The 131,104-nt window shown below is 36.5% G+C and overlaps 13 protein-coding genes and 3 pseudogenes across 16 annotated transcripts; 7 read left to right on the top strand and 9 right to left on the bottom strand.

Annotated features, from left to right (window-relative positions):
* The first annotated feature begins 18,196 nt into the window (after positions 1–18,196).
* LOC137715678 (phenylalanine N-monooxygenase CYP79D16 pseudogene) lies at positions 18,197–21,442 on the top strand (annotated as a pseudogene).
* A 3,974-nt stretch (positions 21,443–25,416) lies between these two features.
* LOC137716055 (U2 small nuclear ribonucleoprotein B'') lies at positions 25,417–28,601 on the top strand. The gene is made up of 5 exons (XM_068455448.2): positions 25,417–25,791; positions 26,595–26,767; positions 27,183–27,276; positions 27,910–27,989; positions 28,126–28,601. Exons 1-5 carry the CDS (start codon positions 25,719–25,721, stop codon positions 28,402–28,404), a joined length of 699 nt encoding a protein of 232 aa, XP_068311549.1. The 5' UTR covers positions 25,417–25,718; the 3' UTR covers positions 28,405–28,601.
* A 3,536-nt stretch (positions 28,602–32,137) lies between these two features.
* On the bottom strand, positions 32,138–32,851 carry LOC137715681 (senescence associated gene 20 pseudogene; annotated as a pseudogene).
* A 6,203-nt stretch (positions 32,852–39,054) lies between these two features.
* On the top strand, positions 39,055–42,554 carry LOC137714909 (uncharacterized). The gene is made up of 7 exons (XM_068454070.2): positions 39,055–39,462; positions 39,560–39,726; positions 40,391–40,602; positions 40,787–41,044; positions 41,148–41,234; positions 41,513–41,685; positions 42,074–42,554. The coding sequence occupies exons 1-7, from the start codon at positions 39,122–39,124 to the stop codon at positions 42,192–42,194; spliced, it is 1,359 nt and encodes a 452-aa protein (XP_068310171.2). The 5' UTR covers positions 39,055–39,121; the 3' UTR covers positions 42,195–42,554.
* Positions 42,555–42,832: 278 nt separating this feature from the next.
* On the bottom strand, positions 42,833–53,686 carry LOC137714908 (HEAT/U-box domain-containing protein). Its single transcript, XM_068454069.2, has 16 exons — positions 53,430–53,686; positions 53,206–53,320; positions 52,821–52,883; positions 52,646–52,723; positions 52,432–52,523; positions 51,213–51,315; positions 50,371–50,523; positions 49,585–50,243; positions 48,959–49,448; positions 47,929–48,437; positions 46,925–47,672; positions 46,109–46,802; positions 44,817–45,850; positions 44,229–44,687; positions 43,737–43,967; positions 42,833–43,420 (listed from the first exon to the last, which is right to left on the bottom strand). The coding sequence occupies exons 1-16, from the start codon at positions 53,483–53,485 to the stop codon at positions 43,193–43,195; spliced, it is 5,712 nt and encodes a 1,903-aa protein (XP_068310170.2). The 5' UTR covers positions 53,486–53,686; the 3' UTR covers positions 42,833–43,192.
* Positions 53,687–54,752: 1,066 nt separating this feature from the next.
* On the bottom strand, positions 54,753–57,022 carry LOC137716321 (protein LURP-one-related 7). 2 transcript variants are annotated; one of them, XM_068455759.2, is made up of 3 exons: positions 56,618–57,022; positions 56,290–56,502; positions 54,753–55,353 (listed from the first exon to the last, which is right to left on the bottom strand). In XM_068455759.2, the coding sequence occupies exons 1-3, from the start codon at positions 56,849–56,851 to the stop codon at positions 55,231–55,233; spliced, it is 570 nt and encodes a 189-aa protein (XP_068311860.1). In that variant the 5' UTR covers positions 56,852–57,022; the 3' UTR covers positions 54,753–55,230. The 2 variants fall into 2 exon arrangements, with proteins under 2 accessions (XP_068311860.1, XP_088547652.1); XM_088691526.1 differs by having other exon boundaries at positions 56,302–56,502; positions 56,618–56,998.
* Positions 57,023–57,457: 435 nt separating this feature from the next.
* Positions 57,458–59,329, bottom strand: LOC148698242 (uncharacterized). 2 transcript variants are annotated; one of them, XM_088690274.1, is made up of 6 exons: positions 59,228–59,329; positions 59,006–59,126; positions 58,672–58,911; positions 58,249–58,552; positions 58,048–58,148; positions 57,458–57,680 (listed from the first exon to the last, which is right to left on the bottom strand). In XM_088690274.1, the coding sequence occupies exons 2-6, from the start codon at positions 59,107–59,109 to the stop codon at positions 57,650–57,652; spliced, it is 780 nt and encodes a 259-aa protein (XP_088546400.1). In that variant the 5' UTR covers positions 59,110–59,126; positions 59,228–59,329; the 3' UTR covers positions 57,458–57,649. The 2 variants fall into 2 exon arrangements, with proteins under 2 accessions (XP_088546400.1, XP_088546399.1); XM_088690273.1 differs by lacking the exon at positions 59,228–59,329 and having other exon boundaries at positions 59,006–59,212.
* A 693-nt stretch (positions 59,330–60,022) lies between these two features.
* LOC137716122 (RNA-directed DNA methylation 4) lies at positions 60,023–63,702 on the bottom strand. Its single transcript, XM_068455520.2, is given in 11 exon segments — positions 60,023–60,126; positions 60,128–60,366; positions 60,449–60,519; positions 60,598–60,685; positions 60,930–61,048; positions 61,142–61,278; positions 62,181–62,225; positions 62,337–62,411; positions 62,695–62,786; positions 63,224–63,337; positions 63,492–63,702. Coding segments are annotated over 11 exon segments (1,107 nt in total). The 5' UTR covers positions 63,604–63,702; the 3' UTR covers positions 60,023–60,111.
* A 2,315-nt stretch (positions 63,703–66,017) lies between these two features.
* Positions 66,018–66,494, bottom strand: LOC137715682 (uncharacterized). The gene has a single exon (XM_068455015.2). The coding sequence runs from the start codon at positions 66,492–66,494 to the stop codon at positions 66,018–66,020; it is 477 nt and encodes a 158-aa protein (XP_068311116.2).
* Positions 66,495–75,483: 8,989 nt separating this feature from the next.
* On the top strand, positions 75,484–78,425 carry LOC137716439 (protein NUCLEAR FUSION DEFECTIVE 4-like). The gene is made up of 2 exons (XM_068455898.2): positions 75,484–77,535; positions 77,787–78,425. Exons 1-2 carry the CDS (start codon positions 76,358–76,360, stop codon positions 78,211–78,213), a joined length of 1,605 nt encoding a protein of 534 aa, XP_068311999.2. The 5' UTR covers positions 75,484–76,357; the 3' UTR covers positions 78,214–78,425.
* Positions 78,426–88,457: 10,032 nt separating this feature from the next.
* Positions 88,458–90,129, top strand: LOC137714857 (uncharacterized). 2 transcript variants are annotated; one of them, XM_068454011.2, is made up of 4 exons: positions 88,458–88,885; positions 89,170–89,298; positions 89,408–89,584; positions 89,836–90,129. In XM_068454011.2, exons 1-4 carry the CDS (start codon positions 88,805–88,807, stop codon positions 89,932–89,934), a joined length of 486 nt encoding a protein of 161 aa, XP_068310112.2. In that variant the 5' UTR covers positions 88,458–88,804; the 3' UTR covers positions 89,935–90,129. The 2 variants fall into 2 exon arrangements, with proteins under 2 accessions (XP_068310112.2, XP_088547650.1); XM_088691524.1 differs by having other exon boundaries at positions 88,782–88,885; positions 89,175–89,298.
* A 6,765-nt stretch (positions 90,130–96,894) lies between these two features.
* Positions 96,895–98,456, bottom strand: LOC137715684 (putative tRNA pseudouridine synthase; annotated as a pseudogene).
* Positions 98,457–103,200: 4,744 nt separating this feature from the next.
* Positions 103,201–108,877, top strand: LOC137715554 (protein TIC110, chloroplastic). The gene is made up of 14 exons (XM_068454900.2): positions 103,201–103,898; positions 103,990–104,173; positions 104,265–104,330; positions 104,428–104,526; positions 104,724–104,790; positions 105,195–105,259; positions 105,344–105,438; positions 105,693–105,820; positions 105,909–106,009; positions 106,127–106,343; positions 106,562–106,716; positions 106,972–107,097; positions 107,199–108,170; positions 108,307–108,877. Exons 1-14 carry the CDS (start codon positions 103,402–103,404, stop codon positions 108,547–108,549), a joined length of 3,015 nt encoding a protein of 1,004 aa, XP_068311001.2. The 5' UTR covers positions 103,201–103,401; the 3' UTR covers positions 108,550–108,877.
* A 4,277-nt stretch (positions 108,878–113,154) lies between these two features.
* On the top strand, positions 113,155–114,725 carry LOC137715555 (cationic peroxidase 1-like). Its single transcript, XM_068454902.2, has 4 exons — positions 113,155–113,394; positions 113,581–113,772; positions 113,846–114,011; positions 114,157–114,725. The coding sequence occupies exons 1-4, from the start codon at positions 113,182–113,184 to the stop codon at positions 114,543–114,545; spliced, it is 960 nt and encodes a 319-aa protein (XP_068311003.2). The 5' UTR covers positions 113,155–113,181; the 3' UTR covers positions 114,546–114,725.
* A 1,275-nt stretch (positions 114,726–116,000) lies between these two features.
* On the bottom strand, positions 116,001–117,765 carry LOC137716516 (peroxidase RIP1-like). The gene is made up of 3 exons (XM_088691523.1): positions 117,498–117,765; positions 117,141–117,335; positions 116,001–116,903 (listed from the first exon to the last, which is right to left on the bottom strand). The coding sequence occupies exons 1-3, from the start codon at positions 117,732–117,734 to the stop codon at positions 116,343–116,345; spliced, it is 993 nt and encodes a 330-aa protein (XP_088547649.1). The 5' UTR covers positions 117,735–117,765; the 3' UTR covers positions 116,001–116,342.
* A 6,304-nt stretch (positions 117,766–124,069) lies between these two features.
* On the bottom strand, positions 124,070–124,908 carry LOC137714128 (biogenesis of lysosome-related organelles complex 1 subunit 1). The gene is made up of 3 exons (XM_068453412.2): positions 124,708–124,908; positions 124,373–124,578; positions 124,070–124,234 (listed from the first exon to the last, which is right to left on the bottom strand). The coding sequence occupies exons 1-3, from the start codon at positions 124,865–124,867 to the stop codon at positions 124,145–124,147; spliced, it is 456 nt and encodes a 151-aa protein (XP_068309513.2). The 5' UTR covers positions 124,868–124,908; the 3' UTR covers positions 124,070–124,144.
* Positions 124,909–131,104: the final 6,196 nt, after the last annotated feature.

Below are 131,104 nucleotides of genomic sequence, written 5' to 3'. Positions count from 1 at the left end.
TTTTTTTTTTTAAACTTTTTATAACAAACGATAAACTTTGTAGTAGTTTTTAGTACAATTTTTTTTTTTATGTTTATATTATAAAGAAATTATTAGGAGCCAATCTATGATAGGTTGTTTTGACTCCCTAAAGATTTATGAAAGAAAATTGAGGTTTCATTCTTAAACGAACTATAGTAATATAAAGAGTGATCCAACTCTCTATAAGCCTTTAATAAAAAATAAAAAAAAATAAAAAACTCTATAAGTCTATGAGATTATCTAATTTCTAACGTGAGATTCATACTTTCAATAAGATTCATCCACCCGCGCTTGAGTTGGTATCTACCATACCAAACCTTGAGTAATGAAGACATAATCATGTTTAGTCTAGTGATTTTTCGATTCAAACCATCACGTGAAACATTAAAAATATACTTTTGGGTGCCTTTCTTGCTTCCTTTTAGTTTCTTCTTAATTATAGTCTTCGAATTTATCTAAAAGCATGTATTCTCCAATTACTTTTACCCTTTTCATAGCATTTTTTCTTTACATTTTCTTCTTCATGTAATATTGAACTATGTGTTCAAAAAGAACTCTTCTTAATCTCCAGGCCATGATTGCTTTTGGACGTTTACGAAAAATCAAAGATGTTAAGAGAAGAGTTAGATAAGCTACATTAAGCTAATGCTAAAATAATATTTGAAATCCATTAATTTGAAACTTGTATGATACTCTAAAAGGAAATGAGGGGATTTCAGTTAGAACTTGAAAGTAACATGACCGTTGGATATTAAAATTCAGGAAAAACCAATGTGATTTGTGGATTAGCACAACCAATTAGCTAAGATGGTGCTTTTTGGTTATTAGATGCACCTAATATGAACTGTTTAATTCCAAATTGAAAAGGCTAAAATGGACTATTAACTATTAACAAACATGTGTGATTATCATAAGGTTGACTACATTTCACATCCTTTCAGTTTTGGATGATTTTTAAGATACATCACGAAGTTTCAATTTTCTCATATCAAACCTTGAGATATTGAAATGATAACTCATTAAAATTGATGATGTGATGATTTTGAGACCCTTATGTAAGCTAATGTGTAAGCCAAAATTAAATTTTAGCTGTAAATTGAGCTAGTTCGTGGTGCCTCACTCGAGCTGTATCTTTCAAGCTGGCAAGTGGCAAGGATCCTACGTGAGATATTTCCAGAAGTCGTGCAATCTAGAAGATGCATGACATATATATCTCCTACCGTGTCAAAAGGGGCATTATCCACTGGCCATGCAATCTAGAAGTAAAGCATCTCAAATCTCTGTGAAAAAAGAAAAAGCTAGGATAGAACTTATAACGACACCACCTAGTTTATTCTCCTTTTACGAATGAAAATTATTATTGGTAATTCAAAAATTTTATTTTACACTCTAAATTTTCTATATTTAGAAAGAAAAATATACTTATAAAAAATGTAGAACGAGATTTTTGAAATGTTAATAACAATTTCTTTAAGAAAAATCTTTAGTAATTACGTATAATTGCATTCTACAAAAATCAAACAGTCTGTATTGATGAATGTTGAATCTAACGGTTGACAAAAATTCTGAAGTTGCAAGGGCCACTTGGTTTAACTCATCAATAAAAAAAGATTAGTTAGCCCACCAACTTTCATTATTCTCCTCAGTCCTCTCTCTCTCTCTCTCTCTCTCTCTCTCTTTACTTTCTCTTTGCTTCTCTGAATCCCTCTTTAAAGACGAGTCACAAACCACCACCATCAGCCCTGCTCCGACATTGTTTTCATGTCGCAAACCACCACCGCCGCCTCAAACCCAGACCAATAGCATAGTTTAACACCACCACGACCCAATGAAGCATATTCGATGCCACCTCACCACCACAGGCACCCATATCAAATGGAACCCCCATCACCACCCAAGCGAATTACTAATTTCTCCGTCTAAAGCAACCACTTGGGAATATTTTTTGGAGTATTCTAAACTCAAATATTTTTAATATTCATTAGATTTTTGATTAAAAAATTAATGATCGAAATATTACATTTGAAAACTTAAAAGCATAAAATATTCCGGAGGACCATAAAATTTTCATCTTCCAGAAAGCGTCATATATGCTTTGATCACATAAAGGCTTCTTTGTTGGTTTGGCCTTTTTATTAGTAAGATACATCATATGATTCTACTAAGTGGGTACACTAAAATTTTTAAGTCATTTTTTGCAAAGACAAAAACAAGAGAGTACTTTCAAATACAGTAATCCACCTCGTGGGTTTTCATATGCAAGGTTTTTTAGGATTACTTTTCTTATTTACACAATTCTACCTTCTTCATCTTTGACCCTCTATTCCTCTTCAAACCATATGAAAATGTGAAGTATTGAGTTCAACCGAATCAGATGAAGTCTTCAGTCTTGTATCTCATGATTATTGATTCCTTCGATAGTGTTTTTTTGGTTAATTATTCGTTTGATACAGTACAATCTCTTTAAAGTAATATTTTATAATTAGAATAATTTCCTTAAAATTATAAAAAAAATATATCTCAACTTGAGACCAGTTACTTATAAAAATAAAATCCCCATGTAATAATTGTATTTTTTTTTTCCAACACATGTAACAATTGTTAATGAGTACAAAATATGCAATGTCACATACAAAAGTTTGTGAATTAAAATATTTCTTTGAAGTTGTTTAGGACAATGCATTAATTTTTAAAGTTGATGTCAAGTCATTGAACTTGGGTTACATAATGCTTCGTAATATGAACACCTTCTTCTTAAAGCCAAAATATTTATAACTTCTCAAGTATAGTTATAGCTTCTTGGCATAAAACTTTTGGTATTCCTATATGACATCCCCATGAATTCTACTTAATAAGTCAATAAATAACACCTTTTTATCTACACTTTTATAAAGTAATAATCACTTTAAAATTATAAAATTGATTTGGTCTCAACTTTATAACGTTATAAAAGTTTTAATATTATACTTTTTGACAAAACAAAACAAATCAAATCAAAAAGATGAAAAAATAAAAACAAATAAAATTATATATAGTCAAAGCATAATTTTTGCATGGACGGATTGTCCATCACTAATTTAGAGTTTTCTCTGACATTTTGTGGGCCCTGTACGAATTTTAAAAAAATGCCCTCCTTATTTAAAAACATAATAATGTTGTTGGACAATTTATTCTTAGAAATTTCAATAATCAATATTCTAACTTAATGAAATCAGCATCTCACTTTTACGAATTGAGTAATGTCCAATTGCCATCGATCATGATTTAAGGTTCATTCATGAATAATGTCCAAAATGTATGGAAGAAGATGGCTGTAAACAATGTGAGGTGACGACTATCGCCATACCAGCAGTGGTTCAGGCGCGGCGGGAGCAACTTGCACATGAAACCTGTGTGGATTGTGAGTCCTTTTTAGATTTCTCATGCGTTTTGCTCCACTCGTATAGGTTTTTGGTAAGTTGTTGCATTCTCCTTCTTTTGCAAATCATGAAGTTTTACCGCAGTTGTGAAAAATGATAATGCATATACATCCTGATGCTGGTTTATCTTCACCAACTCTCCTTTTGCAAATCATGACATTTTACCGCAGAGACATCTCATTCTCTAACATAAGTCAATTAAATAGTTCTCTTTTTCAATAACTTAGGTCAAAAATAATTTTTCTCAACAATTCCTCAAAAATAAAAAATTTCCTCGCCAACTTAAGGTTAACCTTCTTCATCAATCTATCCTAAAAAGCACAAAATGTTGATTGACAAAATTCTAATAGTAATAAACATTTTATGAGTCCACATTGATGAGAGGAGGGACCTTACATGAGCTTATAAGAGGTTGAGCGACCTCCCATATTGCCAATTGGTTTTATGGTGGAACCTCAACTTTCTTCATGGTATCAGGGCAGATTGTCTCACGTGTGAAGCCAAACGGCCACATGTGCTCCAAGTCACCCCGTTGTGTTGCCCACGTGTTAGGCTCGAAAATTCGCCACACGTGAGGGGGTGTTAACAATAAGTCCTAGATTGATGGGAGGAGGGATCTTGCATGGGCTTATAAGAGGTTAAGCTACTCTTCATATTGTCAATTGATTTTATAGTGAAACCTCAACTTTCTTTACTAGGTTGCATGGATACTCCATAACACTCCAACAAGGTACTTTTCTCTTTGTTTGTGAGAGCCTCTCTCCCCGTCTGTGAGAGTCATTCTCACCTTTGTGTGAGTGCAACCAGTCTTTGAAGATTCACGTCGCCGCCATCTCTAGCTGTGGCTAGGGTCGATGGCAGTCCCATGACTCTCCTTTGTTTCTTTCTTTTCCTTTTCTTCCTGTTGTTTGCTTGCTTATCTTCCATGTTTCCATCCAGTTCTTTTCCTCCTGCCATCATCACTATGTTGCCCTATTTTCCTTTTGATCCTACCATCTTTAACCCCATTTCCACATAACCCGTTTCCTCCACATCCCTTTCCATCATTTTCATTAATGGGTTCCATCATCTTTCCAACCATCTACAATTTCGATCCACTGCCGTCTATTTTCTTCACGATTTGTCGCGAAATCTTGGGAGGGTGTGTAGAGCTTAAGCTCTGGTGTTTGCACCACCACCTTGGGTGACCCTTGTTGGTCGTTCCACCTGTTCGCCCTCGTTGGCAATGTTGGCTGTGAGATTTGTCTTTCTGCGGTCTTCCTTTAGCTACAAAGACTGTAGCTTCTTTAATATGTGGTGGCGATTGTTGTTGGGGTGGTCTCGGAAGGATGATGCAACCTTTCTCTTAATCGGATTTAGGGTTTGTGTTGGTGTGATTGTAGGCAATTGAAGGGGGCAACTAATCGGCTTGCTCATGGCATGGAGCGAGAAGTATACAGCAGCAGCAATGGCTACAAGGACTGTAGCTCTATTAGGGTTTTTCTGTTTGCATTTTTCTGTATTTTTCTGTTTTATGGTCCATCTTCTTTCTATACTTATTTTCTATTTGGACCTTTTGTTTGTAATTATTGTTGTTGGCAATAAATTTATCCTTTTTCAAAAAAAAAACAAAAAAAAAAAAAAAAACACTCCAACAAGCCAACACACCTCGGACACAGGTTGGACATAAATTTATCCTTTGTCAAAAAAAAAAAAAAAAAAAAACACTCCAACAAGCCAACACACCTCGGACACAGGTTGGACTTGGGCACGGTCAAGATACAACTTGGGCACGGTTAAGACATGGGTTGGACATAGTCAAGACACGACATGGGCCATTTTGTAATTTAAAAAAAAACATTTTAGGACATTTTTGGAAATATCGAAACTAAAACCTAAAAGAGCCACATATCTCAACCTAACTTCAGTCCTCTCTCTCTAATCTGTGCCTCCCTTTTCAGTTCCTTAACTACTTGGTTCCACATTCTATGTGCATCATTATCTAGCGACTAGTTGATTGGGCATTGCAATAGAGCAGGACATGACTCCTCATGGACTCCAAAATTTAGAGATAATAGATGTTGATTAATTTGATTGGGTGTGCATAATTTGAATTTGTTGCTTAATTTTGTTTAGGAAAAATAAGTAGTACTTTGTTATATTATGAATTCGAAGCTTTGTTTTTAATATATGTAATATTTTTATATTTTAATCCCAATGTCCTAGCCATGTCACATTTCTTTGTTTTTAATTTGAGATTTGTTGTGTCGCCATATTCGTGTCTGTGTTTATGCAACATAAGCTATATGAGATAACTGCACCCAGGTTATTTTTTAGGCTTATACTTTGAGAGGATTCGGGGCCACCTTAGCCACACCCCGTATTTGTAATGATGCGTTGGGTTATCTATTTGGGAAAAATAGAGGGCACAAAAGCTAAAATAAGATGAGTGGAGGAGGTGATTGAAATAGGAGGCTAGATTTACTCAAAAAAAAGAACGAAGAGAAAATTGAAGATGGATGGGAAAAGAACCACCACATAGGGTGGAAAATCCATCACTACTACGGATGGAAGAGCCGTAAAAAACGATGGAACAAAGAAGAAATAATAGGCAGCGCCCTACGGGGAGAAAAAGAAGGAGGCAGATTCTCTGCCCTTCCACTTTCCGTGCCCTCCTGTTTGTGTAGTCACGTTTAAGCCACATCAACATTTTATATTACTATTCTTTTTTGTCTTATTATCTCTATAAAAAAAACATATAAAATGTTGATGTGGCTTAACCGTGATCACACAAAACAGGAAGACATGGGAGCACACGGGAAGTGGGAGGATAGAGAATCTACCTCCGAAAAAGAAACCAGAGTAAGTTTTAGCGCTTTTTGAAAGGAGAGCTTTTTCATTTAGCATTTTAGCCTATGGCATGAGGAGCCAAAACTCTTACCATTGCCCACCTTCCATGTATGCAAAATTAGACTAATGGATTATGAGGATCTGCAAACTTCAACATTTGAGCCCTTCACAAGCCCAAAAAGGCAATAGCCAATTAAAAAAAACAAGAGGATATTTAACAAGCTCCACTTCCTATTGGACTAACTCAGTTAGAAAGCCCAATAGAAGGCAAACCAATATTTAACAATTTCTAAAATAATAAGAAAATTATAGACTTGGGTGTACTCAAGTTGATTAGAGCAACACGCTTTAGTGTTTGCATCCAGGTTTGAACCTTCCTCTACGTAGTTTTGATTAATATAGTGTAATTATTCTATCATTTTAAAAAATACAAAAATTATAATAAATCATCTGAAACATTTCTAAATTCTTAAAAGAGAACAATTCAAACCAAGCCAAACCTGTGCAAAATGTGAACCACAAGAAGGAATGCTTAAACTTAGCACCAACAATCGTGGTCAACAAACTTATTAATGGGGCTGTTCTCAGATACCAGTTTTTGAACAAGAAAAATATTATGGAGACCAGTTTTTGAAGAAGAAAAATATTATGGAGACCATCTTTTTAGATCACATTTTATAAACTACATGATGTGACAACAAAGTAAGATTTCATGATTTAAAATAAAAAATAAAAATAAAAATAATAAAAAAAAATGACAACAATCATATCCTGTGACTTAAAAAGGCAGTCTCTCGAGCATTACCCTTTAAAGAATGATCTCTACGTTAGCTACAATATCTATCATGATGAACCTCCAAGATACTAGCAATTTGGCTATCATAATTAATGAACCTCCTGTTGGTTTACATCAACCCCAAAATAACTTATATGTTCATCTATCTATAATAAACACATTATATGTAGTAGACTTCCTTTTATCTAAATTATCTAGCTAATAATTCTAAGATATTTATACAGTAGAAAACAAACAAAGGTTTAGAACTTTCAACTCGAGTTTGAACTTTCACGGATTCACTCATTGAGGGCAGCAACTCTGCTTTGGTATATTGTTTCACCCGGAGTCCAAAATTAAGTACATTGTCACCTCTTGTATTACCACTGCATGGGAAGAGAGATTAGTCCACCCAATGGGTTGTAGAATACCTCCTAATTTAAAAAAAAAAAAAAAAAAACGGATATAACCAAAATCGACATAGACATTTCAATGTCAAAATTAATACTCCAAAACAAACATCTCTACAATGAAGATACCTCAATATTTGCCCATGTTATTTACCAGAATTATGCATATAACGACTCACTAAACCAACATCATCATGAGAAATATATGGTCTAGAGCATAGTATTGCATACATTAAACACCACCCAAATTAGCACATGACATATTTTCCATATGCGGCCCCTCTTCGCTAGTTTTAGGATATAATAAAGAACTAAATTTAAAATGATGACCTAAAGAGGTACTTACCAGTTTGGTTGAATCATTAACTCTTAATTTCAACAGAAATTTTACAGGTATTGCTTATGATGAGTCAAGGACACCATACCCTTTCCTCTCCCTCAATTGATCTCCATGCCAAGGATCTTCTTTGCTTCACCAAGATCTTTCATCTCACACTCATTCTTCATTTTGACATTTCATAAAGTCATCCAATCTCAAATACAATTGTCTTGGAGATAATTTAAGCCATAAGGATATTTCTTCAAATTGCATACCAAATTCTCTCTCCACTTCACCTTATATCCATCTGGTTGAGACATGTATATCTCTTCATCTAAATCACTATGTAGAAAAGACGTCTTAACATCATGTTGGAGAAGCTCAAGTTCAAACTGTCACAAAAGTTAACATAACACAAACTGATGAGTACTAGAAGTGAAAAATATTTAATGCCCTCTTGTCGTGCATACCCTTTAGCAACTAATCTTACTTTAAATCATACATTATTTTTCCCATCAACATTTTCCTTCTTGGTATATATCCTAGTTGCAACCAATAGCTCTCTTACGTACCCTTGTGCAATTGAGCTAACTCCCCACTTCTCCTTTTATTCACTCTCCATGGCTTCCTAGAATTTAGATGAAATTTGAACGGTGATCATAGAAATAGAAAAGGCGATATAGTCACTGCACCTAGTTGGCTTGAATATATTCCTCATAAATCTGTTCTTTCAAATAGATTCTTTGAGACAAAGCTTGTTCTTCATCTTCTAGAGAATTCTCAAGTTCAACTTCGTCATCATCTTTTGCTTCTTCTTCACTTATAACGAGGAAAGTCGGAGTTTGATATGAGGGTTAGTGGAACAATTTCTGGAATCATGACTGGTGTTATTTTGGCTTCCATTGTTCTTATGTACTTAAAGGAAAGAAAAAGGACATGGTGGGGGGAATATAAATGAGGGCAGTCGATGAAATTTATGGACCTCATATATAATTACTGAAGTATTATAGCTTAACAGGATTGAGCTACAATATTAGAGCAGAAATAATTAAAATACCTGGAATGCTTTGTCCCTCCAGTGAAACACACTATCACGGGCTTCCATGCACTCAACAATATATTTCGGAAGTAATGGTTTCAAGAATGTGTGAAGCTTGACTTTGTCACCCCTTCACATGCCAATAAGGCAGCAGCACAAGGCCATTTCGTTAAGTACTGGCAAGAGATAGCTTATCTGTAACTGAACAATAGCAACAACAAGAACCGAAACCCTGGTATTTACGGCCTCAAATACTGACGTCTTTCATTAAAGGAAACTTTTTGGATGTAGTGAGTAATAGCTCTCGTCGTTCATTATTCAAGAATTCTTGTATTTTAGGTATTTCATACCATTCATTCATAATGTTTTGATATAAGATTTCAATTCTTCCATGTAGTGGTGGCACTGATTTTGATACGGAGCAGGACAAATGTGCTGACTATGAAATGCCGGAAATAGTCCCATTTTTATCACCCTTCATTTTTATAAGCAAATGCAACGTCTCTCTTCGCATAATATGGATTCCAAAAGTAGCCCAGAACTTCTAGTTGCCGACATGCCCTAGCCACTAATGGCTGAAAAACACCAATGTTGAGACACAAGGCATCCTCGAATTTCAAGTATCGTTACCTAACACTGAAAATGATATGAATACAGAATTTGATGATGGTGGTGGAAAAAAGTAAAGTCTTCACCTTCAGAAGCAGCCCCTCTTTCCCGGTTGTTTCACAACCTCTTACATCTGCAAACTTCGATTTGAAATCCCGGATAACAAGCACTTCCGCAAGCAATTTTTTTCAATGCAGGCATCTGATATTCCTAAGGATCTAATTAAGGGAAGAAAATAGGAGAAGAAAGGACCCCGATAAGATTACTGTCAGAAGAAAAATTTATGACAGTTGCATAAAATTTGACGTAGCAATATTGTTGTACAGCGACTGAGTTCATCTGCAAACAAAATATCCTTTCCTGCTTTAGCTTCAGAAAGTCACAAATAAACTTTTTTGTTTAATATCTGTTTCTATATGAAACCATTTGATTACTACTAACACATTTCTGCACAATAGTAGATCATCGACTCCGTATCAATCATGATATTTCTGAACATCATATATGCATGGATTTGCATGTATCTCATGAAATGACTCAGATATGGAAAACGCTAAGAGAATGATATAAATATATATAGTACGTGATCATAGACCGAGCTATTGGACTAGAAAAAACATAGAGAAGTGAAGAGTGTATAATTCTCCTGCATTTGCTAAATTGTGAGAGAGGAGATACAACCCTACCCTATATATCATCACACACACACACACACACTAAGATTAACTATATATATAAAAATTATCAACCCAGCTAATGACTTTACTGCATGCCAGCAGCAAATTGCGGTGAGCGCTACATTGATTGTGTAGAGACAGAGAGGTTTGAAGAGCCGCACCACATGTAATGTTGACCTATATTGCCTTACAAAATATGAAATGCCATGTCATCAAAAAGGTTGTTAGAATCTGTTAAATAGTTAGGATCTGTTGGGATAAGGTTAGTCCAGTCAACTAAGATTGTAGGAGTGGGGTTACTCTTGTATAAAAGAAGAGAATGTGAGAATATGAGCAGTTAGTTAAGCAATAAAAAGAATATTCAGATTTTCCTTAAGACTTTATTGTATCTTCGTTCTTCTTCTTCCTTTCTTTCGTCTCTGTATTTTCTTGGTGGTTGTGATACAACCAATACTGTTAATATGGTATCATCGCCGAGCGTCGATTCTTGGTGATTCTGTCCGCTGTGCTAATCTTGGTTCGCTGCTCGTTTGTGTTACGTTGCTGATTTGACGTTGGGGTCTTGCAAATTGTCAGGTTGGCTCTTTTATTTGTCTTCGTTTGTATGCATATATGGTGTTTGTGGAAATGTCCCTGAAGGAAACGGGTGAAATTTTATACATGATCGATAGTGAAGGCTATTACTAAGGGTTGAAGTTTGATGAAATATATTGTTTTCTTGAGCTGTTGCTGAGGTATTGTGATAATTGAGTGTAAAAAGGCTGATGCTATTGTTGATGATCTGTGAGTTAAAGTTGTGAGTTGTGTTGTTTTTTGGAAAAGTTCTTGAAATTTGGGGTTATCTGTTTGATTGAAGAAATTGATTCAGTTGAGGATTGTTAAAGTTGAAGTTTAGAATCTTAATCAAGAATGTTGGATAAGGCTGTGAGAATTGAAAGTTTGCTTGGGATGTTGACTGTAAAACTCCAAGATGATAATTTTGTGAAATGGTGTTACCAATTTCAATCTGTGTTACGAGGGTACGATTTCTTTGATTTCTTTACTGGAGAGTCTCAATGTCCACCTAAGTTTGTGATTGATCCTGAAGTGGGTGTTACTAAAGAAGTTACCGAGGCTTATAAATCATGGGTTAAACAAGATATGGCACTTTGAGTTTGTTGATTGCCACTTTATCTGATGATGCCATGGAGTATGTCATTGGGTGTAAAACTTCTTGTGAAGCTTGGAATTGTTTACAAGAGAGGTATGCGTCTCTGTCAATGGCCAGAGTTAATCAACTTAAGACTGAATTTCATACACTTCAGAAGGGGGGTGATTCTATAGACAAGTATCTGTTGCGATTGAAGGCAATTAGAGATCAGTTAATGTCTACTGGAGAAAGGGTTACAGATAATGATGTAGTTATTGCAACTCTATCTGGTTTGCCTCCTGAGTTTGAAGTGGTCAAGACTGTCATTTTGGGCAGGGATACACCCATTAATTTGAAGGATTTTCGAGCACAGTTGCTTAGTGCTGAAGCTACTGTTAAGTCCAGAATTACATCTTTGACTGCAGGTATGGTTGCAATGTATGTTCAAAGGGAACACTCTGAGAATTCAGGTGGAAGACATAAGGGGAGATATCAAGGTGATAATTACTCACAAGGAGACAGTTCTAACAGTAGTCAGAGAAGTGGAGGTCCTCAAGGGTATCGAGGTAGTTCTAGTTATGGAGGAAATGGGAACAGGTTTCAAAACAGGAACTTTGGGAATTCTTCAAATTTCTATCATTCGAACAGAAATGGGAATGGCTTCTGGAACAATTCTCGGCCTTACTACAATAACAGACAGAGAGGGGGGCCTTTCTTTGGACACTCTTACTCAAATACTGGTTCTCGAAATGGTTGGAATGGCAATACAAATGTTAGTGCTCCGGTAGTAATTGAGTGTCAGATTTGTTCCAAGAGGGGGCATACTGCTCCAAACTGTTTGAGCAGAGGTGATTATGGCTCATCGTCGCAGACTTATCAGATTCTTATGTGTCAAATTTGTGGCAAGAAAGGTTATAGTGCACTAGAATGCAGGCACAGGACCAATTTTTCTTATCAAGGACCACCACCACCTTCTTCCCTTACAGCTTTTACTGCACAGAATCAGTCAGCAACTGAATTTGGCCAGAATGTACAAGGGGTTTCTGCAGCTGATACTTGGGTTCTAGACACAGGAGCTTCACATCATATGACATCAAATCTGGAGAATTTGAATCAGCCTGCTCCATATAATGGTGATCATAAAATTACCATTGGCAATGGTGAAGGTTTGGCGGTTAAACATATTGGTTCATCTATCATTTCTACTTCTAATCATTCATTACTTCTAAAGAATATATTACATGTTCCCACCATTACAGTCAATCTTCTGTCTGTTAAACAGTTATTTAAGGACAATGGTTGCTGGTTTACATGTGATGATCGTGTGTTTTTCATACAGGACAAGGCAACAGGGGTGATGTTGTACCACGGCATGAGTAGATGAGAGTTATATGAGATTCCTGTGAGTGTGTTTTCCAGAAGATTTGCTGCTCGGTCATGTAAAGGTGCTGCTTTTCTTGGCAAAGCTGTTCGAATTTCAACTTGACATAAGAGACTTGGCCACCCATCAGAGGAAGTTTTGTCTCTAATGCTCAAAGGGTTCAATGAGTCTGTTAGTATTGATTCTAGTCCTTCTGTGTGTACTTCCTGTTTGTCTAGAAAAATGTGTAGACAACCATTTGTAGTAAGAGATACTCGAGCTAGTTTCATGTTTGAAAAAGTCCATTCGGATGTATGGGGTCCATCTCCTATTAAGTCATTGGAAGGATATAGATATTATGTAAGTTTCATAGATGAGTATTCAAGATTTCTCTGGTTATTCCCTGTTATGAATAAATCAGATGTTTTCCAAGTGTTCATCAAGTTCCATTCCTTTATTGCAACTCAATTTAATTGTGCTATTAAATGTCTGCAAACTGATGGTGGGGGTGAGTACATGAGTCACATATTCACCAAGTTTTTGGACACTAAAGGGATTATTCATTCTATCTCCTGTCCATATACCCCTCAGCAGAATGGTATTGCAGAGAGGAAACACAGACATTTAATAGAGACAGCTATTTCCTTATTGACAGAAGCTCATGTTCCATTGCTGTTTTGGAATTATGCATGTTTACATGCTGCCTTTCTCATTAACAGAATGCCTTGTAAGACTTTAGACATGAAATCACCCTATCAAGTTCTGTTTGCTCAAGAACCAACACTTCATAATCTGAAGATCTTTGGTACTGCTGTTTATCCATTCTTGAGAGTTGAGACCATATAACCAGCATAAATTACAATCCAGGACTAAACAGTGTGTTTTTCTGGGGTTTGCTTCTGGATACAAGGGAGTAGTATGTTATGATTTGTCAACAAGAAAGCTAGTGTTGTCAAGGCATGTGCTTCATAATGAGACGGTTTTTCCATTTATGTTGCCCTCATTATCTCAAGCTGGGAATGTGAATGGTCCTTCAAAATCGAAAGTCTCTCCAGTGGTTATTCAAGTGCATGATTATAGAAGTCAAGCTCATCACACTTCTCAGGTCCCTGCTACAGTTCCATCTGGAAATCCACAGGTTGTTGAAGACAGTACTGAGCATAGTTCCCAGCATCTGCGAATGCCAAGTAACACTGCACATGATCTCATTACTACTCATACAGGTTTTGTCTCCTCTACTCCAACAATGTCTCAACATACAATGTCATTGTTGCCTGTCCATAGTCCATCACAGTTAGAGGTACATCTTCCTATCTCTACTTCAATATCTGATACCGTGCCTCCTGAACCATCTGGCCATCCAATGGTTACACGATTGAAGTCTGGTACTATAACTCAAAAATCCTATGCTGCATTTATTGCTTCATGTCCTGAGCTTCACTCTTTAATGCTGGATGCTAATCACACATTTAGTGGAGGTTTTTCTTTTGTTGCTTTTATTACTGATTCAACTGAGCCATCTAGTTTTCGAAAAGCATCTGATATACCTCAATGGCAATTTGCAATGCAAGAAGAGTATAATGCTCTTAAATCTCAAGGAACTTGGCGATTAGTACCTCCTCCTCATGACAGATCGATCATTGGCAGTAAATGGGTCTATAAACTCAAGAAAAATCATGATGGCAGCGTGTCTCGGTACAAAGCTCGCCTTGTAGCTCAAGGGTTTTCTCAAGAACAAGGTATCGACTACTCAGAAACCTTCAGTCCAGTGGTGCGACACACAACTGTGAGGCTCATTTTGTCCTTGGCAGCAGTTCACAAATAGGAATTAAGGCAGTTAGACATCAAAAATGCTTTTTTACATGGGGAGTTGCAAGATGAGGTTTATATGAAACAACCTCAGGGCTTTGTTGATCCATCTCATCCGAATTATGTTTGTCAATTAATCAAGTCCCTGTATGGTCTCAAACAAGCACCAAGGGCCTGGAACTCCAAGTTTACTAGTTATCTGCCAACGTTGGGATTCAGTGCATCTTCTTCTGACGCTAGTTTATTTGTGAAACTTGATGAGACTGATGTACTTGTTTTGCTATTATATGTGGATGATATCATCCTTACTGGATCCAATGGTACCAAACTCAATGCTGTGATTCAAGATTTGGCAGGAGTGTTTGATTTAAAGGACATGGGCAGACTTACATATTTTCTGGGCTTACAGATTCATTACAAAGCTAATGGTGACATATTTGTTAATCAATCCAAGTATGTCAAGGATCTCATTCATAAAGCTGGTATGAAGTCTTGTAAACTTGCCACTACACCATGTAAACCTCACTGTCAGATGTTACTCATTGAGGGTACACTGTTGAAAGATGCTACATTGTATAGGAGCTTGGTTGGATCATTAGAATACTTAACATTTACTCGACCAGATATAGCATTTGCTGTCAACTCTATGTGTCAATTCATGACAGCACCAACAGATGTTCATTTCAATTCTGTTAAGAGGATTTTGAGGTATCTTCAAGGAACTTCAGAGTGTGGCATTACATATACATCTGATACTGCTATTAAGTTGACTGCATACTCAGACTCGGATTGGGCTGCTGATTTGAATACCAGAAGGTCAGTGACTGGATATGTTGTCTATCTTGGTAATAACCCTATATCCTGGCAGTCCAAGAAACAAACCTTAGTATCTTGGAGTTCCACAGAAGCTGAGTACAAAGCACTGGCACATACGGCTGCTGATGTGGCCTGGATCAGGTTGTTATTTAAAGATATCGGGATTGAGTTATTTGAGCCACCAACCATTTACTGTGATAACATGTCCGCTATTACTTTAAGTGCCAATCCGGTGTTTCATTCTCGCATTAAGCATCTAGATACGGATTATCACTTCATTCGGGAAAGAGTTCACAAGGGAGACTTGTTAGTTCAGTATTTGTCCACTGATGACCAAACTGCTGATGTGTTAACCAAAGGCCTTCACAGTTCTTCCTTTACTCGGCATTGCTTCAATCTCAAGCTAGGTTACTCTAGTTGAGATTGAGGGGGGATGTTGACCTATATTGCCTTACAAAATATGAAATGCCATGTCATCAAAAAGGTTGTTAGAATCTGTTAAATAGTTAGGATATGTTGGGATAAGGTTAGTCCAGTCTGCTAAGATTGTAGGAGTGGGGTTACTCTTGTATAAAAGAAGAGAATGTGAGAATATGAGCAGTTAGTTAAGCAATAAAAAGAATATTCAGATTTTCCTTAAGACTTTACTGTATCTTCGTTCTTCTTCTTCCTTTCTTTCGTCTCTGTATTTTCTTGGTGGTTGTGATACAACCAATACTGTTAATAAGCTAGTGATGTGAAACGATCGATGATTGTTATTAGCTTTAACAAAGTGAATGCTTGGAAATGTGAGATCAATAATATGTATTTTGAAATCCGATCTGAAGTATCCCTGTTCTTAAGTAGAGAAAGATATCACGAGTCACATACGGACACATTTTATCAGATGTCATTTAGTCGTGTTAGTAATTTCCATTATATAGTGTTTTCAAAGTTCAATGAAAATAGTTATTTAGTACTACGGTCTAATGTTATTTCTCTTCACTTTTAAGTGAGAGGTCTTAGGTTCGATTTTTGCCAAAGACGATTTCGAACCATATTATTACTAGCTCATTGTGAGGCTTAACCCACTCCCCACCTCTCTTGGTATAAATAATATCATTTGTTCAAAAAAAAAATGCAATGAAAATAAGTTAAAAGACTGCTGGAAATTATGCAGTGGGAATTTTACAAGCCCATGGATATACTGTCCTCGAATTTGTCTTTGTCCATGTTTTCCTTTAATAATTTGATACCGAAAGGACCCTATAAAAATATTACCCTAAAGCAAGTGACCTATTACCAAAGTGGTGGAAAGGTGTTGAGTCATTGCATGACTACGTGGGTTCGAACCTCATTCATGACTAATCTAACAAAATCTATCATTTGACCAAAAAAAAAAAACTATCCTAAAATGTCAAGAGACCGGAACCAAAAGTACCCCAAAAAAAATGTGTATCAATTGGCTGATGTAGGGTAATTTATTGTTTTAAAACCGTCGTTGCCCCTTAGTACAGTAGGGTGACGATTTCTAGTCTCTATAATTTGACAACTTACTCTTAGAAAAGAAAAGAAAAGAAAAGAAAAAAAAAACTCTCAATATTTAGTTGAGTCAAACTTGTTAAAATAAATATCACATTAATAGGGAGATAGACTTTATATGGACTTATAAGTAAGTTCGGTTATTTTCTATATTGCCAATTGGTTTTATAGTAGAACCTCAACTTATTCATAGTATTAAAACAAATTGTCCCATGTGTGAAGTCAAACGGCTACATGGGCTCTACGTCACCCCGTTATGTTGTTTCACGTGTTATACTTAAAATTCGACACATGTGAGGGGCATGTTAAGAATGAATCTCACATTAATAGGATGAGGGACCTTGTATGGGCTTATAAATAAGTTGGACTATTTGTTATATTGCCAATTGATTTTATGCTGTAACCTTATCTTTTTCAAAACTTTACTACGCACAAATAAGTATGTGGACGATTAAGAGAAAGATAAATAATATAAAAGAACCATTTTCAACTTGTATACGAACATGCATATAGCAGTAGAATTTGAGCGTTGCATGACTTTCATATGGGCCATTATAGTGTCACGGGTACGCTGTGATTATTGGTCTCATGTGTCTCGGGCTGCATTATATATGATTCTTCGCTACTTGAATCTGGGAAAATTTAAAGATATATAGTAAGGAAAAAAAAAGGAGGGAATATCAGTGGAGTTATTGCTATCATAAATTTTGTAAACCGTCTGTGGTACTAACCATTCTAATCAGATTATTAGTTGAAGTTTCTAAACCAGTCAGTAAAATTAACATATTCCCTTCTACTACTGTCAGTAAATTTGGTCAGTTTTGACACATTGTGGGTGTATCTGTGAAGCTTTAATTAATACTTGAGCTAGACAATGTGTGCTGTTGAAGTGAATCCAAGCGGTTAGATTGTTTGGCAACATTGGTCTAGTGGGGTTTGGTTACATTAATAGGACGACTACCTATATATGTGAATCTTGATTTAATTATTGCATGAGTTGTGTGGACAATCTGTATGAAATGCATTGGCCTTCTTCTCTGGTTTACACTGACTTAGGAGTTGCTTGAGGGCGCGGAGTAGAATATAATAAGTTATACTTGATTCAAAAACAGTTATATTAAATTTGATGAATGGTGAGTCAATGAACCTAATATATATTTAGTTCATCATTTCATTCTGCCATATGTTTCACGAGCCACAATAATGTGAATGAGTGGATTTGTTATCATGATTTTGAAGAAAATGATTATCGTTTTTCTCTTTTCGGTTCGCCATAAATTAAATCAGCTCTCCCAGATAATTGTTTCTTAGGGCACGATGAATGTACTTACCAGTTTAATTCCACACCACATAAAGGAAAGAAACATATGGGAGCTGCATGTATATTTTTAGTTATATCCAAGAAATGTGCAGTTCCTGCTCATTTTCGTAGCAGTGAACAATATTTAATCACATCCGTGCCCATGAAACATATGGGAACCGACCGAAAAGCAAAGCAAACATATGGGGAGCAGAAGAGGGAAAATGTGAAACATATGGGAAGCATATTTTTGCAGCACGTAGTTGTATGCATAACATGTATAAAAGCATGCTGGCGATGCATGAACAACACGTTGCAGCAGTTTCTGAACATGAAAAATCAATTTTGTTCAATTTCTGAAATATGGCAAGGTAGTTGGATAGTATTTTACAAGGCAGGAAGTGCAGCCGGGCACTTGGCATATCCATCTGCATCTAGGAGACGGAGGAGAACGAAGAAGATGGGACAGAAAGTGCAACAAATTATCATACCAATCATACCCTTTTTATATTGTATTAAAAACGAAAAATATTCAAGGTATATAATTGATTTTTTCTCGTAAAATATATAAAGAGTCTTAGTATAATACAATAATATACCAGAAGAGTCTATAAAACCTATTTAAACATGTGTTACTGGAAATCATTGCCGTGTTAATTACAAGTTACGAACAAAATAGCAATAGGATTAGTCAGAAAAAAAAAAATAGCAATAGGTTAGGATCAAGATAAAAGGTTGTGTGAAAGAAAGTGTCCACCGAAAGTTAAAAAAAAAAAAAAAAAAAAAAAACACAAAAAAGCTCAATTATGTTAACTTTTTTTAATTCTTAACTTTAAACTTTTAAACTTTTAAACTTTTATTATATTTAGTTATTTTATAAGATGTAGATGATTGGCATCCCACATATATAACTTTTTTTATTTAAGAAACCAATACAAAAGTGTATCTTATGCTGACAAAGCGGCTCTCCTTAAAATATGTCTTACTAGTGTTTTCTTTTTAATAGTTTATTTAAATTTTATAGCTCAATTGGTTTATAGTGTTGTCTGAAATCTTAAATTCAAATCTCCTAATGTATCAAAAGGAAAAATTGCAAATATTCAGTTCAATATAAATATTTGGGTCAGATGATTTAAGTGAATGCACGCGAAATCTTAAACAATCAAGATACAATCTTCACGTCGCGTCCAGTTAGCATTTCCACTTTTCGTATCACCAAGGGGTACAAAACTGCGGTTATGGTGCCCTTTGGAGAACAATGGAGGAAAATGAGGAAGGTGATCACAAGTGAATTGCTTTCTCCAATGAGGCACAAGTAGGGTTGAAGAGGCCGATCAAATCGTCAAGTATGTGTACAACCAGTGCAACAACAATGAAGGTGGTGGCATTGTAAATTTGAGACTTGCCACTCAACATTATTGTGCAAATGTGATTAAGAAAATGGTTCTCAACAAGAGGTACTTTGGGGAGGAAATGGAGGATGGTGGGCCTGGTTTGGAGGAACAAAAGTATTTAGAAAAATGTATTTACAATGCTTAACTACATCTATTCATTTTCTCCATCCGATTACATCCCATGCTTGAGAGGGCTTGATTTGGATGGCCATGAGAAGATTATCAAGGATGCCATAAAAAATACAAGGAAACACCAAGACCCATTAATTGAAGAGAGGTTTCGTCAATATCAGAAACTTGGCGGTAACAAGGAATCACAAGACCTGCTTGACATTCTTATTTCTCTGAAAGACAAGAATGGTGAACCCTTGCTTTCATTAGAAGAAATCAAAGCTCAAGTAAATGTAAGTCTCTCTCTGTGTTTTTACATGTGATTTAGGTATATATATCATGCACAAATGCAAAAGTAAGGTGTTATTGAGACAAACAAAATTACTACATTTTCAGTAAAGTAAAATTCACATATTATTAATAGCAGGATCATCATAATTAATAATGTATTAACAAGTGTTTTATTTTTGCGTGTTCAAATAATTTTATTGGTTTACATATATATTAAGAGTTGATGCGAAGGAATCTCGATACTATTGACAACTGTAAGAAGAGCAAAAAAATTAGGGTTTTGAGCAATTTTATTTGGACATGCAAATCATTCTTCCCGTTCTTCAAAAATTTATTTATGAATAAACCGAGTCACGTGACATTTTGGGCAATTTCGTACCAATATTTTAGAGCTAGTACCAATAAGTCGCATCAGTAGTTTGTACAATTTCCTTTTTCAAAGATATCCAAATATTCTAAGGATCCCGGTTATACAACAAGATCATCGGAAAAGTATGATTCATTTTGTGGAGATCTTAAGGATTTTCATATCTTAATCGTTTATCGGACATTGTGCGATTAATTTTCATCAGGTAATATTTGTGTTTAATTTTAAATAGAAAAAAAATCAAATGATTTATAACCGCACAATGTATGATAAATGACTAAGATGTGAAGATCCCAAAGATTCCAACAATTTAAATCCGGGATCCAAATCAGAAATCATCTCCTCATATTGTCATACATTTTGATCGTGCTAGTGACTGAAAGCAACTGCATTATCTACTAATTGATCAAGAAATTAACGTGTATATTTGTTGTGTGGATATAGGAACTAATAATGGCAGCAGTGGATAATCCCTCAAATGCTGCTGAATGGGCAATTGCAGAGATGATAAATCAACCCGAACTCTTTGAGAAAGCAACTCAAGAACTTGATGCTGTGGTCGGAAGGAACAGACAAGTTCAAGAGTCGGATTTGTCGCAACTCAACTTCGTAAAGGCCTGCGCCAGAGAAGCCTTCCGCCTCCACCCAGTGGCACCGTTCAATGTTCCCCACGTATCCATGGCCGACACCACCGTCGGAGACTACTTCATCCCCAGGGGTAGCCACGTGATTCACAGCCGAGTCGGACTTGGCTGTAACCCTACAGTTTGAGACGAGCCCTTCCAGTTCAAGCCCGAGCGGCACCTCAAGGACGACGGGTCCGGGGTGGTGCTCACCGAATCGGAGCTGCGGTTCATTTCGTTCAGCACGGGGATGCGAGGCTGCTTAGCGAGTACACTCGGCACTGCCATGACCGTCATGCTGTTTGCTAGGCTTCTGCATGGGTTTACATGGCACGTGCCGCCCACTGAGTCGAGGATCGAACTCACCGAGTCAAATAACGATCTCTTACTCGCGAAGCCACTGCTTGCATACGCAAAGCCACGTTTGCCTGCTCATGTTTACCAAACAAAATGAGTTGAATCGGGTCAGGAGAATCTGTCTTCTTCGGCTGCAAGATTTTTTTTTTCCCTAAATTCGGCATGCATGATTTGATTAGGCTTAAATAAGTGGAAGAAATCTTATAACATCTTGTATTAAACTAAACAATGTTCAGTATATATGTAATGAGGGAGTTTGCACAATTACCCACCAAAGTACTTATAGGGGTGTGCAAATTTACCGCTCAGTTTTTCTTTTTCAAATGTGTCACATAGACTATTCTCCATGTAGTAATGTGGCATATTCCTCTTTGTGTTAAAATTAGTCACGTGTGCATTTTTTTTAAAGGATATTATGTTCCTTCTATCGTTGCCATAAAAAAGGATATTATATATGCTCCTTTCAACCTATCTTTCTCCCATAAAGTGTTCAAGAAAATCACCGAAATGTTCCAAATTGTAAGTTACCATTTCATAAATGTGGAGACGAGTTTAAGAATTTGAAAGGCCTGCTGCCGTTTAGAGACTTCGATTAAGTTTGCTCGTCTCAACATATATAGCTGAGGCCATGTTAAAGTCCAGCTTTTTTGAGTTCATACATGTTGAATTGATGCAACAGAGAGATGCATGGCTCCCAAAGAAAAAGTGAGAAACAGAGAAAGTGAGAGATAGAGAGAAGTGAGAGGAGAGGTAATGCATATATGTTCAACTGACACTTTATTTATAGATAAGCAAATTCTACCACTACCTCCGCAACAGATATCAAGACTCATATATCTATATTACCTGTGTATGTATTTTAGTAGTATTTCTCTTCATTTGTAAGTGATCGATTTTTGTCAAAGATGATTTCGGACCACATTATTATGGTTAGTTCATTGTGAGATTTAGTCCACTCTCTTACCCCTTAGTATAGATAATATCCTTTGTTTAACAATAAAATCTTAAAAAAATAAAAATCAATTTGTTCTACATAAATAACATTAATTAAAATAGGCATGTAAAACAAAATGACAAATGAGAACCATAGCTATTAATTATCCTCATCAGCTGACTATGGTAAGTTTTTAACATATAAAGATGGTAAAAATTTGAATGCCTTTGCCTACAAGGATAATATTTGTGCTAGCTCCTCTGATGAGGGAATGAACATATCCCACTCCTTCGAATAACATATTTTCATCGTATAAACTTCATAATTCGAATCGTTCATATTTTTAATCTTCATTTGAAAATTATCTAAAAAAATTATTCTAATTGGAGATTATTTAGTCATCCAAATGTATCAAATAAACGGATAATTCATCATGAATATATTACTTGGTACTTACAATGTTGGTTTGTTCTATACATTTGAATGACTAAACAATCTATGATTTAAATGATTTTTTTGTAAGGATGATCTTCAAATGAACATTAAGAAATTGAGTGGTTCCGATTAAAGATTAAGAAATGCGCATTCCTGATATATTCTTCCTAAGATATTCTCATGCTATTTTATTTTTTTGTCAAATGATAGATTTGTTAGATTAAATGTTAGATTAGAGAGCTAACAGAGTTCGAATCCACGCCATGGTGTAAGGGCAACACTCCTCTCCACCATTATGGTAGAGAGTCACTTGCATTCTCATGCTATCGGGTTGATATAAACCTTTTTATATATTTTTCTCCCACTACTCTAGAATTCAAATAAAGAAAGTCGAAGACGGGGGCAAAACCGGTGATGGATAGGTTGAAAACTACTAATTAAGGTTCCCTAGCCACCTGCATTCCTAGCCATGAAGACGTATATAATTGTTGTGTGGATGCAGGAACTAATAATGCTAGCAGTGGACAATCCCTCAAATGCTGCTGAATGGGCAATTGCAGAGATGATAAATCAACCCTAACTCTTTGAGAAAGCAACACAAGAACTTGATGCTGTGGTCGGAAGGAACAGACAAGTTCAAGAGTCGGATTTGTCGCAGCTCAACTTCGTAAAGGCCTGCGCCAGAGAAGCCTTCCGCCTCCACCCGGTGGCACCGTTCAATGTGCCCCACGTGTCCATGGCCGACACCACCGTCGGAGATTACTTCATCCCCAAGGTTAGCCACGTGATTCTCAGCCGAGTTGGGCTTGAGCGTAACCGTAAAGTTTGGAACGAGCCTCTCAAGTTCAAGCCGGAGCGGCACCTCAAGGACGACGGGTCCGGGGTGGTGCTCACCGAGTCGGAGTTGTGATTCATTTCGTTCAGCACGGGAATGCGGGGCTGCGTTGCGAGTAGACTCGGCACTGCCATGACCGTCATGTTGTTTGCTCGGCTTCTTCATGGGTTCAGTTGGCACGTGCCGCCTACTGAGTCGATCATTGAACGCACCGAGTCACAAAACGACCTCTTACTCGCTAAGCCACTTCTTGCGTATGCGAAGCCGCGTTTGGCAGCTCACGTATACAATACGGGAAACTGAATAAATTTGGCCACAGATTGTATTTTGGTTCATTTGGCATTCGAGATTTGATTGGATCGATAAAAATAAGTGGAACACATTCATACCCCATTTTGTATTGAATTAAATTATGCAATCCATTTTTTCAAGATATAAATTACTCTCTCTCTCTCTCTCTCTCTCTCTCTCTCTCTCTCTCTCTCTCTCTCTCTCTCTCTCTAGTCTCTACCATGCTAAGCTTGTACATTATTTATGGTTTATATAAAAACCTCGCCTTTTAGCCCCAAGTTAACTTCATATCAGCATAAAGAAGCTGAATATTTTTTTAGTACAACGATATATTTTTACATTAAAGGGAGGAGGGAGTTCAGTTAAGCTACACACTACGAGATTCAAACCTAAAGCCTCTACCTTATAAGTGAAGAAAAATATCATCAGACCGTAGTACTGAGTGACATAGAAGGCTGATATTAAACCATGGTGGCCTTAAAAATGGATGCAATAATGCAGGGCAAGTGAAAAGTTTTTAACAAAAAAATTTTCACTAAAAGATAAATAACAATATTTACCGGTAGAGTAATGCTAGATAGATCGAATTTGCAAACTATGTGATGTATCACTAATAGAGATAAACGCGTTAATCAATTTTTAAGTAATAATCCAACCATTAACAATCACGTCATATAATCTACAAAATTTAGTTTAAATAGTTGGTCTCTTCCTTACTAGTATTAGTTACAGAGAAGCATTTGTAGGCATATCCACAGAATATTTCATTCAGTGCAACTCATGTTCTGATGACCGCTGTCAAGTTTTATTTTGGAAGAATGCATATTACAATGATCAATATGCAGAGACAAATGAAGTCTTATATATAAAACTATAGGGATATTAGATTGAATATGATTCAGTCCAAAGTTGAGATTGAACAATCCATTGATTATTAGGCCTAGTTTGGCGTGTAGGAATCGATAAATGATTAGCTCACTAAATATTGACATTTTTCTTCTATACGTAGAGTCTAAAAAAATTAATGGTTTGGGTCTTGCATATAGGAAATAATAGATTTTGTAACGGTAAAACTTTACTAACATTGTAGCCGGACCCAAAATTATGATTTAGAAAGTGATGTAGGGTGCAGCGAACAAAATCGAAATAAAATGAAATAGAATGATAGATAGGTGTAAAAGGAAACTATAGACAAGGTCCACTCCAAGTGCAAGGAGAGACTTGAAAACCCTATAAAATGAAATGGAATCATATCTTTATCATAAAGTATTTGGACATTGTCTCGGATAGAAGCTTGGTGAAATAGACATGTCCGTGAAGATGTGAACTACATGCACTTGGACATAAAAGACCTCATCAAGCTTTATTGTTCCCTGGGGTTGGCTTTGGGCCTTTCCTATGCAACTACGTGGAAGGCGAAGAAGGCCCCCTTCCCAACTACCCCCGGGGGGGGGGGGGGGGTGCCATCAATGAGATATCATTTTGAAAGAGCTAGCATTCTAATCTTGTATATGGACCTACATGAACTAGTTGAAATATCATTTTGAAAGAGCTAGCATTCTAATCTTGTATATGGACCTACATGAACTAGTTGAAGTACGAATCCTCCCAGTATATTTCAATTGAGATAATGACAAATCATTTCACCTTTTTAGTTTAACTTTAAGGGGTTCTCAAAAAAAATAATGAAAAATATTATTCCTAGAGTTGAAGACTAGAAGAATGTAAAAACCAATGCTTCCATTGAAACATTGTTTTCGAGTGCATTTGTATGTGGGATAGGAAGACGGTTTGTACAAAAAGGTAAGGAACCGGCTTATTAGGAGCAAGGCCCAATATTTGACCCAAAAAAAGAGCAAGGCCCCCAATAACCTCAAATGCGTAAAGAAATCTTATGGCCCAATGGTAGCCATGAACATCTTCTAGGGCTCAGATCCGATTCGTCACTGAGTCTCTCGCTTCTCTTTCATCTCCCTCCCACACAAATCAAAGCTCTGCGCTCTCTCTCTGTCTCTCTGTCTCTCTCTCTCTGTCTCTCTGCGCGACCATGCTTTCAGGGGACATTCCGCCTAACCAAACTATATACATCAAGAACCTCAACGAGAAAATCAAAAAAGAAGGTAACTCAATCTTCGCCCTATCCCTTCTTCCATTTGTTTGGTTGCCGAGAAAATCACAAAAGAAAGAAACTACAGGAAAACAAAATGTTGGGTCTTTAATTCGTACTAATAATCTCACCATAGTAATTTCTAGTACGCAAAATTTAAGCTTTTTTTATTTTTTTATTTTATATATAATATTTGAATTTTAAGTTCTCTTAGCACAAGTTGGCGTTTAGGGTTTAGTTTAAATTGGTGAGTGGAAGCTCAGAAGCTAGGGCATTGTGAATTTAGTGCAAACTGGGAATAGTTGGTGATTGAGAAATTGGTTGCAGATTGAATTGCATGCTTAAATTTACTCGGGTTGAATTTGATTGATGAGTGTAAAAGGAGGGGTTTAGATTTTACCATTTGAATTACATGGTATATTTAATTCTTAAGGGATTTGAAGATTTTCAATTTCATTTCATCAAGTTTATTACTTGTAGAGTCTCATTAGATAGTTTATATGAAGAATTAATTCACAATTTCATCTTCTGAATCCGCCAAACCAAGATGCAGCATCAGACAATTTTGTGTTTGTAAAATGATTCTGGTTCACTGGGGGGCTTTTATGGATCATAAATTGAGAAAGCGACGTTATGTAGGCAAGAGAGTAATCACAATTTTGTTATCTATATTGGTCTCACATCTTGCTTTGGTGTTTTGCATCCGAATTTTGAAATGTCTAGCATGAAAAGATGTTTTTTTTTACTACTTTTGGGGATAAGCTTTCGTATATTTTATTTTTGTCAGTTAATAGTGGCATTCTTTTTACTTTGCAGAATTGAAGAGGTCCCTCTATTGCTTATTCTCTCAATATGGCAGGATTTTGGATGTTGTTGCCTTGAAGACACCCAGGCTTAGGGGGCAAGCATGGGTTGCATTTCTAGAAGTAGCTTCTGCTAGTAATGCTGTGCGGCAGATGCAAAACTTTCCGTTTTATGATAAACCCATGGTGAGTGAGTCTAAAATTGAATAAGCCCAGTTGGTAGCGTATTGCATATATGTTGGACATGCTTGTTACTTATCCAAATTCTGTAACCATGTTAAGCTTTCCTGCCTATACTATGTTCTTCCTTATTTTCTCAAAATTTAGCTCTAAATGTATGCGTGTTCATCGTTGAGGATGATTTTGCTTTAAGCTTGTGGATGAAGACCGTATAAAGATGAAGTTATTGGTACCTGAAAGTTTATTTTGAAAGTAAATAACCTATGTACGGAACAACAGTGTGTTCACTTTAAATGTTACATGCACTCTGTTCCTTTGTTTTTTCTCAAATGAAGGTGTTTGATTACACTATTGTGATATTCACATCCACTAACTTTTCTTAGTTTAAAATGTTAATATGAGCACAATTTATTTGGTGCAGCGGATTCAATACGCCAAAACAAAGTCAGATTGCATTGCTGAAGCAGAAGGAACCTTAGCTCCAAAAGAAAAGAAAAGGAAGCAGGAAGACAAAGGTGACTGAAACTTTCTTTGCAGTTATGAATAACCTTGAAGTTTGTATAAAATATTTCATAACTTTTGTTAAAACTAGTAATGATATGCATTAACCATCGCTATAGCATATGAATGTAAGGATCACAATGAATCAAATAACTGGCCTTATATGTTCCTGAGGATCTTCAGAACACTATGTTTCCAATTGAACCATTAGGGCATATGACATTGCTTCCACTTGAACCGCTAGAACCTACTGGGTATGTGCGTACTAATAGTAAGAAAAAGTAGTATTGTTGTGATAGTTTGAGATTCATTCTGGGTATTAAAGTACTGCCTTACTTTGTTTGGCCGCATGTCTAGAAAATTTTGATAGAATGCATTTGACTCATTTGGGTTTCTCTGGCCTCTAGGTGCAGGAACATCACTGCATTATTCAAAGCATTCATTTTTCCCTGGACTTGGGGAAATTAAGATAACATTTGATTTACCCCTTTTTCTTAAGTATATAGTAAGGTCTATTTAGGTTGCTATAATTACAAGGTGGCTCATACAGAAAATCAACTTTCGGTTTATTTAGAAAAAAATGCTTGCTCAAATTAGATTGTTTAATACCATGTGTTTTATGTTTTGAAATGAATCTGTTGATTCAGCTGAAAGAAAGCGGCGAGGTGATGAAGGGCAACAATATGCAACCGAAAATGGTGCAGCTGCTGAAAACGGAGGCAGGACGGTAAGTGTTTCCGATATGAACACAGTTGTGCGATGCTATTTGATGCACTTCTTGTGCAATGCAGTTTGATCCACTTCTTTGTCAACTACCACACTGAATGGTGGATTTATTTTAATTCTCTGCATATCGTCAACAGGCCCCGTCCCGCCATGGTAACTCGAATGCACAGGAAGCTGCAGCTCCAAACAATATCCTGTTCATTGAGAATTTGCCTCACGAAACTACCAGTGATATGCTGGAATTGCTCTTCAAACAGTTTGCAGGGTTTAGGGAAGTCAGGATGATTGATGCGAAGCCAGGCATTGCCTTTGTAGAGTATGAAGATGACATTCAGTCATCGGTCGCCATGCAGGCCCTTCAAGGCTTCAAGGTCACCCCTCAAAACGCCATCGCTATCACTTTTGCCAAGAAGTAACTGAAAATTACGGATCCTCTTCTCTGTAGTCGAATGTTGTTTCGTTGCAGATATGTAATAGTTGAATAGTTGTTAATCTTACTGTACTCGTGCTGATCCCCAAGAAACTGAATGCAGAGGCAATTTATCCCATGTTTGGATTCATATGTAATTGGAGTATTGAACCTAAATACGAGAGAACTGGGTTTTGTTGAGAAGCACACATCTTAATAGCTGAGATATTCCACCACTTCAACCACCAAGAACCATCTGATTGTGCTTAAATCGGTTGGTTATGCATGTGCCAGTGGTTCCCGACTTAAGTGACCCACGGCATGTTCGTGTATGCACGGGCGGTTTCTGACCATTGATCGAGTGTGTTGTGCAGATCAATGGTCAGAAATCGTCATGCCACTGAACAGAGCTTGGCTTGAGGAGAGATTTTTCATTGTGACCGTCACACGAGGTGGTACATCATGTGTTTTCATATAAATGGTGGGTTATATGTGTTAAAAGGTTAATAACTTAAAAATTAAAATTTTTCACCATTTACATAAAAACACGTGGTGTACCATCCGTGTTCCCATCACAACTAAAAATTTCTCTGGCTTGAGAACCAACGGGTTCCACTTTCATGCGTTTTTTTTGTTTTTTTGGATCGTTGGTTGCATGTCACTCATAGGGTCATAAATTGTGTCTGGTATTATGTAGAAACTTGTTTTCTGGTTTTGAAACATTTTGCCATCTGGATAGGAATGGATGATTGGTAGTCACAAAGATGTTTTATGGTAGCAAAGGGGAACAAATCAAACGCCCAAAAAGACTAGATAAATTCAAGAAGTAGGATTTTCTTCTCTTATAATCTCTCTTCCCTTTCATCTTCTTCTATTTAATTGGTTGCGATTACATTACGTCTACATCTTATTTTGAAATTTTTTATATAGAGAATATGTGACATCCCACATCGCCCAGGGGAGTGATCCTTATATGTATATTCCCATCCTTACCTAGCACGAGGCCTTTTGGGAGCTCACTGGTTTCGGGTTCCGTAGGAACTCCGAAGTTAAGCGAGAAGGGGGCTAGAGCAATCCCACGATGGGTGACCCACTGGGAAGTTGCTCGTGAGTTCCCAAAAACAAAACCGTGAGGGAATGGTAAGCCCAAAGCGGACAATATCGTGCTACGGTGGTGGAGTCGGGCCCGGGAAGTGATCCGCCCCGGGTCGGGATGTGACAAATTGGTATCAGAGCCTAACCCTGGTCGCGTGTGTGCCGACGAGGACGTCGGGCCCCTAAGGGGGGTGGATTGTGACATCCCACATCGCCCAGGGGAGTGATCCTTATATGTATTTCCCCTCTCTACCTAGCACGAGGTCTTTTCGGAGCTCACTGGCTTCAGGTTCCGTAGGAACTCCGAAGTTAAGTGAGAAGGGGGCTAGAGCAATCCCACGATGGGTGACCCACTGGGAAGTTGCTCGTGAGTTCCCAAAAACAAAACCGTGAGGGAATGGTAAGCCCAAAGCGGACAATATCGTGCTATGGTGGTGGAGTCGGGCCCGGGAAGTGATCCGCCCCGGGTCGGGATGTGACAGAATAAGACAAAAAATAAAGTGTGAGAGGAGGAGATAATAATAGAAAGGGAAAGAATTCTACTTCTAAATTGAAACCCTAATCTTAGAACACAAAACCCACCATTAGAGACGGAAACACATACTGATTAGTATCGGAAATAATGTGGGGCCACTAGCAGCTACTTGGCAACTAATGACCCCAATAGGTTTTAAAATCCCCCTTTGAAATTTAGGAAAACTAATAAAAATGGTTTGAAAACTTTGAGTTTTAACGATAAGGACAAAATAAAGGGTAAAGTGAATAGTACCAAGTTTGACTTTTTAGTGTAAAAATGTAGTTTTTTGTTAAAGTAAACAGTATCGTAGACTTTTCCTTAAAACTCTCTTTAAATTTTATTTGATCCTAACCAAGGCAAATGAAAAAGGATACCTTTAAGTAATATTTTTTTAATTGGCACAAGCCAAAACCCCTTACATTATGTTTGGAAGAGGAAAATAAACTTGGAATTTAGATTAAAGTCAGAATTTATAAATTGACATACATAAATTCTCTTATTTGGATTCATAAGCATAGAAATTTAGAATTTCCACGTGGAAAAAACTTGGAATTGGGACCTCTAATTCCCAAGTTTAAATTCCATGTAAATGAGTGTCATTTTCCAATTTTTATGATTGAGAGTTTAAAAATAAAAAATTTCATATTCAATTCCATTGTTTTTAAGGTTAACCAAACAGGAAAATTCACAAATTCTAGAAAATAAAATCTTGTCATTTTAATTTCCATCATTTTAAAATTTCTTAGTAATTTTAAATTTTTTCATCCAAACATAGTGTTAGTGTATTTTCAAGTCAAATTCTTATTAATTTTACTTGTTTCAACTGCTTCCGTTGAAAGAGCTTGGTGATGAATATTGTGAATAAATCACATCGTAATATGATGAGAGATTAATAGTTGAATGATAACTTTATTGTATACATTGAGAAAGATGTTTTGATTCTATTGATAATGATGTTGTGATACGACATTTTTATAATATGAGAACACACCCTGCAAATTATATATGAAAGCATACTCGAATTTTGGAAGTTTCTCTTCCATGACCCTTTCGTTGAAAAATGAAATCGTAATAGGGCTAATGATCGAATTTCCAAGATGCATGATGAGAAAATTTGCAAGTGTCCTCCATTAGTTCGACAATGCCCCCAACTAGTTTGCCAATACCCTCGACTTTGAACCCCAACCCAGAATATGAAGGGGTGTAACTGTACTCAGGATATTTTGGTTTATTCAAGTGTGATTTTGGTATATTTAAAATATTTATAAAAAAGTTACTCAGTACTACAGTTTAGTAATATTCATTTTCGCTTAGAAGTGAAAGGTCTCAGGTTCAAATCTCGTGAATGGTGAATTCGATACCAAGTTAGGTTGCCCATTGTGTGGCTTAGCCAAACTCCCCCTCCCTTTTAGTGTAAAAATATCGACATACTAATATATATATATATATATTAATTATAAGAAAAAATAACATTTTCTAAATTAAGGGTGAAATTTTGGCTGAAAACGATAAAAATTCCTATTTTTTGCGTTATGTGACTTTTGTCTAGCATCTCGTACTAAAACTAAAAGACTTAATTTTTGGTAAATAAAAATTAAGAAAATACCAAGAGACATTATCATGATGAAGAGTTTGTTTGGAAGTACTTTTAAATGACTGAAAAAATGTTTTTAGAAAGAAAGTTTTTGAGTTTCAAAGTGCTTCTTCAATAAAACATTTAAGTGCATTTTCAGAATTCACTTGTGTGTTTACTAAAAGTTGATTTAAAAAATATTTTCACCAAAAATGCTTTCATCAATTATTTTAAAAGTACTTCTAAATTAGTCCTTATTTGTTGTCGTCCCGATGCATTTTTCCCCCTTCATATCGGTCTTCTTCCATTCCATTATTTCGTTTGGGTTTCGGAAGGACAACGGCATAACTACAAGTTGAGATATACAAGAGGACCACAACGTATTATACAAAAATAAACAAACATTCCACACAACAAAATACACAAAATATAAACCCGACAGCCAAACCACATAATACTTATTACCAGATAGAGGGTAATGTTACACCTACTATATTTTTGTTATCACATCCGTCACACCTCTCTAGTTGAGGTATAGTCCACTAATACATGTGCGTCTCATCTCTATTAGAAAGAAATTAAGTATAAATGTATAGTATGAAAAATATGGTAAAAATAACTTTTTTGCCCAATAAATAGTACAACGCTGCATGTTAAGTATTTCGTGGGCTTAAACCCCTTTCAAACTAATATTAATTTGTAACAGTTCAAACGATAATTAACGCAGCACAACTTATAGCGCCAAAACGAGGCCAGGCAGAGACTTGTCATCCGAGAGCTTACTCTGCCATACACACTGGCAATTCCCCGGTTGTGATCTGATATGCGGCGAGGATAACCGGGTGACCGTGACGGACGTGTTGTTGTATTCCCTGACCTGGGTAATAATCCCATCAGTGAAGGTCCACGCATGCACCCACGAAACGGAACGAGCCACGTCGTATCCTTCAGCCAGCACCATTGATCCAAATGCAATGATCGAGAGAGGGACGAATTTGAACGATGAGTCATACGGTGGTGCACCGGTGAGTAGGCGGTTCAGATGCTGGTGAGTTGGGGGGCCATGGAACCACCACTCGAGGTAGGGCGCGAGGAGAAGGTGGACGACATCAACGTCCTTGGAGGTTAAGGCTTGGTATAAAGCCGTCACTGTCGTTTTGTTTTTGGCTTCTTCGGAATCTTCTCCCTCCATCGGACATAGTTGAGAGTTTGCCAGGTCTGGAGCTCAAAGCAATATATCTCTGTGTGAGGGACTTGGTGAGTTGGGAATGTTTGTGTTTGAACCGTTAGTGTTATGGCATTGGTGTTTATATAGGAGGAGAACATGGTTTGTGGTAGTTTGGACGGTTGCATGTGAGTATGATCGTATAAGACAAGAAATTTTCAGTGAGGTACTGCTAGGTATATTAAAATTTTAAATTAAATTTTGTAAATTAAATAATGTGATTGTTGATGATTGGATTATCACTAAAATGTTGATTAACGTACTTATTTTTTATTGATGACACATTATTGGGTTTACAAATTTGGATCAAAAAATTTGGTCTTCTTAGCATTACCCTTCAAAATTTAGTCTATCTAGCCTTAGCCTTTCAATGTACCGAAAACATGGCTCGGTACATCAATTGTCGTAATACAAATGGTTGAAAATTTTTTTTTTCAAGTACCAACCACTTATATTATAACACTTTGTGTACTAAACCATATTTCTGACACACTAAAACAAAGTAATCATTGATCATAAATGTATTTCTTTTATGAATTCACCAAAAATACTAATTAATAGACCCAAGAGCTAATTCGTAAATATATATATATATATAGAGAGAGAGAGAGAGAGAGAGAGAGAGAGAGAGAGAGAGAGAGAAATAAGCAAATGATTGAAAGTTGGATGTTCACATAAGTATATTTCCGTTGGCTTCTCATTTAGTAATATGGAAGATTACGTACAAGAGAGAGAGAGAGAGAGAGAGGATATGGTACATTATTAGTGGCCCTTGTTACAAATTTTGTTAGAGATTTCAACTCGGTCGAAGAAGAAAATATACTCCACACTAAATTACCAAGTATGACTACTATTCAGAAGGAGATCCACAATCATGTCTAGAGGTTTCTCAAACTAACTACATTTGTGGAGGCTACTTCTATAGTAATAATCGTTTAGAACTTAAGAAATTTAATAGAGATTAAACTACAAAGTTAATTTTTAGTCTTTTTAGTCAAAATTTGACTTAGAAATAAAGAGTATCATTTGAGAAGTGATAAACTTAAGATGATTATAGCAACTAAGTCATAATATTTAGAAGAAAAATGATAAACACACACTCTTTTAGCATGTCATATATTCTTGTTTAATTTTGCTTGTTTATTTTGTTTGGCTTGTTCACCATTTGGCTAGCTAGAAATAAAGAGGTGGATTTGAGAAATTAAAAATGATGGGTGTGAATCATCTCCTCATTTTAAAATATAACTGAATTAATCATACCAAAATTTGATTAATCTTGTATTTATTTTACCTCAAAAGTTCTTATTATTTGAATTAATTCTTTAATAAGAATAATTAACTTCTTTATGGTCTCAAGGAACAGGTTGAAGTACCAATTATCACTAATATTATTGTTCTCAGTTTTTTTTTTTTTTAATTTTTTCTTTTTGTGGTCAGAAATTGGAAAATTTGACTTAGATTTAATAAGAATCAATTGATGAATTACTTTAGTGGTTAAAATATATCTTTTTAGGATCAAGTTCCTAAAATCTTCCAAATATTTTATGTCATTCTAAATTGATCTCAATATTTTTAAATATTCTAAATAAGTATCTAATCTATTGAAAATGTCACATCCGTAGAGCCTTAGTTAAGTTTTCAAACATAGATTATATTCAAACCCTCCAACTGGATATATCATGGTCAACATTAAATTAGTTGCCTCAAAATCTAAATTTTAAATATGGTATATATAATATGGAACTTAATAATCAAACGGGTATTGAATTGAATCGAAAGGGAACCCAAATTGGAATTACATCATGAAAGCAATCTCCGAAGAGGGTTAAGAAGTCAAATGGGGTTTAAAGGAACTTATTTCTATTCATGTGATTTCCTCATTCGCGAATTCTCGGCTCGTTCTTCTTTGCGGGCGATGAAGATGGTGGTGGCCACATTATGGCAGTCCATACCATTTCAGCAACTTTCATGACCTTCACCTCAATGTTGGCAACTTGAGTTGTAGGGTGGAGTTGGTGGTTTTGTGTGGGTTTGGAAGTGATGGGTTGATGGGGGTGGTGATGACTGTTAGTTGGTGGAAGTTATGCTTTCATGACTTCCTATTGATTTTGGAGACAAAGTGTTAATTTAACAGATTTTTAACTGGGGTTTAATAGATGTGACATTTTTAATAAGTTGAGTACTTGTTTGAAATATTTAAATAAGTTGAAACTATTTTATACTAGCACTAAAAGATTGGAGGATTTGAGGTACTTAATCATTCTTTTATTGTCTTCAACTCATTGAATCTTGGATTCAAACTCTTATCTTCCCTTAATGTAGTATAAATAGTAATGGCTTCAATAGTAATATCCAAAAAAAACTTGTAAGTACTCAATATCCTTAACAGAAGATTCTCACACTAGTTAAATGATTTGAGATAACACAAGATTCTCACACTACTATATATGGACCAACAATTTTCATTGTCTTCCGAACCATATATAGTCTCTTTAATTCTCAGAGTTGACTCAAATCATAGGCAGTTTCTTATCGAATCCAGCTTTAATTCCCAACATAGTATATAATCTATTTATTAGTAACACAAAATATAGAGCCCTAGCCTCTTGCATCACAGTCCATGACTCCGTGGAGATGCATGTTTCTAATTAAATAATAAAAATTTGATTAGTGGATTTACCTGAGCCTATCGGTCACTAGTGGGGTTTTTGGGTGGTTAAATTAATATTACCCCATCGCATGCAAACCGAATACCTAATTGAATCTTTGTCAATTTGTGCAACACCAAAACGCCAAACCAATAGCAAATTCAGCTCTATATATGTCATTTTCGTCTGCTTGAATCTTAGTGGAGGTAGATTCAAAACTGGTCATCAATGTTGTTTAAGGTATGAGTGGAGTTTCCTAAATATTAAATCAATCATTGAAGATATTCAGTGGTTGATTTCTTCGTTTGAGGCTATCAAATAATTTCATATTTTTTTAGAAGTAAATTTTGTAGTTGATGTCTTAACTAGTTATGGTCTCTATTTGCAAAATGTACATATTTGGAAGTACAAATGGCCGGCTCATTTAATTATTCATGAATCTACAATATTGAGAAACCCAGGTACGTGTGAGTGTGTGTGTATTTTTTTTCTTCTAAACAAATGATACTATTTATACTAAGAGGTAGCGAAGTGGGTTAAGCCTCACACTAGGCTAATCATAATAATATGGTTTAAATTTGCTTTTGACGAGAGTCGAACGTAGAACCTCTCACTTACAAGTGAAAAGGAATACTGCAGTACCAACTGGTGTGTGAGTGTGTTATAATATTAGTGAATTTAGAGTTTAGGGTTTAACTATAGGATACCATGTGAAATGAAACAAATAGTTCGAAAATTTTCTAAACTAGTATCTACACACCATTTTTTACCTCCTACACATCCCTCTCTATTTTTCTGTCGTCGAATCGAATGAATTGAGAAGAATAAATGACAGATATTAATGAAGAGTGTGTAAACAACATCAGCCTAAATGAATTGCACGCTTCCTTCGTATGAATAATTTTGGATTCTCATATAATAATTGAAAAAATCTCAACTTTCTTAATAGAGTAAAGTGCCGATTTAGTCCTTGAACTATCACCTCAATGAAAATTAGGTTCATGGATTGTTTTTTGGATAAATTAAGTCCCTCAATTCATTAGAAATCGCTAATTTCATCCATACTATTATATTCAAAGCTATTTTATCCAATTTTTCGTTAACTTAAGTCACTTGACACACTTTAGAGTGTAATACTATCATTTTTTTTTCCACCTATAAGCCCTTAACATTTCATATAGGTTGAATATCTAATGTCTAATTTACCCTTCAAAGTTAACTTCATACACTATTTCTTTATGAAAAATTACAAATCTACCCTCCAATGTGTATCACATGTAAGTAACATGACTTAAATTGACGGAAAATTGAATATAGTAGCTTCGAATTTAAATTAGGGATGTAATTGGCAGATTTTTATAATTCAAAGACGGGTTTTTCTGAAAAAATAGTTTAGAAATCTAATTTTCACTCAGATGATAATATTATGAAAATGATAACAAAAATACAATCATAAAAGATGTTGAAATAGTTTCATGAGACCCTAACAACAAAAACATACAAAACAGGAAGATGCCCAAAATAACTAAATTTGGTTTTGATCCATGAGTAATGATATTCATACTATATTTTTGTATCATATTTTCATACCACCTTAGGTAGCATTTGATGTAGACAGTCACATCATTTGAATTAATCAAATTTTTAAATTTAGTTCATTATTTAATAAACTAATAATTAAGAAAAATTAGTTAATTAAATGATAATTGTGGTATACGAGTAGTATTTCTTTATTCTTTCCTTGGGTTTTGCAAAATTTTCAAATGATGTGGCTGTTCACATCAGATTCCACCTAAAATGGTATAAAAATATGGTATGAATAACATTACTCTTTGATCCACCAAACGATCTCAAACTCCCGAAATTCGTCTTAGGTCGCCGTAAAGCAATGTATTTGATTCGTCATATTCTTATTTCAGAAAGGTATCTTGCACCATTAACTGACTTCGAAAACTCCATTCATCACAAAGAACACTATTCACATCGAAATTCGCCGATTTGAACTGCTCTTCTAATTCTACGTCACATTATTTAAAAAATCAAATATTATGATCCATAGTGTGACTCTTCAAACATCCCAAAGACGGTACATTACGAATCGAATTCAATTTTGGAGCTATCATACCATTGTAACTACTTATAAATATATACAAGATTCCTTATTTTCTGTATCTAGGATTCATTCTTTAAACACATCTCCTCAAGTGTAAAGAAATTTCAAACTTAACACGTGAATAATACAGAATAGGTGATGTGGAACATGTGTTGTCTTTGGGCTTATACAAAGACCAACTCACTCTGATACTATGAAAAAAGTTGAAATTCCACCATAAAATTATATATCAATACGAGAAATAGTCCAACAAGTTATAAGATCCTTAATTTCTCACATACGTGATATTCTTGCTCTCAATAGTAAGCAAAAAGCAAATTTTTAGTCCTAACATATCAGAATACAGTGATTGGTTTATTGGTGAGGAAGTTATCCGCATGTATGGTTTCCAAAATGTGAAAGATTTTTACCAGAAAAAGAAATGTGAACTATCGATCGTGTTCCACAAGTCTCCACTTTACAATATAAACTTATAAACCAAGCATTGTGGAGATTAAAATATGTTAGTGAAGTAGTTGCTGTATTTTATGGAAAAGGATGCTGAATCTTTTTCTTGGGGATCTCATGATTGTGATCGTTTATCATGCATCGTGAGGTCAGGTTTCGTTAGGTACTATTTATATTTAATTTTAAATTTTAAATTTAAAATGATTTGTATCCGTACAATGTACGATGAACGGTCACGATCATGGGATCCCCAAGAAAAGAATCTGGCGAGGATCCTTTCCCGTATTTTATAATCTGCCTGGTTCTTTTCTTTTCTTTTGACACGTGTTATGGCCTCTGTGAATGAGAGATTTGTTAGTGTGTTGAAAATACAGGACGGCACACCAATAATGCAACTGGTTGTGATAAACCTTTCTGTTCTTGTTAATTGTAACTTGTTACTTTCTTTTAAAGTCAAATCCTTTTGAGTTGGATCACACAATCTTTAACTCTGACCCCATTAGCTCACTTATTGTCCATGCCACAAACACCACTATTGTGCACTGTCTATTATCATTAATCTTACTATATTTATCAATCACTCAAAATCATTTTATTCGTTTTCTATTATCTAACTATACCGTCCACCAGGGTAGTGCTATTTAAAAACACAAAGCTGACACATTTGGGGGCTCATTCTCTGATGAAAGTCGATTCACCATACGATGGTAGAGTTACCTCTATGAAAAGAGAGATTCTCTCTTACACCCATTTATCAAGTGACAAACGTATATTTGATATGTGATTTACTTTTCGAACACATGGGTGGTGTCTTTAGGGTTGTGCACTGGGTACAAGTTTCACACCGTGGCATGGATTGTATTTACACTTCTGCTTTGGTGGGCTTATACTTCCAAAACCCAGCCACACAGATTCGAAAGAGACGAAGCCCATCTGACCCAAAATATTACCGACTGTCAGGCCCTTTTTTTTGACCAAATAGATTTAGGCCCACTTTTTCTCAAAATTACAATTTTACCCACCAACCGGTGTGGCCAATTTCACAGTGGCAACGCTGTTTCGCCTTCTCCTCCAAAAAACCTCGCAAAACCCTTGAGGACGGCGAAATGTTTCGGACCCTTCTCCGACGGGCATCCGGGTCGGGCGGCCCAAGACCCGAGCCATGGAGGCTGACGGCGACGATGAGCTACTCGACGTCCAAGGACACCATGGCCAAGAAGACGAAGAAGACCGGCAAATCCAAAAACGATCCGGCAGCAGCCGCCGACGACGCCGTATCGGAGGTCAACGCGGCTCTCTCCGGCAAAAATTCCCGCGCCCGCCAGCTCCAAGCCGACGAGAAGGACCGGTCGCTCGATGTGGGACCCAACGGCCGTCCTCTGTTCACTTCCACTCCGACACTCTCTCAGCTCAGTCGCAAGGACACCTGCTCCTACTTCAAGCTCAAGTAAAACCCTTACCCTAATCGAAATCTGTAACGAAGTCGATGTAGCTCTGTATCTATGTGTGTATTTATTGGGATGTGAATGCTTTTTGATTTGAAGGATGGAGGAATTGAACAATGTTTTGCCCGAGGGGTTGCCATTGGGGATGGTGAAGGAGTTCGAGGACGCAATGCAGAGCGCGGTGATCGTCCGCCAGAGCTTTCTCGATCTTCGTGACAACTTTCGAAGGATCGTGGACCCGCCGTTGGACTCGGTTAGCAGCAAAGGTGCGTGCTTTGTGTTCCGTTGATTGATGCATAATGCATTACTTGTTTAGAGCTGGTAAAGTTTGAGACTAATGCTTTTATTCGGCACAGTTGAAAAGGATTGTTTTTTGTTGTAGCATATTATGATCTATCTCGATTTTAAAGTTCCGATTTTGATATCTATAGATGTCCAATGGCTCATTATGCTAGAAAATTGTTAGTCATTGGAGTAGGAAACTAGGAAGCTAGAAAGTTTCATAAATTTTTTAGATTTCTTAATCTGACAAGGCCTCGTTATGCTTTTTATAGATTCTGATATTGCTTTATAGTTAATTGATGCTGTAATTCGTACTTAGTACAGTTGAAAATGATGGGTTTTATGTTGTAGCTCAGTATGATCTAACTCCATTTTAAAGACCCAATTTTGATTAGTATAGATTTCCAAGGGTTCATAACTTCATAATTCATGTACTAGAAAATTGCTAATCACTAGGGTTGAAAATGAGGAGGCTAGGAAATTGGATAAATATCTTGGATTGCTTAGTTTGGCAAGGCCTCATATGCTTTTCATTGTTTCCAATGTCCCTTTATAGATAATCGACGTTGCAATGCATACTTTAGTTTCACGTACATGTTGAATGATGGATCATGTGTAAGATGCCCTTATCCATGTTTTCCTTTTCAGGTAAAAAAGCTCAAAAGCAGATTGTCTTGGACGGTCCTGTAAGCTGCGGAAAGAGTATTACTCTTGCAATGTTAGTTCAATGGGCTCGTGAGGAAGGTTGGTTGGTTTTATATGTTCCGAGAGGCAGGGAGTGGACTCATGGAGGATTCTTCTATAAAAACCCACAAACAGGTCTTTGGGACACGCCTGTTCAGGCTGAAAATATTCTGAAGGTAAGATTGTGGAGCTTTCTTTTCTGTATTATAACATGCTGTTGCCTTAAATACGATCGGTAGTCTCTGAGTACCTTTGAAGGGATTAAATTTTGACAAATAAGAATAGTCCATAAATCTCGGATTATGTGCTCTTGATCATCTCCATGGCTTTGTATTCATCTTTTTTGTCATTTTGTTCCAGGATTTCCTGAAATATAACGAATCCCATTTAAAACAATTGTTGTGCCAAATACTTGATCCTATTCCTTTGGGAGAAGGTGCTGGTGTTGGGTGGATGAGAGATGGAACTGATTCCATGGCAATGCCTGAAGGTTCAACTCTATATGACCTTGTTAATTCAGGAATCAGGCACACTCATGCAGCTGTTGGAGTGGTAGTTCATTTGAGGAAGGAATTATCTCTTGTGAAAAATATTCCCGTGCTTATTGCAATTGATCAGGTGCAGCTGATTACTTGATAATTGATATTTATTTTATTAATGAATTTTGTTTCTAGAGCTGTGTTGTAAACTTTTGCTATATTTTTATGCTCGCTTTCTGCAGTATAATAACTGGTTTACGTTCAGCGAGTATGAAGAGCCAGTAACTGTTCGTTCTACTCGACCAATACATGCTAAAGAACTCGCTACGGTAGGTCCCCTCTGTTTGGTTGAGAATAATGTTGGTGTATGCTTGTAATTCGTAAATCTTTATATGTGAGGACCATCAGAATGTCCATTCATCTATGTTTATCTAGGTTTTGTATTACAGCTTCAAATAATCTCGTTCTCCTTCGGATGTGGTTCTTATTTGATTATTTTGTTTATGCAATCAAGTTTGGGTGTACAAGTTGGTATTAAGTTATGGTTTGTCTGCAATATTTTGTATATTGAAAACTGATGCACACACATGTGACACAATTTTTCCAGGTGAAGCCTTTTAGATCTATGCGGAATGATGACATGATGGTGGGCGCATTTTCACATTCAACAGCAGTAGGAAAGCTTCGTCAAGACTTGCCAGATGTGCCCGTAGATGCTCGCGTCAACCTTTCACGCTACACTTTAGATGAAGCAGCAGCTGTTTGCCATTACTACCTTAGGTATGTAGTTAATGCTTGCCAAGTTTCCAATGCAGTCTTATCGCATCATTTTATATTAGATTGCGTATATACTCTGATTTAATTTGTTTTACCATGACACGTGCGAATGTCATTTGAAAAATTAGTAAAAGATAGATAGTACATGTATCTTAATTTTCAGTTTAAGACAATAATTATTAATGTGTCAGACATGGTTTGGTGTCCTTCAAATTCAAGTGACTGACATTAGGCCAACAACCACATAATGAAAATGCATTATTCTTTATGTCAGTGCTTTGTAGACAATCAAACTCGTCGGAGGCTTGCTTTCATGTCTAAAACTTTCGTAATGTTTTTGCCCTTCAAACTTTTCACATTCTCAGCCTTTTTCTACTGTATTATATGGCAGACAGAGGCTTATTCGCCGCGAAGCATTCACAGAGGAAAACTGGAAGAAAGTATACTACTTGTCGAATGGAAATGGAGCAGAAATGAGATGGCTAGTTCCTTTGATGCGGGCTGATATTTAGTTCCTTTGACACGGGAAACGGTTGGTTCCTTTCGATAGGGTGAAAGGCGAATATGATTTTTGTATCACGGTAGTTACAGAAGACACAAACTGGCAGAGCTGTTTTTTTTTTTTTTTTTTTTTTTCCCGCCTCACTGCCCCGTTGATTTTGATCTTATTCAATCAGAATTTGTTACTGCTTTTGATTAACTTACTCATGATCATAGCAAAAATATCGTTTATTTTTATCATTGAACTTGTAGTGCGATCGGATAAGTGTCTGAAGGCATTGTATCATATGTAGATCAGTTTACATTTTGTAGTTTCGATGTTGAACTCAACTCTACTCATTTCATTTGCATTTTCAGATATATTTGAGAAACTGGTAACCTTTTTCAGACTGTAGACATAAAGAGTCACCGATGAGGAGGAATCTTGCAAGGGTTTACAAGTAGATTGGGCTACTCTTTTTATGGTTTTATGATGAAACCTCAGTTTTCTTTATGATATCAAAGCAATTTGTTTCACGTGTGAAGCCAACCAACTAGATGTGCCCATGTCACTCCATTTGTTTTATTCACATGTTTGGTTTAGAAATTCGCCACACATAAAGGGGGCATATGAAGATGTAAAGGTTAAACTTAAAGAGTCGCACATCAGTTAAAGCAGAAATCTTGCAAGAACTTAATTAGGGTGTGCACTTAGTTACTTTGAATATACAAGCCTTTATAGATTGCTCTAACATCCAAGGTGAAGCAAGATTCGGGTCACATTCGTCATTAGAAACTACTGAGAAATAATTATAACCTAAAAGCTCTAAGCATATATAATCGAAAAGGAGTGTCGGGTTAAAGAAAAACCAAGATTCTAATTACACAACTAAGATGTAGCATTCAAAAAACTTGGCTGCACTCGGCATGGAGGGAGCTCATAAGGTAGAATTCACATTCTCCGATCACAATCAAAAGCCAACCACCGGTACTTATACCGACCGGATAAACGTTTAATTTTTGTGTGGTATCAGAATGGAGACTGGCACAACGGGCAAGTTGATTTGTGAGAAGTTGAGAACCACTTGAAGAGGCAAGCGGAATGGAACTTGTGCTTGCAGGTCTTGCAGGCAAGGCGAGGAAGGCTGTGGTTTGCAGTATGGATGACGCTGTAACAAATAGGGCACTCCTCCACACCTTCGAATTCTTTGTCAAAGTTGCGCTTCCATATCTTGATAGCTTCTGATAAAGCTCCATTCTGCATCACACAAGTTAAAAAAACTATTGAATTGGTCCATCCGCTTTGTTATTACGACCTATTCATGTTATTCTGAACTTTCCTTTCGTCTCCCTCGCTAATCTTTAGACCCGACTTGTGTAAGATCAAATTACCCCGCTTCATTTACCAAAAAATCAAAAACCCAGTTTCAGTGTGTGCTGCTGTTTCCCGCATATACGTTCATGATCAAATCAAATTTTATAATAGTATTAGAAAGATTTGTTAGTCTTCGCTATTGCCACTAAGTGATAAGTGTAATTCTCCTATAAATGCAAGGTTAATTAGTTCAATTTACCTGATTACGAACGAAAGACGCCATAGACATCAACCATTTTCTCTGCTTCACTTCACTAATACCTAGGCTCCTCCGACAATCAACATCGACTGGTCGTAACGGGTAAGATGAAGGAAGACGGATAACAAGGTCCAGTCCAGTCTCATCCTTTGTATAGGTAGCAACAACCTCATTTGCTGACTTGCTTACGATAATCGAAAAATTCTCATCAGTTATTTCATCCTTTTTAATCTGCACGAGAATTAGAACACAATTTATTGTCATTGAGGATACTATTCTTGATTGCTAAAGTAATTGAGGATACTAGTCTACAACTGTTCAATAATCGCACTGCAAACATGGTTAAGTTATCAATTATAACAGCATTTTATAGATTCCTGCGTGTATGAACAAGTTTGCACTAGAGAAGCAGCGGAGTAAAATCATGGTTGACAAGCTACGGCCACCTCAGAAGCAACACAAAATTAACAATATCTTTCAAGCTATACATACCAGGCTTAATTCGTTTGTGATGAGAGGTGGGCTGCACCATGATCTTGTGAAGGATTCAATTGCAGAGGATGTAGAACGATCACGTAAATCACTGAACCACTGTCTTACATAAGCAGGAAGGATGCGGAGCATCAAACCAAACATTGCTCCAGAAAGCAAAGCTATTTTCACAGGTTCAACAGGCCACAGAGATTGTACAGAAAACAATACTGAACCAGTTTTGATGGCGTGTGTTGCTGCAGCTGCAGCTTCTGCTATACCAGCAGGAAGCGCTGTATCTTTCTTCTTAAGAAGAGGTGCCATGCACAGTTCTAGAGGAATATGCTGGAAAAGGCAATCTAGAATCACCGAACTAGCAGAATCTTGTATATACTGGACGAGTCTCTCCCTTGCAGGTGATGAGGACGGTAATGACCATAAATGAGATAGCAACAAAGACCACGCAAGGAAGACATGTACCTGCAAATTTGAGAACAAAAGAAATAAAAAACCATCGCAGAGAGCTAGAAAGTACTAAGTAACTGAAGATATAATGATGGAACGCAGGCCATAATGATTCATTTAGCTACTATGTGAAAGCACATTTACCCTCTGCTCTGCCACCAGGTCCATTTCAAGAACCTTATATGGTAGCTTTTCAATCATGCAAGATATTTCCTCTTTTAAATGGATGCTTGTTTCTGTTGATATATCAAGAGGGGATGAATCCTCTTCGCCATTAGTGACACTGTCTAAAGAAGTTTTGTCTTCAACAATAGCGAACTGTAATACAGGTTCCGATGAAATAATAGAATAAGCGGCAAACTGCAACAAAGGAACGGGTTTCGAAGAAAAAAGGATTGCATACAAAGCGCTAATGGCTCCTTTGCTGAGCCCCCAAAATTCTATTGACTTCACTGCTCTGTCTCTAGCGTTTGTCGATGAGTTGACAACATTTGAGGCCACCAACTCCCAAAAATGCGAATGTTCAAATCGGGATGATGAAATGAGAGATGCAGCCTCATCACAACAAGAGCGTGCGATGGCCTCTGCAATGCCGGTGCAAAAGAACAATCTAAGTATACCCTCTAAAATTCGATCTTTGATGGGGTCCCATCTTTCTGTTCTCAAGGGGTTTATGTTATCTGCATCTTCTGCTTGCTGGAGACCAAAAGGTCCACAACAGAGAGAAAATGATAAAAGGGCATTCTTCGCAATGTCTATAGTAAAGGAATCTGAAATATAGACAATTTTCCCAAGCTTATTAAGGACAGCATCGAGATTATCAGAAGGAAGGCGGCTTGTGATAATGTCATTAATATTTTCAGCAATTTCCTCCATCATTACAACAGCTGACTGAATCCAGCGCCTTAACTGAGATAACACAAACTCCCAGTCTTCTTCATTAAACTCCTTCCAACAATAACCAACTGAAATAACCATTAGCCGAGATAGTAAAGTCTGCACAACTGGAAGCTGATTAATTACAGTTGATGTGCCAGGACCTCTCTGCTTCCGAAATAATTCAAGTAGGAGTGTTCTCTCTGCAGAGCTGACATTTCTCTCCAGCTTTGGTGTTTGTATGTCCCCCAGTGTACCAAAGGGATAACAAGCTATAACCAACTGAAGCCAATCTTCCATATCTACAGAAATGACACATTAATAAAATTTCCGAGAAGAAAATACCGTAAATCAATCACATAATCCTCAAGCAGTATCATTCATGGCCCTTTAATACAAGTGAAAGATGAGGGAGGCCAGCCCTACCCTGTCAAGGTGGGCATTCTATGTATGAAATAAAAACAGTTTCTATTCTTACTCTCAACCATGTGATTATATACTTAACCTTAGTGAGATGACAAAAATAGATTTATTGACTTACAGCAATTACATGAATTTACCTTGTCCTGTTTGCCATGTGATCAAAGGTGGAAATGATACAGCTTTCTGAAGCCAGCCTTCAATAATATCCTGTACACGATTTTCCCCAGAAGAATCAGGCTGTGTCTCTTCATCGTTAGGTTTGATGCTTCTTTGACTTAATGGCCGAATAAGAACATTAACAATCAGAGGAAGAATCCTCAAACAGTTTGCATTTATTGCTTCACCAACACAAAGCTTATTCACAAGCAGTTCCAACAGCATCACAGCTTTCTCTCTTTCCCATATATTATCATTAAACAGAGTGAAAAGTACAGCTACAAGAGCTCTTAAGAAGGGTTCTTCAATATCCTCCACTTCATCATTTGAAGCAGGCCATAGATAGACGAAACTCTGTGCATCACATCCTCCATGAATAAGTGCTCCATCAAGTAAAATGTTGAAAATAAAATCTAACAAGCTCTCCTGGGAAGAGTAATTTCTACTCTTTGCATATGCACTCAAGGAAGGTAAGAATGAAGAAACAGCACTTCCTCCTGGCCACCTCCACGTGCATAATATTTCACAAGCAAGCCAAGATCGAGTAAGCCCTTCATTTGTTGTTCCCTGGGAGGGAGGGAGACTATGTTTTATATGACCAGCAACAACTCTATCAATCCCAACTTCTGAGATGATCTTGTAAATAAATGAAACAAACTTGCGATGGCCAAAGTCCTGAATTTGTCATATATGTAAACTATTAAGTCTACAAGTCTACACATTCCATGTAACAGAAGATTGCATAAACAAGAATGTATAACATTAACACATGTATAATTTGAATAATCCCCACGTACCTGGATATCAGCAGATGAATTTTTTAGCACTAATCCCTCTGGGCTACTAAAATTGGGAACAATCCACAAAGGCCAGCTATCACCCTTGCAAAGAAGTTGGTCTAACAGATTTTGTTCCTCATACTGATCCTGAGAGACACAATCAAGAACTTCAAGCATCCACAAGCAACACAAAGATGTGAATTTTTCTGTGTCTAGTTTATCTTCAATAAATATGGCAGATCTCATACTCTGAATCAAAATATTCCCCAATGCCTGCCGATTGTGTAAGCCAAGGCTTTTCCAGAACTGATTACTTATCTTACATCGGAAAGCATGAAAAGATTCACCAAATCCCAGCCTGGCCTTCAATTTTTCCTTTGATTCATCATGAGGGGCATCATCTATTGTTGTTAATAATAACAGAAACTCCCAATCAATTATAAAAACTGCTGATAAGATAACTGGAACCAGCCCACTTTCTTCACCCAGTTTCTTCAAGGAAAAGAAGGCGCCATCAAGTACTCCAAGAGCAAACTGAGCCATCTCAAACATGGTGACGGAACTTTCATATTCTGGCCCAATACAGTTTTCCACAGAGGTTAATAGATTGGGACTCAATAGAGTACCTGCATTCCTAACCCAAGTAAAGGAGGATGCCAGAATAAAAGAAAGCAACTTCTTGAATACCTCCTCAAATATCAGGATCAACGTATTTCTTGACACAAAAGATGTTTGATTGCTTTTTGTTGAACCACCGACAATAGTGCTGCAGATAAGGCAATAAAGTTTTAGTCTGTGAAAGTGAAACACAACATTAAATGAGGACTTTAATCCTATGCAATCATTTTCAGGTTACAATATCAGCCAGATACATATAAATCAAGTTTAGCAAAGATGCTTTCAGATGATCAATAGCTTTCTTTTTTAAATATAGAAGTAGTCAATCCCAGGAAAGAAGGAACGAATAATCTAGAGCTATTCAATCTTAACAAAATCAGTCAGAACAAATACTTTACACATACCACAAAAACTGAGAATTACAAGTTCCGGAAGGTGGGGAACGAGCAACAGAAACAGCAGCTGACTCTAGAAGCTCATGATGCCAGTTTTCTGGGTTGCCCATGGATACTTCTCCTTCTTTAGTGCTTGCAATTCGATCTCTTGCTTTCTCTAAGAGCATTGACAATATGGTTATGTGGTCAGAGTCTAAAGAAGTTGCACATCCAGAATGTTCCAGAGCAGTCACATATCTGATAACAATATCCCATTGCTCAGAGAAATATTCATCATCAAACAACGAAAATAACAAATCAAGCCGAGCACTTAAGGAGCAGCTATTCCCATGCAAACACCACGGAACAAATTTCTCCTTGAATATTTGCATGAATAGATCTGCCTCTGCTTCTTTATCCCCCCTATCAATAGAATGATCCCAAGAAAGATTCTTTTGGATAAGAAGCTTTTGGACTATCTTGCGTGGTCCAAATACAGAAACAGCAACTGACAGAATCTTCACACAATTAGGTGAATCCTGATGTCAAGAAAACGAGATAGAAGAGTGAATACTAGAAGTTACAAAGCATAATATGTAAATTATGCAATATATCGATTCTCAAGATGACATAATTCAATTCAGTGGATTCACTACCCATCTTTACGCCCATTACCATAACAATCTTTTTCTTTATTAACTTTAAAAAACTACTGAATTGAAACATTTTCAGAAGACTGCAACAATTGGAAGGCAAGGGAAAGAATTAACAGAAAGACAACAAAGGTTGAGTTTTCTAAAACGAAAGAAAGTGAACTTTTATACTCCACAAGCTGCAATGTACGGAAAAACAAGTCAGCATGTAACCATAGGTACTATTCCGATGCAGCCAATAAAGATGCTAGCAAGAGACAACAGATATTTACAGCTAACCCAGAACATAGACAACTATCTCATCAGTTATAAGCTATCTGGATATTACAATCCACAGAAGAAGAACATATATAATTCCTAACATAAATTTATCTCAATTATCGAGGGGTTGTGCAATAGCTACTTACATGTGATCTCATCAATGGGAATGACTTAGATAACATTGGTCCAACTAAACAACCCAAAGGCCAACTTTGACCTTTCTGCATTGCATGTTCTCCAAGTAATGATATAAATTGAATAATTCGTTCTGCATGCTCACTGTCTGTTCCCAATTTACCATCATCATTAAACAAACCCAGACAATTCTCCTCGAATTCTGCAGAGAAAGCTGAGAGCAAATCATGCTGGAGCGAATAAATGCCTGAAAGAACCCCAACAATGCAGTTCCCCAACTCTCTCAAGTAGCTCATTGGGTACATAATATTCAATGTTCCCATGGTCTTCTCGTTGGAAATCAAACCACTTTCACATGAATCTGCTGATAATCTGGATAAGGTTTTCTCCTTATGTTTTGAGCTACTAGCAAAAAGGTAATCTCGCCACAACAGCTTTACCAGAACATTTTTAACAAGATTTACTTGAAAAGGAGATATGGAATCCACTTTGTCACAATATCTGGTATCAGAAGAAAAACAATTAAAATATGAAAGTAAAAAAAAAGAGAAGAAAAATACATAAACTGAAAATCCCACTGGGCACAAAACCAGATCGATTCACAAAATTATTGAACACCATCAGAAAAAAATCTCACCTTGGTGCATTACGCAATCCCCAAAGAAAGCAGTCTTTAAAAGCCCCAAGAAATGCTAATCTATCTGCATTTAAGGAATGAGATGGATTCCTTCCTGCCCACAGGTTCTGGAAAAATTCAAGCAAAAAAGTTTCTCCCACTACTGCTTTAGATGGTACAGTGTCTAAAAAAGGTAGTAAAGCTGGATAAGAAATCTGCTGAGATCCAAAGCACCCATTTCTAAGAAAATTCCAAAATCGATTTAGTACTACTTTCTGTACATTAATAGAAGTCCAACTGTCAGGAAACCTTTTAGAAAATAGCAAAACTGCATCCCACATTGATGAATGACAAGCAGGATCCGTCTCCTGAAATGCACCAAATACTGCAGCAGCAAGAGTTTTCATGTTTCCTTCACTAAAGGCATGAGGAATGTTTCTAATGAAACTACTTAATACAGAATATGTGGCTGAACGGATAGCAGAAATTGGAGATTTCAAGAAGTCTACAAAATATTTATGAGCAGTGAACAAGTTTTCAGCAAAAGAAATAGCTGTTTCCCTAGCTTTCAAAGCATGTTTTGGTGGAGCATTTATCTTCTCAGAGTCTGGTCTTCCTTGTTGTTTGCAAACCAAGACATCAAGAAGTGTAGCCAATGCCAGAAGTGAAGAAGATATCACCTGCAATCCAACAGGATAAGAAACATTAAATCTGAGAGTATTGTTTCATTAAGTTCTTCTAATGAGACATATGCTCATGGTTTAAAGCATATTACACTGGGATAAGATAACATATTCTAAAGCATACCTGCTGATGCATCTCTTCTAATTCATCAACAGCAGTTGCTTTTTCAGACATACTTTGCGGCGTAAGCCTCAGATTTTCTTCCAAATAGGTAAAAACCTCTGCTGTGCATAAAATTAAAGCATCGAGTCTCTTTTCCTGAGCTGGAAAAGCTGCCTGTTGTGAGCAACAATTACAGTCACGTCAAGAATTAACCCAAAGTCACATATGAAACACAAAAAGGAGTTTCAAATAATAGGACAATCAGCACCAGGTTTGAACAATAAAACAATCTTCATAGCCCCTCGCAAAAAGAAAGAAATAATTGAGAAGAAAATATTACAAAAAGTGTGGATATGGTGAGAATAAGTATTATGAACTTAAGGCAACAGTAGCAACAGTTAAGAGAAGGCTGGACCAATTTGAGGCCCAAGTACACCACAAATGTGTGGTAGGTAGCCCAGGCCAAGAGATCAAAGCTAAAGCCCAGACAAAAAATTGCACTCTGGAATAGCACATCTCCAACCAATAAAGTACCATTGTGGGGGCATACTCCACTGCATTCAGCCTAATAGGGTTGCACCTATTCCATGCAATATACTTGATAGATTATTATACTCAATACATTCCTTTTCGATGAGAATATACTTGATAGATTCTGAATTTTCTACATTAGGCTCGGCCCTTGAATTTTTGTGTTTCCTTTGAAAAAGGGATAAAATTCACAAATTTCTAAAATACAACACTCATTTTCATTCTTCATTTCAAGTAGAATTTCAATACTTCTATTGATGCAAAATCTAGCATTTTGAGGGCAATATCTAATACTAAGCAACACAAAAAATGACAATACGTCGCAAAATAACCTGTAATGAGCGCTTTGCAGCTTGAGCAACTTCAGAAAGTCGGTCGAATTGAGAAAACCACCATGGCCCCATCAGAGACTTTAGATGTGGAGCTAAATCTCTCCTAAACAAACAACCATGATTGTCTCAGTGCATTTAGGAAAAGTCGAGCTAATCAGTACATGATGATCTTACACATGCAACTACTATGCATTGACAATAAAGGCACTTCAAAGCATAGGAATTTAATCATTTTAAAAGAGGTCCTATGTGAATAAGGTTTGAGAAATGCTAAAAAGAGGTCAGGGGACGCCGAGGCAGGGAAGGAGGGAGGTTCTACACACAATGTAACTATGTGAAAAAAGAAGAAAAAAATAGCATTTACAAAACCATCACATGGTGTGTGGATTATTAGAGCCTATTTGGTACTCTACTTGAATCCAACTTTTTAAACTCAAAAACAATTTTCAAGTTTTAGGCCTTAAAAACTTGTTTGGTAGGACTATTTTCAAAAACTGAACTCAAGACTAACTAAAAAATATAGTCTATTATCTAAAAACACAAAAAGTGAGTTTTTAGAGTTTTTAAACTTAAACTCACTCCTTTCTTTTCTCTCCTTTCTCCCCCTCTCACTCCAAATCTATCTCTCTTTTCTTCTTTCTCTCTCCCTCTTCTTTTTTTTTTTTTTTTTTAACCTTTTTGGTCTCTTCTCCAATCCGCTCTCTTCATTCTCTCGGTTCTTTCTCTCACTCCTCTTCCTCTCTATCTCCTCCGATCCTCTCACTTCTTTCTCTTTCCTCCACTCATCTCTTACTTTCTTTCCTCCTCTCTCCTCTTTCTCTCCCGACCCCCTCCTTTTGGATCTTTTTGTCCAGTTTAAGTTGTAAGATTTAAAATTTTTAAATCACATACCAAACAAGTTTTTGATCTTAAAGAAAATTGTTTTCAACAAAAATTCTTAAGAAATGTTTTGAGACTTTATAAAAAATTTCAAATAGGATACCAAACAAGGCCTAAAATTATTGTGCTGTTTTCAAAAAGAATCCTCACCTCACATAGGAGCTTATCCATCAAGCTAAAAATGTATACAACTAACAAACCAAAGCAATGAATTATCCACGGTATATCCGACAAGATTTAAAGCTCAGGATAGAATTCTCCTTTAAATTCACAGATTTCAAAACAGCATGTTTTATCCAGAAACAACAGGCAGAAAAGTAAAATGTGAAAGTATACAAACCCAACAGCAGTGACAAGATTGTTCATCGTGTCATGAGTTGCTCGCCGAACATCCCTATTGTAGTCCACCACAAGCTTTTTGTATTCAAATGCCTACAAAAAAAAAAACAGTGGCGTATGTCTAAATTACATGAAAAAGTCAGCCAAAACTATAATGCAAGATACATGCTTTTGCTTTAACTCTAATGTTATTATGAAGCAGCGAGAAACCATACCCATTGCGGAATGATTGGTGTTATGTCCATTGTGGACTTTTCCTTGAGCAGGGCGGATAGAGATGCCAAAGCTTTAAGCTATTAAAGAGCACAAGTCAAATCAAATCTTACCATCACACACAAACAAATATCAAAGTATTTAGGGCTAAAAACACGCATGTTTGCACAAGCTTACCTTGGTGGTCGGATCTTTCCTTGCGAGCCTCTTCAAATGTAGAGCCAATTCACTATCTACGTCCTGCATTAACGAAAAATCAACATGGAACCCGATACTCAGCTCATCCGAAACGAGGTTGCACATGAACTCCCTTATTAATAGTAAATTTCTTTAAGCAAAATGGGAACTTTAGTCTCATCGGACCAACTTAAATCAGCATTTTAAAGCCAAGAAAAAATTAATTAATTCCAATTAATTAAACTATCAAAGCATTAAGTTAAACAAAAAAAAAAAAATAACAGAAATTACACACATTCTACCAGTTGATTTAAATGCATTAAGCTTAAAAACAAGAACTTAATTAAATACTTCCAAAATTTAATAAATAATATGCAAAACGTACCACATAGGGCGTAGAATCTTCGCTGGGGAGGGAAGCCTCGAGGCGAGAACCGCCGACGTAGCCACCGAAGCCCACCGTGGCAGTAGAACCCGACGGCACCAGCGACGCCGCCAGACTATCAATATCCATATAATAAAATATTAAACACATAAATATCGATGGAAAATTGAAATTTCTTGGAAATTTTGAGAATTTAAAAAGCGAAAATTCTCGTCTTTCTTTACCTGCTGCTTGAAGGGCGTGCCTTGCTCCTAGCTGCATCTCCTTTCTGTTTCCCCATTACTGTTTACTTCTTCAGAATCGAGTCGATACGACACCGTTTGAAGATGGAGATGGAGCGACTTGCAGAGCAAGAGGAGGAAGAAGAAGGAGAGTGCGATGCAATTTGCAGAGCTGGTGATTGTTTACAATACGAAACGACGCCGTCAGGTGTGGTGGTCCGAACGTGGGAAGGTTCCCAATATCAAGTGCGGGAAGGTATATGATATGTTGAGAAGGCCAGCCAATAAGATGTATGGTCCAAGAAAGGAAAAGGGTATTTTTGTCTGTTAAGATCCACCTAGTCGCTTGACTGACCGGTCTATCTGGTTTGGTATTGCTGTGGTTTGAAAAACAACTGCTTCTACTATGCTGTGAGAATAAGCAGCTGTGAAATAAAGCAGTAGAGTGTTTGATAAACTTTTTTATAAAAGTGCTTTTGCAAAAAAAAAAAAAAAAAAAACAATATTATAGTGTTTGGTAAACTTTTATGTAAAACAAATATGAAAAAAAGTCGGTTTTTCAAAGCTGAGTTTTGCAGCTTCTTGTTTTTGGCTTTTTTTCACCTAAAACTATAAAAAAAAAAGCTGAAGCTGAATGTTTACCAAACACAAAAATAGCTCCCAGCTTTTTTTTATACCAGTTTTTTTTAGAATCACCTCAATACCAAATCAGGCCTTAATCCATAAAATCAGAGATTTCATACGGTTGAAATTTGATCAAACGATTGAAATTATTATAACTTTTAAAGTGAGCCTCTGTTTGTAGCCATTTGATCAAATTTACACGGCACGGATCTCTTGATTTTATGGATTATGAGGAAGGGATCCGGAAATGATCCCTTTCCTATCTCTTCCTACTCAAAATTCTTCGCGTCCAATTCATAAAATTGCGTGCTACCGATTATATTGCAAATCATTTTGTAAACATTATTTTCAAAAAAATAAATAAATTAAAACTAATGTTGTTTAGTAAATCAATTATTGTTAATAGATAGATGATTTAAGTACTACAAATGATTGACTAAATGAACTGTCTATGTATTTACTACATGTTGATTGAGACCTTAGTTTTAATTGTTTTTTTTTTTTTTTTTTTTGCAAATATTATATTTACAAAGTAATGTATGATATGAATGATTAGGATTATGAGCACGAAATTCTGCAAACGTAAAATTTTGAGTAGAAATTATCATTGAGCAACCAAGTATTATTCAAAAAGAAATCGTAGGAGCAGATTGAGAGGTTGTTGCATGTTTGGTCATAGAAGTGTCGGTTATAAGTACAAAATTTTGTGAAAGAAAGAATTTGAGTAGGAATCACCTGCTCATCCTTAAGTTGCTTAATTAAAAAGAAATCGTAAGAGAAGGTTGAGAGGTTGCAGCTGCTGCACTACTCGACTTGAAACATGTAAGTTCATACCTAAGACAAGTAACTGGAAAATCCTAGCCAGTTTCAACCCTTTGCAAACTTCAAAAAATCATAGCAAAAACCTAAGCTACTTGATCATAGATCTTTAAAAAGTGATGCTGAAGTACACCGTATTGTGCCTAATAGCTGACAACGAAATGTAATCTAACTCGTGAACGGGAAAATTGGTTCCAGAGATCATGATCTACTGACCAGTCAGTCTGTTTATAAGTATCGAGGGCCTTAACTACTTCATGTCTTCGCATCTCGTTGATTCTGCCCCTGTTAGGTTGTATTGTAGCGTTGTTGCGTTGAGAATTTTGAAAATGTTAAATGCCAGTTCTTCTATGATCCGGGATCAATCGAGAAATATTACAATCAAGGCTGCTACCAAAGCATGATCCACAGGTCCAGGAAATATAGTCAATCGAAATTTTCCCCTCTTTGGCATAAGCTGGTGCAATTTGTACATAAGACTCGTCTGCAGCAAGACATAACAAAAGCATTCAGACAATATCTCATAACCAAGAAACAGCACCTTACACAAACTTCTAGAGAGTAACATTGCAAAGTTCAAAAACCATAAAATCTAGCAACTTTCGACGTAAATGCTTATTTGCTAATCAGATAATTACACGCGACCTTTCATGAACAAGTTACCACAACAATCTTGTATGATGATCAAGTAACAAAGACGTCGCTCAAATCTTTATACACAGAACCACACATTTGTTGCTGAGATCTCAGAACTTGTTTCATATCACCATGCTATGCAAAAGCATTTAAATTCAAAAGAAAGGTGCAGATCCAAGGACACTACATTCATAATTAGAGCAATGATCCCATAACTCAACTTCCCCATTTCTATTTGACGACACCGCCACTCATATATTTACAACACTCTTTCTATAAAGCCAATGGTTGTGCTAATAAAGTTTAGAAACACACAAATAGGACCAGTTAAAATTCCAACAAAAGATAGAACGGAGGTAAAGTACATGTGAAACCGCAGTTGAGTGCCCTCTCCCGGGTTCCATTTTCGATTAAAAGTTTGTAACTAGATCCATTTGTGTATATTTATCAGTAAACTTTAAGGCAACAGTCTTCGGAAACCTATTTTTGTTTAGAACTTAGAACATAGAAGGTGTACCAAGTTTTGCAGTCAAATTCCCTCCACCCAACAATCATATGCAAGCAACTCAGACAACTGCTTAACTTAACTGAAGTTTGTCAAATACAACAATCCCTGGTTTGCTATGGCCCGTTTGAAAATGCTTCATAATAAACCATTTTGCTCATAAGCGCTTTTACGGGAAGCATTTTTGGTTATCCATAAGTACTTTTGGCCATTCTAAACACACAAATTTCAACTCCAGCAATGGATTCAAATTCTACACAACATAAAAGCAAATCATACCTCAGCAACTACCTCATTGCCTCTGTAGATGGTGCAAGATCTCTGGAAAGGAAAGCCCTTCACTTTGAAATCACAGGCTGAATCTGCTGAGACCTCACCAGCAAGAAACACTTCCAACTCGGTTCTGGTAAGCTTATTTTTCGTTCTATTCACTCTAAATTTCAAGTCTTTCTCCTCACTATCACCCCCTTTGTATCCTTCCCAGCATCCATGCTACAAATCCCAGAAGAAAAAAAAAAATCAGAACCCCAAGGAGAAAAACAAAGAGAAGTTTTTGCAGGGAAAATATTTTCTAGGGAAACAAACAGGGGCCAGAGAGGCGACTTACATCTTTACGGCGCAAAGAAAACAGAGGATTTCCGGCGGCGTCAAGCAACACGCGCTTGTGAGAAGTCGTCTTCAGAGATTGATGGGTGACTTTGTAAACGGTGCTGCCGGAGGAATCAAGGAAACCCAATTCGCCAAGTGGAAGGCCGGGATGTTTCTTGGAGACAAAGAGATCGACCGGGATTTGTGAACTCGTGGGATCAACGGGGACTGAAGCTGGAATGATGTCAGCCATTTTACAGAAGCAAGGGATTCATTTGAATTCAACTGAGTTTTGGGAATTTTGGAAACTGGGTTGATTTATTTGGTGCGGAAAGATCTGGGCTTTTGGTATGGGAGGCTGAAGAAAGAAGAAAGCTTGGTCCTTGACATGGCTTGTTGAACTTTTTGACCGAAAGAGAAAGGCTGGTGACATGCAATTGAAGAGAAAATTGTAAAAATCGTCATTCAATTTAAATTTAATTAGAATAATGATTGTTTAATTAAAAATGTATGATCATTGATCTCTTAATTCAATAGTTTTTATTGTGTTATTTGCTATCGCTTGATGATTTTACCCTTGGCGTATAAGATTAGTGATTGCTTTGGCATTCGATAAAGTTGTACGGATCATTTTACCAAAGGTTATTTTGGGAATTGAGTGTAGTAGATGAGAACCGAGTCTTGGCAACCTTCATAGGATTCATTTGAAATTGTAGGGGAATACATTCACTCTAAGGCTCTTAACATGATGATATATGCATTCGAGAATTGTGTCAGTTGATTATGGCAGTACTCTCGTCTTCATCATCCAAAACGTTAAATCTCTACGTCCATAAATTATAATAACTTATAATATTGGTAAAAGAAACATAATAATATACTTAATTGTGATCTTAAACTCAAACATTTTTCAACAAATTCGAGTGTCATTCGACCAAATAATCAGTAGCTAGCATGCATTCATTCTTACAACATCGTTGAAACAATGTCTTCGTTTCAATCTGTTCCATGTCTTCTTAGTTCTTCTATGATCTACTCCCTGTTGACATTCCTATATCTCTTCTTCTTCTTTGATATACTCCCTGTCAAATTAGAACTCAACTAAGAACAATGTATATATATAAAGAAATAAACTAAATCAAAATGACAAAAGCGAATGATTCCTTACAATTAATTCTTAATCTTTGAACAAGATGTAAAGAGCATACGTGTTGTGGAAAACTTCATCTCTATTCAATTTTCTTCGACTTTATTTTCGCTTTGTTAACATGTTTGATTGTTTTAGGGTGTAAAACAACCACGAGCTTAAAATTAGATTCTAATTTGAAATTAGTTATCGCTTCTACTTTTAAGTTTTAAATCATTTTAGCTATATCTTAAACATAATCAACCATGTCAATAAATAAGATTAACATTGAATGTATGCGAATACAAAAGAAAATATATTACCTCAAGTCCACATGAGAATACATTTCAATTAGAAAAGCATACAATTGTAACAACAGACTTGGGAAGAACGAACTAAGCTTTTCTTCCACTTGTTCTTCTGTCTGCAGCAATTTTTAAATAGAAAATAATTAAACTTCTAATAACACATTAAAATTAGAAGGAAAAAAATTACAGAAAATTAATAATTATTAATAAATATACCAGATGTTCTTCATGGTCCAAATGATCATTAACCTCGAGACAAGCATTGCTTGAGAATTCAAGTGCTCCCCACACATTGTTCTCATATTCTTCTTTACTCAACACACCATGAAAACCTTCCAATTCACCCACAGCTCCTTTGACATCAACACTCTCATCCCACCGCAAGATGAACAACTCTTTAATGTTTTTATGTTCAGCACATTGAAGATGTTGGAGATGGATCAAACCATCAATGTAATAGTGATACCTCTCGACAGACGATCGAAGGAGGGGATGATAAAGTAATTGCTCGAATCGGTACCTTAACATAAAAGAAGGAAAAAGATTCAAGCAACGTACTTAAAAAGCGAATTCCCGTAAATTATAGCTTGACGCTTGTGCATAACTATCAGAAATGTTGTCAAAATTTAACAATCTTACCACTCCCTTTCACAACGAAGCATGTTTAAAAAGTTGGACAACTCTTTTGTCCTTCTGCGATTTTTGCCGAGCATTTCTTCCATTAACCACCGAAATCCGTGTCTATAACTTGTAGCATTAGCATCGAAAATAATTGGGATGATCGCTTCATAGTTTTCATCGATTTGTATATCCTCTACTCTCAGGTAGCCACGGTTTACACTTTTCAACTCCATTCGAACAACGAACTTAATAACAGAACTTCAAAATTACAAGAATATGATTAACGTAAAAAAAAAAAAATTACCACCGTTCAAAATTTAGTGTCACAATATTCTGTGACTAAAAATATTACCGAATTATTTTTTGATACAGATGAACAACACGATTCCTGTGCCACGGATCTGTCTTCACCAACATCACACCTAAGTTACAAGGAAAATATTTGTATGTTGCCATTTTTTCTCTGTCGAAACCTGATATTGTCATAGAATAATCCAAAGCACAATCACCCGAGTTAGAATTTCACCGTTCTTGTATATTAAAATAGTTTAGAACATCGAGAGAGAATCCGTACCTTTGAGTCGGTTAGAAATGTCTTGTTAATTAAGGATGGATGTTTCTTATGAAGAGCAGTAGGTGGTGAGAAGAAAGAGATCTTATTAGAGATAATCGAAAATAGTTGTTAAGATTGAGTAATAATGTATAAAAATGGGAGTCTTAGCTTAAAAACACAAAACCACGACTTGACCTATGCTTGGCAAACAAGGAATTCCTAGTTTTACTCTCTTATCAGACAAGGCAAGCGAGTGTTTACAAATAATTAAAACAAAATTATGATTTCTTTCTTAATTAAAAAAGCCTTGTCCAACAAGGCGTAAACTATTAATGGGGCGTAAACTATTAATGGGGTGGACTTCGACAACAACAAAGGCTTATTCTACTAACTAGGATTGGCTATATAAATCTTAGAACGGCATTGCACTTGGTTTTGCGCTAAGTTTTCCGTTAACTCCAAGTACCCCATGTCTTTTCTTAAGGCATTTGTTAAAGTATTCCTGGGTCTTCCTCTACCCCTTTTTCTCCTGTGTCTCTATTTTCTAATCGGCGCATCTGCAGGTCTTTGTTTTTGTTAGTCTCCATCTCAAAACATTTCCTATACTAATTACCATTACTCCATGTTATAATATAGGTGAGCGACAAATAGATAGTAACACAATGTGGACAAAACAATGGAAAAATGGACTAGCAACAATATAACAGAAGAAAGATTTCCCTGGCCATACTAATAGTTCCATCGCCATAAGGCTGTACAAAAGAAATTCATATTCACACATGTAACCACTAATCCACCATTAACTTCCGACACTGATTTACTTGTTCATTAGATATTACTGCAAACTAAAAGGATCCAGGTTACAATTCCTCGCACGAAGAAGATAGTAGCTACATGAAAAAGTTTCACCTATAAGACCATATTCCGGTCTTCACCATCATCACTTGGATCAACATCGTAATCAAAGTCATCGCCGTCATTGTTTTCATCATATATATCATCTTCAAAAAAGTCATTTTCTTCTAAATCCTCGGGTTCTGATGATTTGGCGCTGGAACTCTCCTTCTCTTCTGATTCATCATTGGAGTCTTCGTTCTCTGATTCCTCTTCTTCCTCTTCAGAGATCTCATCCGGATAATCATTGAGCGGGTTGTTTTCAGCTGAAAACCCCCCAAACCAGTTAGAGCAAGAATAAAGAGATATCCTAAAAAGAGGATACGTGAAAAGATTGTTTAAGATTACCATTCGAATCATCAGATTCATATTCGGATTCATCAGGCCCATCATAGAAATCCTCGTCATCAACTTGGACCCTGTACCGAAGTTATTATGATCAGTTTAACAAGAAATTAAGGCGGAAGCATGAGAAATATAGTACACAAGATACTTACAAGGGGAATGGGTTTGAAGATAATTCAACAGCCATATCACTTTCCTCCTTCACAGCATACAAGTCATAAACATACTCATCTTCAGAATCTACAAAATACATAAGAGAAACCATCGAACAGTAACGAGAAAATAATGAGTTATGGGTCATCACTAGTATTAATACAAAGGCCGAAATCAATATACATGTCTACAAGAAGCAATTACAAGTGCAGACCAAGGAAAAAATGCTATACAGAATCCTATTCTTCTACCCTGGGTCCAACTAATGTCACTATTAAATGGGCGATAGCACCTATCGACATTTTTCAATTCATTTAAATCTAAAACCAACCTTGTTTGGAACTGTTAGCGTATAACTCTGATTCGATCTCGGAAGCAGCAGATGGGATGAACTCTCTCAGCAGAGGCAAGTAACTGTTCAAAATCTTCTGGTCCTCCAAAGATATTTCACTGCATTACAAATTTACAATCATAGGGAGTGTAATTTTCCAGTAGACTCAAGTACAAACGGGCAAGAGAATTCCATGACTAAAAATAACTTACTCCTTGGGGTTTTCAGCAACGTCAACACGTATAACATCATAGACATGACAAATTTCATGTAAATTCTCATGTGATGTTTCTTTGTTTCCTCTTCTGCTCCTCCATATTTGTTCAAAACGCGCATTTTTTGCCACAACCTATTAGAAAGGACTTGAAATGAGACAGCAGCCAAGAAAAAAATTGCTGAACCAAATTTCCAAGTACACAACTTTTCATAAAAGAACACAAGATTTATTATGAGAAAACGCAAAGAATACAAGAAGCATGGATGGACAAGTAGTCCATGAAACACATAAAATATCAGACGAAACACAAAAACTCATTGAGAAAACCTAAACCAACAGACAGAACAGCATCCTAGAAATCCATATGGCACCAATCAAGTAAAATCACACTAAAGGAATGTTCTTGAAACGTTCGGCAACGGAGATAATTTTTAAATCATTGTCATCAAGCATGTAGCTACTTTAAACAACAAAAAACCCAAACAAAACAAAAAATGAAAGAAAAAATTTGTCCACTCTGAGAAACTTATTTTAGGATTACCTGTGTATCAATCTGGCATTACGTGATTATCTAAATTAAACATGGACCATATAATAAAATGGCATCAATAAGCCACAAGTGGTTATTAGTCTTATTGTCAATCTATCATAAATAATGGATTACAAACACAATTTTTAATCTAAAGAAGAGTAATCCATGTTTGTCGCAAATATAAGTGTTAATTTTTTTCACAGAAACTAGCATGGTTTAAAGTTGCACGATCATAATTTGAAACACATCAGAACTCATTGCCTTACAATGGTTATTATCACAAGCAAACGATTGAACTGAGAACAATGGACAATATACAAAATAAAAAGAATGAATGGGGCAACTGAACAAATAAACCCAACATATGAAAATTTAGTGTGTTGTTATCTCTATAAGACATGAAAGACAAATCATACTAATGGAAACACCAAGGGATAACAAATCCTATACTTGGTGGACTAATGAATACAATTAACTTATACTATAAGTCTATATCACATACCTCCTTCCTCTGTCTGGCTTTAGACAAAATCAGCTCTTGTTTCTGCTAATACAATGGGAATGAAATTATAAGTTCAAGTCATCTTAGGGACAGTATATTAGAAATCAAATATGTAATAAAGTGTGTTAGACCAGGAGGAGGAGATAGATAGCTTACATTCTCCTTTCTCAGGGCATATTTGCGTTCTCCAATCTTTGTTTTACGATCACGCACATCACCAGAATTAGGGTCCTAAAGAAACAGTGAGACATTTGCACCAACCTCTTAGTAGTAGGTGACATGGGAATCACAGACAGCATCTTGCAATGGGAAAAACGGACTTGCTGATTGAGATAGAGAGAGAAAAGGAATTTGTGGAGAGGGGAGGGGGGAAGGGGTGGAGGGGTGGAGGGGTCACAAAGCCTTAAACAGTAAGATGAGTTACGTGGCATTCCCAAACACATGCTTATGTGAAACAGTTTACAAAACAAGAATAGTTATTGAACAACATTAAGAGATGGACAGCCCTACTCACCAGAAATGATTTCACAACGTCAACACTGGTGCCGAAGCTGCTGACTGTCTCTACATGCTGTACCAAAACCTTCTTGGTTTTCAGTTCTTCTGCTGCATTAAAAATATAAGAAATTAGCACCATATTTTGCAAGAGTTCTAAAACTCTCCATCTTCTAATGAAATCTGCAAAATCACAAACCCCTACTCTAAGCCAATGGAGACCACCCGAAAGAAAAAAAGGGAAAATTGTCAATCGTTAATAAACGGAACATTAAAAAAGATTACTTTGATCATATACAGCATACTTAGTAAGTTATCAATCTACAACTCCATTAACAACATATCCAACACCTCATAGATGACTTTCTTTGATGGGTACACCGAAGATTACGACTATTTAGTGTACAATGTTTGAACAAAACACTTATGTCGAAGTGAACAAAACAGTTGGATAACTTTTTGTTTGTCCAAATATCAGCAACTCTAGTAACTTCAGCACACACATATATAAACAAAACAACAATGCTTGACAAATACAAGCACGTTACCCATTCCAGCTGAATCCACCAACGGCTCATTACCCTTTCCAGCTGAATCCGACATTGACAGCTTCTCAAAATCCAACAACGGACGCTTCGCAGGCCTCTCATTGATTTCCAGCCCTACATTGCACAAAGTTCCAAAATTCGTCACAAATTTCCAATTTTTTTTCACACTTCACAAGTTCAAGCAAGTTCATTTTCCATTTTAATACAGTTTCCCGGCAACCAAACAAGATAAAAAGAGAAAACTGGACACAAATTAAGTGCTACTCACAGAAAGCGTCGAGTGGGGACTGCAATGCCTTGCGTTTAACCCTAACGATCACCGGCTTGTCCTCCGACGGGTTGGGCGAAGCCGAAGAGCTCTCGGCGACCACCGCCATCATGAGCTGCGATTAGAAATTTCGAATTAGGGTTCCGGTGGAGTTGGAGACGATGAAGGAGTAGAGAGACGAGCGCGGACTGGGAATTTTGTCGTGTTTCTGCAATTAAGAAATGGAAACGAAAGGAAACGATCGGGTCGGTTCGGTTAGGATCTTCAATGTATCGGGTTGTTGTGTGCGTAGGCCCAGTAGTATGGCCTCTTGGTCTTGGGCTAATCAAACAAAGTGGGTCGGGCTAGTTCAAGTTTCTTTAGATGTTTTTTTAGGATTTTTTTTTTTTAACAAATGATATTATCTTAAGATATCACAGACACAAAACTAGTAAGAATATGGTAGGTAATCATCAATTTATTTATTTATTATTTAATTATTCATCTATAAAATTTGAAATTAAAACTTGACTCAGAAAAGGAACTTTTTTTGTTTTTAATGAATCATTAGTCACATTTATCAAGTTAACATTCATACTTTAGAAAAACAGGATTTACGCATTTTTCTCTATGCAAGGACTTCAATCAAAATAAAAGTTGACTTGATATAGAGAAATACTATAACATGTCAGAACTATTAAGTATCAACCATAAAGTTATTCTATCATAAGATACGCCACTTAGTTTACACTGTCGGTTCTTGGTTTCAACATGCCAAAACAAGAGATATGTTAGTTTCAACTAAATCGAAACACTTACAAGTTACATCTATCAATCATTTTCACTTATTAACCTCACAAAAATGTACCGTAAGATTAAACGAATATCATCTTCATTAACGTTGTTCTTCAATTTTTATTCCTATTGCAAGGTCTTTATAGAAAACTAAAGCTGCAAGATTATAAATTTATAGGCAAACAATAAATAATAGAATTTATTTCTTCAATTAATATTTCTAGTCCCCTATCTGCAATGCAGCCTATGTCGTTGCCCGATGGCCCAATATTAAATGAACCTTCAACTTCAAGAGACAAAGAATATCATGATATATTGTTGTTCGATTGTATGAACTGCAGTGATCGATGAATTGATCACTAGCTAGTAGAAGTAGGTAGTTAGTGGAACTACCATTATGGCGAAGATGCAAATGAGGTTCATCCTCCTACACCTAAATAATAAGGAAAAACAAAGCACTTAATGAGCATGCATAATGTTCTTAATTATATACACAAGGTAAAACTACACCAACTCTACTCCGAACTCTTGTCTCAATTCTCTTATATAAAATAGAGCAGTACATGGATTTTACACAAGTTTATAATAGAGTAAATTACACTTTACTACCTTAGGTTTGATATCTATTACAACATCATACAACATCTTCAAAACATTTCACTTTCATACCTCAAGTACTATTTTATTTCAATATAATACATCTGTTACATTTTCCATCCATTGTTCTGTTAAGAGCTGACATGGCTGCCACATTTGTGATATATGGATAAAAAATAATTTTTTAATACATTTAAAAATGATTAATTTAAAAAAAATTAAAAATAAATAAAAATAAAAAACAACCCTAAAAGGCGTTTGTTTGCCCTCACTAAGTTGGACTGGACTGGACTGGACTAGCTATTAGTCCAATACTGTGTTTGTTCCATGCTGGGACTAACATTAATGAGACTAAAGGGGACTAGCATGGACAAAACCCTTCACTAAGAGGTCTTAGCGAGACCCCCCAATAACCATGGGACTAGCTAAGACTATCCTCTCTTTCTCGTCCTCGTCATGCTCAACGACCACTCTCGACAGACTCCTTGTCATCTCCGGTCACCTAGATCAATCATTAACTTTCCGACTCTCTTTCAGATCCATTTCACTACCAACTTTCATACAAAATATACCAAATTGAAGCTAGGAGTGACAAGATTACGATTTTACCTGAATCGAGGCCAAAATGTGGTCGAATGTGGCTAGAAAATGGCCTGAAAGTCTCAGCCTTTTTGGGCTTCTTCAAATCCATGACAGATTCGAGCATTCAAAGCTAAGATCTCGGTCCAGGGATGGTGATGAATTTTTTGGCGATGCTAACTTCATCCAATTTAACGAGGAAATGGTAGGAAAAAATGAAGAAAAAGATAAGATCATAATAAAATATTAATAATTTATATATTAAATAATATAATATTATAATTTGTTATTATCCAGCTTCTTAGTCCAATACTGCACCAAACGCTTCACTAAGTTAGTCCAGTTTAGTCTAGTCTAAGCCAGTCCAGCTTAGTTCTTGAAGCTAATCCAGTCCGAGATAATCCGGCGCAACAAACGCCCATATTCTCCTCCACTCTCTTCACCTACCCCTACCTTCTCTCTCCCACTCCTCCCTTTTCACCTCCCCCAACCGATCCCTTCCCCTTCTCCGCAACCTAACACCACCCCACCCCCCCCAAGGCCACCCCCACCTCCCCCGCAACTCCCCACCCCACCTTACCAAACATCCTGAAAATCCATACAAGTTGCAGAATTTATACCAAAGGTGGGCCCGCCATCACCGACATCCCGGTATTCATTCTTCTCATTGCTTGTGCTGCCCTTGGTGGCAGCGCTCTTCTTCTCATTTTTCTTCTTCACCTTCTTTCCTTTCCAATCGGCGGAGTTCAGAAACTCCTCCGGCATTGAGACTTGCTGCGAGGCGGAGGCGGCGCAGCCCAGGCCTCTGAACGACGACGAGGGAAAGTTTGTCTTTTTCTTGATGGTAAGGCTTGTGAGTAAGGCTTCGTTGTTGTTGGTGGTGGAGGTGGTGAAGCTGGAGAGGAGGAGGGAGGAGATGATGGATTTGCAGCGGGTGGATTGGAGGAGGGAGGTGGCTGGATCCGTTTCTGAAATGGGTTGGGTGAATTGGGTTCTGGGTCTTCTCCATTTCATGTGCCCTGCTCCTGCAGTTGAGCTCTCTGTGAGAGGCATGGTTGCTTAGAGAGAGAGAGAGAAGAGAGAGAGAGAGAGAGAGTGGAGGAGAGAAGGTGGGGGATGGGATGGGTTTCTGGATTTTTTTATTTTTAATTTTTAATTTTTTTTAATTAATTATTTTTAAATGCATTAAAAATTTATTTTTTAGTCACGTGTCATAAATGTGGTAGTCATGTCAGCTCTTAATGGAATAATAGATGAAAAATGTAATGGATGTAATATATTGAAATAAAATAATACTTGAAGTATGAAAGTGAAATGTTTTAAAAATGTTGTATGAGGTTGCAATAGACCTCAAACCTGAGGTTGTAAAGTGTAATTTACCCTTTATAATATACTGAATTCGTGCAATATGAGAAAGTTGACATAATAATTGAGAAAAGAGTTGGTATATACAATCAAATGTTTATATTTATCATAAAAAAAAATAAGAAACTGTTATTAGCATTCCAAAAATCTCATTCTACACTCCTCATAAGTGTATTTTTCTTTCTAATTATCAAAAGTTTGGAGTGCTAAATGAGATTTTTGGAGTGCTAATAACAAATTCCCAAAAAATAAACACATTTGTAAAACTAGTAATAAGATAGATTTTTTCGTATATACGGACATTAGCAAAGTCACAATAATTAAGTTTTCTGGGGCAAGAGCAAGGGGCTTCGCAATGATATTGGAGGTTTCCCATATTGATATTCTTTTGCCTTTGGTTGCGGCAAGTTTGGTTTAGTGAAAGAGATTTGATTTGATTAGCTAAGTTATCATGATCATTTGCTGATCCTAATTGGGAAAACACCATTTCCTGCATTGAAGCGGGACACCCACTTTCTTTCTTGGGGTTGGCTTCTTGTGGACCTAATTAATTAAGCAGCAACATAATTTGGTGGTGGCAGAGTCCCTAATCTCAAGCTTCACAACCAGTTGGAGAATTTAAGTTTTGCTTGAATTCGTCCACTATATGCAAAAAGCAAAAGAATAAGAAGAGATTATTACTGTTCTTGCCAAAACAAAAGAAGTTTGCGTCTCTACCTCTGTTGGAAGGAAACTAATTTAAGTAAGGGATTTGTGAAATGGTCAGCTTTATAGGTGGTCATCATGGTTGTACTAAAATTAAGCTAGCCTTGCTGTTTGCAATTTTGATTAGAAATTATACTTAGTCGGAGCATTCTCTAGACAACCATTAAAATTAATGAAAACACTTATTATCCAAATCAATTGTGAATGCATGTTATAAAATTACATGCATCCATTGATATTTTTCTTCGAAACAGTATTTTAAGTGTTTCCAACTATGGTAAAATATGAATTTATTTGTGGAAACCCTAAAAATTAACTGAAGCAATGTGTTTTACTACTAGCCATAAGGTAGGTGTCACATTTGAAAGCAAGAGCACAATGTCTTGGTGGGTAAAACTTAAACTCCTTAATCTAATAAGAACATATATGTAAAGATGAAGATGCTATATCATAACTAAAGTTGATTAGTTATTAGTTTTGTATAAGGTGTCATTCATGTAATAAGTTTATCTTATGTGGTAGCTTAGACTAGCTAAAGGTAAATAGTCAAAAGACTATATATATGTAATTGTATTATTCTTTTGAGATAATGAGAATACCTAGATATCTTAATACTTAAGAAAACTCTCTCTCTCTCTTCTCTCTTCTTTCTTCTCTCTCTCTTTCGTTTGCAAGAACACAGAACTTCTACATGGTATCCTTCGCCGCTTGCCTCACGGCCATTTCGATCCATTCTTCCGCTTTGTTTCTCTGATCTTTGCTGTTCATTTCTTACAATTTGTGTTTCTGATTACCATGGCGTCTCCGTCAGATTCTGCATCTCCTGGATCTCTTCAGAATTCTGCCCCAAATCCTTCGACAAACCCTAATTTGTCAAATTCGTATGCTTCTCTCACAATTCAGAATATTGGCAGCATGGTGCCGATCAAGCTCAAGAGATCTAACTATCTTCCATGGCGTGCTTTGTTTGCACCGATTCTCCGCCGCTACAAACTTCTCGGTCTGGTTGAAGGTACTGAGCCATGTCCACCGCCATTTCTTCAAGATCAATCAATTAATCCAGACTTTGAGATCTGGTATGAAAAGGATCAAAACCTGTTGATTTGGTTGAATTCTACACTATCGGAAGATGTCATTCCGTTTACTGTTGGTGTCTCTTCTGCTCATGATCTTTGGATCAAGCTGGAACAACGTTTTGGTGGTGTCTCTGATGCTCACATCCATCAACTCCGGTCTCGTCTTCAAGCAATTCAAAAAGGTGCTCAATCCATGACGGATTATCTTCAACAACTCAAAGAAATCTCTGATTCTCTCTCTGCTGCTGGTGCACCTATTTCTGATCGAGATCTCATTGCGGCCACTCTTGCTGGATTACCTGATGAATTCGAATCATTTATTGAATCCGTAATGTTACGCCTCTCTTCCACGTCTTTGGATGAGTTACACAGCCTTCTTCTTACCAAGGAGCTTTCCATGTCTCGTCGCAAGAAGCTCTCTTCTTCCTCTACTGAGTCCTTTCAAGCGTTCTCTGCTCAGTCTCAACCGCCTCTTCTTCCAACTCCACCGCCTCAAGCATATGCTGCTCAATCTCAACAATCTCTTCGTTTCAACTCGAATCGTGGTCGAAATAACTATCGCGGTAATCACTATTCCAATTCTGGTCGGTATAACAACAATCGTGGATATAGAGGCACTTATCGAGGTCCATCTTACAATCGTGGTCATCCACAAGGTGTTCGTAATTCTTCTTCCAGCAGCTCTCATGCTTCTTGCCAAATCTGTGGCTCTCATAGCCATGAAGCTATCGATTGCTTCGATCGCATGAATCCTGGCATTTCTGGGAAGATTCCTCTTGCAAAACTTGCAGCCATGTGTGCTCACTACAACTCCAAATCTTCTCCGTCTTGGCTATTGGACTCTGGCGCCACCTCTCATATCACTAATGACATTGCCAATATATCTTCACCAACACCGTACACTGGCGAGGACAAAGTTTATGTCGGTGATGGTAATGGTCTCTCTATCCATCATATTGGCTCTTCTTCTTTGCATTCTCCTAATGCTAAATTTCATTTGAGTAATGTTCTTCATGTTCCTCAAATGAAACACAATCTGTTATCTGCATACCAGTTTCTCAAAGATAACTATTGTGCCTTAACACTTGATTCTGATGGATCTGTTCTAAAGGATCGTACTACGGGGAGGACGCTTTTGCAGGGCCCCGTTAAAGATGGCTTTTATCCTCTGCGAAATTGTCCTTCCATTCATCCTTCTTCTGGATGCACTTATGCTTTTGTCAGTGCTCAAGGTTCAGTCAAACTATGGCACAGTCGACTGGGACATCTTTCCTCCTCTATCTTTCGAAAAGTAATCTCCAGCAATAAGCTTGCTATTAAAGGTACATCCTCTGTTGACTTCTTTTGCTCCAAGTGTGCTATTGCGAAAAATCATAAACTACCCTTTAGTTCCTCAACTACATCCACTTCTCAGTCTCTTGAGCTATTACATTGTGATCTGTGGGGACCTGCTTCTGTCACTTCAGTGAGTGGTTTTCGGTATTACTTTCTTATTGTTGATGACTTTAGCAAGTACAGTTGGTGTTTTCCTTTAAAGAATAAATCAGAGGTGTACTCTACTTTTATACTCTTCAAAGCTTATGTTGAGAATATTGTTGGTAATAAAATAAAGATCCTTCGTTCAGATTCTGGGGGTGAATTTACCAGTTTGCAATTTAAAGCTTTTCTTCATACTCACGGTATTGTTCAACAACTTAGTTGTCCACACACACCAGAACAAAATGGTTGTGTGGAGAGGAAACATAGACATCTTGTGGAGACTGCTCGGACCTTATTAGTTGAATCTAGTGTTCCTCATCTCTATTGGGTTGAAGCCTTTACCACTGCTGTTTATCTTATCAATAGACTGCCTATCTCAGGAAATACTAAATCTCCGTGGGAATTGCTGTTTACCAAATACCCAGATTACTCCAAACTTAAGGTCTTTGGGTGTAGTTGTTATCCATGGTTAAAGCCCTACATTTCTTCTAAACTTGATGGGAAAAGTAAGAGATGTATCTTCTTGGGTTACAGTTTGCAACACAAAGGTTATCGGTGTTTGGATTTGGAACATAATCGGATTTATGTCTCTAGGCATGTTACTTTTGATGAGGCCACCTTTCCATTTAAAGATGTCATCTATGTCCAATCCTCTGTTGATCAGTCTCCTTTTGTCTCTTCATCAATTGATCTTCACTTTTCCATGCCCCTATCTATACCCCCTGTACCTGTGACTTTATCACCCTCACTACCATCTTCTTCCCCATCTAATATTTCTTCTCAACCTGTCCCTCAACCTGTCTCTTCCTCTCCATCTGTGTCTCCAACTCAACCTATCCATCACCCTGTCCATCAACCTGTCCCTCAACCTGTCCACCAACCTATCCCTCAACCTTCATTTGCTTCTAATCTGCATCCCATGGTTACTCGATCCAAAAATGGTATTCATACACCTAGAGTCTTCACAGCTACCAAACATCATCTTCCTTCATCCACAGATTACATTCCTCATACTTACCTTCAAGCCTCTAAGTTTGAAAATTGGAGAATGGCCATGCAACATGAATTCAATGCTCTTTTATCCACTGGCACTTGGACACTGGTTCCTTCTTCACCCTCTCAAAATGTAGTTGGTTGCAAGTGGGTCTTTCGCATCAAAAAGCTTCCGGATGGATCCATTGAGCGCTACAAAGCACGACTTGTTGCTAAGGGATTTCACCAAAAGGAAGGTCTTGACTATACAGAAACCTTCAGTCCAGTTGCAAAGCCGGTTACTATCAGACTGTTGTTATCCTTTGCTGTCCAATTTAATTGGTCTCTCAAACAACTGGACATCAGCAATGCCTTTTTGCACGGTGACTTAAAAGAAGATGTGTTCATGGTTCAACCCCCTGGGTTTCAAGATCCCAGCAAGCCTACTCATGTGTGCAAGCTCAGAAAATCTCTCTACGGCCTGAAACAGGCTCCTAGAGCTTGGTTTGACAAATTATTTCAAGCTCTTCAATCTATGGGCTTTAGTCAATCCTCATCTGATGCATCCTTATTTGTTCTTCATGATCCAACTCTGGTTATAGTACTTGTCTATGTTGATGATATTCTGGTTAGTGGTCCTGATGCTCACATCTGCAATCAGTTCATAGCTCAATTGAGCACTTTGTTTCCTGTTAAAGATCTAGGTCACCTGCATTACTTTCTGGGTCTAGAAGTTCATCATACAACAGATGCTATGATTCTTCACCAAAACAAGTATCTGCTTGATCTGCTGCAGAAAACACATATGACTGGTGCAAAGCCTTGTTCCACACCACTCAGCTCTACTAAATTAGATCATAGTGGGGACTTACTTGCTGATCCAACTGAATACAGATCACTTGTTGGTGCTCTTCAATACTTAACTTGGACACGGCCTGATATTTCTTTTGCAGTCAATCAAATCTGTCAGTTTATGCATAAACCCACTGTTCTTCACATGCAAGCAGCCAAACGTATATTGAGATTTCTCAAAGGCACTATTACTCATGGTCTTTTGTTTAAGAAAGGTGATTTGCATCTGTCAGCCTATTCTGATGCCGATTGGGCTGGTTGTTCTTATGACAGAAGATCCACCAGTGGTTCATGTGTTTTTTTGGGCACCAACTTAATTAGCTGGAGTGCCAAGAAACAATCAACCGTAGCAAGATCATCCACTGAAGCTGAGTACCGTTCCTTGGCTCACACTGCTGCAGAAGTTACTTGGATTTGCAAGGTGCTCAAAGACTTTGGCTTTCCTCTCTCTCACAAACCCACTCTCTGGTGTGATAATATCTCTGCTTTATCTCTTGCTTCCAATCCTGTTTTTCATGCTCGCACTAAGCATATAGAGATTGATTATCATTATATTCGTGAGTTAGTCCTTGCAAATCTGGTTGAAGTCAAGTATGTGTGCAGTCAGGATCAAATTGCAGATATTCACACCAAAGCCTTATCTAAAAACCGGTTTCAGTTTTTGCAGTCCAAGCTTTCTCTTGGAATTCTAAATTCTTCCAAGTTTAGCTTGAGGGGGTGTAAAGATGAAGATGCTATATCATAACTAAAGTTGATTAGTTATTAGTTTTGTATAAGGTGTCATTCATGTAATGAGTTTATCTTATGTGGTAGCTTAGACTAGCTAAAGGTAAATAATCAAAAGACTATATATATGTAATTGTATTATTCTTTTGAGATAATGAGAATACCTAGATATCTTAATACTTAAGAAAACTCTCTCTCTCTCTTCTCTCTTCTTTCTTCTCTCTCTCTCTCTCTCGTTTGCAAGAACACAGAACTTCTACAATATGTACGTAAGAGTAGTACCATCGATCTGCTCCCTCTTACAATCGCTTCATCGTATGCATGATGAGTAACACGTGAAAGGATAATTTTCAGAAAAAGATGCACATATTAGAACCCCTCAGCCCAAATTCCTAATTATTGTTAATACAAGGCCAAATACCTAAGGCAGGTATGATACTATTACTTCCAAGTCACAAACTCTACAAAATAGAATACTTAAAAAGATTTCTAACTGAAAGTATATCTGAAGGGTTTCTACATATATAAGCTGTCACTACTACATGCCATTCTTTTCACAATGTTCACATTCTCCATATATTGATCCACATACTGTAAATTAACTAGATTATGATGTAAACATGGGCAATTGCCATTGTTTAGATATGGGTTGAAATCTTTGAGCTGGCTGGCCTACATATTGTCATGGATGATGTCAAACGATTAAATCTGTAACATACATTAACATGGGGCTTTCCCTATCTCTTGTCTTTAAGAAAATGCATGGCCCTTGTCCCTCCCACGGTATGAGAAGCACGAAATCCAGGATATAGAATTTGATGGCATGTTCACATTCTTACCATACTTGCCTATATACGTCACCTCATGGGTTTGTAGTAGCCCACCAATCTGCAGACGGCTCATTCCAAAGTTATACTACGCCAAAGTTCAATAAATACTAGAATTCTCTCGGTGTGATTGTAACATAGTTACATGGTTTTGTTATCTCCTCAAGATCTTAATCCTCGAGACTTTAATCTGCGAATAACTTATGTTATACCGTCTTAAAATCTTAAACCCCGGTAAATCAACTTCAATGAACGACTAAGAGAAAATTAACCAATTACAAGACTCTCTCTCTCTCTCTCTCTCTCTCTCTCTCTCTCTCTCTCTCTCTCTCTCTCTCTCTCTCTCTCTCTCTCTCTCTCTGCGTCATGATTGGTTAACACCATAATTTTATTGACCATCTGTTTCTAGCTATCATACTCAAATAAAAACCAACGATTGTGAATGTGGTGGTCATTATTTAACCACATTGTATGAGCACAACCACTAGCTAGCTACTGCATGAAGAAAACTTGAAAAGTCCCTTTGCATCGGTTGCAAATGGCCAAAATAATTGTCAAATTTTTATGGGTTACAGAAAAGAGCTATCAAAACTGTTGGGAGGGAATCCTACGTCAGGAAATGAGGGACCTTGCATATGCTTATAAGTAGTTAGACTACTCCAACCATATTGCTAACTGGTTTTATGGTGGAACCTCAATTTTCTTCATAGTATCAGAGAAGGTTGTCCCATGTGTGAAGTCCAACAGGTCCACATCACCTGATTTGTATTGTCCACGTGTTAGGCTTGAAAATTTGTCACATGTGTGGGGGTGCGTTGAGAGTGAATCACATATCGGGGAAAGGTGTGACCTTGCATATACTTATAAATAAAGGCAAACTAATGAAAAAAGCTTGAAAACTTTGAGTTTTAATCAAAATGACAAAAAAATGTTGTAAGTAAATACTACCAGGAGTGACTTTTAAGAGTAAAAATATCATTTTCATTAAAAGTGAACAGTACCGGAAGTGTTTCGTTAAAACTCCTTATAAATAATTGAACTACTTCCCTATATTGTCAATTGATTTTATGGTGGAACTTCAACTTTTTTCAAATGCAATATATTTGTCACTTTACCCAACTATTTCTATTATTAATTTGAAAAGAAAAAAAAAAGTTATCCTTAAACCCTTCTCTATTCCGAACAAGGACGTAGGATTCAAAAGTTTATACCTAACTTCAGTTAAGGTGAGAGAATCAATCAATTATACCCCTCGTAGAAAAGATTACTTAGTTTACTTGCATAGTATGAGTATGAGAAACAGAGATGAATTAAGGATGGGACTGATTGAGTATGTGATAAGCATCTCCCTCATGCTAATGGGACACCTTTACTTTTCAGGTATTCTATACCAAAATCCATGTAGAGCCTACTTATATATTCATTTGTTTTATGATAGTAAGCAAAGGTTATAAATTAATGAAAATGATACTTATTCTTTACAAGTAAATATGCTGTCAATTTTGTTTAAAACAAATTTATCCTTTATTTTTATTTATTTTTATGAAGTTATAGGGCCATATGGTTTTTAACCAATCTTTACATATACCACATTTTCTAATCAAGGATTGGAAGAGACTCCAACTTAAGCATTAGTTAAATTATAAGATGACTCGATTAAGGGACACTTTGGTTAGAAATGTATGTTCGGCTTGGAAATAGTGCACTTAGGTTAGGGATCACCTGAATTTGTTGCCTTCATTTGAAACTTTGATTGAATAAGGAGCATTTTAAGCAAGTCAAGGTAGTAAATAGACTGCGTGATTTCTACATGACTTCGAAAGAAAAAAAAAATTGAGGGAAAGACTAGACCAAGAAGAGAGGAAAGAGACATTTATAAGGTAAAATTTCGAAACCTATGATCTTTTTTCGTTTTAGTTTTTCCAATGGGTTGATGAAATAATGAAAACTAAAATAAAATAAATATTCAATTTCCTTTCCTAACAAAAACAATTTGTAGAAGAAACCCTATATAAATGGTTTCACACTCCCCCTCTGGTCAAGGACGGAACTAGTGTAGGCCTAAGGGGGGCGGATGCTCCCGCTCATTAAAAAAAATGTATGGTTGCATTCCAATTCTCAATAACCAGCTCTAAACTAGTCTACCGTTTTGGATCCCAAATGCCCTACCTGATGACAAAACTCATCCCACCACGTACGGCAAAGCAATTCTAGTCCTCAACTTCTTCAGATTTTTCTTCCCCTTTCATTCAACCAAAACTCAATTGAACTTGGAGTGTTATAGATAGTTGGAGTTCAAGTAATTAATTATCAAAATTCAACACAAGAATTTTACTCCACAAGGTATTTTATACGACTTTACTTCATTAATTTGTTTTTGGCATTTCAATTTAGAATTTAGCTTTCTAATTTAGAGATCAATGGATGAATGATAAAATGATTATTTTTATATAAAGAGATATTTAATGGTATGGGTAATGATATTGTTATGCAACGCTTTCAAAACATGAAAACAATTCAAGGAATATTGTAATATGTTGTATGAAAAAATTTATGGATTAATATATTAGTGTTTTGTTCAATAAATTCTTAAGATTTTTAATTGTGACTTTGTTGTTTGAGGATGCCGCCGCTCATACAAATCTCTGGCTTCGTCCCTGCCTTTGGTTAATTGTCAATTTTGTAACTCATATAAATCAATGGACATAGAAACTCCTGTGGTCCTTTTCATTTGCCAGCATTTCTAACTCTTGCTTACACTCTTTTCACACAACACCCCTCTCCTCCTCCTACCTCCTCTTCAAAGCCCAACATATAGGTACACACACTATATAAAACAGTATTCCGCACCTGCAAATCACCAACAAACATAACAGAAACCCTAATTTCATCAAAACCCACCTCATATTTCCTCATGCCGTCTTCTTCTTCTTCTTCTTCTTCTTCTTCTGCTCTCCAATGGTTAAGCCTAGTGGGAATCATATGGCTTCAGGCCATCAATGGAACCAACACCAACTTCCCAGCTTACTCCTCCCAGCTCAAAAACGTCCTCTCCATGTCCCAACTACAGCTCAACAACCTCGCCTTCGCCTCAGACGCTGGAAAACTCCTTGGTTGGTTTTCCGGCATTGCTGCCATCTACTTACCCCTCTGGCTAGTCCTCATGATCGGTTCGCTTCTCGGTCTAATCGGGTACGGCGTCCAGTTCCTCTTCATCACAAACCAAATCTCATCTCCTTCCTATTGGCAGATTTTCTTGCTAACTGTTATGGCTGGGAATAGCATTTGCTGGATCAACACTGTGTGCTATGTTGTTTGCATTAGAAACTTCCCATGTCATCAACAAATTGCCGTGGGGATAACAACGAGTTACCAAGGATTGAGCGCCAAGATTTATACAGATATTGTTGGCGCTGTATTTTCGTCTTCACCTCATAGAAGAGCCAAGGCCTACTTATTTCTCAACTCTCTTTTGCCACTTGTTGTTTGTGTTATCGTCATGCCATTGGTTCGAGACGTTGATTTGATGGGAAGGCAAAGGAACATGGAAGCTGGGTTTATCTTCATGTTTGTGATAACAATTGCCACCGGAATCTACTCGGTGATCAGCAGTTTAGGGTCGACTTCTGGCGGGTTATCTCCCCTACACAATTTAACAGGCACCGGATTATTCCTGTTAATCCCGTTGGTGATTCCAATTGTTGAGAAAATGAGGGAAATAATGTCAAGAAAATGGAACGTAAACAGAGAGAGAAGAGTATATAATTTTACCATAGAAGAGAAGAACAACGAAATGGGGAGCTTGGAGAATGGAGGAGTGAAGGAGGGAGAAGAAATAGAGGCTAGGCAAGTTCATGAAGTTCGTGTTAGGGAGGAGATTGGAGTGAAGTTGATGGTGACAAGGATTGATTTTTGGTTATATTTATTTGTGTATTTTTTCAGTGCAACACTTGGGTTGGTGTTCTTGAACAACTTGGGACAGATTGCAGAGTCCAGGGGCTCATCTAGGACTTCTTCTCTAGTCTCTTTATCCTCTTCATTTGGGTTTTTTGGCCGTCTCATGCCTTCTCTTTTGGACTATTTCTTCTCAAGGTAACCCCTCCCTCTCTCATTTCTTATAATTTTTCACTAATTTAAATATATTTGCTGAAGCACGTGAATTATATGCTCTATGTGTGAGGTGTTATGTATGTTCATTACTTCATATATGGCATGCTATGTTGTAAAAATTAATTTCAAACTGACAAACCACTAAAAATATAATATGTTAAAATGTGTGACAAGCGAATAGTTTTGATAAATTGGAAACGACGTTTGACATATGTGGGTGATTTATTTTTCAGGAGTAAGTACATGATTTCAAGACCAGCATTAATAGTTGCATTAATGGCACCAATAGCAGGAGTTTTCTTCTTGCTTCTCAACCCAGCCAACCTCTCCCTTTTCATCAGCACAGCAATTATAGGAGTGTGTTCTGGAGCAATTACTTCAATCGCAGTGTCCATAACCACAGAGCTGTTTGGGACCAAGAATTTCTCAGTGAACCACAATGTGGTGGTAGCCAACATATCAATCGGGTCTTTTGTGTTTGGGTACATGTCTGCTATTTTTTATCACAAGGATGGAAATCATGGTGGGGATGGGAAGTGCATGGGAATGGCTTGCTACAGAAGCACTTTTATTATATGGGGCTGCCTTTGTTTTCTGGGCACTGGCCTAGCTTTAATGCTCTACGCACGAACACGAAAGTTCTACGCCCAAAGATCGTAGATTGTGATTTTTAGGGTTTTAATGTTTTAGTATTTTTCTTTTTCTTAAAAAAGCTTAAAGGTAGAAAGAAAAGAAAAGAAAAGTACAGCTATTAATACAGCATAGAAACTGGTTAGATGTTGATCTAACTTTGTACAAAGTAGGTTAATGACAAACCTGTATTGTTACACAAATATTATTAATTTCTGCAATAATTTGTTGTTGATGATGAACTCCTAAGGAATACAATTGAATTGTTGAACCATATACAATATATACTCAAATGAATACGTATATAATCCATACTACATAGCAAAACTAAAGTAACATAATTATTGATAGTATGATCTCACGTCGGAAAAGAGAAGAACACACAACAATTCCAACCCTAATCTACTACAATTCAAACCTTAATATTCTACTACAATTTTATCTAACTTACATGACACTGTTATGTGATATTTCCTATTAATAAAATAAGAAAACGTGAACAAAAATTTACACATATCTTTATTTTATTGACATGAAACAGCCACCATAATAGTGATACTACTATGGGAAGTATGGGACCTCTTTTCCTGCACACTGCATACCCTCAAAGCAATTCAACTATAAAACTAAGCATGCATGCACATCATAGTATAAATAAAGCTAGGGGTCCACAGGATTGTTAGATGGAGGGGTGAGTATGGTCTGAGTTGTGCCATAGTGTAATGAATACTGTTCCTTACTCTCTTGCATATTGAATGCATCATGCCATCACCAGTCGCTAATTTTCGACCAAAAAAATCAGTCGGTAACTTGTAATTTTAGTGTCCAGGAATTTTTGACGTTTGCCAATTTTTCCAACACTTTCATTTCTTACTGTCTTTTGACTGATCTTACGTTTGGCTGACCTAATGATGACGTACTCAATCCTGTCATACGACCTAGAGTAATATCTTTGTCATTTTCAGACAATATTGAAAGGTTTCAATGGTCTGCCACACGAGGAGCAACACGCGGCCAAGGTTTCTTTAGACAACCAAAATTAACTGTTCTTCTATCGACACTAAACAGTTCTTGTACACTTCACACTGGTAACATGAACTTACCTGAGCCGTTGAAACAAAACATGCAAGATAGAAATGTAGTGACAAGTTAACTACTCATTTATATCGACATATGCATGTGAATTGAGTTGCGAGTTATATGTTTGGACTCACCGCGACATGATATACATGAGAGATTGTTTTTTGTTTTGTGTGTCTTCCATTGTTCAAATCAGTGGCGGAGTCAAAATTTTTAAATAATGAAGTCATGACTTCGAAAAAGAAAACTTCATTGGATCATTCGTCGAGCACCTACTAGGAACATGTTTACTCTTGCCACCATCTGCCAAAGGCTTGTGACAATATATGTCAAGAACTATTACGATATGTAAAGGCTTGTCAAGGGTGACTACAGGAAACTGTAGAGTAATGTTGAAGATTGTCAAGGCTTGTCAACTAAGGCATTTTATCGAACATTTGATGCACACAATAGAGTTGCTCACAAGAAGAGAGTAGAAAATGAAGACGTGGATGATAGATAAAAAATAGAAGAAGTATGAGTAGGATGTTGTAATTTAGTTTGTTCTAACTGTTTATAGGGTCAAATACAACATACATACACATATACATGATATTTTTGAAGTTGTTGAGGTCATGAACAACTAATGATTCCAAGTTGGCTCCGCCATTGGTTCAAATAATTATATTCCTAGCTGGTTTTTCTTCATATTAAACTTCTGAGTCGTTAGATTAAAGAGCTTTACTATATGGTACTAGAGTAATACTAGGTATACTAACTTTTTAAACCAATTTGTAAATCATGTGATCTATCATCAATAAAAAATAAGCATGTTAATCAACACTTAGATAGTAATCTAATTATCAACAATCACATTATATAATTTATAAAATATAACTTAAACTGATAATCTTCCTAACATTATCTCCCTAGCATTGTCCATGTTACTATATACTCCGCCTTCTACATTCTCTTTATTCAAGAAAACACATCAATGAAATCAGTGCTTCTTCTTCCTCTTTTCTTCTCTTATCTTAACAGATCAAATGCATGGTCACTATATTTTGTTAACCTTTTTTTTAAGATTCCTTTCCAAAATAATGTGCAAACAAAGTTAGCTGAATGCATAAAATTTTGAATGCCAATTCAAACTTTATTTTTTAATTTCTTCTGTCTCTTCAAACCCAAAGTTTCAAAGTTTCATACATATCACCTTACTAGCAGGTAAGGTTTGTCGACTCAAATAACTTTCTGGTGTATAGTTTAGAGTATTATTGTTGGTTCTTAAATAGCCTCCAGCAGAAGCAGACATAAATAATTGAATGCATTATATACATATATACAGGAGAAATATATCCTAATTTGCTAGTATTTTCTGCCCCAACACAATTTTAAAACCAAAGTGCCCATTAGTCTATTAGTACTTACTCATCATCAAAAAACATAAACAATGACGCTATATATACACTTCTATTTCCAATGTTTGAAAAAGGTGTCTACTTCGAATCTCTGTCACTAATAAAAACATAAACATGACGCTATATAATTCAAGTTTAAAAAGCATAACCATGACACTATATTATTATATAAATATCACAACCCACTCGGTGTCATATTCTTCCATCCAAATTTAAAGGTTTAACGATATTACCCTTATTTCTTTGAGGATTGTTATTTCATATCATGCTTGTTTCTTCTCGAGTAAAAGAGTTCGTTTCTTCACCAAAAGAAAATACAAAGCTCATAGTCTTGTGTGAAGTTTGTATCCTTTTCTAGCTCAAAGGGCTAAAATCTTTTCATCAAGAAAGAGGCCCGGAGCTCATTGGACTCAAAATTCTTAATGCAAAGCGTCTATGACTCATGGGTACAAATTTATTTGTCCAATTGATTAAACTAAACAATTTGATGTCATAGATATTCATCCATTGTGTTTGTCAAATTTGAATATTAATTTACAATTTATATTTTGATACGTACACCTGTTTGGGTGGACATTTAATGTTGGGCTTAGTATAATTGAAAGCCCAGGAATGCGAAAAATAGAAAGGGGTTGGGCTCAGATAGTTGGCAGCCCAGGAGGAATTTAAAATCACTTTTGACAATGAATAGGCAGCAAGCCTATGTGAGAAGTGACAAGTAATAGAAGGAAGCTCACCCTTAGTAAAAAGCACTTTTCCGTGGCATGAGTAGGTAATTAACAAAAGTTGATGATGACTCACTGTGCTTTGGAAGCCATCACCAAAAGGGAAGGCTTGGACAATCGGGCTAGAAAAGTCTATAAAATCCATAAAGGGCACGAGCAAAAACTCTCTCTCAACCAATCAATCAAGCAACTCTCAATTCACTCAACAACAAAAACAAAAAAAGCTCTAGTTTGTTCATCCTTTGTCCCTTTCAAATCGCAAGTCCACCGTAGAAAGTTCTCTTTTGTCTAGTTTTAGAAGCTCTGTTGTCATTCCCTTTGTTGTAGTATCGAATCCCTTTTGTAAACCTTATTTATATTTACTTTTCCAAGATTCCAATCACTGTTAAATACAAGGAGAGGTGTCTACAAGAGGATGAACCTTGCCCAACAAGGTTGCGATCTTACTCGAATCTCCTTCATTTATGTAGAATAAATATGTTATTTCTGTATCTTTAATTAAACCTTATGTCATTTTTAACTAATTTCGTTCAAGTTTTAGTTATGATCAATCATGTTAAACTAATTATTCTTGTTTCCTTGTCATCCGCCTAAGCTTATAATTAAGGAATTAATGTAAATGACCTTCAACTCCTTTGTGAACAAACATATGATGTTATAAATGAAAGTCCTTGATCAAAAGGCAATAAAAGAACTTAATGCAGGCTTAACCCATTTGTGAACAATCCTGATAATACAAGAAGTTAAAGTGACTTGTAGCACAAGAAATTGATTAATTGAACAATCAAGTAAACAATCTGTTAGACAAAAAGGACAGTGGCATGCTCAGATCCATGTTAGTTTTGATCAAGGTTCTAAAAAACGCTAGGCGCTAGTTGGGCGGTAGGCTAGTGCCTAGCGCCTAGGTGGATTTAGATAAATTTCTTGTATATCTTGTAAGTGCGTTTGACACTTACAAAAAATTATACTTGTATGAAATATGAATACAATAATAAATAAATAAAAAATGATAAAATGCAAAACTAGTATCCAAAGTTCAAAATTTAAAAACACACATATATGCCATATTAGTTAAGATATTTTGAATGATTATATATAATTTTCATAAAAATAAAAATAAAAATCCCATGTGTGTCGTGTGAAGAGGTGCATGCATCCTCCCCAATTTCAAAAAGCACCATGTATGTGGTGTGACCCTTACTCTCTATCCCTAGTCCCCATCCCTCACATCAGTCAAGAGACTCCTTTTTGATGCCTTGAAAACCGAAAACTTTTATTCATTTTATTTCTTTTTTTCTTATCGGCTTCGTCTTCTTTCCTTTCCACTTCTTCCACTTTCTTTTTCTTTTCGTTTTCCTTCTGTACATTCTCCTTTTTTTTTTCTTGTTTCCTCTTCTTATGTTTTGCGCTGTAAGTTCCTTTTCTTCAATGGATTTCAGAGAAAGTGAGTCGCAATAGCTAAGAAGGTGGTGGTGCACAGAGAAAAGGAGTCGAAGCGGTGGAATTTCTTCTCAAGAAACCTCTACTTCGCCTACTGCTGCCTAGACAGCCGCCTAGATTGCCTAAGAACGCCTAGGCGAGCACCTAACAGATTTTTCTTAACGATTCGAACCTAATCGCATCGACACCACCACGCCCAATGCCTAGGCCGTTTTTTAGAACATTGGTTTTGATTGTGAGCCTTAAGGCCTAATAAATGCCCCACAAAGGCACCATTCAAACTAACAATAAATGTATATTGCAGAAGACTAAGCAACAAACCTTGCCCGACAAGGCAAGACAAGGGTTGTTATGCGAGGGACAGATCTAGCCCAAACAACAATAGACTTGTAAATTTTGGTGAAATAAATGTTCACTAACAAGTTAAATTTTGACATGCCAAGGGCTAAGGTAGCGTACACTAGGGGTCCCACAAATTGCACATATGTGATGTGACTCATGAAAACTAGATGCAGTTATAATTAGTGACACGCGTTAGCATCTGAAACATCCATCAAACGAATCAAAACAAACACAAAGGGAACAAATTAACCCTAATTTGATTAAATTATATCAATTAGGGTTTAATTCCCTAAATTAAAGAAACTGTAAAGCTAAAGTAAATAATTAGCTCAAATTAAATTAAATAAAAACAATCTATCCCACAAATCATGGGATCCAGATGGACTTTTGAGAAAACGAAGCAATCTAAAGCCTTGGAGAAATTCATAAAGCTCTCTGACCAAGGCAAAACAGTAACACTCGTATAATTCATCAAGCTTGTCGAGAATCAACAAGCACAACAAACACACGTGTTGGTTCATCTGTAGTAAAGCAAAAGACCACCAACCACATGAAACCACTCGTGGTCTGTTTCATTCAAGATCAAGTCTCGACGGTCTTGGAAGAAATCGCATCCTGATTCAAGATCAAGTGCTCACCACCCTTGGATCAAATCTCAAGATTGGAAATCGATTTAGAAAATATTCTTGTAAAAAAAATAACCACAGTTATTGTACCCTAAAGATTAATGAATACAATATTATTTTGTATACATATTCTTATTTTATTTATTGCTGAAAATTTCGTGTTTACAGCATGAATTAGTAACATCACTATACTCTGTTAACATCCCGTAGAGTTGTAATCATCATGCCGAGTCTTTGTACTCGAGAGAGTTTTTTTTACTCTGTTTTTCTGTGTGCCTATGTAGCTCTGTTAATCAAATTATAATCATCATATTAATTTCAATTAATCAAATTGTTACTCGAAGATGTATACAGTATTTCATATCTAAGTTATATATATCTTTGTAGGTATGTTGACAACTTGTCAAACAAACTTTTTGTCTTTGATGTTTATCTTATGCCTAGGAATTAATCCTTTGGATGACTAACAGATTTGTCTATGTGGCATGTTCATTTCAACTTTATGTTTGTTGTCATTGATAATATAATTTGCATGTGAATGTACTGCCTCTATATACTTATATATGTATATTTATATGACGAACGTGAACAGGACTATATATGCTTGGAAATTCCATATCTAGCCAAAAATATCACTCGCAAGTCTTGCATGTAAAGGAGAGAAAGGGATTCAATAATTGATTAAATTGTTTTGCAAGTGTGTTTGGAAATAGTATTACTATATATACAGTACTCACAAAGAATACAATTGAGAATGTACCTAGATATCTGAACAGCAACTTGTTCAAATGGAATATCATAAACTCTATTATATAGATGTCACGAGGAAGATAGAATATCTGGAACTGGAATTCCACACTCTGTGTGTGTGTAAATAGGCGCGCGCGCATATATATATATATATATGTATATACATAAATACTATCTTCACACAATTAATCAAATTGCAGAACAAAATATCTAAAGGCGAGCAGCCTAATTAGCCATTTGACATGGCCTTATTATGTCTTTTGATTTACATATAGGAGACACGTACAGCTCATTAGGAGTGCATGCAACTGCACTAGCTACTAGAGTTAACGGCAAGGCCTCATATAAGAAAGTAACTTATATGGTATAGTTATACCATTATTGTGCCGTTGTATGTTAATACAATGTCATGTGAACAAAATAAATATATTGCTTATTGGCATGTGACATCACATAACGTTGTGAAGTACTTGGCATAGAAGTTCTTCTTCCATGTCACTTGTTATATCCCTGTAATCATGCGATGAGTTTTGTACTCGCATGGGCATATACTTCTATATACCCAAGTTCTACTCCTTATATAAGGTAATGTGCCTTTTTTTTAAAAAGCATTGTGGAATTTCCCACCATGGATGCCCTTTATTTTTTATTTTTAACAAAACACTATAATTTGCTCTTTATTAATAATCATAAAAAATATTATGAATACTTAAGTGAAAACTTGCAAATATATACACCTGATACAAAATATTAGCATCATTATAGCTATTGTATTAAAATAAATGTCGATGTTATAGAATCTTAAGATGTTGATGACTTGATATATGTGATTTAATGTGAAAAATGACTGGGAGTGAAATATTTGGTGCTTGGAATGCACAAGGAAATTACTACGTGCCCCTGTATAAGAATATTCGTATATGTTACTAAACAAATTAATGGAGACACGTGCAGTATTAAATAATTAATGGAAATTTACATGTTATTCAAGCAATATTTTTTTAGACAAAATGATAAACTAACTCCATCGGCTTCATATTCTAACAAATCTATCGTTTGACATTAAAAAAAAAAAAAAAACCGGTTTTATGAGCATTTAAAAAAAATTACAAATTTCAAATAGAAACCATGAATTGAATCCGAAGAGGATTTTCAAATAAAAAGGACTTCAAAACAAAAAACAAAGCCAAAATAACTTCAATCTTGGCAACTAGCTAGAAATTGGCTTCATAATCCACCTCATGGGAGACTCTGCGTACAAAATCGCCAACAAAACTAGTATAAGGGAACACTCTTTGCATGCAAGCAGCGCCAAGTTCGAAGAGGAATTGCAAAAGAAACAAATAGTGACCACTACAATAGGAAATTGGCACTCAAAATCACCAACGAAGCTATCGGTTGGATCATGATAAACCGCACCAACGCCACCATGAGACACGTGAACAAAAGACAGAAGCATATTAATAAAGAAAAGATATGCAAACGAACTGTAAAGTATAATGTACGTGAATGAAATTATGAATAACAGTTTAGGTATAATGTTTGGTTGTAATGATTAAGTTGGGGCACTGATATACAGAGATTGACGGTTGACAGAAACCCTATTTACATATATGAACGATGACAAGCACTGAAATTAAAGCAGCATATTAAGGACGCATTCAAAAGGACAAGAGGAAGGGGCAACCGTGGATGGGGTATAATGTTTTTTTTTTTTTTTTGGAAGCATATGGGGTAAAATGTTTGGTTGTAATGATTAAGTTGGGGAACTCATGTGAGTATAGATGTTGCTTGATTATGTATGTGAATGCAGACAACCTTCAGAGCAAGCAGTACTCCAGCTAACACATGAGCTACCCACTAAATTCCCTGTCTAACCAGACCCACCAGCGGGAGGAATAAAAGAGTTTGTTCATGTTTAAGTAAATATTGCATGTATATTTACAATATTTCAAAGATAGTAGCTAGTTGGTAATTCTATCAGATTTGGTGACAACATTTGAGCGGGTGTTGTATGCATCATATGCTTGAGTGCTGCTTAAGAACTCCATCGCAGTAGGGTAACGATGAAGGCCAAGAAACCAAGAATACGTAACAGTGACCAAATAATACTCCAACTTCATGAGAAGATCCTACGCATCTCTGGCCAAATCTTACTTCTTGGCAATCCAAAGAAAGCTTTACAAGAAATGTAATTATAAAAAGGACCTTCAATAAACAGGAGAGCAATCTTAACCCTAATGACAAATATGAATTTTTATAAAAAATTATACGGAAAACAAATGAAATCGTAGCGAAAAAACAGGAGAAACAATAACAAAAAAAAAAAAAAAACTACATAAAATTTCAAAAATACCTTAAACTATAATAAAAAATAGAAAAGTAATGATAATCCTTATCATACTAAAAAGAATCTGGATCCTCGTCGGATTATCTTTGTAAGAATTCGTGAATAGTATCCGTTCATCGTATATTGTACGGTTAAAAATTATTTTAAATATTTTTATTTAAAATTAAACACAAATAGTACCTGATAAAAACTGATCATACGATTTAAGATGAACGAACATGATTTACGGATTTCTAAGATCCTCACCAAAAGGATCCGGATCTCAACATAAAAATGTTGTTAAATTACTTAAATTTTCCAATATGAGCCATATATATTTAATTTTTCATTGGAATTATATAGGTTTATTTCTTGAAGTGAATTATGGTTTGAGCAGAGCATGAGTATGATTCTCCACTCTCACGTTGTGGAAGGAAATTAAAGTAATAGGACACATTTGAAAAAGTGTTTGCTGTTTGTGGTACGATGGGCATGCACTGCAATCAAATGGCAATTTTTAAAGGGAATCAAATAAAGAAACGAAGGCCAAATGGGGTTGTGCCGTTGTGTGGGGAGAGAGAGTATAATTCCTTCCCGTGAGGAAGGTTTGGAAGCATTGAACACAAAAACTGAACACTCTTTGACGCTTCCTATGCTAGTTTCGATGGTGTCCCAATCACGAGTAGATTCCTTCGTCTTTTAACCCCACCTACCACCACCCGATAACAAGTTATATGACGTTGGTACATCCCTACATAGCGTTTCGTATAAATTACAAAAAATTATACATATTTTTATTTTATTAGTAAAAGATGTCACCATAATAGTGTATGTGCCCTATAAATCTTTCTTCCACCACCCCCTTGCCTGCTCATTGAGTCACTACTAGACAGGTTTGCTCCCATGCAAAATGTCTGTTTCATAAATTCCATAATCTATTTCCAAAAATGTCCCCACGCCCTCCATCAGCTTGTTTTCTCATTCTCAATGCTTCTCCTCTATAACCAATTATTACCTTTCATTCCATGCAACCATATTTCAAGTTTTCCATATTCATGATGCATGTTTACCTGATGTGGAAAGGAGAGAAACATATGTTATCTAAATAAGTTAGTATATATTATAAAACTACCTAAGCGAAATGAGATATATTATTTAGGTTAGATATGCCGTCAGATGTTATCCAACCTAAGTGTTTGATTCAAATAATTATTTATAAGAGTTGAATCTAAAGTTTTTCACTTACAAATAAAGAAAAATATCACTTAACCGTAGTATTTGTGTCATTTATAACATGAATACTTAGACAATAATAATACACTCGGTTTGTAACGTACAAGAGACGTTGAGAAAAATTCACTTCTATTTAATTGTCTTCCAATTGGTAGGGTTTTATTTAAGGTATAGAATGGTCTTGTAGAGCTACAATTTTAGGTTTGAAGAATCAAATTATGTGGTCCAAAATGTGCTTAAGTCATCTAAGCGATTAAGTAATCCAATACTGGAAAGTGGAATAATCTCTAAGTGATGATTCTAGACTTAGAATAATCAACTATATGTTAATATATGAAATCAAATTAAGGATAATAACTAAAAGTGAGGTTTTTTTCAAATCATGTCTTTGAGAAACTTGAAACAATCATTATGAACTCCTTTGTATATCTTTTCACCCAGGAAAAGCGCATAATGACTTTTTTCAAATGTCATTAACAATTTCCTAAGATTATTATAATTTTGGAGCAATTATCTTTCTTTTATGTGATACTATTAAATATTATGAAGATTTTATTATATTTAGTAAAAGTAAGTGAGGTTGCTTGTAAAAATCATTAGCGATTGCTTCTCGATCTCTTTTTACCCCCACAATTCACTTTATAAGTACAGATACTCATCAGCAAGAGAGAGAGAAAGAGAGAGAGATCTAGAGAGGCCATGGTCTCCAAGGTGCAGATGAAGAGAGCGCCAGTATCCAAGAAACTGCTAACCCTTCGTTCCATCTCTAAGTCTCATGCGGTATTAATTATACACACACACACACACATATGTCCTCATTTTCTCTACTTACATTATACCCTTTATCGAATTATAATCTTAATGATCTTCTTCCAACTTGAATCCCGAGTCTTTTCTCTGATTTCAAACTAAAGGTTCTTTGAAAATTTCTACAGTTCCTTCCTCTTTAGAATTCTAATCACATCACGCACACAGAGATATGTATAGGGTTTATGACTATCCATGTATATATATAGTACCCAAGACTCATGACTATCCATGTGTGTGTGTATGTACGTGTGCAGCACAGTAAAACCGCAATTGTATTCGATGCATCAAAATATATACAAAACTTAAAGCGAGAAGTGGAGGAAATGAATCTACAGACGATTGCTTCAGCGCAAACCTCAACTTCCCATAACCCCTTTTCTGTGGTAGAATCCTTATTTAATTTATTACGGAGGGATTTCATTGATCTGTATTTAATAATTAACTAATCGGGGTTCAATTTCTTTCTTTCATTCGATTTTTAATACGTTTCAGCAACTGAAAATCGAAGCTCGTGAGGAAGGCTTTCTGATTAAGATGTTCAGTGAAAAAAGCTGCAGCGGGTTACTTGTTTTCGTATTGGAAGCTTTTGAAGAGCTAGGCCTTGATGTGCATCAAGCTAGGGTTTCTTGTTCCAACAAGTTTCTTCTAGAAGCTGTTGGAACAATCAATGTAAGAACGATAAAAAGTGATAAACATCTCTCCTTTTTTTCGCCGTCATATATTTACATAAATATTCTGATGCGTCATATAATTAAGGCTCGTACATATTAGAGCAAATGATGGAAAAATTCTCCTCATTGACCACCTTGAATACGTTCGAAATATTCTCTCTTTTGAAGCATATGATTTTCTGTTGCTCTCGAGCGCATATATAATTTGAACATCTTTGGTGATTTATTCTCTTGAATTTGATATTGTAGGATAATCAAAGTGCTGAACAGAAAGATATTGAGGTAGTGAAAGAAGCGATGTTGCAGGCCATTCAAAACTGGAGTGAAGTTTCCCAACAACAAGAATAATGCAAGAGTTAACCTTTTCATCTCAATCAAATTACAAGAATAATGCAAGTATTATGGCAAGCATATATCTAGGTTATAGATTTTGCTCATTGCAGGCCAATAGACTATAATGAGAATTTGCATGATAATGTGGTTGAAGGATGAACGAATGTGCAAAGCCTTTCATGCCTTAAAGATCATTATCCATTCGTATCATTTTTTCCTTTTATTTTTTTGGGTCGTATAGAAGCATATAATTATATATACACATTAATGAATTGGAAGGAGAAATTTGGGTAGGGTTTCCGAATCATGCCACCTTTAGGGCATGTCTCATAAAAGCTTGAGACACTTATATTTGGTCATATCGAACTTTGCATAGTCTTACTTCGTATCAGAGTTATCCTAGTCAGGTATAGCCTTATTGAAGATTTACTCTTAAGGCAATTCTTTGGTGAGCAGCTTAGTTTTAGGGGTTTCTCAAAGAGAAATTTGCTCAAATGACACCTTAAGTTTTTTCAATCTTGTGCAATTACCACCTAATTACTAAAAACAAATTTACAAAAAGCCACACAAACTTCGAAGTGTGTTATAGTTTGATACCTATGTCCACTTCTATTCACCTTTTGTCAAAAAATGACACTTCACAAGAACACGTTCCCTTTTTTCAATGCCATTCTCTTCATTTCAGGAGGTAGATTGTAGTTGCATTTCAGGAGGTAGATTGTAGAAACATTTGGTTCAAGGGGTAATTGCACAAACTGAAAATGTTCAGGAACCATTGGGAAATTTACCCTTTTGCGGTTAGAGTTATATTTGAAAATTTTGTTAAACGTACTATAAGCATTGCAATTTTGGTCGATCATCAAAGCAAAGAGATGTCTACTTGGTGAATTCTAATGTTTAGAGATGGGACTGTACTGCAGTGGTGGAAAGCAATAATCCTATGCACCTTGACATGGGTTCAATCTTCACCAATGCCCCTCCCCCTAACGACCATAAATTTAACCCACTAACGCTATCGTTTGTCCAAAAAAAATAAATAAATAAATAAAGAAGAATTCTGATAAAAGTATGAACAAATCCTCTGAATTTGCAGAAATGAAAAGCAAGAAACTGTGAAGAAGAGAGAAAGAGAGAGAGAGAGAAGAAAAGAGAGCTCATAAATCCTAGTTGTTTGTTATATGTTTTCTTAACTGCTAACCAATCCACTTTTGGCTATTTATAGCTTTACATATCTGGTAATTACCTTGCTTAACAACTAAGCTACCTTACACCTTCTAATCTATTGACACTTGGCAATCTAAGATCTTTACATTTGTCATTACAGTAATACTGTTATTACCCCCTCTCAATCTTAACCTGGAGTTCCAAGGTTAAGATTGTAACAATGATGAACAAAAGAAGGACCATGAAGACCTTTTGTCAAGATATCTGCAACCTATTCCTTTGTAGAGATATGTTGAACCAAGAAATCACCCTTTTGCACCTTTTTTTTTTTGACAAAATAAAAGTCTATGTCAAGATGCTTGATATGTGAGTGGAACACAAGATTGTAACTAAGAGCAATGGTGGATAAGTTGTCATAGTGAAGCACTGGAGGAAAGGGTAGGAATACATGAAATCTTTAAGCAAAGACCTGAGCCAACAAACATCTGCAGTGCAATGAGCCAAGGCTTTATATTCTGCTTTAGTGGAGCTACAAGACATTGAAGACTGTTTCTTGGACTGCCAAGAGGCTAGATTACAACCAAAGAAAACTACATATCATGTCATAGATCTTCGAGTATTAATATATCGATAGCCCAATCAGAATCAGAATAAGCTGTAATAGTTATATCTGGTGAAAACTTGTAAGTTAAACCACAATTCAAAGTACCCTGACGATATCGTAATATCCGTTTAACAAAAAAGAAATGAGCTTCAGTTGGATGCTGCATATATTGACAACAACACTCACAGATTGAGCTATATCAAGGCGAGTGAATGTCAGGTATTGAAGAGCTCTAACAAGACAACGATATAAAGTTGGATCTGAAAGAGGGTGCCTTCCTCAACAAGCAATTGAGTGTGTGGCTTAGCTGGAGTTGGTGAGGGCTTACAATGTTCCATACCAGCTTTAACTAGAAGCTCATTGGCATATTTTGTCTGATTAACAAATAAATCCCCATTTATACTGAACCTGTAATCCAAGGAACTAAGTGACAGAACCCATATCCTTAAGATCAAAAAAATTCTACAAGTCCATTGATAACTTCTTGAACAAGAGAATCACTGAATCCTAGTAAGAATAATATTATCAACGTACAAGAGCATACTAACCACAACACCTTTATGCCGTTTCACAAATAAACTAGTATCAGATTGTGAGGCAACAAATCCCAGTAATGGAAGTACTTCAGTGAACTTAGAATTAATGCCATACCCTCGGTGCTTGCTTAAGCCCATATAAGGATTTAACAAGTCTACAAACATGATTGGTAGAATCAACAAAGCCTTGAGGTTGATGCATATAAACCTCTTCCTGCAAATCTCCATGAAGGAACACATTTTTTTTTTTTATGTCCAATTACCTTAATTTCCAATAACAATTAGTAGCTAGAGCAAGTATAAGCCTTACTGTGGAATGCCGTACTACTAGACTAAAAGTTTCAAAGTAATCAATCCCATGTTCTTGAGTAAACCCTTGAGCGACTAAACGAGCCTAATACCTAGCAATGCTACCATCAGGGTATTTTTTAACTTTGTAAACCCATTTACAACCAACAATAAACCTATCTGTGGGAGGAGGAACCAAAACCCAAGTACCCTGAGTTTGTAAGGCATCATACTCCTTTTGCATAGCTTTCTGCCAATGAGAAATAGAGGAAGCTTTTCGAAAACTTTTAGGTTCAGCCTAATCAATGATATCAACAACATAAGTATAACCAGAAACACCATAATCATGTTCATCAAGTTGAAGAGATTGTAACTGAGGTAAAGAGGCAATGTATGCAGAATAATCTTGTCTGGTAATAGCACTAGTTTGTAGCCTAGTTTGAATAGTAAAATTAGGAGGACAAGGAAGACATACCTGAATTTGTGCAAGATTATGGACAGGTAACAAAGTTGAGTGATCCTGAGAGATAGGGCTAAAATGAGTGTTTGATGAATAAGTTGCAGATTATGGTATTGAAGTTGAACTATGAACATTATCTGATAATTATGTGAACTGGAGAAATATAACTCATGTTGAGAATTAACTGTGGAAGATATTGAATTACTAGAACCAATGCTGGAAAGAGGTACTTGTAAAGTGACAACAATTGGTGATCTCAGAGTAGAATCATATTTGGAGCCAGTCTTGACAGAGGAAGTACTATGTGTTAACTTGGCAGGTAAACTTGCCTCATTATGTATCACATGCCTACATAAAAATTGCTTCTTGGATGGCAAGTGATAACATATTGTCCCTTTATAACCAACATCATAACCCAAAAAAATGTTGAAGCTTATGTTGATTATAAGGTCTAATGTAGGGGAAAATAGATTATCCAAATACCTTCACATAAGTAATACTTGGATGTTTGTGATAGAGACTAAAAAATGGAGAATCCATTCCTAGAGATTGAGAAGGCATTCTATTAATGAGAAAGACTGCATGTGCACATGCATGAAACCAAAAAGACTAAGATAATCCTGCAGTGTGTAACAAAGTGATAGTTGTCTTTACTATGTGTCTTCTCTCAACAAATCCGCTTTGTTGAGGTGTATATGGACAAGAGATCTTATGCACCATTCCTTTAGAAACCAAGAAATTATCAAATTGCTTACTGTGAAATCACCACCACCATTAGATTGAAAGCATTTAATACTAATGCCAAATTGCACTAAAACAAAAGTATGAAATCTCACAAAGATTTGAAACAAATCTAATTTATTGCAAAGTGGAAACATCTATACAAACTTGGTACAATCATCTACAAATGTAACATAATACATGTAGCCTTCAACATATCTAATTGGAGAATGACCCCATATATCGGAATGTATCTTATCAAAAGGAAACAAACTTCCATAAGTTTTCTCAGAAAAAGGAAGCCTTGACATTTTGCCATGTATACAAGCAAAACACATTGTACAAGACTCATCGACCGTAGAAGAAACATTTGACTTATGTAACATAGAAGATAAAACTGCATGGTAGGATGCCCCAACCTCTGGTGCCAAATAGCTGACTTGATTACTTGTCCAAGATGTGCTTAAAAAAAAGCTGCACTGATGAAGAAATACATTTGTATACTGGAATCCAAAATAACTCATTAGCCCTACTCTTTCCTTAGTATATGATAGTCTTTGTTACCTTGTCCTGCACAAAAAACCAGATATCATCACAAATAAACCAGTATCGATTATCCTTACATAACTATTTTACAGATAATAAGTCTTCTGTAATATGATGAACATGTAAAACTTCGTTCATTTTCAAATAAGGTGAATGCATAATAAGTGTTGTGGAACCAATATGCTCAATGGGCAAACCTTGACCATTGCCCACTTTAATCTTATCTACATATTCGAAAGAAGTAGCTTGAGTGAGATTCTGCACATCTGAGGTCATGTGATAACTTGAATCTAATGTCTACAACCTGGGTGTCACTGGTTGGATAAGGAGAGATATATTATGCAACTAAAACATCTCAAGAAGTATTGGGATGTGAAGATGATGGTCGAAATGATGGAGAAATAGGATGTTGATATGCAAAGTTTGGTTGCACTTGAAAAATGCTGGAGGATGAGCACATTGATAGGCAAAATTACCTCTATGGTAACACTCAAGTGCTATATGTCTATGTTTGCCACGGATTTGACATTCTGAAAGATTAGGAGTGGAATTTGGATGTCTATAGAAACAATTAAGTGCAGTATGTCCTATTCGTTGGCAAATTTGACATTCATGTTGTATAGTAAAACGAGTATCATTCTTGCCAGACCATGGTTGCCATCCTCTTTGCCTTTGATTAAAATTGGAACCCTTGCCCCTATTATAAAACTTCTTAAAACCACCTCCCTGAGATCCTCCATATGAGTTTCTGTAAGTTGAAGACCTTGGACCATTTGTATTGAAATTAGAGGAAAAAGGGCCTCGCATATACATGGCTGCCATAAAGTGAGAAAGGGTATTTTCCATTCCCTCAATGTCTCTTTCTATGTTTAACAGTTGGGCTTGAAACTCTTTAAGAGAAATTGATGATTCTCTAGCCAAAATAATGGTCCTAATAATAGCATATTCTCGAGGAAGCCCGGTAAGAGTAGCAATGATTAAGTCGTTTTCAGAGATCTTTTCCCCTGCAGCAATCAACTGATCTCGAATAGATTTGAGTCGAGACAAATACTTATCAATAGAATCATCACCTTTTTGGAAAGTCTGAAATTCGGTCTTAAACATGTTAATTCTAGACTTTGAAACAGTTGTATACCGATCCTCAAGAATACACCAGGCCTCATTAGCAGTTCAACATCCCAGAACATGTTCAATTGCATCATCAGATAAAGTGGCAAGAAGAAGACTAAGTAATGCCAAATCAACAATTTCTCATTCTTGAAATGCAGAAGTAACCTCTTTAGTAACACCAGTTTCGGTACTGATAACAAATTTAGGAAGACATACAGAGGTGCCATCAAAGTGATCAAATAACTTGTAACCCTTTAGAACCTACTTAAACTGAAAAGCCCATACGAATGGTTAACATCCCTACAATACTTTCAATCTTAACAGATGAAGAAGCCATGATGTAATACTCAATCGACAAAGAACTTTCAAGAAATTAGAAATAATCTTTGAACAACAAATTATGATATCAACTAATCACTGGCATTGGCCTTAAAAAGTTCATCATCTGAAATTGCTTATTCAACAACAATTCTATGGCATCGGTCTTCAATTATCAAGAAATTGTCTACTACTTTCACTATTTTATGGCATTGACCTTCAATTCAAGAAAAACAATTCGATAAACGCAATTAACAAGTAAAATCTCATAAAGAAACGACCTGATAGTCGACAATCCAAATCACTGCCATTGAACAAACTCTTCAAGATCTCAGAAAATTGAAGCAAAATTAAAGAAATCCAGAAATCTGAATAACATACATGCTTTCAACTCAAGAATCCAATGATCTGAAACGAAATCTTGAAAAAACCCCAAATTCTTGACGCACCGACACCAAGTATCTTGACGCACCGACACCAAATCGTCGCAGCAACTTGAACGATGAGTTTCGTTATCCTGAATCAAGCAACTAGTAACCCCATAGGAGAATCGCCATCTCTGGATACCATGACAAAAGTAAGAACAAATCCTCTGAATTTGCAGAGATGAAAAACAAGAAATTGAGAAGAAGAGAGAGCTCAGAAATCCTGGTTGTTTGTTATATCTTTTCTTAACCGCTAACCAATCCATTTTTGGCTATTTATAGCTTTACATATTTGGTAACTACCTTGCTTAACAACTAAGCTACCTTACACCTTCTAATCTATTGACACTTGGCAATCTAAGATCTTTACATTTGTCATTACAGTAATATTGTTATTAAATTCTAATATTTGTGAAGTCGAGGCAAACCTGAAAAAGAAAATATTGATAAAGAACCACTTGATCTCCACCGAGTCAGCACCGTTAGTAAATAACCAGCGCTGTTTTGGATGAAATCCACAGTCCGTTACACTTGCATACAACACTAGAGTCCTTCTAAATATTAACTTTATGAAATATTCCTGCAACTCTGCATAAATAAAGCATCTTATCAAGCCCTTATTCTAGAGAGAAGAGAGCTCTCCATATTATGTTTTCAAAGACATTCAAGCCCGTGAAAGCACGTTATTTTGTTAATATAAAGAAAGCTGTATCACCTATCGTATTTAAGCTTGTATGATCTCAGAGCATTTCCAAAGGAACATAAAACGGTGATCTAGTTAGATCCCACCATGCATGAAAAACCTTATCCAGTGTAATCATCGGCATCTACCTTGTCTTTTTGGTTTCGGACTGATACAAAATAGGCAAACTTTTCCTTCCACATTTTCCAAGCATTCTTAACTTCATCCAAACTGTGTATCTGGAATGCCTGTGTTTCTATCTAATTTCTCAACGCATTCAGTCCAAGGAGATCCTAAAAGATCTAAGAACTTTGTGACTTGAGGCAACATAACAGATATAAAGAACTCAATTGTCAACCGCCTTATTTATTTCTTCTTATTCAACCATTGTCATCATTTCAGGCCTTGTTACTTTTTTTTACTCTAATTGAAAACCTGTTCCCTCATAAAAACAAAACTTTAGATGGGGCTAGTGGTAGGACTACTCGGGAAAACTTGGTCAGCAACAATGTCAAAATATCTCTAGGAAGTAACTGGTGCTTTATGGCCACAACAGTTTCAACCATTTTGCGGATCTGGTGAGCATACAAAGATTATTGTTATTGAACTAATTCACCCAATAAGAAGTAGACAAATGGCAGTAAGAAAATATCTTAGTTATTAGGGTGAAATTTGAAATATAGATGTGATGAACTAGAGTACTATTATGTGTGTGTGTGTGTGTGTGTATCAAAGAACTTTCAAGGTCAAGCCAAAATGACTTACTTTGATGTAACATGAAAGACTCTCCCCATATGGAAACTTCAACATAATCATGTCTGAGCGATTTCTCCACTTTCCCACAAGAACGCCGAATAATCTTTCTGAAATGAGAAGCACCTAGTCAATCTCTTTGATCAGGTTCATATAACCATCTTGCACGGAGCACCGAACCAGCACTTTGATCCTTTACAACATCTCTCTGCTTCTTACAAGCATTGAGTAAGCTGTCATTAGTATTGCTAGAAAGTGAAGAATTTTGGTTTAGTACCTTGGTATTTGATCTTGACGCATTTCTTCCATCAAAGTATTATTCCCCGTTACTTTCCTCAGACACATAGTCGGAGGCTATTGCCTGGTATCAACACTTTTCCATGTTTAGGTGATTGTTTTTTGGAAAGCTTCGACGTGTATTTACATTGTATAGTATAATTATGAAAATGATGTTCTCCCTGCAGATCACAGATAGACTAATCAACTCAAGAATTTTTCTCAAAGCAGTAACTAAATTAGGCGCTGAAGGGATCGTAACGGTATTAAAGAAATGAATGAAAACAAAAACACCACATCAAGGAACATATTAACTACTGTAAGATAAACTTGTATAGTAAGAAAATGTATGCCATCCCAAGGAACATATCAAGAAAATCTAGATTTGATTAATATCTGCAAATTGGCACAATTACATTAAATGGGAAATGCATGTCAAAATGCTGAAAACTTTGATAGGAAATCATACCTCTGTGCAGGCAAAATGTTGAAAACTTTGATATTACGAGGCAAATAAGAGTTAATGTGATTCAAAAGATCCATGCCAAAAGGGTCTCCGACCCACGCATTCTCCGGGATTTCCATTTTCAATGATATCATCGTAGCTAATATGTGAATCTACAATATCAATTCCACCATTCCCCGACCCACGCATTCATAAGATCTATGCTAAAACTGTCAGTTTGCCCATGTGTTCCATGTGGTCGGGCAACTTCTCTTTTGTCTCGGTTGGCTCAAGTGCTCGAGGACGGCACTCCTTGAACCCCTTGGGTCTTGGGTTCCTTGGTTATTCCTTGGCCTACACCATTGGGTGGGCCTAAAAGCCACCAGCTTAATAAGCATGATGGCCCTATTGTTAAATGAAGAGAACAATATTTTCGAGAAATTTCAAAACAAACAATTTCAATGAAATCTTTCCGACTCTGTATTCTTGGGTTACCGATATGAATATGTATCGTATGAGTTTGATTCAATTTTTTTTTACCATAAGGGATCATATTAGAACAATGAGTAACTAGTAAATGAAATCTGTACGAAGGGTCAAAACATTTCAACCCAATTTCATAAAGATTGATGCCCAACAATTGGTGTTAAATGAAGATGCAGTTTATCAGCTTAGTGGTCATTAATTAGCTCCATGATATTCAAATCTAGTACATTGGGAAGTTCGTACTTCGTAGGCATATTCCAACAACTTGTAACAAAGCTGCACTTATTTAGGGGTGCCCTATGTTTGTCGTCAAATCGATGCTTTCCCTCGAGGATGTTACCACATTTCCATTTCCATTTTGATGACAACTGAAGAAAAATAGAAGAATACGGGAAGAGTGTAAATATATTCAATGCAAAATAGTTACTAAATGAGCCTTATTGATTGCCATTTTTACCCATACCCAACTGGATCAGACCAATCAAACCCAAACTGACCAGATTGAGCCGACTAGAAAGGCAGTCTGGGCCAGGTCAAAACCAGGGGGAATTGGACCAAAATAATCAACCCCCGAACCGAATCTTAATTAGCCTATATACCGGGTCGGATAGAACATAATGAGGCAACAAACCGGGTCAGATTGAACCGAAACTAATTAGCCATATAAACTGGATCAGGCCAGTCGAACCATATCGAAACTGATCCAGCGCCTGAATCAGGTCGGGCCACTCAAACCGAACCGAAAATATCAGCGTCGGAACCTGGTCGACCACTTGAACCAGGTTGAACTGTTAAACTGGGTTGGACAGGAATATGCATTCGAAAAAGAGTCTATGAAGAGTGTAAAATCGAATTATTTAAATCTAGAGGGGCGCCAATAACTTTGTAATACCAAAATACATTCTTCGCACAAATAACATTGTAAGATTCATAAACAGAAGATGACAGAATAATTCCACTTTGACGCGCTGCAAAGAAATGGTTGCCGAAGTTGAACGATCGTTCAAAGCTTGCAAGCAAAGTAATAAAAAAAGGGAAGCAAACGTTAGTTTCAAAATCATCAAATCGTCGTATTTATGCAACAAAACAACAAACTGAGCTCACCGTGTTTGCAATATTGTTGGGGAGCCAGTTGAGACCCTCATAGAGCCCTTACTATGGATGTACCTGAAAGAACATAACAGAATGTGCCCAAATTGATCAACAATTCCATCATTGCGGTTTGTGTAAAGAGTAGGGTTCATTGCATTTGGATTTGAAATTGAATTACATGAATATTACTAAAGATTTGAAATTTCATCCAAACCCAAAGGTATCAAAATTCAAATCCTTGGACTGACCTAAAAATCTCCTAGAGATCTGAAATTTCACGATCTCTAAGAAATTTCATCATTTTTGTAGGCCCTAATTCGCGGATCTAAGGCCCTTAATACAGATAACAACATGCACGAGACAAATTCCACACATTTGTCCCTAACCTTAACCTTGCAAACAAAATGAAAAAAAAAAAGAGGACTGGAATTTACCATTATGTGTCGAAGGCCCGAGATGGCTAAGAGGCAATGGCGGAGGAGTGTCGAACTGATGCACGGCGATAATGTGGTTTTGTTTTGGGGAGGGTTGTAGTAGAGAGAAATGAAGAAAAAAGGAGAGATAAGCCATGACTCTGGGTTGGATTTGGAAGATGAGCAACTAGGGTTTCAGAGAAATGAAGAGAGGGGTTGAAGAAATTTAATGATCAGTCCCCAAATATTACAGTTTTTATAATTTTAAAATGTGAAACTACGAAAATGCCCTTCGAGGTAAAAACGTTGACTTTTGTTGATCGCTTTGTTGTGTCACATAAGATTCATTTTCTTGGTGTATTCCTATAGTACTCATCGCTACAAATGCGTGAGCGTGAGTGGAATTGAATTTGGAGTTATAAAGAAAGAGTTATTAACGAACGAAGTTGAGCGCAAAATGGTCATTTGACCATAAATCTAGAAAGCTCCAGATTTTGTTGGAGCATCAACCTAATGCCATATATGTGGCTGTGATGGAAAGAGGATGAGAGAAAGAAGATGTTTGCTGCCCAATCGGGAAGAAGGGGAAGATAGACTGACTAATCGGAAGAGAAAGCAAGGAAGGAAAACGAGGGATGAGAGAATGAGGGAATCCAGACCCCATTTTAACCTGCAACCTGACGCGACGGCCTCCATGGTTTTCGACATCTTTCATGGTGGATTTTCGATGAGTTGTAGGCATTCACCAACTGAGAAACACTCCACGATTTTCCTTCTACCAATTCCACCCCAAAATCGAAGAAGTTTGGCCTTAGTTTCACAAAGAATAGAACCTATCAGTGTTAATGGGTGCATGGCGGCAATTTGCCTTTCTTGCAACCCTCATTGTTGAATACCACCACCAATCTACTCCTCCTAACCTCAAGAAAAAAGTTCATGCATTGCTTGGGGGCGTTGGAGTTCGTTTTAGCATCGAATAGAGAACGCCCATTTCAAGGGTTTCCGATGGATCGAGGGTGATTTGAGGTGTTTTTGGGCCGAATTGGACTTTGACTCAGGTATGAAAGTTGTTTCTCACATTGAGATCTTCATTGCTATAAAATTTGGGAATTTTTGGAGTTGTTGAATTTTTCGATGAGTCGGGGCTGCCGGCCGTCGCGTGTAGCAACACATGGCCTTCCGAGACGCCGCCTCATGGCAGCTTGTGCGGCGGCGCATGGGGGGAAAACCCAAGGTCCCTCCTTAGGTTTTTCGACGTGCTGAATCCTAATTCACCGTCCGTTTTCCCAAATTCTATCATTTAGGTATAGTTTTACTAAATGGTCCTTAATTGTGTTTTTAATGGGAAGTGACACCATTCTTGCTAGTTTGAGCGGCTCCCGAGCAATGAAAAACTTGTGAATGGACCCCTTCTAAACTTACATGGTTTTATAAAAATATTAGGTTTGCATGCATTGCATATTTCATGAACGGAGCATGTTTTATAGTATGTTTTTATAGATTTCCATATTTAGGATTTACAGAGAGATTATGATTTATTTAAATTGCTTTCACGAGATATTTATGGTTTATCGAATTTACGTTTTACGAAAGGTATAAATTATTTGACTTTCGTATATGAAATTCTATGGATTACAAATACAATTTATTTGATGGATTTATGAATATGTGCTATCATGGATTTACGAGATGAGGATTTGAGTTTTTGAGCTTCGGATTTGAGATGAGATATGTTTTCGGTACGTATCTAGCGGGTTATCATACAACACATCCACACAACACGGGTATGTACACGTCTATGGCCATAGGACACAGTTGATGGTATTTATGTATATACCTTTTATCTAGCGTAACCCAGAGTCGTACAACTTCACCTTCGAATCATGGACCATGGTTTCTTCACTAGCGTAACCTAGTGTCGTGCAGCTTTACCTTCAGGTGATGGATAGGTACTGCCTTCAGGCAAATGAGGAGTTGATGATATTGATGACATACCCCCAGCTTCACTGGCGAAACCAATGTTGGACAGCTTTACTAGCCACGGCTAGTGTCGGTGTGTGATGTTATATACCCTCTTCATTGGCATAACCCAAAGTCGTACAGCTTCACCTTCAGGTGATGGACCATGGTTTCTTCACTAGTGTAACACAGTGTCGTATAGCTTCACCTTTGGATGACGGACATGTACTGCTTTCGGGCGACTATGATACCCCTAGAGAGTACATTATTTATGAGATTTACGGATTTACCTTGGGGCGGCGATAACATTAGTATTAACTATTGAGCATGGTTTTACATTATGCATGTTTTACGAACGTTTTCATGGCATGCTAAAGTTTTTTAAAAACTTACTATGTAGTATATATATGTTTTCAAAATAGGGGGTTAGTATGTTCAGAAAGAAATCAGTTTTCTTATTATTAGTATTATTATAAACTTTGGTCCACTCATCTTTTTTGTTTTTGCGCCCCCTAAGGAGTTAGAATCGAGACATACAATTCCAGCGTCTCCACTCACTTTTTCTGTTTTTGCGCCCCCTTAGGAGTTAGAATCGAGGTACACAATTCCGGCGTTAGGACATTTCTGCGTAGGGATATTCGAGTTTCCTTTGTGTATGACTCATTCCTCGGTTCATACCTTTCTATCGTAATTTTTTCACTTTATTCTTGGTTAGTTGTATGCTCTGAACACGATTATGCATTAGTGTATCCCTTTCTAATTACATATTTTATCGGTTTGCATATTTTTAATGGCTTCATCATCCTCGGATGTCGGCTAGCACGTATTTACCTTGATATTTGAAGATATCGGGGTTGAGACGTGTCAAAGAAGATTCCAGAGAGAGGAGAACCAAACGGCTCCTCAAGCTTGGTTTAAATAGGAAGCTGCTAGGGTTTCATCGCACGTGGGGACTCACACGGTTAAAGAAAAATAAATATTTAGGCCCAATAACATTTGTGACCATGTCCATATCTTTTAGGCCCAAGTAGCCTAACGTTGCAGTTCACTTTCACTCTGTTATCTTCTCCAATCCTCAGTTTTCCTTTCCGTCAAACCTTATAAAAGTGTCCGATTCCAAACCCTGCAAAATCCCTTTTACTCCCTCCACCCTTCCCCCCTCCCATAACGACGTCGTCTCCCCTTTTCCCGCCACAGTGGGACCCATGAATCCCTCCACTCTCACTCCCCACCGCTCCGCTTTCCGCTCGCCCTTCCTCAACCCCATTTCTCTCCCCGCCGTAACCTCCGTACACTCCCGACGACGCCGTTTCAGGGTTTCATTTCCCCGGAACTCTGCCGCCTCCTCGGAACAATCAGCAGATGCTTCACCGCCGCCTCCCGATGTCTTCGGCGGCAAGAGAGAGCTCACCGGTATCCAGCCCGTTGTGGAGAAGCTTTCGCCGCCCCTCCGGATAGTGACGTCGGCAATTGTGTTCGCTGGAGCTGTGGCTGCGGGTTATGGGTTGGGTCTCCGGTTGGGGAAGTCCCAAAACGCAGCTTATGGCGGTGCAGCGGTGCTTGGAGCCGCCGGTGGGGCCGCCTTATACGCTATGAACTCTTGTGCTCCCGAAGTCGCCGCGGTTGACTTGCACAATTACGTTGCCGGGTTCGACGACCCGAAAGCTGTTAAGAAGGAGGACATTGAAGGCATTGCGAGAAAGTGAGAATTAAGTAACAAAATTCTCAGTTGGGTCGTGCAAATTACAGTGAATTTGATTGAATTTGCATTTAAAGTTTGTTAATTTTTGCAGATATGGTGTGAGCAAGCAAGACGAGGCGTTTAATGCCGAGCTCTGTGATTTGTACTGTCGTTTTGTCACTTCTGTTCTTCCTCCTGGAGCTCAAGAACTCAAAGGGGACGAAGTCGACACAATCGTCAGCTTCAAGAATTCTCTCGGAATCGATGACCCCGAAGCAGCTTCAATGCATATGGAGGTGGGTTTTTATTTACTTCTCGGTTTGTGAAAGCAAATGAATTTACTCTTTGTTTCACCTTTAATTATGTTGGTGGTTTTTCGGGTTTCAGATTGGAAGGCGAATTTTCAGACAGAGGCTCGAGACTGACCGTGAGGGTGATCTAGAGCAGCGTCGGGTAGGTCTTTGCTGCCAGAAACTTTGAGATTGTTGTTACCCTATTTGAATAGTTGAGGTACAGGGCTTTGACCATTGTTAGTGAGTCTCCAGTGCAGGCGTTTCAGAAGCTGATATATGTTTCGACTCTTGTGTTTGGGGATGCTTCATCTTTCCTCTTACCTTGGAAGCGTGTTTTCAAAGTTACTGATTCCCAGGTATCATAACTAGTAAATTATTTGACCGATGAAATTGTTGTTCTTTGTGCTCTATGCCCGGAGTCGATGTTCTTGCCATCTTTCTAGTTGTTTTATGGTCGTCGAAACTTAATTGGGTCAGACTCATATGATATTGTAATTTGGTATTCATTGTGTTTTTCTCTTGCTGCATGATTCATCATTCCTTTTTCTGACAGGTTGAGCTGGCTATCCGTGATAATGCCCAGCGTTTATACGCTTCCAAGTTAAAATCCGTTGGCAGAGGTAACCACATCATTCATTAAGGCTTTTATCATTCACTACCGAATTAAAATCAGAAGATACACTGAGCAATTGAAATTTGTTTTTAAATTTGACCTCTTGTAGAGAATGGTTCATAGGATACAAGGAACAATTTGTTTGATTTTTTGTTATATTTATATTTGATGGTACACTCTTATTACTTTAACAGTCCAATTAAGAAAACATATGAGGAAAAACTTGTTAGTTATCTCAAAGAGACGGCAGTGTTAGGCATATGATCTTACTTGCTCTAAGTCTCTTTTTAAGTAACTTTTTTTTTTTATAAAGATTTTCATTAGATGAGTTCAACATTTTTATGCAAGCTTGTAATGCTCTTACACCTGTTATGCGCCAAATCCTGACAAATTTATCTATCTTGTTCTCAGATATTGGAGTAGAGCAGCTTGTTAAGCTTAAAGAAGCACAACTCATGTATCAGCTCTCTGACGAGGTATCTTCTTTGCAATGTATTTGCTAGACCTGCACTATCTTGTCTTTAGTTGTTTCTTAATGTGGATAATTCTGTTTGATGCAGCACGCAGAGGACTTGTTCAAGGAACATGCAAGAAAACTAGTTGAGGCAAATATTTCAGCAGCACTTCGTATACTCAAGTCCAGAACCAGATCAGTGTAAGTTCACTACTTCCATACATAAGTGCAGCTTAGTTTTATGTTATTGGTATAAATACTTAAGTTCACTGCCATCCAAGTTTAGCCCGGGGATTGGTTATTATTTTTTATTTTTGTATGAAAGAGTCTGAGATCAAATTATGAACGTAGAAGGATGTTATTTTGTTTAATTTCTGTTAAGAACTTTTGGTTCCAATGACATTAATGATTTTCAAACTTAACACTAGTAGATCCTAATAGACTTAGTTTTTCAGTGCTGGAATCACGGAAGTTGTGGAAGAGCTCGATAAAATGTTAGAACTCAATAGTTTGCTCATCTCACTAAAGAACCAGCCAGATGCAGCTCGCTTTGCACCTGGGGTTGGGCCGGTTTCTCTACTTGGTAAGAATCTGTGCTGGTCTCTTGGTTGTTCTTCTCTAAGGCTGAATTTTGGACACCCCAGCTCTACTTACTTGTGTCTCTGACTTAGGTGGCGACTACGATGCTGATAGAAAGATGGATGACTTGAAGCTCCTCTTCAGAGCATATGTTACGGATTCTTTATCCACAGGTTGCTTGGAAGAGAGTAAGGTAAACAAAGGCTGGCATGCATATTTTTTTTGCTTATAAACTGCTTTAAAAACTGCTACCATTGCTGCTTCTGCAGTTTCTACTATTCTTATTTATGATTCATTTTTTCCTGTGTAGCTTTCGGCCTTGAATCAGTTAAGGAATATATTTGGTTTGGGCAAACGAGAGGCAGAATCCATTGTGCTTGATGTTACTTCAAAGGTATACCGTAAACGTCTTTCACAATCTGTTACATCGGGTGAGTTAGAAGCCGCAGACAGCAAAGCAGCCTTCCTTCAAAATATCTGTGAGGAGCTGCATTTTGATCCACAAAGAGCCAGCCAGATTCATGAAGGTAATGGAAGTTGCAATGCTTGTCCTTTGCACAAATTTTTTTAATATATTTATTTTCAACACTCACCGAGGACATTCCTTTTTTATTTCGTGGATCAAACAGTTAATGTGCATTTAGGAATATCTGTTCCCTTGGTTCATAACCAAACACTACCTTGGTGTTATAATTAATATTCTGTTTTGTCCCTCTCAGAATCTGACTTGTGTTTCTTCTTTTAGAAATTTACCGGCAAAAGCTTCAGCAGTGTGTTGCTGATGGAGAGCTGAATGAGGATGATGTTGCTGTATTGTTAAGGCTACGGGTCATGCTTTGTATACCTCAGCAGACAGTTGAGGCTGCCCATTCAGATATCTGTGGCAGTTTGTTTGAAAAGGTAACTACAATTGTTCTTTTAAGCTCCTTTGTTTGGTATCTGAGATATTTGGTGGCATGGACCCGTATAGTGGTTTTCCTTAAGACCCATCATCTGCATGTGCACACGTACCATAATTTTTTTTCTTAGTTTTAGTTGCTTCTTAATTTAGCTTTCCTATTAGAGCCTCCACTACAAACATGCGTAAATATGTTAAGAAAAGTCTGCTATTTTGGAATAGGCTTTATACTGATTCTTGTGGTGGTTTCTGTCCAGGTTGTGAAGGACGCAATTGCATCTGGTGTTGATGGTTACGACGCTGATGTAAAACAAGCCGTGAGAAAGGCAGCTCATGGTCTGCGATTGTCTAGGGAGGCTGCCATGTCTATTGCTGGCAAGGCAGTGAGTATCCATTTGATCGCTTTATTTATTTATATTTTAATGTAGAGTTTGTGAATTCAAATTTAACATGCTCTCTTCTTTGTTTACTTCAATCTATGCAGGTAAGAAAGATTTTTATTAACTATGTAAAACGAGCGCGGTCAGTTGGTAGCCGTACTGAGTCTGCAAAAGAACTTAAAAAAATGATAGCCTTCAACACATTGGTTGTGACTGAATTGGTGGCAGACATAAAAGGGGAATCATCTGATTCCGCCACAGAAGAGCCAATAAAGGAGCCAGAGACAGAAGTCCTGGAGGATGAGGAATGGGAATCTATTCAGACACTTCGAAAGATTAGACCTGACAAGGAGCTTACTGCAAAGTTGGGGAAGCCCGGCCAGACTGAGATAACTCTTAAAGATGACCTGGAAGAAAGAGAGAGGACTGACCTATACAAAACATACTTGCTGTTTTGTATAACTGGGGAAGTGAAGAGGATTCCCTTTGGTGCTCAGATCACTACAAAGAAGGATGATTCAGAATATGTGCTACTAAATCAGCTTGGGGCGATATTGGGTTTAAGCACTACGGAGATAGTGGAAGTACACAGGAGCCTGGCCGAGCAAGCTTTCAGGCAACAGGCAGAGGTGATTTTAGCTGATGGACAATTGACAAAAGCCAGGGTAGAGCAACTTAATGAATTGCAGAAGCAAGTTGGCTTGCCTCCGCAGTACGTGGAAAAGATAATAAAGAATATAACTACTACAAAAATGGCAGCTGCGATTGAAACCGCTATTGGTCAGGGGAGGCTCAATATTAAGCAGATAAGAGAACTTAAAGAATCAAGTGTTAATTTAGACAGCATGATATCTGAGAGCTTGCGAGAAAGTCTGTTCAAAAAGACCGTGGATGAGATATTCTCATCAGGCACTGGAGAGTTTGATGAGGGAGAAGTCTATGAGAAAATACCAGCAGATCTCAATATTAATGCTGAGAAGGCCAAGAATGTTGTTCGAGAGCTTGCACGGACCAGATTATCAAACTCACTGATTCAAGCTGTGTCACTTCTGAGGCAGAGAAATCGTCAAGGAGTGGTATGGATTTGTTGTATCTTTTATTATTTTAGTCCTGTAACTACTACGTGCTAATTTTGATTAGTGAATCGGTGGAGATAGGCCGTTAAATTTGATTGAATGGCAGAGTTTGATGATTTGTTTGTGCTTTTTGCAGGTTTCCTCTCTTAATGACTTGCTAGCTTGCGACAAAGCTGTGCCTGCCAAGCCACTTTCATGGGAAGTTCCAGAGGAGCTGGCCGATCTCTTTGGCATATACATGAAAAGTGATGCGGCACCAGAGAAATTATCGCGCTTGCAGTATCTCTTGGGCATTAGTGACAGCATGGCCACTGCTCTCCTGGAGATGGGAGATAGATTACAAACCATCGGTGCGGAGGAGGAAAAGTTTGTATTCTGATCGTCGCTGAGGCAGTAGTAGTATTAGAAGGCGCACCGGGGAGTAGGCCTCTGCCTGCTAGGCTGATTTTTGTTCATCATCCATGTTTCCTTGACAAAGAGAGCTAGTGTGAGAGAATTTATAATGTGATTATTATAGACTAGTTGTCAATGCAATTGTGAAAATTCTGGATAGCCGTAGAATAAGTTTGTTGCATCGTTTAATTTTCGTTATACGACGAGATTTTCGACTTCTGGTTTAGAATGTTTTAAATCAAATGTATCAGGGAAGACCACTTCTGGTTTGGAATTTGATAGTTGCTCCTTCTCTGCTTTGGCTTCAGACAAAATGTTGAACTTTGCTTGTTTCAGTCACTAACATGCACAACTGTTGGTATTACAGTTAATTTTCAGGTTAATTTATGGTTTAGCTCGTCTACGTGGCGAGTCAAATTTTGGAGAATGTTTTGGTTTGGAAATTTTTTTTGGTGTGACCGTAACGTTCATGGTGTTGCGAACTTTTACTTATTAATATTATTTCTGTTATGTAATTTCTGTGCTAGGAAAAGTTGATTTTTTGCGATCAAAAGGTCACGGATTCAAGTCGTGGATACAATCTCTTTGCAAAGTAAATGTAATAAACATTCATCTCTCGATCCTCGCAAAACGGAAAGTCTTGTTGGCCTGAGGTCGGTCTGTCTTTTTAGGTAATTTCAGTGTCCACTCATTAATTGGTAATAACGTGTCGATGTTGGTATCCAAGAAATTTCTACCCTCTTTGTTGATGTTTAAAATGGTCAGTCAGTAAGGACAGTACGCCGCTCCTTTGCGTCTGTGTTGGAATCACATCCCCGGATATTGTGGCAGTGGCAGTTAACAATATCCTTCTGTCCAAAAGAAAACCCAAGCTAATGACCGTCGTCAATACTCTCAAGAATTACATAGCCCGTGTTAATAATTAGCAAAACATTCAAAAGTTAATAATTAGCAAAACATTCTTTTGACATTGATGATCCTATCAACTTCGGGGATTAAGGGTAATCATGAGCTAAGAAAAATGGATTATAAAAGGAATTTATCATAGGTGCACTAAGTCCATATTATCTCATTCGTAATCTTTCCTTAACATGATTTTACTTTAGCTGATCTTATGGATTTGTCAAACACAAACCAGCCATATTCAAAGGAAACCGAAAACTTTGAATTTTAATCCTCTAGAGACCACTAAATCCGGTAAAACAAGTCTTCTATGAAGCACGCTTTTGCCACCTTCGGAGGAGAACAACTTAAGTGCAATTGAGGATATCTTGACACGCCCCAATCCTGATATCTCCAAATATCATGGTAGGCACGTGCGAACTGACACCTGAGGGTGACGGAGCCATTTTAAAACGTGCATACAACTAAAATACGTAGTTAGAAAGAAATTCACCAATGCAGAATCGTGTTCAGAGCATATAACTAATCAAGAATAATGCGAAAGAATCATTATGAAATAAATGGGATTACCAAGAAAGTAGGTCCTAAACCAAAAGGGCTTGAAGATACCTATGCGGAAGCGCTCTGACGTCGGGATTGAATGCCTCGATTCTAACTCCTGAGGGGGCGCAAAATGAAAAGAGTGAGTGGACCAAAGTTTATAATAATAATACTAATAATAAGAAAACCATTTCCCTTATGAACATACTAACCCTATGTTTTGAAAACACATATAATACTACATAATAGATTTTTTGAAAACTCTAGTATGCACTGAAAAACATTTGTAAAACATGTACGTGTAAAACAATGCTCGATAATGGTGCTATTGCTACCCGAAGGTAAATTCGTAAATCTCATCAATATTGTACTATCTAGAGGTATCATAGTCGCCCAAAGGCAATACCTGTCCATCACCTTAAGGTGAAACTGTATGACACTGGGTTACGCCAGTGAAGAAACATGATAGGTCCCATCACCTGAAGGTGAAGCTGTGCAACTCTGGGTTACGCCAGAGAAGAAATATATACATAGATATCATCAAATGTGTCATATGGCCATAGATGTCTACATACCTATGTTGTGTGGATGTGTTGTATGACAATCCATTAGATAAGCACTGAAAACATACCTCAAAACTCATATCAAACCTGGAGTTGAAAAGCTCAAAGTCTCATCTCGTAAATCCATGACACTGCATAATCATAAATCCGTAAAATAGATCATATTCATATTCCATAGAAATTCATATATGAAAATCTAATAATTTATAAATCATATTCGAAAATCTGTATTATATCATATGCGTAAATCCAATAATTCATAACCTTTCGTAAAACATAATTCGATAAATCATAAATCATGCATAAGACATAAAATCATAAAATCATGCATTTCGTGAATGCAAGACTAATATTTTATAAAAACATGCAAGTTAAGAAGGGGTCCACTCTCTTATTCCGCTACCGGGGCGCCGCTCGAACGAGGGAGGATGGTGTCACCTTCCACCGATGCACCTAAACACAAATAGAGACCTTTATAATAAAACTCTACTAATACGATAGAATTTGGGAAAACGGACAACAAATTTAAAATCAAGACGTCGAAATTAGCCTACGAAGGGTCCTAGCTGAAACTCGAAACAGTCAACTCAAAAATCAACATTGATCGGTCAACGGAAGTCAACGGGTCAATGGGTCACAGTCAACGAGTCGGATCCAGTTAGGGTTAATGGGCCAAGGGTTTTGAGCTTGGGTTATTGGGTCAATGGATTTGGGCCTGGAATTCGAATTAGGCTTGAGCTGGGTTATAGCATTGGGCTTGGTTATTAGGCTAACGGGTTTAGGTTTGGGTTTGGGCTAGAGTTATTGGGCTGGGTTGGTTACATGGATCAGGTTTTTGGTGCACGGGTTATGTCGACTCGGCTTCAGGTCGTGGGTCGGTCAGTCTCCACGAAGAAGAAAGCAGGAGCTTCTTAAGCTCCGACCATCCTCGAAACTCAACTAAACCTAGTCATTTTATATATCAAATTGAAGCCCACAGAACAAGGAGTCAAAATATACCTTTGGTTCCCTTGACCGTGGTTGTAGTTGGCTGAAAAAGCACTTGAAAGTTAACGGATGCCAAAAAATTGGAAAATGAAGGACATACATGAACAGGGTTAAAACCCTCGATATTTGACCCAAAATCCACTAAATAACTAGAAATTGTCACCAAAACCTGGGGTAAATCCTCCTTAGTCAAGCTTACCTTGGTTTTTGAGTTCTAAGTCAACTCGCTAGAGAAAATGGCGATTCCACCAAGGACCAAGGCTAAAGATGGCTGAGTTCGTGGCAGTGGTGGTGTGCTTGGAGAGAGGGACAGAATGGTGAGAGGAAGGGAATGTTTCCCGAGGAAGACAATGAGAAAAAGAGGGAAAAGATAGAAGGAGAGAGTTCGAGAAATTGAGAGAGGAGACCATGTGGCAGAAGAAGAGTGGGGGTGTAGTGTAGGTGTGGGTTCCACGGGTCAGAATAATATTAAATAATTAAATATCCAACCCTAATATCTAGAATAGTGAATTGACTATTTTGCCCCTCAACTTCGTAGTTCCGTAAAACGTTCCTCATAACTCCAAATCCGATCCCACACGCTCGTAGTGGCAAGTGCTACAAGGATACTCTGAGAAAACGGATCTTACATTACACGACAATGCAGTCAACAAAAAATGTTTTTGCCTCGAAAGGCATTTTCGTAAATTCACCCATTAAAATTATAAAAATTGAAATATTTAGGGGTGGGTCGTTACATTACGTGATATACTAACCGGTATATCCGCGTTCAAAGTAAGAATATCTTGTTATGAAAGTTTTGCCCATGCCTACAAGGTGTTGGAAGATTCTAAAGTTTGGGGAAATCGCAAAAACATTTATTCAACCATGGTCATACATATGTAGTAAAAAACATGTTTAGGGTTTAGGTTCGATTGACTAATGTTGTCATATTAATTAACCATTATTGTGTTAGGTTCCTCCCTCTTTGATCACTTGAAAACTATTTAGAAAAGTAGAGTGACCCCAGGCCAACAAGACTCCTTGCGGGAGAGAAAAAGAGGAGAGGGGGGGGGGAAGTTTCATCTATCATACGCAGTCCTATCCTTGCTTTGTAAAGAGGTTATTTCCCTGATCCAAACCCGTGAACAAACGAGTAACCTTTCTGTTGCATTGCAATGATTTGTAGGCCATCAGACACTTTTCTTATGAAGTGTAGTTTGGGTAGAAGGGTTAGATACTAATTAAAGAATAATAAAATTGATGAAATTTCTAAATTTTATGTTTGCGCAATGACTTTCGAACTCTCAATTTCTCCATCTGAACTCAATTCGTTGCTTTTGTCCCTTGTTTTTTCTTTAATTTATTTAGTCTTGAGGCTAGAAAAAGACGAAAGAACGTATGAGACTAAAAGTGTAAAAATCACTTTCCTCAATGTTTTTGCTGGTTCAGATAATAATTGAAATCAAGCAAACTTTGGTAGTTTGGCTAAAGCTTATGACCCTTGACCTAGAACAAATAGTAGTAAATCGGCAGACGGTTAATAATCCACTAAAGTAATCCTCTATTTATACAACTTTAAGCTCCATTCTACTGGAGAAAGAAAAGAGAAAAAGAAGTATATTGTCCCCTCTCTTTTTTCGGCTATGGCTTTTATCTCACACTCTATCAGATTCTGCTTCTTTGTGCTTTTATTCCTGTTTAGAATATCGTCTGCTCAATTGTCCTCCAATCACTACGAGACAACGTGCCCTCTAGCCCTTTTCATTGTTCGGAATGCAGTTATTAATGCAGTGGTGAAGGAGCATCGCATGGGGGCATCCTTGCTCCGACTCCATTTCCACGATTGCTTTGTCAATGTACGCCCCATTATACCCTCCATCCTCTCTCACATTCGCGCACACACACATCCATAAAATAGTACTTGTTGTAGAATTAAAGAAAATAGGAACCTTGCATCCATGTGTGTGCTTTACAGGAATAATTTTCTTGTGTAATCATGACCATTATTAGTATTAACAAATTTTTTGTGTGATTTCAAACAGGGATGTGACGCATCTGTTCTATTAGATGACACTGCAAATTTTACTGGGGAAAAGACGGCGTTACCAAATACAAACTCATTGAGGGGATTCGAAGTGATTGATACTATAAAATCTGAGCTAGAAAGTGCCTGCCCCGGGGTTGTTTCCTGCGCAGATATCCTTGCCATTGCAGCTCGCGATTCAGTTATTTCGGTAAGTAACATTTAATGCATAAGTTAGAGTATAATTTATAAAAATTGATTTGAATGTATGTGTGGTTATGCAGTTGGGAGGGCCTTCGTGGACGGTTCAATTGGGCAGAAGAGACTCCACCACAGCAAGTTTGAGTGCTGCAAACACTGAACTCCCATCTCCAAGTCTAAATCTTAATGACCTTATATCTTTTTTTTCAACTAAAGGATTTACTACCAAAGAATTGGTAGCTCTCTCGGGTAAGTACATACATAACGAAAAAAGCAAAAAAATATTTGGGAAGTTCTTGAATTTAAGTTACTTGACTTCCAAGCAATTATATTTGTTTACATATTTGCATATTCTATTAATCTCTATTGAAAATCATCAAAATTTTGTGACTAGGATCTCACACTATGGGCCAAGCAAGGTGTCTACTGTTTCGAGAACGGATACATAATGAGACTAACATCGATTCATCATTTGCTGCATCTTTGAAATTGAACTGTACTGCAAGCTCCGGGACTGATGACAACCTTTCTTCACTAGATGTTACAAGCCCTGTCATCTTCGACAACGCTTATTTCAAGAACCTGGTGAATAGCAAGGGTCTATTGCATTCTGATCAGCAGCTTTTCAGTGGTGGCTCAACAGATTCTCTGGTTACAACTTATAGCACCACTGCCGGAACTTTTTATACTGATTTTGCTAGTGCCATGGTGAAAATGGGGAGCCTTAGCCCGCTTACTGGAACGACTGGTCAAGTTCGTACCAACTGCCGCAAAATAAACTGATCCGAGCCATTTAAAATGATCTAGTACCGTAAAACCAAGTAATTTCAGATTCTCTGTTCTAATAACAAAATGACCAAAAAAATGAGGCCGGCCAATTTAATTAAAATATCAAAGTCAAATCCTTTTTATATAATACATAGTTGAATAATTTATCGTGTGCAATGGTGGTTAGTACTATTGTCTAGTAATACTCCTTGTCACGACTCTTGTAAATGACGAGTTCGATACTAATTATAAAAGATGACTAATGGCTTAGTCAACTCCATTATTTAGTATAAACATATATCGTTGTATTAATATATATATATATATATATATATATATATGTGTGTGTGTGTGTGTGTGTGTGTTTGTGTGTGTGATCAATTGTTGAAAATAATATATAATATGTATTTAATGGTTCAACATCCATAATGTGTAATTTTTTTTTGTTGAATCCATAATAAGTCATTAGTTGTTGAACATCAATAATATGTAATTTTTTTTGTCGAATCAATAATATGTAATTAGTTGTTGAATAAGATCAGTCCATAGGGTTAGAATAATTACTTGGAAAATTTCAAACTCTGAAGAACGATCATGTCATAGTCTCTAGACAAATCTGAAATATAGTCATTATTATACTCATAGTGATGTAGCCTAGAAATTGAGATATTATACGTGCAATAAGATTAAAAAATAAAAGGCGATCAATTAAGAAAAATGATCTATATTATGTGATAATGGTTGAACATCAACAGTTATTTGGAAAATTTTAAACTCTGGAGAACAATCATTTCTTAGTTTTTATAAAATTAAAAGAAATGACAATTAATTAAGAAAAGTAATTGAAGAATTGGTAATTCACAAATATTCTGGACATTTCAGGTTGTTGAAATTAATGTAACTTTAGTAATTGGCATGTCAGTTTAAACCTAAAATATATAAAATATATGAATTTGAAGAGAACAATAAGATATGCAAGACTCGTTGCTTTTAAACGAGCCTAGTGGAAATTCGTTTAAATTCTATTGTTGACTAGAGCAAAATGAAATTTTAATATTCTAAGGCACTATATAAGCAACCTTTAGGATGCAACAGTTTCTAATCTTTGATACCATTAATAAAATGTTAAGAGAATCCTGTCTTTTTTGTGGGCTCTAAATGTTTTAGGATTTGAGAATAATCGATCTTAAATATATTGTTTCTCGCTGGGTCATGAAGGTACCCTATAGTCTTACAAATTATCTTCCGTTTCTTTTAATGGTTTATTTTTGTGCAAACCTTGTTTGACATTAACATCTATTTGAAGAAATTTGACGTTTCATCATAAAACTCATTTGTAAATATGACGAGTAACTCAACTTATTTATAATCACAGTAAGATTCCTCTTCTCATCAATGTGAGATTCATTCTCAATACTATTTTGATCGGTCTTTATTTGTTCAAATGTAGGCATACAAACATAAGTTCTTTATTAGAGAATAGACAGAAAATACAACGTTGATATTGGTAGATACCATGTGCACTGAAAAATATTTATGTGATATTGGTACAGTTTTGACATTATGATAGTGACATCATTCGTACAAAACCCGTCCTTTAACAAAGAATTTCGAGTACTATGTATACCATTTACCAACTCAGTAACCAAGATTAGATTACTAGTAGGGAGGAGAAAAAAAATTAAAAACTAATACCAGACACGTTTAATAAAAGAGTTCAGCGATTTATTCAAACTAAACTTCTAATGCAGTGGACATTTGAACTGTCCAATGAGCTTCACTCTGTTGCTTTTAGCATGCACCTATTAAGTCCTAGTTGATTTTCCTGCAATTGAGTCTTATCTCACCATCAGAACCAGTGAGAGGCTTAATGTTACCCATCTTGATCATGGAAGCCCCGAAATCTGTTTTGAAATCCTGGGGTTTGTTAGCGTAATGCTGCACCAGATTATCACTGTCACTACCATCACCTTTAAAGAGCTCCTGATCAGAATGGAAGAGACCCTTTTTCTGCAGTAAGGCCTTGAAGTACACGGTATCAAAGTTTGCTGCAGTCGAATCAAGCGGTGCTAAGTTGTTGTCACCACCATTTGAAGGACAACCCTTTTGCAACGAGGCTGCAAAGTCGGGGTCTATGTTGGTCTCATTGTAAATTCTGGTCCTGAAGGTGGTGCACCTAGCCTGGCCAATGGTGTGACCCCCTGAGAGGAGAATCAGATCTTTCAGGTCTAGTCCTTGGGATTGAAAATTGGAGAGAAGCTGAGAGAAGTTGAAAAAAGGAGGCGGAATATCTCTGTTTGCATCATTCAAGACTGCAGTTTTTGCATCTCTTCTACCCAATTGTACTTCATAGGAATAGGAAGGACCTCCCAACTAAAAACAAGCACAAGACTTTGCATTAATTGATCTTCTAATTAAGATAATTTGGTATATGTTATGTTAGTAGACTATGAATCTGGACCAGATGGTTACGATGATAAGTTAATTATTAATTAAACGTATAGTCCAAACTCCAGATTATTCTGACAACACAACTTGCCAAAATTAACTGGTGAGGAAGCATTACTGAATGAAACCTTTCATTAAGGCTGAAGACTTTTTAACACTTACAATCTCAACGGAGTCACGAGCTGCCACGGCTAAGATGTCTGCGCATGAGACCACATTTCCCTTGCAATCTCTGTTGAGAGTCGCCTTAATGTTATCGACCACGTCAAAACCTCTAATTGAGTTCAGATTTGGGTTCGCAGTCTTCTCACCGGTGAAGTTAGCTGTGTCATCCTGCAAAACTGATCCATCACACCCCTGCCATTGCATCAACCTCCAAGATGAAAATTTACATGCTATAATAAACGGGGCACTAAAAGCTTAAACTATTAGAGAATGAGCAACGGGATGTATCAAGCTAAAATCAATAACGAGAAAGAGAAAAAGGAGATCAATGAGATATAACAACTTGAAACCTACATTGACAAAGCAGTCATGGAAGTGCAAACGTAGTAGCGATGCTCCCATGCGCTTTTCACAATTAATCGCTTGCTTGACAACTGATCTGATAATTTGCAGCGCCTGAGGGCAGGATTGCTTATAGAAATCAGAAGTGAGTTGTGCAGTGCATGAAGTAGGGATCATCACAATAGCAGCTGCAAGAAAAATAGTAGTGACAAAAACCAAGACAGATGGATGACAACTAGCTGAAGCCATTGTATATATTTTAGTTTAGATAACTTCAGAAATTGCATGCAACAAGTTGAAGAGGTAAAGTGTTCTTATATAGAGGTGGTGGAATGTTGTTAGCTTCATATGCTACCGTCATTATTCTCATATTATGTTAGTGTATCTGATCTCATTGGCAGCTAATTCAGAACTAAATGTTATCCTTTCATTTCATGCATAGACTAATTAATCAAGTGTGCTAGGTTAATTAGTTCAATAACTTAGCAATAAAACATTAATGATTTTGCACTTGTACACGCTATTGATCGTGGACTCGCTTTAACCTCCAATGGTCCAATATACAGAATAAAATAATTGGGGTTGTAAACTTCGTACATTTGGTTAAATTTGTTTGTTTACCGCGATTTCTAAAGGATAATCCTTGTATTTCCCTCATCGCGGAACCCTACTTGTTTATCTACTTATGATTAACGTATTTTCATCGTATAAATATATTATAATTGAAACTTTTTATCATTATCTAAATATCATCTCTGCAAAAGATCATTCAATCTGAAGATCCTTGAACCATTTATATGTATCAAACAAATATACGGTGCATCATGAAAATGCTACTTTACATTAAAATTGTCGATTTGGTTGACATGCATAGATGACTAAACAAGTCTAATCTAATCCTAAAAGGCGGTAGCCCAACACTTCCCTCCTCTGCCATCGCACCTACTGCTGCCTGCCATCAAACTTCTGTACTAGTCACACATGTAGAAAATTGAGGTTCTATTATAGAATTAATTGCTAATATGAGAAGTAGTTCAACCTTTTATAAACTCTTACAAAGTTTCTCCTTTCACCGATGTAAGACTTTCTTACTTTCACTTCACACTCACTTGTGAAAAATTTTCAAGCCTAACATATGTGGGAGATACCATGAAGAAAATTGAGACTTTACCATAAAACTAATTGGTAATATAAGGAGTAGCCCAATCTCTTTAAAGCCTTGCAAGATTTATCCTTTCAACACATGCATGCACTTTTTGTTTTTAATCTTTGATTCAATGTATTCTATAGATTTTGAGCTTGTGAAGTATGTTAGTTTATTCGTTGGTTAAGCCACTACATTTCCAATATGATCGAATTGATCTGTAAGCCTGTAACACAATCACAGCACTTGGTCTGAGTCTTCCAACATACAATTGAATAAGATTATGTAAGATATTCGTTACAAAATCCACAGAACTTTGATATTTTTCTTGATTAATCCAATGTTATTGTTTTTTTCTTATGAAATTATACATATAATAGCATGCTGCTGATAAGCTAAACCATAGGGAAGTGTCCACACAAATGTAATCCAACAACTCTAGTAGTTATTATGCAATTTATGCTCCTAGCCTCCTAAATTAGGTTAATTAACCTCTAAAAGCTCATAAAAATGAGATAGAAAGAAGTTCTAGACTAATTTCTAAAGGATTGTATTTTACAACCAGAGTCCAGACCTTTATCTTTTGAATTTATTAATAGGCATAAAAAAAAATTATAAGTAATTTAGGGTTCGTTTGGTACTCAAAAACTGTTTTATGTTTGGTTTGGTATTGTTGTGCTTTGAAAAAAAAAACTGTTTCTGCTGTGCTGTGAGAATAAGCTCATTTTTTCTGCTTCACGTTTTCAGCTTTTTTTTTACCCAAAAATGTGAAAATAAACTGTTTTTAAGTGTTTATCAAACACCTTTTTTAGCTTAGCTTTTTTTAATATCCACTTTTTATAAAAACACTTCAGTACCAAACCAGTACTTATAGTCACAAATCTTGAATTCTGGTTTGGTAGACCATTTCTAAAAACTGGACTTAAGAGTTAAGAAAAACTCAAAAGTACGTTTAATTTTTTTTTTTTTTTTCTTTCTGTCTCGATCTCTTCTTTGCAAGTCGAGTTAGTCACGTTGAGTCCAGCAGTAGAAGAAGAGTAAAGAACCACTGATCGCCGACTGTGAGATTTCCGTCGACTAAGAAATATCACCTGCCAGTGGTGGCCGGCGCTAGCACCACCGCTTCACACCCAGCGACCCATCGGGCCATCCTTCACTGGGCTCTCTTCCTCCCTCCTTCTCTATTAATGTCGCCGTCATCGGCTACCAAAACAATACAGTTTAATTCAAAGTTTATTTGACGCTAGTGATGCACAAATCACTAAAATCATGTGTGTTGGCTGTTAAGCTTGGTTCTATCTAAATTCCTTTTTTCTCTAAAAAATTGTTTTTAAAAATTTAACGGAAAATTGTATTCCAATCTTTGTCTAAGATTGCCTTCTGAATAAAACCTTATTTAAGATTAAAAACTAATTCTAATCCTTGGCATTTAGTTGTAATTTTTAATATTAAATAGGTGGTAATAATTATTGAGTTTTTTGTTTGTAGGTTATATTTTGATTCCCATAAATAATAAAAATGTTATTTATCATTGATAGTTATTATTAAGTTCCCATAATAAGAAAAGTCATATATTATCATATATTTTTCATTGTGTGTGAATGGAGTAATATATATGTATATGCATATTACGTATATATGTATGTTTAGATACTATAGTTACATACCCATACATTTGTATTGATATATTTGTACCAATACATTCATACTGAAAGTTATGTGCCGATATATTCTTCCCGAAACTTACGAACTGATACTTCTGTACCTATAAGTAATATAAGGTACCTAAAGTTATGTACCGATACTTTTGTACCTATGAATAAAATAAGGTACCGAATGTTATGTATAAATTGATTTTGTTTTGTTGTTGAATTTTTTTAATAATGAGAATTTGAATTTTGAATAAATTTTTATTTATTAATATGGTTAGAACACAAAATAAAAAAACACAATTATAGATGGAAAAAGAATTTCGAATGGTAAGAAAAATTATAATTAAATGCCAAGGATTAGAATTACCAAACAAGTTCTTGAATTCTAAAATATAAATTCAAAACCCTTGTTTTTAAGAAAAATTAATTATTTTTAGTCGAATCCTTAAGTAAAATACGAAACCGGCCCTTATTGTTTTAGTTGTGCTGCTTTGCTCTGCTCTAGTTTTTTCTTTTCGAAGTTATTACATTTATAGTTGGCAAGTCTTTAATGTTTTGTAGATGTCTTTGATGTACAATAGAGTTATCCTAATATTCATTAGTTTGTATAAATGATCGAAAAGTTGGCTAATGAAAATGACTTAATTAATTTGCAGCAATTAAGCAAAAACTTAGCTTAAGAATGAGGATCCCCTTGGAAATCCTCTAAACTTGTATAGTTTTGTTTGCATCAAAGTTTAGCATGTGAAAGTTCTCTTAAAAACTTGATACGCATTGTTAGCCCATTTCCGAATAGCTCAGGCTTTTAGGATTAAGTGATTATCTAACATGTATCAAAGCCTTTGTTTTGTAGGAGGCATTGCGTATGAAGCCTCCAGTATATATTTATCATTCATTACTTATTCGTTGGTTTGCAAGGTGCATGGCAAGCGTAATGTATGACATTATTGTGCACCCAAAAGAGGTACTATTATATTTAACGGTAAAATATTATCTTTGACATTATTTTGCAAGACTTGGTCTGTCTCTTGTCGTCCAAGCTCTTCGTCCCCCTCTTGGCAAGACTTGGCAGTGGGCATGCCTCTTGTCAAAATATATATTCTTTATTGAGGGGACCTGCTAGTTTTTTTATGTGATATTATGTATTTTTTAGAGATTTTATACACAAACGATGATGCGACATATTTTCTCGTATTATTGTTTAACATATGTCAAGTTCCCTTCAAAGTTTACTAAAGCCTAACTGTAATTTTAATCCAATAATATATTCCAGAAGTGGACTAATCAGCTACATTAATGGTAAGGCAGCTGCTAAGATTACCACACCCTATCATCTATTTAATTGTTAAACAACCAATTTTATAGCATTGAGATTTGGTAAACCCCTGGTTATTCAGATAATCACTAACCCCTAATTAAGCTAATTTTGTTTGATAAATAAATGGTTAATTGTGCAGAAATCAAACTTGTTCCTCCAACGAACAATCTGCAGAAAAATTAGGGTTATGACCATATCCAAGTTGCAGAACTAATTTAAGAACAAATGAATGGAATTTGGTGATCAACTATACTCTTAATATTAAGTTTTTAATGAAATCAAGGTTAACATCACCGTCTAGATCGACCAAGTCATACCGATCAGTAAATCGTTAAATAGAGAATTAGCACTATATTACTATCCTAAACCCCTTTGATTAAATCCTTATTTTCAGAATTAGCTGATGTAGGCAGCTTCTGCCATTGGTTGGTCTTATTAGCATAAAAACTAATTCACATTTGACATTTCCTTAGGTTTAGGTTACAAGATGTTGACATTCAAATCTCAATCAGAAGCAGCTAAAAGTCAATCCATCCAGAGTCCAATGCCCATACCTGATAGAGTTTCTGATACAATTTTATAGGATTTTTTACATTTGACATTTTCCCTCCTCTTCATGCGACCTCTTCAAAACCAATTCACATTTGATCTCTAGTTCAATTTTGGAAAAGACCATTCCAATGCCAACTTTATAAAAATAAAATAAATAATAATAATAATAATAATAATAATAATAATATTATTATTATTATTATTATTATTATTATTATTAAGGGGACACATGGCATTCGTGCTGTGTTTTTCGTATCATGTCATTTTCGTGGCATACCCGATACATTAACGAGTCATGTCGTGTAACATTATTCGGTCATATTATTTTTTATTAAAGAATTAATATTTTTTTAAACCCAAATTATTTTTATTAAAGAATTTACCTAAACTACCTTCTTAAACCCAATACAAAATGTAAAGTTATCCTTACACCCATTTATAAAATAAAATCTCTAATTGAATAGTGTTTTATTTTTCAAAGAGGAACAAAAAAACATTACGCATCCTTTGCCCTCCCCCCTCCCTCTCTAGCATTTCCTATGGCTATTGTTTTTTCTGCTGCAAAACCAAGATATTTGCTCTCTTGACCAAACCAAGACACATGCTCTCTTTCTCAACCAAACCAATTACTTGGGTAGCTATCAACACCACCACAATAAATAAACCCCATCACCTTCTCTTATCAAACCAACTTTCCTCTTTGCAAATTTTTGTTCTTTCGAAAAAGAACAACTCCATTGTTAAAGTAAGTTGTCATTGTTTGTCTGGTCAATTATTTTCACAAAAAATTTGAAGCACTCCTAGTTATGGAACTAATTATCTGGGATTAAGCAATTCATCTTTTCCTTACCTTTTGATCAATTTGTTGGATTATAATCAACAATTTAATTGATCGTTTAAATGGTCGAAGAAGTTAATTGTAAATTCTGATGAGAAGCTGCAACCATTAGAAGCTGAAAAAACAAGTGCTTATAAATGCAAGTTTAAGAAGAGCCATAAGACCAACCAAACCAGCACGACAACAAATTGACAAACAAGCATGGCAACAAATCGAGTCGTACCATAGTTAGAGAAATCAAAACTTCAAAATCATTATCCATCGATAAAAAAAATTTATTTTTCTCTATAAGAGCCATTAGGATTTTAGTCAGAATGAACGTAAGATAAACAATGAGTGATGTACGGTTCAATTATAGTGGGTGGGTTTATTGATAAGTTTTAATTTTATTTTTAACTCATCTTGTACTTGATGGTAATTATGCAATATGGTAAAAATGACAATTAACATTTAAAATTTAAGTTGGATGTAGAAAAAGGTTACATAGGTTTAAAAATAAATTTCCCCTACACATTTTGATGAGTTAAGGACCGATTATCGCTGATTTTTAATTCAAGATCATTGCTCTAATTTGGTCAAAGTTGAGAACCATTACTACAATTTTTTTTTTCTTTCGTTCATGAAATTTGAATACAAAATTAAGGAACTATTTTTACAATTTTCTTTTGTTTTCTATGGTTCATAAAATTTGAACTCAGAATATCTTTTCCATCTAAGACTAATTGTCGCGTTGTTCATATGTATATACTTGAATATGCAAGCAACCTTTGCACATCTCAATATTTTATTCTCAAAAAACTAAGATTGGAACCAAATGCACACAATGAGCGCCTTCCTCAAACCAAATTTGCGTATGGGACAAATACAAATAAAAAAATAGAGTTTTAACAAAACATTTTTGATACTGTTTATTTTTAACGAAAAATTATATTTTTTGCATTTCTTTGGTATTATTCACTACACATTTATTTATTATTTTTCATTAAAACTTTTTTTTTTTTTTTTTTTTTTTTTTTTTAATTTTCGTTAGTTTTTATAAGAAAAAAAAATTTATCATCCCACAATTCAGAGGTTTACAAATTACAGAGAAGAAAGTAATCAAATATTATATGGAAATTGGTGAAACAAATAATCTGTTGCTGAGCTAGATCATGATCATGCTTGGTGAATATTGTGGATGGCTGCAGTGATGCTTTTACAATCAAATTCCATAATCTTCATCCAGTTCTCAAAATCTCCAATTTCCTACCTCACCAAAAACCAAAAATTTAAAATTTAAAATAACCCATGTTTAAATATTCAACATTTATTAATTAATTTACTGGATTGACAAAAAAAATAATAATTTACTGGAAAATTGAGGAACAAAAATAAAAATTGAACCTTGATGGCAGTGTTCATAGAGTGAGTGACAGAAACCCACTGATCGGTCTGTTTGCTGAATCGTGCAATGGTGGCAGCCAAAGCCCTAATTTCATACTCGATTCGCTTCTCGTTTACGAACGCCTCTTGCACCCCGCCGTTCACCGCCTCCACCATCAGGTCCGCCGCACGCACTGCCTTCTTGATCGCGTCCTTCTTCGCCTTCTCTGCCAAAATCAATCACGACTAATCACTCAAGTAATCCGCAAATAATTCAATTTCAATAATCCAGCGTCTTTTCTTCAAACCCTAAGATCGGATTCGAAATTGGATTTGGGGGAACTGAGTGAACTCACCGGTGGCGTCGCGGAGTCTGAGGGAGGCGTGGTGGTGATCCTGGACGAGCTGGAGCAGAGCTTCTTCTACACCTCCCGGCTCTGGCTCCGACGAGAACGAGAAGGTTGACGGCGAAGCGACGGCGCCATGGGCCAGTGGAAGAGACGTTTGTGAGTACATGCTGTGGTCGTTTGAAATGTACAAATAAAACGGTAACTCGTATAAATTAAGACAACCCAATCTTTTGTGTTGGCCCTAAATTTTCATGGGCTCACCTCTGCATGGAAGCCCATTTGTTTGGGTTGGGTTCAGCGCAAGAGGCACTAATATTGTTATGATCCACTGCTATCATTAAAGTTCAGTTATCTCTCCACTTATAAATGAAAAGACTCAAATTAACTCTCATAAGTGACATGTTTGATACGTAATTATGATTAGTTATGACCTAAATTACCCCTCTCCAATATCGTTGTATCAAAAAAATAAAGTCCAACTTTTTAATTGGTTCCCACTTTTAGTCATCTTTTATTTTCAATCAATCCCCAAATTTTACATATCCCGCTTATTTTCTCCACGATTTAACTTATAATACATGCATAACATGTTGAATATTTCTAATACTAATAAATAAAACACGTATTATATTTTGCAGCACACAAATTGACCAAGTTGGTCTTAGTTTCTTATTTTAATTTTTGTTAGTTTTGAAAAGCTTCCAGATTTAATCTTGAATGCTCTCCTTGAAGATTGCATGCTTTCTTAATGTATTCGAATAATATTAACATTCAACGCATGAATGCATAACATGTTGCTATAAGAATAATTTGACCTCATATAGAATCAAAGGATAAAAATTAACAATGAGTGTGTAGAAAGTAAAATAGGTGTTGTGGATAGAACCAACCTTTAGTTTAGTAGATAAAACACGTACTATAATTTGAGTAAATAGTAACACTAAGTGACAATATGATAGTCACCGATAGATTTCTTGTTATGACCAGGGTAAAGAAGTTAGAACTTTGACTTGTTTATTAGTGTTTGATAAATAATTGAAGCTAGCTTTTGATTGTAAGAAATTGAATATAAAGGGCTTGTCTGCCAGGTTTTAGGAAAGGATGCTGCACATAAAAGTCAAGCTCCCTATGCTTTGCTTTTTAAGTAGGTTGATTAGATAGAGTTTAGCCCCACCCAAACAGTCTTATAGTTCAATCATATTTTGGATTCACTGTAGTTGATGTATATATGAAAAATCCTATTCTATCAACCAGGATATTCTTATGGTTATCTTTTTTTATTGCTTTTTATGGAGTGGTGACTTTTGTATAACCATTATTTTAAGGGAAATAAATATGCAGGTTAACTTCACTAAGACAAGAAAACTCACTACACGAAATTAGTCTTTTATAGCGCACGATGCATGTAGTAATAATTAAAATGTATTCCTATTGTAGAGTAATATGCCAGCTCAAGAAAACAAGTCACATTTATCCACGGCTTCCTGTTTGGTCATGGTTTATGATTATGTGATTTAGAATTGTTTTATTTTTTGGAGCTTTTGAAGGTCTGTATATGATATAATATAGGGGTGAACAATTGTTATTCTGAGGTACAGAATTGGCTTTGTGAATTATCAACCGCTTATGGTTTTGGGACAGCGGAGACGAGTCATCTCTCACCTAGGCTTCTAGAGTTTTCTCTACTAGCATGAGTGACTTCATCTTTCTGTATGTTGTTCATTCTTAGGGCTAAGCACTTTGTACGTTTAAGACTTTCTTTTATGAATGTTTCACAGCCTTTAACCAAAAAAAGGTTAACACCAAACATCTTTACAAAATTTTCATACTTTGTACGTTTAAGACTTTCTTTTATGAATGTTTCACTGCCCTTGACCAAAAAAAAAATGTTAACACCGAACATCGTTGCAAAACTTTACTTTAGAACCACTCCATGTTTTGCAACACATTTTTCCAAAAGAGAGAGAGGTGTCCTCTTCATATAATAAAAGTCTGAGCAGCAGCACATGCTTAACACATTACATTTACTGAAAGTAAAAATTAAAAAAAAAAAAGAGAGAATATATGGTGTCCCGGGGGGGGGGGGGGGGGGGGGTGTTGGGTAAGTGCTCAAGGTTGCATCGCCATTTGTCATGAGTTCAGATTCTCTTTACCGCTTAAGAGTCTAATAACTAAGAAATCCAGATTGTTTAAAATGGAGGATTCCAAGTTCTTAGTTTGTGTAAAATAAACCAATAGAATAAGTTAGTGTGAATGGTCAAATTTAATTTGAATGATTTGAACTCTTTTATCCTCGAACTCTGAATAATGAGATTTGAAGAGAATCTCTCAACTCATTTGCCCATGGGCCATGAGTGAAGAGACAACATATAATGATATAATACGTTTAGGGTAGATTGAGATCTGTTTTACAGTTTTACTACTTTTACTCTTTACTACAATGTATATACATATATAAAGACACACAAATTTTCAAATCTCCGTATCATACAACAATGACATGGTAGAACAATTATGTATTACATTATAAGACCGTATCTGCATGAAAGAAAATCCATCAACCAGTATTTTTTTTATATGTAATCTTTTAAATTTTTTAGGTCTGCATGCTGCCTAACTTTGAAAATTTGGCCCCTTAAATTTTGTTAAAATTGAAATAAAATTCGGAAGTCAAGAAAATATAGCTTGAAGGCATGAGTCCACATGCCAATTATCGTATCTAATCGAACCTAATTTCTTAAAATGATATCTAGTCGAGCCTAATACCATCTGGTATTGTCCAGAATACTACCAGATAAGAAAAATAAAGGTTGGGGTGTGGCCCAATATTCCTCTTAAATAATTCAAGAGTCGTATTTGCTACAATGGTGTCTGCTTAATTAGCTATACATACAACTGACATTGTCATTGTCACACTCAAAATTCAAATGTCACTTCCAAACCCTACCTATGATAGCTCTCTACCAACGGATAAGATTTATTTCCAATGGATTTTCCACTGTAGCAGTATTCAAAACAATAACACGATGTCATCATATGAAATAGGCTTATTTTCAAACATCGTTGTGGGTCATACTGAAGAACTATAGTTTCCTACACACATTGGCGATAGAGGTAATAGAACTTTTACGGAATGTTTTCTTGTTCTGAAATATATATACATGTACAATCTAAGTTCCACAAGGAAACAAAAGCTTTAATACAAACCTACTTAAAAAAGGACTCATATTATTTACATTCCTTTTTTTCCTAATATTGACTCATGATCAACACTCCCCCTCAAGTTGGTGCATAGATATCACACATGCCCAACTTGACAAGTGAGTCATCAAAATCTCGACTACATACTGCATGAGTTAGAACATCTGCAAGTTGCTCATCTGAACTCACAAACGGGATCGATACAATCTTCCTTTCAAGTTTCTCTTTAATAAAATGTCGATCAACTTCCACATGTTTTGTTCTATCATGCTGTACCGGATTATCAGCTATATCTCTCGCTGACTTATTATCACAGTATAGTCTCATGGTCTCCTTTGGCTTGAACCCAAGCCCCTCAAGAAGTTTTCGAAGCCAGAGAAGCTCACAAATGCCGTGAGCCATCCCTCGAAACTCGCCCTCAGCTGAGGATCTTGACACTACCTTCTGTTTTTTACTTCTCCATGTGACTAAATTGCCTCCTACAAAAGTAAAATATCCCGAAGTCGACCGTCTGTCACCTACACTTCCTGCCCAATCAGCATCCGTGAACCCCTCAATCCTCAAATGTCCATGCTTCCGATAGAGAACTCCTTTTCCAGGTGCAGACTTTAAATAAGCTAAGATACGCATAACAGCAGCCATATGATCTTCACTCGGTGAATGCATAAATTGACTTACTACACTTACTGCATAGGCAATATCTGGTCGTGTATGAGCCAAATAAATTAGTCTCCCTACAAGTCTCTGATATCTCCCCTTATCAACCGATTTCTGATTCGGATCCAAACATAGATGATGTTTTTCAACAATAGGAGTATCAACTGGCTTACATCCCAGCATACCAGTTTCTTTTAACAAATCCAAAACATACTTACGTTGTGACAAGAAAATACCTTTCGAAGATCGAGCAACTTCGACTCCAAGAAAATACTTCAAATCCCCTAGGTTCTTCATTTCAAACTCAGCCGCAAGATTTCTTTGCAGCCTTGAAATCTCATCACAATCATCCCCAGTAATAATCATGTCATCTACATAGATGATTAAGGCCGTCACTTTTTCCTGTCTCCGTTTGACAAACAATGTATGATCAGAATGACTTTGGTAATACCCAATTTTTTTCATAACTTGAGTAAACCTATCAAACCATGCACGAGGCGATTGCTTAAGCCCATAAAGAGACTTACGCAACCGACATACTCCGGTACTTCTACCAGCACTGTACCCAGGAGGAAAATCCATATATACTTCTTCCTCCAAGTTCCCATGAAGAAAGGCATTTTTCACATCAAACTGTTTTAATGGCCAGTTCATATTAGCAGCTAAAGATATCAGAACTCGCACCGTATTCATCTTGGCAACCGGAGAGAACGTTTCTTGATAATCTACACCATATGTTTGGGTGTATCCTTTAGCTACCAACCTTGCTTTGTACCTGTCTATTGATCCATTGGCTTTGTATTTGACAGTGAACACCCAGCGACAGCCAACTGTTTTTTTTTCCCTCTGGTAAAGACGTCACCTCCCAGGTATTATTCTTCTGTAGTGCCAACATTTCTTCATCCATTGCGTTTGCCCATTTTTGATCCTTTAGAGCCTCCTCCACACGGGTTGGTACTCGAGTAGCCTCCATATTGTCCACCAAAGTCTTGCGCTCTGGTGCAAGACCATTGCATGAGACATAGTTGGCTATTGGATACTTCACTTTGCCTTCCGGAGAAAACCTGTTAGGTGGCACACCCCGATTTTGTCTCGGTGGCAGCTTATATGTATTTACATCATTACTCGTATGAGTTACATAATCATCCACAATACTTACCTCAGGTATATCCAGAGAAGATTCATTGGGCAGCACTGTGGAGCTAGAGAGAGAGGGGGGTACATTAGTAGGCTCGTCAACAACCTGTCCTAACTGCATGCTGCTTTCGGCAACAGTCTGCAGGCTGCTATCGACAACTGTTGGAGATTTATCACTCTCGGGATCACTCTCTTCTGAAACCGGTCCTGACTGCATGCTGCTCTCGGCAACAATTGCAGATTTATCATTCTCGGCATGTATAATCACTGCCCCATTATGCACGGCATCAACCACAGGGATTCCTTCCAAGTCCAACCATTTCAGATCATCACTAGAGCTCTCCCCCTGGTGATCTGAAGATGAAGATACGGGGGCATAAAAATACTCTGATTCAGAGAAGGTCACATCCATGGTAACATACATATGACGAGTCGCAGGGTGATAACATTTATATCCTTTTTGGTGAGAGGAGAAACCAACAAACACACAGCGAAGTGCACACGAATCCAACTTAGTGCGATGAATTTTCTGAATATGCACGTACGCCACACACCCAAAGACCCGGGGTTGGAGAGTATGAGAAGACACCACAGGAACATGTTGAGTGAGGACTTGAAACGAAGTTTGAAAATTAACCACCCGAGAGGGCATACGATTAATCACGTAGACGGCATAAGTAACAGCTTCAGGCCAAAAAAACTTAGGAACAGAAGCACCCAGAAGTAGTGCACGGGCCGTTTCTAAGATATGGTGATTTTTCCGTTCAGCCACCCCATTTTGCTGTGGAGTATAGGGGCAGGTTGTTTCATGGAGAATGCCTTGATCACCAAGAAACTCTGACAACTCACTATTAATATATTCACCACCATTATCAGAACGAAGAACTTTAATCACAGAGAAGTATTGGGTCCGAAGCATTTGAGAAAAATTCCGAAATACCATACCAACATCACTCTTATTTTTTAACACATATAGCCACGTCATACGAGTGCAATCATCAACAAACGTAACAAACCACTTAATCCCAGAAGAAGTAACAACCGGAGATGGTCCCCAAACATCAGAGTGCACAAGTTCAAACGGTAAAGCTCTTTTATTCATACTAGGCCGAAAAGAAGCACGATGGCTTTTAGCAAGAATACATACTTCACAATGTAAGTCTGATTCATTTATTCCACTAAATAAACTAGGTAACATATGCCTTAAATACCCAAAAGATGCATGGCCTAACCGACGATGCAACAACCACACTGCTTGTAAATTACTAGACCGGGACGCGCGAACTGCATTTGCTCTTCCAGAAACGACGTCGTCCACGTAGTACAACCCCTCTCTCTTAGTGCCACGCCCAATTATCTCTTTGGTCTGAATATCCTGGAGTAGACAAAAAGACGGATACATTAGAAC

The sequence above is a fragment of the Pyrus communis genome, chromosome 3 (genome assembly GCF_041283825.1).
Source record: "Pyrus communis isolate YQ-2024b chromosome 3, ASM4128382v1, whole genome shotgun sequence".
Taxonomy (NCBI): Eukaryota; Viridiplantae; Streptophyta; class Magnoliopsida; order Rosales; family Rosaceae; genus Pyrus; species Pyrus communis.
Note: the sequence above shows the minus strand (reverse complement) of the source record. Positions and strands in the feature narration are given on the sequence as shown.

Excerpts from the sequence above, each read along its gene's own strand:
- LOC137716321 (XM_068455759.2), bottom strand. The coding sequence starts at position 56,851 with ATGGCTGACATCATTCCAGCTTCAGTCCCCGTTGATCCCACGAGTTCA. Across the intron at positions 56,503-56,617 it reads TTTCTTTGCGCCGTAAAGAT|CATGGATGCTGGGAAGGATA; the intron begins GTAAGTCGCCTC and ends TGGGATTTGTAG. Across the intron at positions 55,354-56,289 it reads GCAATGAGGTAGTTGCTGAG|ACGAGTCTTATGTACAAATT; the intron begins GTATGATTTGCT and ends GTCTTGCTGCAG.
- LOC137716439 (XM_068455898.2), top strand. The coding sequence starts at position 76,358 with ATGCCGTCTTCTTCTTCTTCTTCTTCTTCTTCTTCTGCTCTCCAATGG. Across the intron at positions 77,536-77,786 it reads TTGGACTATTTCTTCTCAAG|GAGTAAGTACATGATTTCAA; the intron begins GTAACCCCTCCC and ends TTTATTTTTCAG.
- LOC137715554 (XM_068454900.2), top strand. The coding sequence starts at position 103,402 with ATGAATCCCTCCACTCTCACTCCCCACCGCTCCGCTTTCCGCTCGCCC. Across the intron at positions 104,174-104,264 it reads CAGCTTCAATGCATATGGAG|ATTGGAAGGCGAATTTTCAG; the intron begins GTGGGTTTTTAT and ends TTCGGGTTTCAG. Across the intron at positions 104,527-104,723 it reads TCAAAGTTACTGATTCCCAG|GTTGAGCTGGCTATCCGTGA; the intron begins GTATCATAACTA and ends TTTTTCTGACAG.
- LOC137716516 (XM_088691523.1), bottom strand. The coding sequence starts at position 117,734 with ATGGCTTCAGCTAGTTGTCATCCATCTGTCTTGGTTTTTGTCACTACT. Across the intron at positions 117,336-117,497 it reads TCCATGACTGCTTTGTCAAT|GGGTGTGATGGATCAGTTTT; the intron begins GTAGGTTTCAAG and ends ATGCAATGGCAG. Across the intron at positions 116,904-117,140 it reads CTCGTGACTCCGTTGAGATT|TTGGGAGGTCCTTCCTATTC; the intron begins GTAAGTGTTAAA and ends GCTTGTTTTTAG.
- LOC137714909 (XM_068454070.2), top strand. The coding sequence starts at position 39,122 with ATGTTTCGGACCCTTCTCCGACGGGCATCCGGGTCGGGCGGCCCAAGA. Across the intron at positions 39,463-39,559 it reads TGCTCCTACTTCAAGCTCAA|GATGGAGGAATTGAACAATG; the intron begins GTAAAACCCTTA and ends TTTGATTTGAAG. Across the intron at positions 41,235-41,512 it reads ATGCTAAAGAACTCGCTACG|GTGAAGCCTTTTAGATCTAT; the intron begins GTAGGTCCCCTC and ends CAATTTTTCCAG.
- LOC137714908 (XM_068454069.2), bottom strand. The coding sequence starts at position 53,485 with ATGGGGAAACAGAAAGGAGATGCAGCTAGGAGCAAGGCACGCCCTTCA. Across the intron at positions 48,438-48,958 it reads TCCCATTGATGAGATCACAT|GATTCACCTAATTGTGTGAA; the intron begins GTAAGTAGCTAT and ends TCTTGACATCAG. Across the intron at positions 47,673-47,928 it reads TGTAATTCTCAGTTTTTGTG|CACTATTGTCGGTGGTTCAA; the intron begins GTATGTGTAAAG and ends CCTTATCTGCAG.
- LOC137715682 (XM_068455015.2), bottom strand. The coding sequence starts at position 66,494 with ATGCCTCTCACAGAGAGCTCAACTGCAGGAGCAGGGCACATGAAATGG.
- LOC137714128 (XM_068453412.2), bottom strand. The coding sequence starts at position 124,867 with ATGTACTCACAAACGTCTCTTCCACTGGCCCATGGCGCCGTCGCTTCG. Across the intron at positions 124,579-124,707 it reads CAGACTCCGCGACGCCACCG|AGAAGGCGAAGAAGGACGCG; the intron begins GTGAGTTCACTC and ends TGATTTTGGCAG. Across the intron at positions 124,235-124,372 it reads CTATGAACACTGCCATCAAG|GAAATTGGAGATTTTGAGAA; the intron begins GTTCAATTTTTA and ends TTGGTGAGGTAG.
- LOC148698242 (XM_088690273.1), bottom strand. The coding sequence starts at position 59,139 with ATGACAATATCAGGTTTCGACAGAGAAAAAATGGCAACATACAAATAT. Across the intron at positions 58,912-59,005 it reads CTGTATCAAAAAATAATTCG|TTCTGTTATTAAGTTCGTTG; the intron begins GTAATATTTTTA and ends GTAATTTTGAAG. Across the intron at positions 57,681-58,047 it reads TATTCTCATGTGGACTTGAG|GGAGTATATCAAAGAAGAAG; the intron begins GTAATATATTTT and ends CTAATTTGACAG.
- LOC137715555 (XM_068454902.2), top strand. The coding sequence starts at position 113,182 with ATGGCTTTTATCTCACACTCTATCAGATTCTGCTTCTTTGTGCTTTTA. Across the intron at positions 113,395-113,580 it reads TCCACGATTGCTTTGTCAAT|GGATGTGACGCATCTGTTCT; the intron begins GTACGCCCCATT and ends GATTTCAAACAG. Across the intron at positions 113,773-113,845 it reads CTCGCGATTCAGTTATTTCG|TTGGGAGGGCCTTCGTGGAC; the intron begins GTAAGTAACATT and ends GTGGTTATGCAG.
- LOC137716055 (XM_068455448.2), top strand. The coding sequence starts at position 25,719 with ATGCTTTCAGGGGACATTCCGCCTAACCAAACTATATACATCAAGAAC. Across the intron at positions 25,792-26,594 it reads CGAGAAAATCAAAAAAGAAG|AATTGAAGAGGTCCCTCTAT; the intron begins GTAACTCAATCT and ends TTTACTTTGCAG. Across the intron at positions 26,768-27,182 it reads CGTTTTATGATAAACCCATG|CGGATTCAATACGCCAAAAC; the intron begins GTGAGTGAGTCT and ends TATTTGGTGCAG.
- LOC137714857 (XM_068454011.2), top strand. The coding sequence starts at position 88,805 with ATGGTCTCCAAGGTGCAGATGAAGAGAGCGCCAGTATCCAAGAAACTG. Across the intron at positions 88,886-89,169 it reads CCATCTCTAAGTCTCATGCG|CACAGTAAAACCGCAATTGT; the intron begins GTATTAATTATA and ends GTACGTGTGCAG. Across the intron at positions 89,585-89,835 it reads AAGCTGTTGGAACAATCAAT|GATAATCAAAGTGCTGAACA; the intron begins GTAAGAACGATA and ends TTGATATTGTAG.